The 144179-nt window shown below is 31.4% G+C and overlaps 2 protein-coding genes across 4 annotated transcripts; one reads left to right on the top strand and one right to left on the bottom strand.

The window, feature by feature from the left end:
• The first annotated feature begins 44686 nt into the window (after nucleotides 1–44686).
• Nucleotides 44687–59032, top strand: LOC127699955 (uncharacterized). 2 transcript variants are annotated; one of them, XM_052203332.1, is made up of 7 exons: nucleotides 44687–44748; nucleotides 47587–49149; nucleotides 52872–53827; nucleotides 54513–54560; nucleotides 54895–54951; nucleotides 56008–56115; nucleotides 57374–59032. In XM_052203332.1, the coding sequence occupies exons 3-7, from the start codon at nucleotides 53689–53691 to the stop codon at nucleotides 57598–57600; spliced, it is 579 nt and encodes a 192-aa protein (XP_052059292.1). In that variant the 5' UTR covers nucleotides 44687–44748; nucleotides 47587–49149; nucleotides 52872–53688; the 3' UTR covers nucleotides 57601–59032. The 2 variants fall into 2 exon arrangements, with proteins under 2 accessions (XP_052059292.1, XP_052059291.1); XM_052203331.1 differs by having other exon boundaries at nucleotides 55993–56115.
• LOC127699954 (putative nuclease HARBI1) lies at nucleotides 58988–103275 on the bottom strand. Of its 2 annotated transcripts, XM_052203329.1 has the most exons (6): nucleotides 99411–99557; nucleotides 96886–97143; nucleotides 90016–90283; nucleotides 61483–61817; nucleotides 60024–60281; nucleotides 58988–59278 (listed from the first exon to the last, which is right to left on the bottom strand). In XM_052203329.1, the coding sequence occupies exons 4-6, from the start codon at nucleotides 61719–61721 to the stop codon at nucleotides 59056–59058; spliced, it is 720 nt and encodes a 239-aa protein (XP_052059289.1). In that variant the 5' UTR covers nucleotides 61722–61817; nucleotides 90016–90283; nucleotides 96886–97143; nucleotides 99411–99557; the 3' UTR covers nucleotides 58988–59055. The 2 variants fall into 2 exon arrangements, with proteins under 2 accessions (XP_052059289.1, XP_052059290.1); XM_052203330.1 differs by lacking the exons at nucleotides 96886–97143; nucleotides 99411–99557 and adding an exon at nucleotides 103022–103275.
• Between the last annotated feature and the right edge of the window lie 40904 nt (nucleotides 103276–144179).

Below are 144179 nucleotides of genomic sequence, written 5' to 3'. Positions count from 1 at the left end.
TCTTTATTGTATGACATTATACATTTAAATAATATTTAGAATGTTTAAATTATCCAGTCCTCTCCTAGAAATCATTTGGTTTCCTAGTGTTTTAAACTAATTATTTTCTCTGCGGTAATATTACGGTCTAAACAACATTTGTCCTTGTTACTTTCTTTTTCTATGTTTTCCATTGCTGTACTTTGGACCTAAATAAATTTAAATAAAATTGCACTTGTTGAATTTCAAATCCATAATTTAATTGTCCTTTTTTGCCTTTCGAGATTGAAAAAACAAAACATTGACAATTTTATTCTGCCATTTTGACACGCGACCTTAATTTTGATGCCTCTCATTTTTCTCGTAGTATTATTTTATTAGTTATTCTATTTTTGATATCTTATTATCAACGTTCTCGGAATTTATTTTAAAGTTGTTTTTTTTATTATTTGTTTAAGGTTAACAATATGACTTTTTCTTGTACCTCTGTTTTTGAGTTTGCTTACTTCCATTGTTAACCGTAGTATTTTTTTAGTTAGTAACAAAATGTAGTCTAACAATCTTGTGGGTTTTTTTTTTTTGTTCAACTCTTTTTTTCATTTTTCATTTTTTTTTCGCATGCGGAAAATTACGGACTTAATCTTTTACCTGTGTAAAGAAGAAGAAAAACAAAGTATTTTTACATTATGGAAGACTGAGTGTTCAAACATAATCAAATAATATATAGGCTGTTTAGTTTTATGATGATAAAATGCCATCTTTGTCAATCGTTGTATACTCTACACAGCACGGTCATCACGTATTTGTCAAGTTGTATACTTTTGATCACAGATTTGACACATTGGTATTGCCTACAATCCAATTCTACTTCTTTGATGTTACAGACTTATTTAAATACTTTTCTTTATAATATTAAATTAAGAAGATGTGGTCAGGTTTATTATAGAGTTCTTGTCTTTACAACTTTTATTTTCTATTTAGTATTAGCAAAGTGTTTAAGATTAGACTTACTGGTCAGAATTAAGTTATCTTGTGTTCTACTACAAACTGCTATCTGATTAATCCCCTATCCCGATTTCAACTTATTTGTTTCAAACACCAATGACTAAACATATCCATTGTATGCCATATGTGGACTATTGGAGCCTCTAAAATCTAAAAGAAACAGAAGTGGATCAAAACATTATTCCAGCATTGTATCATGTCACTAATATCCCATTTAAAAAATGAATTGGCATAGTATCTATTCATTATTCATCAAAGATAAATAGAGCACGAACAGGTACAAACTTATGAGTGGGTTGTCTTAATTTGAACATTGATTGGATATCATCTTGATATAATCAGTTTTGGGTTCAGAGGTTTTCATTTCGTATCATGAGATTTCTTTTCCTGCATAGCTTTTCTGTGAGTTTTTTAACAACTTTTGACAATTTGTTATGACGAAAATGACAAAACTAACTGCTATTATCGAACAATTAATCAAACCACCGCTTTAAGGGGGCTCGCGGGTTTAATTTTTCGCGCCCGTTGCGTCGATTGGTGCACAGTCATTACGGTAATCGGTCGAACGTCGCAAAATATTTACTTTCTTCTCGATTTACTTCCCTTAAACCACTGTAGATATGCTGTCGAACTAGACTGTATTGTTCAGCAGTTGAAACAATGTTCCAAATGTGAAGTCCCTTTACAATTACATAATTCGTTGGGAGTTAAACCTTATTGTGTTGCTGGTATTTTGTATATACAATGTACAGAATGTGGAGATATTGCCCGAATAAGATTAGGGAAGACACATCATGCAAAAAGTAGTAGAAAAGGAGTTGGTACATTTGATGTCAATACAAAATAAGCTGCAGGTAAACAAATGTTTTTTCAATTATGATAATGATATATAGTTTGGTCAATATAAAAAATTGTACTACATATAAAAATGAGAAGATGTGATATGATTGTCAATAAGACCACTTTCCAACAGAGACCAAATACATACGAGTTAACAGCTTTAGGTCACCGTCCAACCTTTAACAATGAGCAAAACCCATACCATAAAATGCCCCATATGATAATTGTGAAATGATTCAAACAAAAAAACTAACAACAATTTAAAGTACTTAACAATGAATGAAAAAACAAATATTTTACACAGCATTAAACTTCAATCACTAAATAACAGGCACCTGACTTGGGACAAGCACATACAGAATATGGAGGGGTTAAATTTTTTGCAGGTGCCCAACCTGGGACTGTAAGTGTTGTAACAGCGCAATAATTGAACAAAATATAAAAATCAGTTGAAAAGCATTTTATTATAACTCATCAATAACGAACACACAGACTTGCTGTGGCAGGTTATTTAATATACATTTATAAATATATGTATGTAATAAACTGTGAAAAGTGCAGAAAATACTTAATTCCGAGAGCCATGGCTAAAAATAGAACATAGGGGTCAAATGCAGTTTTTGGCTTATATCTCAAAAACTAAAGCTTTTAGAGCAAATGTGACATAGGTAAAATTGTTCAATTGGTCAAGATCAATCAGCTCTGAAATTTTCAGACGAATCGAACAAATCGTTGTTGGGTTGCTGCCACCAAATTGGTAGTTTTAACAAAATTTTGCAGTTTTTTGTTATTATTTTGAATATTATTATATAATATATAAACTGTAAGCAGCAATAATGTTCAGCAAAGTAAGATCTACAAAAAAGTTAATATGACCATAATTGTCAATTGACCCCTTAAGGAGTTATTGTCTTTTAAAGACAATTTTACACAATTTGTTCATCAAGATTGGTAACATTTAAAAATCTTCTCCTCTGAAATACAGGTGAGCGATTCAGACTCTTGAGAGCCTCTTGTTGTGATAATGAGTATCTTTAAGCATATGTCAATCTTAATTGTCAACATGAAAATCCTCTTGATTTGCAAGACTTACTAGCCAACCAGAACTAAAATCAGCTGCCAGTAGTTTAATAATTTAAAACATACCATTTTATCCTGGTGAGACATCATAATTCCCTATTTTGCATTGCCACAGGAGACACAAAATTAATTTTGCTTGCCTTCATTTTCCTACATGTACATAGAAAATATGGCCCAACCTATATAATTAAAGCTACTTTAAATAATTTTGCTAGTGTTTTAAATTTATTGTTCATTTATTTTTTGTATGTTTTTTTATATTATCAGGTATGATACATGCAGGCATAGGAGAAATGCAGCTGAATAATTTGCTAGCTGCCATGAATGTCCATTGTCCTCATCATAAGTCACTAACTTCAAGAGAAAATGAAGTTGGAGACATAATAGAGTGTCAGGCAAATGTTTCAGAAAGGAAGTTTTTACTTGACGAAACTTTCCAGTCCATGACCATTAATGCAGGTTTGAATGAAAATTAAATATAATAATTTTATAAAAAAATAGGCCTGATCCTGTCATTTGCATATACATACAATGGCACACATATTTTACAAATGTCATTTTACATATTGACATGTATATGTTAATGCCGAAAATATGTGTTAAACTGCAGTCTAATTTGTAAAGGTGCTAATCCAATTCTTGCAATTTAAATATTATATACATAGATATTTAGTAATTGGTTGTTGCATGTACATGGGAGAAACCTACCCTTATATCTAATCAGTTTGGGCTTCTTTTTTATCCAACTCAGAGCAACATATCTTCATATATTATTAGATACAGTTCAAAGGGAAATAATCCTTTAAATGTCTCCCCTATTAACTTTTCTCTTCCATGTGCATGCAACCACTATTCATTGTTCTATTATGTTGTAATTTTTTCTTTATTATTTCATTGTCATAAGAAAAGTCATTGTAATAATTGTATGAAAATTTAAAATCTGCTAGGCTCCATAATTAGATTATTAAAGTATTTCTATTTCTATACCTTTTTATATATACCTAAATATTAGTGTCACTATCACCTTAATTTCATGGTTGAGTTTTGTGTTTAGGTGTATTTCTCTGAAAACATTTCATAATAAATCAATGATAATTTTCAGCTACAGTCCTCATGTATAAAGGACAATATTAAACTCTACAACACTTGGGCTACTTTGGTATTTATTTCATGCTTAAGTGACTGTAGTTAAGTTTTACCTTTGGTTCATGTTTTTAGGGCTGGAGATCTGTTTTTAAATACATATTTTCCAGTTACTGTATTATGAATTTAACCTTTTTTTACAGAAGGTAATGCACAAACAGGTATTAATGCATCCACAGACACTTGTTGGCAGAAGAAAGGTTCTGGAAGGGCTTACAATAGTTTGTCAGGTACATATAAAATCAAAGTGCACTTATAAAAACAAACCAAAAGAAATGTGCATGCAATAAAGGCAAGTGTACAAATATTCAAATATTTAAAAAAAAAATCATACTAGTTATAAAATGCTCATCTTGGTATGACTGCAGATGTCAAAACTGAACAGTTGGGGCAAGTATGGACACCAAGTTCAAGCTTTGTACAGCTCTGAACTTGGATTGTGATTAAATATTTGACTCAGCATAGGTTTCTGACACAGAATGAATGTGGTCTAAGATATGAAAAAAATTAAATAGGACTTTTCAAGTGGTAATTCCCTTTTTTTAATCTATATTATCAAATATGAATCTACTTGAAATGAAATTTCTATTAATTGTGCAATTCAGCTCTGATTCTGGATTGTGATTAAATATTTGAAATAGCATAGGTTCTGACACAGAGTGAAAATAGTCATATATAGACATTCATCTATTATCACGATTATGGTCCATTTATATAAAAGATCTAACTACATCGTTTGATTCAGCAAATCAAAGAACCAAAAGATTTCAATAATGGATGAATTCAAACTGAGTGTATTTTAGGACCTAAATACAGACAAATTTGATAACTGGACACAAAATCCAAAATATGAATACAGGGTAATAATGAGCATATCATAGATGCCATAAATTTATATTTGTTGAAATCAATCAAATTTTTATTTTGGACCCTTAGGACCTTAATGTGGACCAAAACAGGGCCGAAAAATCATAAAATCTAAAAATACACAGATTCAGCATATAAAAAAACTCAAGAACTAAATATTTGTTGAAATCAAAGTTTATGTTTGGACCCTTTGGACCTTAATGTGGACTTTTTTGAAAACCGGCCCCAAAATAAAAAATCTGAATACATATGAGAATCACCATATAAAATAACCCAAATAAATCTATATTTCTTAAGAAATCAAACAAAGTTAAATTGGATCCTTTGGACCTCAATGTGTACCAATTTACACACGGGATCACAATCCAAAATCTAAATACACAGTTAGATTCTTTCTATTAAACAACCCCAAGTTTTTAAGACTTAGAATTAAACCCCATTGAAATAGGTCAGGAAATAAGCAATTTATACAAAATATTATAAAAGTAATTTTTTTGGCCTTAATCCCTAAAATGTTAGGGCCATAAACCTCAAAATCAATCCCAACCTTTCTTTTTGTGGTATGGATCCTTGTGGTACAATTTCAAAGAGATCCATAGACTTATACTCAAGTAATTGTCAGGCAACCAGAACATCCTAGTTTGTTTGCACCTTTTGGCCCCTTATTCCTAAATAGTTTAGGCCATTGCCCCCCAAAAATAAATCCCAACATTCCTTTTGAGGTATGGAACCATGTGGTATAATTTCAAAAAGATTCATACACTTATACACAAGTTATTGTCCCGAAACAAGAAAAATGCTTGTTTTTGGCTCCTTTTTGTATTCCATTCTAAACTTTGTAGCTGTAGATTGTGTATTTTACTATCTCAAAGTAAGTTTACCTTATGTCTAATGCAATACTCAACGAAATATATTGTTTCTGTCTTTTATTCCGACAAAAAGTAGCTTTTATTAAAATTAGGCAAAATGACCGGTTGGCGCTTTTGTTACAGGATTAAACACATTTTTTTTCTAAAAGTTATCGATTAACTCACAAACTGAATAAAAGTGCGAAGGACTTTTATGTAAAGTTTGAGAAAGAGCCCCGTTTTACACATCAATAACCTCTAGAAAAAATGTGTTTAATCCTTATAATTCTTAAGCCAAATTTGTTTTTTAATCTCAATTTGTTGAAAATCACGGGATCCCTGCAAGCATGTGTATCGCACATGAATAGATTACGAAATTAGTTTCCGAAACATGGTTTATTTAAGGAATGACTGTAATATTTTTTTCTGTCTATGCAGACATAAAATAAAAAAATGTGGTGCACACTGAATAACGCGCGTAGCGGGTTATATAACAGTGTGCACCACATTTTTTATGTTATTTTGAATAGACAGAAAATATATTACAATCATTCCTTATAATTTAATTCTAAATTCCATTTTTAAGGTTTAAATCATGAAAAAAACATTGATGACGTCACTGTCACATGACAAAATTATGTCTATGAGCTGATAAACAAAATTCTCTCAGCCAATCAGAAGATGTGTTACATCCAAAATTAATTTATCTAAGTGTAAACCAAGAGAAAAATTCTAATTGACCAATCCAATTCAAGTATTTATAGATATGCAAATCATATAAGAATTATTACACAATCAATTTGAATTACTAGTATAGCAACATGATTACTCCATATTTACACTTACTTGCATTGGCATATACATTTAACTTTTCAGGTGTGGCATCACTGATAGGGGAAAAAAACAGGGAAAATTGTGCATCACACCCTCAGAATATCCACCTGCCGTATATGTCGGAATGCACTAAAGAAGGGAAGACCACCTATACCACACAATTCTGAACAAAACTGGTCAGGGACAGCAAAGGGCATAGAACCAGACATGGTAGTACAGTTGGTGAAGGATGTACATGAACAAAATATTGAAATTAATGAACTGGTAGGTGATGATGATTCTGTTGGGTTTGACAGAGCAAAGAAACTTCTTCCAAATTCTAACTTTAAAAACCCAGCGATAGAAATCATATAATCATAAATATCACCAAAAAGCTGTACAGTTTAAAACCAAGGCAAAAGGAGTTTACGCCAATGGTAATAAATGCAATAACCAAGAAATTTTTTTTACATGTTAGCACAAAACCAAGGCAGTCCAGAAAAAATTGAAAAAGGAGTCAGAGGGATGATTGATCATATGTATTCTGTTCAAGCAGATGACAAAAAAATATTCTGAATCCAGATTTCCAAAAAAAATTTGATTATTAGCGTCAAAAAGTAAATAAAATTGTTTTATACGAAATATTTATTTACTCAAACAACAGACTATAACCCCTTTGACTCAAACAACAGACCATAACCTCCTCTCGAAGTTTAATGGTTGCTCCCTAATGTTTCAAAACAAAATAAGGGAATTTGTTATTTCACTATACAAAACGTATGTTTTAAAGATGAAATATAATTTTAAGTAATAAAATTCAGAATTGAAATGGGGAATGTGTTAAACAGACAGCAAACCTAACCAAAGCAGAAAACAGCCGAAGTCCATTAATGGGTCTTGAACACAGCAAGAAAATCTTGCATCCTTGTTCCTTCTTCGTTATTTTTGTAGTTTTATAGGGTATAAAAGCCTAAAGTGCTTCATGAAAAATGTGCTTTGATCAATGCTTTTACATCAAAATAAAACTTGGAAACAAAAAGGAACAGTCAATTCTTAAATAACTGTTAAGACCATCCTCATATTGAATTTATACATGTTGTTATCTATTTATTTTTAAGGTTAGTGAAGCAGCTGGATTATTGTCACCTGGGAATGAGAATATCAAGAGGGCTATACGATTGAATAGAAAGAGGGATAAAAAATCTGAAACAGCCAAAACAAAGCAGCACAAAAAAAGAAGAATCAATCTAAAAAAAGAAAGATCAGTAAAAAGTACCGGAGTTGAAATGAGAGAAGGAAGAACTTATGAAAGTATAATAGGTAAATCTAATTGCATTTTGTTACTCAAAACTTCTGTCCTACCTTTTTTCCAAATTTCATCCTAGCCCCCCCATAAAAATCAAATGGTAGCTTCCTTAACTATTGCTCCTTCTGACTTAAGGTATCAATTTTAAATATTTGATTTTTTTAATTTCACCTAAGTACATCCTTAACTTTTTAAATTGTCTTTGAATTTAAACTTTGACTTCATTTAACTTATTGCAAATTTAACCAAAGTATGATTTTTAAACTTCATTCTCTGTCTTTCGTACTTATAATTGATTAGCGGAGGGCCCTTTTTTGGTCTGTAAGATTGATGCATGACATGCAATAAGCATTATCAAAGTTATAAAATCGAACATACTTTTAAAAAAGAAGATGTGGTATGATTGCCAATGAGACAACTCTCCACAAGAGACCAAATGACACAGAAATTAACAACTATAGGTCACCGTACGGCCTTCAACAATGAGCAAAGCCCATACTGCACAGTCAGCTATAAAAGGCCCCGAAATGACAATGTAAAACGATCCAAACGAGAAAACTAACGGCCTAATTTATGTACAAAAAATGAACGAAAAACAAATATGTAACACGTAAACAATCGACAACCACTGAATTACAGGTTCCTGACTTGGGACAGGCACATACATACAGAATGTGGCGGGGTTAAACATGTAAGCGGGATCCCAACCCTCCCCCTAACCTGGTACAGTGGTGTAACAGTACAACATAAGAACGAACTATAAAAATCAGTTGAAAGAGGCTTAACTCATCAGATGGATAAAATACAAATACTACAAATACAAGTGGACGTGGCCGGGTACTTGTACATCCAAACAACAAAAAGACACTTAGTACAGATCTGAGAGTACTCGCAGTTACTGACAGCTAGTTCAAAGTCACTAACAACTAATAAAAAAAAATCATGCATCTAAGACTGAATTATCAATCCGTACACATCCAACATCCAATATTAAAGGTAGAGATAAATGTATATCACAGCAGGAAAATTGCCCATACAAATTTCTTAAACTGTCTATATGAAAATATGGAGATGTGGTATGATTGCCAATGAGACTGTATCCACCCAAAGTTCAAATGAAGTGAAAGTAGGCAATTATAGGCAATCATACAGACTTCAACAATGAAAATAACTTATATCACACAGGAGGCGTTAACAGGCCCTCACATGAAAAACTAAAGAAAAGTGAACAGTAGATATTGTAAACGCAATATTGGAATAATAAATCATGAAAAAAATAATTAGTTTTTTTCTTTTCCTTTTCGGTTATTTTTGGTGATAAGATTAACCCATATATTGCTAAAACTATTGAATTAGCAGGTAACATGTTTTGTATTTATTGAGAAATATTAAAATAAGAAAATCTAAACTAATTTTTTTTCCAGATAGAACATCAGATGTAATACAGATTGGTGCAACTTCAAACAATACTGAATTAAGCAGTTACATCTTTCCAAACCAACCTATCTCAATACAGGCCTCCACAATTACAAAAATTACCGTTTCTGCAAATCAGATGTTTTATAATTTACAACCTGTTTCGTACAAATTACCACATGAAGCTCTCACTGATTTTATAACATTTCTTTCCAAATATCCATCCAAGCCAGTTCTTGTCGGACACAACATCAAACGCTTTGATTGCCATGTTTTGTTCCATTCTTTAAAGGCAAATCAGATGTGGAATGAGTTTTCATCTCACATATGTGGATTCATAGACACCATGGAGTTATCTAAGAAAATAATGCCAGGATTACCATCATATTCTCAAACTTCATTTGTGCACACAATGCAGTTGATGATACTAGAGCATTGTTTAAATTATTAACCTCAAAAGCCTTAAACAATCTGGATTCATTTGTATTTCCTGTGAGTCATCCTTATGATTGTATAGTCCAGCAAGACAATCTTAAGTCTTATAATGAAGCCATTGCTTGTAAAGCAATTACACGAGCGACTGCTTTGAAGGCTTCTAAATCCAACTTAAAGCTCTCTCATCTTAAACTTTCTGTTGAGATAATGGGACTAGAAGGGTTAAAAGCTTTATTGTCTGAAAAAACTGACAGAGGAAATGTTCGAGTCGCAAATTGCATGAAGGTCATTCAAAAAATATTTGACTTCCTTACTCCTGAAAGCTAGTTGATAATTCTTTGTTTTTATATTGAATTATATATTATATCTGTTCAGCTTACCTTGTAGGCAATTGCCATAACTAGTCATCAATTGTCTGTAAACATTTTTTTTTATCTCCTGCTTGAGGAATAGTGAATAGAATTTTATCAATTTGTAGATAAATTATTTCTATCAATTAATGTCATTTTTAAGTGTTGAAGATTAAGTGACAATTGGTTAAGAAAGATAGCCATCCTGTCTGAATGTAAATTGTCATTGGTTAATCTTGATTGAAACCTTCTTCTCAAGAAATCCTGTAGGGATTGAAACAAAACATAGTACATTTATTTATTTTCCGATCATTGAAAAGGTATTGAACAAGTGGTGTTATCTTATTGCCAATCAAAATAAGAGCCAGCAAAGATCACTAGTTTACATAAAAACTATATTTCAATTTACATTTTGCTGTATATTTTAACTACAAATGATATTAAGTGACAAACTTTGTAAGATGGTCAGTTCGAGCTACTAGCTTTGGTTCTAGGAAGGAGCTTAAAGGGTCAGTTCAGTACACATTTCAATGATTATTTATTTGATAACAGCATTATAGATTGAATAAAAAAAACTAGATATATATTTATTTCAAGGTCCTAAACAAGTGTTTTGACTGTGGTAGATATTCAAAATGGCCATCAGTGAAGTTAAAAGCTTATTGATAGAAACCCAATGGGAAATATTTCAAGTTGTATTTGTGGTAATAATTTTGTCAATGAGAAAAATAATCTTTACCAGATGCATTGCAAAATGATATCACTAATTACTGGTACAGTCTAATTATATCCAATTATGTTTCTTTGGCAAATGAAGTATCTTACCTTTCGCCTAGTTGTATTTAAAGGAAAAAAGTGGTGGTATTTGCATAAAATGCCTGGCAGAACAGGATAATTACACTCCATATTGCACTGTGAAATGTCTTGTTATATGAATGAAATAAGTGCCACAAATCAAATCATGCATGCTTTTAAACAGTTTCATTGGTTAATTGGTTTTTATATCATCAGAGGCCTGGTTTATGTACAGAACAATAAATGAAAATGAAAGATATATACAGCAACAAACCACAAACACTGAACTACAGACTCTTGACTTGGGACAAAAACAGACTACATCTTAATCTAAACCATTAACTCTTTAATAGAAAACAACCAAATGTGACATATAAGTCCGGAGTCTTCAAGGAAACATAATTCAAAATGCATCATGCACCTATTTTATTTTTTGATGGAACTATAATGATGTTCGAGGTTTAATTTTTTAGGTATCTAATTATCTAGTTGACTCGTTCATTTTGTTACATAATGTGCCCTATAGGCATAAGACATAGGCGGATTTAGGGGGGGGGGGGGCTGGCATGGGGCCCGGGTCCACCCTTTTATGGGAAAAATTTGATTGATTACATAGGCAGTCAGTGGGCCCCCACTTATGAAAATTTCTGGATCCGCCACTGTTAGATCTATATTGGAACATTTTTCCCAGTGCGTTATAATCTATATAATATTGGTACTTTTCCAACAAAATCATCTAGAATGTTCCCTACAATATAAGTTTGACTAGTCTAACAATAGTGACTTTGATAACTGAATTCGACAATCATTGAGTGTCTGGATGGGGTCTACAACATATAGAATAATGGGTAAAAAGTGCAAAGTAAATTAATGCCAAAGCATATAATGAATAGAGAAAATCGTCAAAAAAAAATAATAGAAAATAAAGGAGTGGTAAAATTTAGGAATAGAGACAAAGATTTAAAGAATACAAAATAGAAGGTTGAAGGACCCCCTTTCTATACCCTCATCATTCAGGTCCGCCTTCCACTTAAATCTTGTTTTACATTTTGTTACATTATGTATGACAGTAAATAATATGTAAAATTTGATTTAACTTAGCAAATGATCTCATAAAATGTCATCAAAACTTTCAAAAATAACATAAATTTTTCAATTTCATGAACACCATGATCTTAACCTATGACCTTACAAATTTACCAAAATGACCTCAAATTCAATGTTGGCCTGCATATCACTTAGGAGTACTGTTAACCATAAACAGATTTTCATTTCATAAAGTTTAGGCCAAAAAATTCTAACAATAGTGACTTTGATAACTGAATTCGACAATCATTGAGTGTCTGGATGGGGTCAACAGCATATAGAAAAATGGGTAAAAAGTGCAAATTAAATTAATGCCAAAGCATATAATGAATAGAGAAAATCGCCAAAAAAAAGTAATAGAAAATAAAGAAGTGGTAAAATTTAGGAATAGAGACAAACATTTAAAGAATACAAAATAGAAGGTTTGAAGGACCCCCCTTTCTAGACCCTCATCATTCAGGTCCGCCTTCCACTTAAATCTTGTTTTACATTTTGTTACATTATGTATGACAGTAAATAATATGTAAAATTTGATTTAACTTAGCAAATGATCTCATAAAATGTCATCAAAACTTTCAAAAATAACATAAATTTTTCAATTTCATGAACACCATGATCTTAACCTATGACCTTACAAATTTACCAAAATGACCTCAAATTCAATGTTGGCCTGCATATCACTTAGGGGTACTGTTAACCATAAACAGATTTTCATTTCATATAGTTTAGGCCAAAAAACGGGAGAGAAAAATGATTTTTTTTCAACATTAACCTTTTTTGGTTGCCATGGTTTCACACTTTTGGTGATCTATCTCTCTTAGAAGGTCGTTGAACCCCACTTTTTTTTTTTTTTTGCTTTTTCTGGACTTCACTATCAACTCTCTTAGAATGGAAATTATCATAGAAATCTGTAATTTTGTTCTCTCAGTAGTTTAAGATGAAGGCAATGCAGGTGCAATTTTCCCTATTAGTCTTTGTAAAAATTGTACGATTTATGAGGGGAAAACCTATTTTTTAGCAGTCGGTAACTTGCTTAGATGGTCGGTGACCCCCTTTTTTTTTTTGCATATTTTTAATCCATATGTTAAGAGGTTTCAATCAACAAATTATAAGGAGAAACTGTAATTTAAATTTTATACCCTCGAGCCTCCTTAATTAAAGATAAAAACAATAATTTTTTTCCTACATCTGACCCTTCAGCATCTTTGTTGTCTTGCTGTATCAACAATTTCTAGTGAAGAAGCAATCAGTTTTCTCGAGAACACCATCCCTTGCAAACAGTTAATAAAGACAAACACACACACAAACGCACGCACATTTTCATACTATCCATAATTTGTTGTTCTTAATCTCATAAACCAGGTTTTAAAATAAGCTTGCTTTAAACATGTTTGAAAAAAAAAGAAAACAATGAAGCATACAATTCAATTGTCAAACTGTGATTGTTAAGAATTATATTATCTACAGCTTAATGTAATTAAGTTTGCGTATGTCCTTTCCAACAAATAATCTGAATCCTAGTATATAAAATGAGTTCAATTTATCTTGTTTTAGGCGCTTTATTGTTTAGAAGATATTGTGGTAACAAAACCTTTTTGTCTGTTTTAACGTCAGGAGAGGTGCAAACAAAGGATTTATTGTATCATAATCCATTATACCGTAAAATTTAATAGTGAAGAAATGTCGGTACTTAAACGTATTGTTTTCTTTCATTTGAAAAATTACTTTAATGCATATTTGTATATTTACAGGCTCACATGCAATCCCAAGAGATCAAGGAATGTCATGAAATAACTTCAAGCAGAATTATCAACAACCAAACAGCAAACGCATATCTACCAAACAATAGCTCAGCATCCATCGCAACGTGTTTCGAAGCTAATAACAAAGAACAAGAAACATCAGCACACAATAATAATGCAGAATCAATGCTTACATATAATGAAACATTGCCAAACTCTGAAATACCACATAATCATAGTATACACCTGACCGATTTAGATTTACGCTTTGGAAAAACAGAATGCGCATAACATGCAAAATAGATCGTCATCAAAATAAAGTTCTTGTACAATATAAATTTCATCGACGAACCTTTTACCTTAAATGAAATCTTAGATATCAAGATAAGAATTGTGTACGCCAAACACGACTTTCGGCTATAAAAGACTCCCCAATGACACAAAAAAAAAACATTTTATAGATATTTTATCATGTATTGTTGTATAAAATTAACAGGTTTTCTCTCAGATAGTTTCTGTAAAATATAGCTTCATAGTCTGCATACTGGTTTGTGATTTATTGAATAACGACATTTCTACCCTTAATGTTTGAAATCTTGAAATAAGTCATGTCTACTTAAAACTTTATACTCACGTTCGAAAAATTAAAAATTCGAAAATCATTATCTCGTAATTATATTTTAATGTATTGTGTAACTGTTGTCGCGACCTACAGAATCGACATCGTTGTTTCAAACGTTTACATATTTTGTTGGACTGATTTACATAATAATATCGAGATCGTTGCTTTTATTGTGAACAAGGATTAAGATAGCGTTACAATCAAACGAGTGCTTGACATGTTAGAGTTCAACAATTAATATAGTGTCTGTATATGCAGATAAAAAGGGGCCTAATTTTTATGAAACAAAACGACGAAAAGTTGAATAGAATTTTTTAGGACATGTTATAAATTGCATTGTTTAACTTTAAAAAAACGATTATCCTGTATAAGATGTGTTCATCAAGGATATCCACTTTCACCTTTGTTTTATATGACTGTGTAATTTTTAAATTGATGCATTGTAATTACCAACCTAAATGTGTCGGCCTGAATCTGAATGATGGCGATGAAAGATTCACAATTCAGTCAAAAAAAAAAAATTTTATAGCACTTTTGAGATTAATTTTGTTTGATATTGATCATAACGTTCACATATTATCCCCTTCATACTTTCATCCTATTGAACTTGAAAAAAAAACCATTATAGATACAGTGAAATCTGTCTCATTTCTTGACTTACGAATGTGACCTACTGAATTAGATTTACCACCGGGTTTGAACTTACATGAAGAACACAATGGGTGCAACATATTGATCACCTGAAATACCCTACGTTATTTGTTTGTGGAAATTCATTGCTCAACCTTTAGTTTTATATGTTGTGGTTTGCATACTGTTGTTTGTCTTTTGGTTGTATTTCGGGTTTTTTTTTTGCCATGGTATTGTCAGTTCGTTATCAACTTATCACTTTGATTATCGCTTTGCTTCCGTTCGTATCTGTTTCACAAAATTTACAATGATGGTCGTTTAAAAAACAAAACTTTGACCATAACCGTCATAATTTCCAATATAGTGATCTACCGATCGGGTTTGTACTTACATAAGCAACAAGACGGGTGTCATATTTGGTGCAGGATGTACCATATTTTTTGGAAGGACCTATGATCTCCCTTGATGTTGTAGGGGTTTGTGTTGCTAAGTTTTTTTGTTTTTTTCATATCAAAAATAAGGTGTGGTATGATTGCCAATGAGACAACTGTCCACCAGAGACCAAATAACGAAGAACTAAACCTATATAGATCACCATGATCACTATACGGTCTTCATCAATCAGAGCTATCCATAGCGCATAGCATATTATAAAGGGCCAAGAAGTTGAAAATTTTAAACAAATCAAAACTAACGGCCTTATTTTTAACAAATCGATTGACGAAAAACTAATATGATAAACAGTAGCAAACGACAACCCCTAAATTACAGGCTCCTAACAATGGACTGGCACTTTCAGAATGTGACGAGGTTAAACATGTTTTTGGGGGCCCAACCCTACCGTTGAGCAGTGGTTTCACACCACAACGTAAGAACAAACAATAACAATCAGTTGAAAAGGACTCCTCAGATTGATACAAATAACAAAACTAAAACGACTTACAAAACGTGTTAATATTATTTGCGTCAATTTGGGAAAACAATATCAATTTAATGAATGATGAAAAGAAGGATCAGCGTTTTTCAATTCAATCATTATCAATTATTGCAATTAATGTGTGCATAAGTACAAATGAAGAAATGCTTGTGTTTCTTATTTGTTTTTGTTGGGTTGGGGATTTCTTGATAGGGTATATGATTGTTCTGGTTTTTATTGATATTTGATTGATGATTAGTATTGAGATATTGCAATAATAATCCGTTTGTTTAACAGGCTTGATTTCACCAAGTTATAAAGTGTCAGTTGAATATAGTTTAGGGTGATAACTTTAAATAAATGAGAAACACACTGTCGAAAAGAGAATAGTACTAAAAGTATTTCTAAATGAATAATGTATGCATATATTAATATTTTGTTTGCTTAATGCATTTTCTACACAATATGTCCACATGTTAAAAATGCCATCAATCAAGGTTGGATTTCATATACATATATCTAAAACCTTCCTGTCACTGATGAAAGAATGATAAGCTACAATATGGAAGCCATCTTTTCCTTATCATACTGAAATATGTCACTATATGTTTACAAAATGTATAAGGTATGTATTTTTAGTTGCTAGTTACTCGCACACTGGGAAACTTTTTCTTTGGTGAGGCTTTTTCATTTCTTAATTGATTTGGCTTTGAAACCAATTGTCTTTGATAACTTAATACACTCCCTCGGTAAGAGCCAATGCTTCAGAGCGTTTCAATCCGAGGGGTTCACCGAGACATTTGTCCTGTTTTGACATGAATTATCATTTATAAAGTAATTTACTGTAAATTTACTATTTATAGAAATGTTATAATCATTCAGATTCGAAGCTGTCTTTCCACCCTAATAATTGGACATAGATAATTATTGAATTTTATGATTATTTGGGCTGTTCCAAATCAAGAACTACTGCTACAAGTAGGTAAACCGTGAATGATTCGTACGTCTGACGTGCTTATATCTTAAGCCTGAAATCTATAACGCTTCTTATGCAAATCTGATACAAATATAATGTATTTGTGGTTAGGTCACTAACCAACACTTTGCACTTTCGTTTAAACGGAATTACCACTTTTTTGTTTACTGTTTGATATGAACCAATAAAACACCACCACGTCACTAGACTTGACATAGAAGAGGAGTGTTTCTTGATTACAAGCAACCGGCGTAAGCGTTATATTTAGTCGGTTTTAAATATCATTATTTTCATGTAAAGCTTTCATTTAATCACTAAAAAATGTATAAAATATAAGATGCATGTATTTTCTAAAAGGGAAAATCCTAGTTTAAAGTCAATACTAGTCCTTATTTTCTGAAATTCGTTTTCTCAATCATTCACACTGTTCAGTGTCCAGTTCACAGTATTAAATTAATTTGCCCAGCCATTTTGATTGCATATAACATGATTTCTAATTTATGTATTTCAATTTCAAATTTTACCGGCAGTATTGTGAAATACAATTTCTTTTTAATCTGTAAAAACTATTTAAGATAAGATATTCGAGGTATTTCTAAAAAAAAATCAAATATAAGAATTAATCCTTATCTAAACTGATAAATAAATTAAAACATGATTTGCATAAGTGTCACATAAGGAGCAGCATTTGTGCATCCTTCCGAATCACGTTTTCAGTGGGATTCGTGTTGCTCACTCTTTTGTTATCTGTGCTGTATTTTGTATTACTGGTCTTTGTGTTTTTGTCGTCAATGCCTTTACATTGTCGGTTTTTCATCGACCTATCAGTTTCAATATCACTTTGGTATCTGTCGGCTCTTTTTTACATGATAACTGGATCAAGAAGATTCGGTTTCCCTGGTCTTAGTATATATAACCTTGTCAATTAATACATTTTTTTTTGTCTAAACGACATTTGTCATTTCGTGTGATAGTATATTGATTAATCATACTGCATAGACACATTTTTACTTTTGTCATGTTTGTTATGAACTTAATAATAAGCAGTAATATCGAAAACCAACCATTTAACAAAGTAAACCTTATATTTCAAATAAACAATACAATAACTTACATTCAAATATGTTAACAAAACAACTCTATATACCATAAATTTGTTTAATTTTGTTTAATTTTCCAGTTCCAATCCAATCGTGTCCAGTGAATAATCATAATTCCATGTTCACAGTTTGATTAATCCAACAGTTCAAAATAGTACTGTACATATCATCCACAAATATTTACCCACTAAATTATCATATATCCCATGGATGATAAATTGTTCGCAGTTATTGATGTCCGTAGATATTGCATCCACTGATGAATTTAATTAATCTAAAATATAATAGCACAAATGATTTTAAGATTGAAATGGAACAGTTCTCTGAGTGTGTTTCGATTTACTGGTTAAAATAGTGAGCATTACAGCATCTTTTCCGAAAGTGCCAGGATTGAACATGATTACTCGAGGGTAACAACCTTCTATATCACCTTCTGAATTACGTGTTAATCTAAATTATCATAATACATAAATGTTTTTTCATTGTTCTCTATGAAATTGTAAGCTGAATGCAATCAACTATGAGATCATGACATAATTACCTTACATTCATTAAAACAAAACTGAAGCAAGAATAATGTTTTTCGTTTACTTGACAGTCTATGGAAAAGGTCTGAGGCGAAACGTAGAACTTGAGCATTGTCTTTAAAATTATTGATGCATAAGTTCAATTCATTGTTCTTAAAATCATCAATTTTTATTGGTCTGCAAGGGAGGGCGACGTTATTAAATGTCTCACGCTGAGACATGGGAGTTGGTAAAAATGTATCCCTCGTATTAACCAATTAAGTTCTGGCATTTTAGCGTAAAGTGTGATAGCACATTATTGTCAATGTTCAGTCTAAATAATTTGTCCTAGTATATAATAGCAAAGGTACCACTCATTTTGTCATAATTCGTGTGTACAAACGTTGATAACAATACGTGACCATTAGTCGTTATATTTGACCTTTTGTATTTCAAACAAATAATTTTTGAAGAAAGCCATTAATTTCCAACACAAAGATTTGTTAACGAACATTTATAAGTTAATACATCTTTAATGTACAAAGTTGTTTAATTTCTAAGTTCTGATTAAACAGGAGGAAAATGACGACTAAAATTGTGTTATTCAAATAATAGCATATACTTCAAACTTTGCAACCGTACCATGTCTATCCCAATAATTCAAATCAAGTCCGACCTTTTTTGTTCCTACATTTGTAAGGCGTATCAGGACGTTTTTATTTAGATTGGTTGTGTTGTGACTGTTCTTGTCTTTTAAGTGCGTACTTTATCTATTATACGATGGTAAGTCAATAATCGTTCCAAATAACTTTTACAATGCAGAATTATGACTACATAGTTTCGTAAACAAACCTGTAATTTACATCCCGATTACAAAAATACTAGCATAAAACATGAGATGTTGTATGACTGCCAATGAGACAACTATACGTCCAAAGTTCAAATGACATGGATGTAAGGAATTATAGGCAACCGTACGGCCTTCAACAATAAAAACAACCATTACCGTATAGTCGAATATAAAATGCTTCGACATGAAAACTATGAAACGGTTCAATTGAGAAAATTAACGGCCTACTTTATTGCAGAACTATTTACGAAAAACGATTATGACAGACATGCACCAACAACAACAACTGAAATGCCTGCTCCTTACTTGGGACAGGCACATAACGAATATGGGGGACTAAAGATGTCTCTAAACTGGGACAGTGGTGTTACAGCACAACATTAGAACAAACTATAAAAATCAAACAATAACACAGACCGGACGTGACAGGATATGTTTACCTCCCTAAACCATGACAACACCAAAAACACAAAGTTCAGAACTTTGATTACTCGCAGTTATTGACAGCAAGCTAGTTCAAAGCAATAAACAACCATAAAGTAAACTGATGTATCTTAGACTTAAGAGTGTTTATATTCCAACCATGCAAGACGTTAAGTATGTATTTATATAGCATAAAGTCATTTGTGTTTAGTTTTTACTACTGATGTTTGCCTTTTCTTAGTAATTGGTTTCTTTTATCATGATATAATAAGTCTATATTCGACTAATGGTTTGCATTGCCGCTTGTATTTCTAAAGTATATTCTGGAATAACCGTTTCACAGATGATATATCGGATATGTTCCTTATGTCGTAACTACAATACCCTTCCCTTTTCACGAATGTGACTTACCGAATTAGACTATTTACCGGATTTGTAATAACATAAGCAACACGACGGGTGCCACATGTGGAGCAGGATCTGCTTACCCTTCCGGAGCACCTGAGATCACCCCCAGTTTTTGTAGGGGTTCGTGTTGCTTAGTCTTTAGTTTTCTATGTTGTGTCATCTGTACTATTATTTGTCTGTTTGTCTTTTTATTATCTTTGGCCATGGAGTTGTCAGTTTGTTTTCGATCTATGAGTTTGACTGTCCCTCTGGTATCTTTTGTCCCTCTTTTCTAGAACTTGAGAAAGTTTGACATTTATTTGTAACAACACTCAAGCTGAATCTCCTTCTGCCTTCTGATTCTATTTAAGCATAACGTTTTGGTGTCACTTATTGGTAGTTCAGGTTAATTGAAATTACAAATATATATGATTCAATAATATTTATTCAAATATCATCCATTTATTCTACCATAATTAGTAAGAATTGCTTCTATTAGAAGCGACAATCTTTTTTTACAATTTAGATTGGGCAGAACGAAGGAAGCATGGATGACTGGAACTTTCAAATTAGTTAATGTGATTCTTATATCTATTTATTTTCAGACAAATTTGGTATTTGTGGTCCTATTTTAACCCAACCTTTATAAACATAATGTTATTGTTCAGAAAACATTGCATTATTTTACAGGCTCATGTAAACAATATCAAGAATGGCGGGAACAGAATTAACCTTCGTGGAGAAGAAAGCATAGAAAACCGAAGTATAACTATAGGTCGTGTACCCTTGCCGCCATCTCAAACGATAAAGATTGGCAAAACTATACCAGACTTTAAGGACGATAACTACATTAAAATTCATCTGGATTCAACGTTGAGAGGAATGACAGCGGTTGTTCCATAAAAATTCAGAAAACACCGCCTTTAGGACAATTTAGAATTGTACAAACTAGGAGTAATATGGATGGGATCACTAACTTCAATATTAATGTATATTTCGCTATGAACATGATACATGTACATCTTGTATTGGTTCTTAAGTAATATAAGTACTTGTTTTTTGAAATTCATCTGAACACTAATACAGTGTTTCTTCAAAACGGTATTTTGTAAGATATTTTATAATATCTTAAATTGTTTGAAAACGAATTTGCTTATACTTAATTTTGGCAAAAACAATCTGTAAAATTGACACTATATGTCAAATACCTCACAACTGACATGTTGGTTCTACATTATTCATTGTATACCATATTATTAATTTTCTAAATAAATGTAATAAAGTTTTGATACGACTGAACAATTCCACACTCATTGCAATTTAGTAACTAGGAAACCTCCACCAATAGACTATTTTCATATTACCGAATTTTGACTCAGGATTAAATCATTTTTCAACAGGTTACCTTTTCTGTGGTTGGACATTCTGGTACTCGGTCAAGTAAGAGCAACCAAAATAAGTAATATCAAACATTTTACCGGTGTAATTTTAGGGAAAAGTTAACTATTTTCCGACGAGTGTGTTGTGTAGAGAAAATTTGAATCATTTCTTTTTTCCCCTGAATTGAAAGCTTGGTTTTACTTCTTTACCTTGCTCTTACCTTACTTGGTACCAGGATGTCTTACCAGGGAAAAGGAAACATGCAGAAAAATTATATAATCCGGAGTCAAAAGTCGGTAATATGAAAATAGTCTATTGTACAGTATAAAAGAGAAGATGAATGGAAGTCGTATTTGCGTGAATAGGTCAATTTATGGAGGGTTTTTTTAAAACACAAAACGCAGAATTTCACAGCATATCTATCACTTGTAAATGAAGTTTAGTTTAAAGCGGTAACATTGAAGTAAACTTCTCCTAAAAATTCAATAAATTAATAAGTCATGTTCAGTCTTTCCGTCAATCGTTAGACTTGTCCACTGCTGTTCACTAGCTGATCCGACAATCTATTATAATGTTGATATTTGAAGGTTATTAATAACTACTGATCAGATCAAACATAAACTCAAGAGATCATAATTGAATACAAGCGGAGTTTTTAAACAGTATTGGATATACCGCAGTGGATAAGTTTGACCAAAAGACTAAAATTACTTATGATTTATTGTAGTCTTTTTAAAGCTATTCACATCAAAATGTTAAATTCATATCATAATTTGTATCCTAATGTATAAACAGCCCGCAAAGTGTATTACATGGGTACCCAACCCTTTAACTAAATTAGATTTGGCTAGTTTGATTTTCATTAAAGTTTGACAAAATATTTACCTGTTGAAAAAAATCAGAAAATTTCAAAAAGGTTTACAGGAATAGTTTCGTTGGAATCATAGCATTTTGACAATCACTAATTTCAATCTTTGAGAAACTTAATTACTCTTTACTAATAGTATCAAATTAAAACGTTCATTTGATTTTTAAAGGGTTATCTCCCTAGGTGTTCTGCACCCTCTTTAGCAAAAATAGTATATCTTATGATTGGGTTTTGGCTCACGGAAAAATGTAATCCAATACATCAGACTTAAGTTTTATGACATAAAAAAAGTTTAAAAAAAAATATTGAAAAGCAAAACTGAAATATTTTGCCATCTATGGCTTTAGGTAAACACTTTTTGAATGGTCTGATATTTTGAACAATTTATTTACACACAAAACCATTTCAATAATATTTCATGCTAGCACAAGACCGATGATTACATGACTGGTTATACCCTCGGGGAACAGATATCCACTAGCATGGGCATGGAAATCAAATTAAGCCCTTTGTGCAATTGTAAACGGGAGACTGACTACTGGATTGAAATGATAACGAGATGCAACACGACCGGTTACAGAAATTAGCGATGCCAACGATAGAACAATGACTTAGACCTACTAACCTGCCTGAGAACTTTAACTCAACTGGTAGATTAGACGCATGTTCTATGCAGTTATTTACAAATTAAATGATTTCATGGTGGAATACACGCAATTTTATTAATTCAGCGGATATTGTCAGTTCGACAGTCTGACTCTCACTGAAGTAAGAACTTCAGAAAAAATATGAAAATGCTATTTTTTTTAAACGCCATTTCGTCCAAGGTTAAAATTATACGTGTTGTTTTAATTTTTTTAAAAACAGAGATGTAACTGTCTAATTCCTTAAACTTACCAAATAACATTAATATTATGAGGATTGATTCCACTTCCAATATGCTTCTAGTTCGTCTTCTCTTTCATGACTTATATCCGAAAATGTTTTGCATCATATTAGAAGCGATAATACTCATTTCTGTTAGACATATATGTGAATATATCAAAGATCAAATTGCAATATTTGTTTTTCTTTAAACTATTCTTTTCCAATCAAAAAATTGTTATCGGAACGAACGTATGGAGTATATGCAATAGTCTATTTATATTAAGTCAAGAGGAATAACAGATAGAAAACTAAACAAAATTTTACCTTTTTAAGAATGTAAATCCATTCATCTGTATATTTGTCGTCTTTTAATTATTATCTCATCACACGAACTAAACCGTACATATAGCAAACCGATGTTATATCATGCTTTAATGTAAATTGATATATAGCTCCTTTTATTAGTTTTTTTTTTGGAATAAAATACAATAAAACTGTTGATACTTCACATTGTTTTTCATTGTTCATAAGCACCAAGTATTATAGTTATTTTTTCGCTGTGCACTCATAGTGTGTGAAATTGAAGTCAGACTTGTTTCAATATTTTTCAATTTAATTATTTACTGTCAATGTATATACTCATTGCGTTCCTCTCTTAAAAAAGTTTTTTCAAATTACCTGTCGTTTTGATTAAACACATAACAACATTTATTAGTTTTAGTACATGGCATAAACTCGATAACATCAATTTTAAAAATTAATCACACCGTCAATACATATATACCCAATTTTATTAGTATCTTCAAATACCACAAAAACTAATTTCACAATTTTCATATCATTTGGTTAATGACATCTACACCATTTATCCGTGGTATGCTGTTTCTTAACGCCTTAGTAGATTATTATAATCAATACTTATTGGGTTTTTTCTTCATTGAAGACATTTTCTCATACAATTAATCTGTTCTTATGAAAAATAAATTATTGGTATTAAAAGAAGTCTTTTAAATTTTAAATGTGTTCAAATGCTTGTAGGGTCAGCTATCATGTATTTCCCCAATTATATTATAACAAGGGCTTTTCAATATAATTACCATTTTATTTTTGCCGTACGTGGTAATTTGAAATTTTGGAAACAAAACTTTAGAACATATTCTAATGAAATATTTATCGATTATTACAAGGCATTTTCCATATTGGCACTGGTATCAGCCCTAGACTCCCATATCAAGCGAGAGGGCTTTAGCCTGAGATCTTGATATGGGTAGAGGGCTAATACCAGGGTCAATATGGAAAATGCCATTTTATATTCTATTTATCACATATTTTCAAGCTGTAGAAAAATGAAAGCATGTATCGAATTATGTTTAATATTTTCAACAAAAATTCAAAAAGAATTTGAAGAAAAAACATTAAAAAAATGTATCCCAGTGAGTTAAGAAAGTTATTTGGAGAGTTTAACAAATAATTCTTTAAAACAATACACATTATTTCTCAGAGTTATAAATGTGAATTGTTACATTTCCAATAGATGTGTGAGGAAAATGGAAAACCTGGAACTATTTACACTTGATTTTTATAATTTTTTAATGACCGTCACATTTGGGGAAAAATTAGACTGTTTATTCTTCGGCCTTTTATTTTAATGAGATACAGCAATGGTTAGAAGTTTGCATAACTTAAAACATGGACATATGATCGTTTGCATCATTTGCCATCTTGTTTACAAATAATTTTTGATTGACAGGTTACCGGAAGTCAAATTCGGGGGCACGATTTGGATTTTCGAGGGCTGATATAGATATTGGCCCCGAGGGCAAATAACCAACCTTGACTTCCGGCTATTATTGGCCATCCCAAAAACGTACATATTAGTACAAAATGTTTGATAAAAAAGCATATCAAAAATGAAATCCAGGGCAAATTCAATTCAATGAATTATAGGGAAACAATTATACAACAGAAATTGGAAGCAACTTCTACGGAAGTTTGATTGATACTGCATTTTAAATTTCGAAATACATACTCAACAGGAATTATTTTTTTAACTTTCGTGGAATATCAATAACAATGTGTACACATAAGTCATGATAAAGTTAACAATACGCTATGCTTAAAACAGACACACATATTGACATTCATTTAAATTTTACAGAAGGCATCACGAGTTGGTTGACTGATATATAATATCTGTTTAACAGATGACGACGGATCTGTTCTAATTGTCGTAGCTACAACCTTTCCCTTTCCTCCGAATGTGACCTACCGAATTAGACAGATCACCGGGTTTGTACTTACATAAGTAACACGACGGGTGCTACAAATTGAACAGAACCTGTTTACCTTTCCGGAGCACCAGAGATTCTTGGTTTTCTACGTTGTTATTTGTACTGTTGTTTCTCTCTTTCTTTTATACCAATAGCATTGGCAGTATGTTTTCGATTTGTGAGTTTGAATGTCCCTCTGGTATCCTTCGCCTCTCTTTTTCTAATTAAATTAGTACGGGATTTATTACCTTATATCCTACCAGCAATGCATTTTTAGGACTTGAAAATGATTGTTGGTAGTGAAATGTTTAAAATAAAATGACAAATTCATACAAGCTTTACTTTTAAAAAACACTTACTTTTGAATAAAAGATATTTATAAACATTTTGGGTATAAGTTATAAAGACCCGTACATATTTATGTAAATATCGAAGTCTTGCTGTTCTGTATCAGTTTCAAAGTTCAGGTAAGAATACCTGGTTAACCAAGTAAAGGATGAATTTAATGTTATCATACAAAAAATTTAAAAGACAAAGCAAGATTTTTTACGATGCAAGGTTAGCATGTTGTGCAACAACCGTCTAATATTCATATTTTTTTTGAAAGATTGTATTCTTTGAATGATGTCTCCAAGATTGTCCCAAGTTTCTTGTATGTATAACATTCCCCAAAACAAAAGTTGTAGCCTACCAAAAGAACTCTATTCAAGAGTCACTTAACCCTGAATAATTTATTTCTCGTTTTATTTCATCTGTGCCTTATCCATGATTTTCATTAAAAATGTTCACCATATAATGGGATCTTTTTATTGTTTGTTTCAGAATTACACCTTACAGCCTACCAAAAGATCGCTATTTTAGAAACACATACCGTAGTCGCCGATTATTTGGATCATAGTTCTAACGGCGTCATATTGGGAAATGAAGATTTATAAAAGAAGTCATTTTTTATAATTTCACATCTTCATCCCTAAACAATGAATAAAGTATGGATTTTTTTCTTTTTTTTTTTTTATTTGTGCCTTATCCATGATTTTTATTAAAGAAATTCACTGTAGGATGGGTTATTTATACTGTTTATGATAACACATTATATAGGTATGTTGGGTGTTGATAGGTTGGTAACTAGTGTATTTTTAAAATTGTATTTTGTCGAATAAATCTATACTATTAAATGAGAAGACCACATTTTTTGTGTCATTTCTCTTCATTCAACAATAAATTAATCATCAAAACTTTGTATCCTATAGGTACCATGCATAGTCGCATTTGTCATCCTTGCTTATTCCCGTTGGGTTATTTTAGGAGGAAAACGAAAATAAAGGCGTATGGATATTGTTTCCGTCATCGGATGGACTTTTTGTTATAGACAAGACTTCCGTTCAGAACTGTTTAAAAAATACACATAATTTTTTTATGGTACGCGGGGACAGAACAATTGTTTTCGTTTGTCTGTATACTCTGAACATACATACATGTATACCATACATAAGATTATTTGCTATTTATTAGTAATTCCAAGTTGACTATCAACGGCGGTCATATATTATTTAGAGATTATAGTATATAGTTATCAAATGTACCAGGCTTATACGTTTGATACGTCAGACGCGCGTTTCGTCTACATAAGACTCATCAGTGACGCTCAGATCAAAATAGTTAAAATGCCAAACATGTTTAAAGTTGAAGAGCATTGAGGACCCAAAATTCCAAAAAGTTGTGCCAAATACGGCTAAGGTTATCTATGCCTGGGATAAGAAAATCCTTAGTATTTCGAATAATTATTACTTTTGCAAACAGTTAATTTATAAAAAAAAAATGACCATATAATTGATATTCATGTCAACACCGAAGTGCTGACTACTGGGCTGGTGATACCCTCGGGGACGAAACATCCACCAGCAGTGGCATCGACCCAGTGGTGTAAATAGTTATCAAAGGTACCAGGCTTATAATGTTGATACGCCAGATGTATGTTCATAGTACATGTATACAGAAAACGCGAAAAAAAATTAAATGAATAGAAACCAAAAAAAAATGGATTTTGAAAAAAAATGGGGAAGGCTAAAAAAATTGTCATGTCCCTAGGTACCTATGAAATTTGATACATTCCACAAAATCTCTAATCGTAAAATCTTAAACAAAAAACCTATACTACAACAGTTTATATACTTTCAACAACGCTCTAAATGCCCTTGTTCTAGTATCGTTTATATTTCAGCATTGCCAAGATATATGCAAAAGGATATGCCTTTCTAACCTTTTCGGTTGTGTTATTTTCCAAAACGAATATGCCTTATGTTGTGTGTGTTTAATAAATGCAGTGTTACGATAATGTATTGTAGTAAAATAATGTTTGATAATCGGAGTAAAAAAAAAGATCATGGAAGATATTTTCAGGAGAGGCATTTGCAAACAAAAATCAGTCTTCAGAAAGGAATTTCTTGGTTCGATAGCATATGGTATTTTGAACCCCTGAAAATTGAACTTTGTGATCAAAACACCAAATACCATACATAAAATTAACCAAATAAAGACAACAGTAGTATACCTCTGTCCAATGTGTCAATTCTCATAGCAATAAATATGACCCTCCCTCCTCTGGAAAAAAGAACACCCTTGTATTTCATTAAAATGAAAATCAAATGTAAAATGTACATAGGTTAAGAAATTTAAAGGTAAAGGTATACTGATGGGGAGGGTTACATTTTTCAAGGTAAATGGTTCCAAATACCATGCCTGGGTAAACATGTTTTAGAATATTTTCTAACATGTTGTATTCTTACCCAGTACTTATTAATGCAGTATTACTATATAATGAAATAATGGAAATAAATTTGAAAATCTGGATGTATAGCTTGCTGTTCGGTCTAGACCAATGCTCCGTGTCGTATTTTGACCTATACTGGTTTACTTTTACTCTTTGTGACTTGGATTGAGAGTCTCGTTGGAACTCATACCACATCTTTTTATATATATAAAGATGGGTGTTCAATTTTCCATTATAGTGGTTCAATATACATGTACAATGTCTAAGTAAAAACCCTTAAAAAATCTTTTCGTACATGATATATCCCTTCTTAATATTTATAATGTAGTTTGAATAGATATAACAATTTAAAAATCTGACGTCTATAGAGGGGCTTAAATTTTCCATAATGTCGGGTTCAATTTACATGATAGAGGGGACAAAATATCATGGTTGAGTAAATTTGTTTACAAATATTTTCTTTTGTTTTATTCCTACAACATAATATAGCTATGACAATTTAAATATCTGAGGTCTATTGCGGGGGTTAAATTTCCATGGAAGGTGTTTCAAATACCATGGCTGAGTTAAAAGCTAAAACATCTCTTCTTTCTATTCCTTCCAGTTACTCAGCTAACTATGTATACTATATGAAAAAGTTCAATATACAGTAGCTGAGTAATAATGTAAACATTTTTTTACAATGTTTTATTCCTATCAAATACTAATAAATGCATTATTACTATATTATGTATATAACATAGTAGAAACATGTATGATAATCTGAAAAGCTGAGTCCTAAAGTGGGATAAAATGTTCCGTGGTAGGGGGTTAGCAATACCATGCCAAAGTAAAAACGTAAAATAAAAGTCTTCCATATTTTATCACTACAAAGTACTTATTAAAGCATATTTACATCATAACTACATTATATGACATTTTATATCATTCCAACATCATGATTGGTCAACACTTTCATGACTTTAATACATTTGTATGTTATGATTAACACTTTTTGAATTTATATCTGATGACAACAAAAATAATCAATAGAACAGCTAAAAATTACAAAAACACACAAAAACGTAAAAACGTTTTGTGATACCCTAGTAAGGAATGGAGCACTGATCTGGTGATGACAACAGTTGTTTTAACCATTACTACCAGGGTTTAATAACAGGTAATTTCAGCATGAATATGTATGAATAAAATATATACAATTGCCTTTATATAGGGTACTAATATATTAATACCAGAGACAGCTACCAAACTCAGAAGATAACCATGAGCCATCTAGAGGGCAACATTGAATACATCTTTCATTAATTATTTGTGGAGTTTAAATGACGAAAATGCGTTTTGAATAACGCACTTCGTGGACACTACCAATGCATTTCCTAAAAAGTCGGATGTTTCTTTTTTGTAATTCTATTGGGGTGTAAAAGTGATGACCGACGCATTTTTTTTATAAATCGTGGGTGGACTTTGTGCTAGCATGTGCGCAAGATCAACGCTTTACGATCCTGTTGAATTACAAAAGGAAGCATTCATTTTTTATGATTACATTTTAATGTTACAATCATGAAATAATTAAGAATCTCTCTGTAATTTAATCGGGCTAACGGAAGAACATAGTGTATTTTATACATTCTAAAAACGATCAAAGCGTTTACACCACTATAAAACTTTAGATAGAAGCATTTAATTCTTATAATATCATGTTACGCTAGAATCATTTAATAACGCAATGTTTACAAATGGATTGTTTTTCTTTGCACGGTTTTAACATTAACGGATAATATTTGCAGTCAAAGTTATCGTATTTATAAACGTGAGTGTTAGAGTGCCTAACCATTGTTGTCAACAAATCTTATTTACGGATTCTAATTATACACACATGTAATATATTTAAGCTTATAGAATTACACAAATAAAGCACATTTTGATAATTCAACCATGACATGAAGAGTTAAATCAACCAAAAAGAGAGGCGAAAGATACCAGTAGGACAGTCAAACTCATAGATCGAAAATAAACTGACAAAGCCATGGCTAACAAAGAAAAAAGACAAACAGACAAATAATAGTACACAAGACACAACATAGAAAACTAAAGACTAAGCAACACGAACGCCACCAAACACTGGGGTTTATCTCAGGTGCTCCGGAAGAGTAAGCAGATCCTGCTCCACATGTGGAACCCTTCGTGTTGCTCATGTTTTTACAAACTCGGTAAATATTCTAGTTCGGTAGGTCACATTCGTGAAAAGGGAAGGGGATTATAGTTACGACAAAAGGAACATATCTATATAATCTGTGAAACGGTTATTCCATAACGGTCAACCAACTCGTGATGGCGTTCGTACAATTTAGAAGTATCTTTTATCTCTAGTTCGATAGGAAAGATGCGTTCAACATAGTCACCAAATTTTAAATTATCAAATGAGAGAACCTCATATATGTAGCGGATAGTAAAGTTAACGGATGTTGCTAACTTCTTATCTTTCTTCCTCAGAAGTTCCTATATGGAGTCAACCTCATAATAATAAAGGAACAAGTCCGCAAGAAGAGGGACACAATTGGTTCCCATTGGAATGCCGACAGTCTGTTGAAAAACACGTCCTCCAAACGTAACTAAATGTTGTCAATCGAGTAATCAGGCATCTTGATAATTTCAGAGAATTTTTGTTTGAATCAGAGTGATTCTTTACAAAGTAGGATTGGCAGTTACCAATAACTTTGAAGCCCGGCTTAGATTGCTGATTAAACAGATTTTAATAATTTAGAAAGAGGTTCCATGGGGCACTTGAAAGACCCAGCAATATACCGTTGTTTGTAAGGACACTTATGTAGTTCAGGTATCTAATACAGTGAAGGAAGATCCAGTTATTCATCTTTGGTTGAAATTCCAAAGAAACATAGAACAGACGACCTATGATTATCCAGGATTTCCTCTTTGGTATGTGTCGTGAGGGTATATGTTGGGTTTCCAAGTGAATTTTCAATACCTAATTCATGTATCAAGCAGTTTATGGAATGATATTTACACACAAAAACGATGTTGTTATGTGCTTTATCTGTGGGGAAAACAACACATTTGTCATGGAGGTAGGACAAGTGTTTTGCAACATTTTGGTCTTTAAAGATTGACGAAGAATGGGTATTTATAGACCCATTCAGTTTCTTAATTCTGATTTGTATCAACGACCTCAAAGCCTTAATTAATTCGGAAAGAGTATCTACGTCTTCTTTCTCGAGTTTAGCCCATTGCCTGGCATAATCCTCGACTGATCCATCAGTATTCTGAAGTTGTATTTCCAATTGATGGATTTAGGCTCACGATATTTCGGACCTCTGGTCTGTATTTCTATTCATTGTTGTATAGGGAGCATGTACAGTTAAATGCATTTTGTAAGGAAACAACACTTTTGGAATTTATAAGAATTAAAAGCTTTTTTTGTAATTCTATTTCGGTGTAAAGCATTGACCAAGATTCACTTTGTATGGAGTACAGGAGTGATGAAATAAAAATAAATGTTCGAACCATCAATTCGATTCTGATCCCATTAAACAAAAAAGAAGCATTCAATTTTTATAATTACATTTTAATCCTACAACCATGAAAGTTCAAGTTTTCCAATGTTGTGACGGGAAGCACGTGTTGCAATACATGTTGCATTTTATTGAGAAATACAATGTATTCTTTCAGAATGCGGAGCGATTGTTGTCAGCCAATTAAAAGTACAGATTCTTATGAAACATTTATGTATTAAAATACAAAAATATGCATTCTATTCTTATATTATGGTGCTTTATAAACATTGCACAATGTCATGGTTTCTCGGACTGGTAATGACGTCTTTAATCCATTGAATGATGAATGTGTACTTCAATTCAATTCAGTGGACGAACTGAGACAGATCATTTATATGACAGCCTTTAGGATTAACAAGTCAATTGGAAGTTACAAATGTCATTGTTCCGTACAAGAACAAAAAGCATTGCTTTGTCAGTACTTTTCGATTGTAACTTTGCCAGCCCTCTGTCGGTGTCTGGTACTATTGATGGTGTAACATTCTAATTATGATGACCACCATATCAAGAGGACGGACGCTTGTGTTTATATTTTGTAAAAGACGTGTTATAATAAAGGAGTATATAAAGAATTTTTCACAACCATTATTCCATTTATAGAAACTCGATCTGTTGATATTTGTAGTATAAGAGAGGGACGAAAGATACCAAAGGGACAGTCAAACTCATAAATCAAAAATAAACTGACAACGCCCTGGCTAAAAAAGAAAAAGACAAACAGACAAACAACAGCTCACAAGGCACAATTATTAAACCAAAGACGTTCAACAAGGTGGTGTTATTTTTAATGGATGAAATGTTATCAAGAAAAGTATTAACTTATTGATATTATTTAGGAATAAATGACACCAAAGGAACAACTCATCAAAGATTTTTTTTCATCAATGTCATCAAACATTAAGATAGTTTATTCTTTTAAAATCTTATGACATCTAGAAAGAGACGATTTTAGGCGCTTCTGATGATCTTGAATAATGATGGTCATGTAAAAAGATGCTAGGATATGCAAGGCTTATATCTTGCAGAACTCAAAAAGTGTCACGTACTATGTATTATCGAAAAAAAACAATTTTGATTGTATGTTCTCAATGGGTAATATGAAATATTATAAATATATACTTACATTTTAGAAAATATACTGTTACTAGAAGAAAAAACAGAGAGAATTGTTATGTTAATCTTAGTCCCAAATTTTAAATTTATGGTTTTTATTCCAAGGGGAAAGTAATATTAAATATTTGCTTTTGAACCTAATTTAACATTTATTTAAGACTAAACATATATCTAAAATTTTACAATGTATCCATAAAACAATTATATCATACAACTAAATTATAATTGGCCCAATAAACGTTGTCACTAAGTATTAATTCTATGTAATAAAAAATCTTCGTATGATCCTAAATAATGCTGGTTCTTTGAGAAAGATCTTAAAATGACGTCTCGTCATACGTTATAATTTAACAATAAAGTTAATATAAGATTGATTGACTTTTATTTATGCCTCAATTTAAAAACAAAATAGAGAAACAACACATTAACACATTACGGTTTGTATATTAACTTAAGGACGGAATGCCATATTGATTGATTTAATCGAAAGATGAAGAAATGACACACAAAAAAACAAGTCCTCTCATCTATTTGGAAAGACGTATACCGCAAATGGTGATTTTTATACAAAAAAAGAAAAGACACCTAATAATAATCTTTGAAATAATTCAACTTTTTCCTTATGACCCAGTTTCATTGAACGACAGAACGGTAGTGTGAAAGAAATCAAAATAGTTCCCGAAACATGACAGAGAAGACTCAAAATTGTACACATTGAACCTTCTCAAAGAACTGTAAAAGGTGCTCCATTATCAAAACACAGAGTGCAAACTCATTTAAGCATCATTGGCTTTAGTGATAATAGGTCTTGTCGTCTTTGTCTATTGTCAAGTTGTGCACTTCTGGCTTTCATTGATGCTGGTTATCGATATGTTTAACTTAACGTAATGTACCGATGTCCAATGTACCAAAACAAATCTGGTCAATATATAACGATTCAAATATGAGTGACCGTTCATACTGATGATTATTTTTATGAATATGATATAGAAATCAAATACAATATGTATAAAAGTTAAAATCGCATTCATTTTTGTTATTTTCAGATTATGGTTATGCATATTGTACTATACAATAGTAATTCGATCTAATAAAATTATATTATACAGCATTATATACTGGTTGCATTTTTAAGCACTATGCTTTCTTATATATCATAAAGTATCATTACGATAGTTTGTCCTCAAATTTCATAAATTTTTTAACATTTAAGTTTTTCATTCAACCAAAATAAATACAAAACTTTTCAAAGAAGAGCAAAAAATAAAAGAGGGATATTCAAACTCATAAATCATAAATAAACTGTCAACGACATGGCTAAAGAAGAAAAGACAACTGCCTGTACAAACAATAGTAAACAAAACACAACTTAGAAAACTAAAGACTCCACAAAAAAACCGGGGATGATCTCCGGAAGGGTAATCAGATCCTGTTTCACATGTGGCACCCGTCGTGCTGCTCATATTAGGAAAGACCCGGAAAAAATTCGGTAGGTCACATTCGTGAAAAGGGAACTGGATTGTAGTTAAGACATTAAAAAACATATATCCGGTATCATCTGTGAAACGGATATTCCATAACAGTCAACCAACTCGTGAACGCGTCCGTAAAATTAACGAAGAGATGATTTCAACTTCACCATTTGGAACTCTTGGTTTAATAGCTTCCTTGAGAGCAGCAACCCTCTATCAAGGAAATCATCATAGGAAATAAAAGCCCGGGAATATCTTATCAATTGGGAGATATATAATCCGTATTCAAGCGCTACTGGAATGTTGCTACATATAAATGGAAAGTTCACAATTGGAAGCTGAACCCATCTCTTTTGTCGTAAAGTTTCGTTTTCAACGACCTTCATTGTCAATTTTAGATGTAAGTCAAGATATGAGGCAGATCTACCTGTATCATGTTTATCTGTTGTATCCTTTATCTCAAGTTCGATGGGATAGATGCGTTCAACAACATAGTCACCAAACTTTGAATTTTTTGTGAAAGAACATCATTTATATAGCGGAAAGTAAAGTTAAAGGATATTGCAAACTTCTTTCTTCCTAGGAAGTTTCTGTATGAAGTCAGCCTCATTAAAAAAAAAGAGAACAAGTCGGCAAGAAGAGGAGCACAATTAGTTATAATGGGAAAGCCGATAGTTTGTTCAGAGATTGTTTTTTCTTTGAATCAGTGATTTTTTACAAAGTATAATTTAGTCCTCCTAGGAAAAGATATATTACTTGTATCTACGTTGGTCATTCCTTTTTATGAAACATAGCAATACCAACTCTTTCAAGTTGTGTTTTAGTTTCGCATGGGGGTTACTTGTGTAAAGTGTAGAAAAGTCAAATGTTTTAATACTATTGCAAGATGAAAGAGTCTTAGATTGTATGTACTCTAAAAGATCTTTGGAATTTTAAACTATGTTTGATCAACTCAAATCGCTTCGTGTGATTACATTTGGCGATTGGATCCATAAATAATAACAAATACATATATCAACAAATCTAGCAACCTTTGAATTTTTTTGATTTTGTAACTTGCAATTGAATCACAAACAATATTGACTCTTGTGTCTTTATTGCGAAAACATTTACTTTTTCAGAAATGAAAGAAATTATTTAGTCATTAATATTTAATTATATTATGTACTGATATTACTTACATAACCTACCATTGCTATGAACATAAAGTTACTTGACATTGCTTTATTCAATTTTACTTGATTTCAGTAACTACTATTCGTTTTAAGTTAATCAGAATTATTTTTCAAATTAATTAAATGTAGTAAAACTTAGTGATATTCCTCTTGATTATTTGATAAAATCAACAACCTAATGCTCAATAGTCTTTGGGAATATAACCTCTAGAACATAAAACATACTTGAGTAGGATAAGTTAAATTACTGATAGTACTTATAGTTAAAAGTTAATCTAAAATTTTGCAACTTTCAAAATAAGTATAGCGTCTGCCGTGAAGATTGCATTTCACTTTGAATTGATATAACGGAATTAATTTGGTGTTTGGTACTTAGCTAGCTGACATGCATTTTAAAATTGTCTCACTCCTGGAGTTTTTGATTATACATAACTGAAAACATATATGACTTAGTGGCACCAGATATCACCCCAGTCTTTAGTTGAGCTCTTTTGATCAACTTTTAGTTTTATGCTTGGCTCAATTAGTGTGAATAATAAACAATGAGAGGATTTGTTTTCATTAATACAGTAGTTTGTTTAGAGTATCTTGTTATGTTAGGACGCAAAAGAAGAATTGTCATAATTTTAGATATCAAAGGGATCCTTAGTAAAGAAGGAAATTACTATGCTCCAAAAATCCAATTTGACGGATGATCTATCTCCATAAACTTATTTCATAGAACAATTGTGTGTGAAACCTTTCTTATCAGTCTTTAATTCTATGTAACTTTTTTTTATCACTAGAATATATATTTTAGTCTTCTATGGTCAATTTTAACTTCACACCAGTTACAGTGAATTAGAGTGATTAAACACAAAATGTCTAGACTTATATAGTGTTTGAAATAGAGAGGCAAAAGATGCTAAAGAGCCATTGCAAAGCAAAAATCGAAAACGATGAAAACATTAGCCGACTATAAGACAAAATAAAGAAAAATTTAAGACTGAGCAACACGTTACCCCCAAACAATTTTTTGTTTGTTTTAGAAGTGGTTTCCAGTTAATTCAGTTTTGTTTACATCTTCCCCTTGAAGGCATTCAGTACTTCTTTGCTGGTATGGCATCAACGTATATATCATTTGCACGATGATATAAATTTGGACAGGAACTTTACAGAGTAATTAATATATTGTTATATGTTATGCTTTTTTTAGTTTAAACAATATTTATTAATAGTTTTCTTCATATGTGTAATATTATTGAGGTGTGTTGAGAAAAAGCAAAAGCAATGCCGATTCTGCAGCCTTTTCGTGGTATCATTAACACCGAAAACTGAAAGTCATGTACAATTATTCCTAAAATAGGACTATAAGGCGACATAGTTTTGGATTATGATAATTCTTATTTTGTGAAGAACCACACTGATTCTACCAGAAAATATACTGAAGATGATATTATCAAAATGCTGGACTGTTTGATCGACAATATATTTGTTGAGTTTGGAGAATTGATATTTCAACATACAGTTGGTATTCCAATTGGTACTAATTGTGCACCCCTACTGGAGGATTGGATTGTGTGCTCATATCTAGCAGAATTCAATCAGAATCTTCTTAAAGATAAAACGAAAAAGCACCTTGCGATATTCTTTAATTTTACTTTCAGATATATTGATGATGTCCTATTACTGAATTACCCATATTTCAGCCAGTACTTACATCTCATATATCCCAGTGAACTTGAAATTAAGAATACTACTGATGCTAGAAGGACTGCTTCATACCTTGGTCTCTTCCTCAATATTGACACCGGTGGACGACCTCACACTAAAAACTATGACAAACGGAACGATTTCAACTTCCCAATTATCATTTTCCCATTTCTCATTAGTAACATACCCTCTGCTCAATCGTATGTTGATTACATATCTCAGTTGATACGTTATGCCTGTGCATATTTACACTATAATGACTTCATATACAGGAGCGTGCTCCTTACGCACACACTACTCTAACAAAGTTAAGAACAGGAAATATTAAAAATGACTCTATGTACATTTTATGGACACCATCACGATATGGTTGATCCATAGGATGTGTCTGTGTTTTAACTAACTAAGGACATTTTTACCACGTCTTAAATTGTGGTTAACCATTTAAGTCGTTTGGTCTTTTCAGTACCCAACGTGACCTACTCCCGAATATGAATGATTTGCTGAGTGTGAATTCGCATTGCTATACAACGTGTCTCAGTATTTGTACATACAACATTCATGTATTTAATTATGATGTTATATTTGTAAATAAAGGCAACAGTAGTATACCGCTGTTCGAAATTCATAAATCGATTGAGAAAAAAACAAATCCAGGTTACAAACTAAAACTGAGGGAAACACATCAAATATAAGAGAACTACGACACAACATTAAAATGTACCACACACAGAAACGAACTATAATATAACAAAAGCCATTTTCCTGACTTGGTACAGGACATTTTAAGAAAAAAAATGGTGGGTTGAACCTGGTTTTGTGGCTAGCCAAACCTCGCACTTTTATGGCAATGTTAAATATAACACTAAAATGACACCATTACATGACATGAATACAGTACAACATTACGGACAGAGAATTACGCAAATAATCAATACAATATAGTACATTTGGCCAACGAAACAACAGAAACACTGAAGTGAACAAACAACAAACGACAATGCAACACTCACAGAAACAAACTATACGATAACAATTGTCATTTTCCTGACTTGGTACAGGACATTTTTAAGAAAAAAATGGTGTAATTCTGATCGGATATTGTTTTGTGTCTTATCGTTTGTAGTTGTAATTTGTCTTTATATTCGTATTTAAAAGTATAGGTTAATTAATCACCCAGTTCATTTATATGATTTTTGTTTAAAGCAACTATATTCACATTTCATTCATTTGAGTGATCCTTATGTTGAGTAAGCTTTTTCCTTTTTCCTCTACCCCAACGTAGCCAAAAGCAAAGAGATATGTGTCGCTAGCAATTACTTCTGAATTGACTGTTATCATAATCATTAGCATCATAATGGATGAAATTATAAATGCATCCATAAAAAAATAAGTGCTGATATTTATCTTGAGTTTACTGCATCCTTTTTACTTTCTCTGCTCTTTAGTGTCCTTTACTTTGTAAATTATGTGAATAGTGAATAAGTCCAATGGATTATTTTAGAAAGTCAAATTTCAAGTTATCTGCTACTGTATCAAATCATCAGAAATTTATAAAATTTAGAGTATATTTCCGACGTCTATTTGTCTTTCAATATGCAGAATTTGATGGCATTGTCTTGTTCTGCTTTCAAGATATTTCGTTTGCATTTTCGACAAATAAAATAAGAACAAGGAGTCGGTTTCACAAAACAGATTACAAATAAAATTGATAGTGAGTCATGAGTAATTTAGTATACTTACGATCAATCTTAGATGTACGTTTATTACGGTGTCGTAGAAAGGAATAATTTGGGTTCGTTTGGCTTTTGCACTTAAATGTGAATCGGGATAGTCTTCTACAGTTATTACAATTTTGAGGAGGATGTACAAATCTCCCCTCGCTATGGTTGTGAGTGCTTTAAGTGAACATGATGAATAAGGAAAACATATTTTGTACACACATCTTTTATCAATCAAGTTACAGTGTACAAACTTTTTAATAAACGAAACATAAATTTAAAGAACATTTCAAGTACATTTGAACCTCATATTTAAGTCAAGATAGGAGCCAAATGGGTGTTAATAACAGTTATATCTGTATCTTGTATGTTTCTGTAAAGATTAATTAGTGCTATTATTTTTAAAATTCATATCATATTTGGTGGTTAAATAATAAAGTTTTGTAAATGTTTCCAAAGGACGGATTTTTGTTTTGAAATTATTTTTTATTTATCACTTTAAATTCGTGTTAACATAGAGTTATTTGTATCGGTTACAGCATACTTACCAAAAAGACAAGAATTTAGAACATATTTTCAGAGTAAGTACTCCTTAAAGAAGATTAATTAATTCTTAGTCTTGAAATGATTTAAATTTGTCATTTCGATTTTACCTTAACTGTTATGTTACAAATGTTTACTTTTTCAAAAACAGACTGAGTCGATAAGATAAATGGTCTGTCAGTTTGTTACAAAGTTTTGTTTTAGAACTTTTTGTCACTGTCATATTCCATACTCACTCATGTAATTGAGGACAATGATTTCTCATTATGTTTGAATGATTATGAAAGGTCAAATATTATTCAACAATGTAAAAGGTGAAATATATCTCATGCACTATAACAAAAAAAAACATAGACCATGATTTTATGTTATGCCTTGTTAGAGGTAAAATAGTTCTTTCGTCAACAGTTCTTTTAAAGTATACAAATTATCATAAAATCATAGATATCACTGATAGAAAACTTTTTATTTTCAGCAAAATATAATCAAGTGATACTCTCATAAACTTGATTTGAAGAGAGACAACTCGAAATTTTCTTACTTATGAACTATATTCTTATACAAATGAATGTGAACACCACACTCAATACTATGTTAATAAAACAATTACATAGGTCAAAAGTAGTTATGTAACTGATAGAAATAATGAAAATGAAATAGGTCTTTTGTAGATTATGTTAAGATGTCTATGAATCTAACAAAATTCAAAGAATATGTTTTAAATTTCGTTACTTTAACATTTAGTTTTTTAAACCTTTCACCATATCATTAAAGAACAGAAAAATGACGTTCTTTTAGAACTTAAAATTCCATTGTGCAAACTTTTTAAGAAACAAAACATACGTTTAATGCACTGTCAAGAGAACTTGAACCTCATACTCAATAAATGAGCCCAACCGGTGACTGTTTGTTACATTTGTATGATTTACTTTCCTTGCATAATGTTTGTTAAATTAGTTCATCATATGTTCTTGAATTCATATGTCGTTATTTCATAGAAAAGGTATCGAATATGATTTGAAGGAAAAAAATAACTGCTTTATAGCAGAAAAAAACTTTTTTTTACTTGAAATTGAATTTGCTTTAATTGATTTTAATTTGAAGATTTAATTCATTTCTATTCCTAAAAACAGTCTTGTAAAAAAACTGACAGACGAGGTTTAAAAGTTTCATATATCTTACATATGCACTTGCCTTGTATGATTACTGTTTTGTCCGTTAATTCCTGATTTTTTTTCTTTTTTGAATTGAGATCTCAACGAACCAGCAGATGAAACTCCGTCACAAGATACTGAAAATATTGAAATAATGAACAAAAATGATCAAAATTCCAAATGAAGAGACTAATGTCTAGAAACGCTGGTGTCCACCTATTGATATATCACTCATTATATTCCAAAAAGGAACATTAAGTAATTTTCTCCTTCAACTAGGAACAGGCACTTTCAATATTTGGCAAAATTGCCACATCTATGGCAATTTATCATCATATAAGTTTGACAGAGTTTAGTCACTAGGATCCAGTAACCGTGGTTATAGTGTTTATTATCTTTTTCATTGGAAAATTGAATATTCAATCATATAATTTGCAAGAAATGATTGAATCATAATAAAAGATAAAGTACTATTCAACATAGAACAGGTTTTGATGAGATCTAGAGCATTACAATAAATAAGGCTCTATATTATGCTTTCATTTTAAAACTCACAATATATAAATAATCCATCATTTAAATTGAATTACAAATGATCAAGTTTTTCTTACATTATATATTATATTCTTATACGCATGAATGTGAAGTAGTACAACTACCATGTTTATAAAACAGTTTGATACGTCATTTTTTTATTGTAACTTTAAAAAAAAATAGTTTTACACATAGTACCATATAAATACATATTTTCAAGATTGGGTCTTGAATAAATCGAAATACCATTTCAAAAATTCTTGAGAAATAAAACATACATTTAAGGCACAGTCAAGAGGACTTGAACCTCATACTCATATAATGAGCCCAACCGGTGACTGTTTGTTACCTCTGTATATTGTTGTGTCCTTGTATAATGCTTTGAAAAATAATATTCATCAAATTATCAGTAAACTCAATAATGTAGGTATCCTTAATATATTGAATAGATCATTTTCTTTTCGAAATTATACGTTGTACATATCAATTCAACCATAAGTAGGTTCTTTCGTAACTTGTGTTATGATTTACAGTTACAACATTTTGTTTTAAAAGTTTCATTTAGTGATGCCTAATTGAATATTTATCATCATTCCAAATTCATGGTCTCTTTTTAATACGTATTCAGTTAACACACCATTTTCCGATTTAGAGTAGGTGTGTACGGTAAAAATCGTAGACAGATTCCTCAGTAAAACTACGAACAACCAAAATTGATTAATCAAACTTTTTTAGTTGCTAAAGAACAAGTCTGCAATCTCAGACTTAACTTAATCACAGCAGCATGCAAATATGATAAATATAATTGACAGTAATCAGAGAATAATATCAAACTCAATACCTGAGAAAAGAATTTAGAATACGGTTTTCATATTGAGTCCTTTTATACATTTAAAATTAAAATATAATATTATTATGTGACTGCATTGCGGTTTATTTTCTTAAGATGGGGAGCAGCAAGTCAGTTTTTTGGCTGATGTAATCATTTTTGTTCAATTCAAAATTTTACTATTTTTACTATGGTTAGGCTTATCATACATGTATATAATGAATTTCAAAATGTAGAGACAATGCATAATACTAGTTTTACTTGCATGTATATATTCTGTGGTTTGAATAAATGTTCAATATTTATTTTCCATTAATAAAAACCTTGCGCTGAATTTTTCAGACGACGATTAATGAAGGGACCACTTCTCAAGTAACCAATTTAAAATATTTCACTGTGTATTTCGAATATGTTAAAAGGTAGATATTGTTTAAATTCTCCTAATATAAATATCTTATGTTATGACTAAGTGTTATTTTCATCTATTTACAATGGATCGACAACATTCGAGTTGGAATTTTAATTCTTAGGGTATCATTGGCTCAGCACAGTAGTCAATGTTTCTGTATAGACATACTTGATAACATGTTTTTCAAAAATGCCCCGTCTATAGTGTGAGACCTCATAAAGAAAATAAAGTTTCAACTCATTTTGTCAAAGTAGACCAAAACCTTATTGGCTAATTTGCATTATTTAACTAAGCATTACTTTGCATGGTAACATCATATTATAACTTCAAATACATTCACCTTAATGTAAGATGGAAATAGATTGAACAGTTGAACGAAAAGCGCCTTGATTTGACAGACAAGGGTTAATAAAAAATAAGAACCATTTTTTTAAGACAGAAAAACAAGAGACGTGGTTTGGCGTCTTGCATGGGAAAGCTTGTAAGGGTTGCTGTAGACTTAGCAAAATAAGAAAAATGAGAAACAACCAAAGGACGGACTGAGTCGCTTGACTACATATGTATCACCTTACTTATTCTTGGAGGAACTGCTCTAGACATTTAAGAAAAGTTGGAAAATATACTAGGGTAATGAATTTGGACACATAGGAACAACATATTAGACACGGGGCCATTAAGTCAATTTGCCCGTTTTTCACAATTACGTGTATATCAAGGAAAAGTGCCACGTGTGGGAGTACTGTAAATTAATTTAAAAAAAATGATAGGTTTTTTTTTATAGTTTTTGCGAATAATTAAACTAGGTATGCAATTCTAAGAACTTGCATTCTGATATCTGATGCATAGATAGCTGTATGCAACTTTTCCTGAAATCACAATAATTACTTATTTTGTATGGCTTCAATACAGATTTTGGTGAAAATCATCTGCATTTCAACCACATTTAGGCATACGAAAATTATACAGCCAGGTTTGAAAAAAATTAAAATAAAAGTTGATGGATTAAATTTGTTAATATCTCTTTATTTTCTGAAACAATAAAAAAAATATATTTGAAAAAATCATATTATTTATAGTATATTTACTGATTAACTTTTTTCGTAATTCAACCAATAAATTAATAAAAGAATCTTTATTTGTTGAAATTTGAATTCAAGTCGTATCACTTCTGGAATCGAATTTAAATACCATGGTATGATACTCAACCCCTAACGAGAGGGATTGTGCTTGATATTCATATGATGAAGACAAACATTTTCAATCAGTTTAATTGAGGTCTGGGGATGGCATATCAGTAACTGCTAGTAGTCCCTTGTTGATTTATGTATCATTTTCATTTTGCTTAGTTACTTTTGTTACCTATTCTGACATTTGACTTGGACTTCTCTTAAACTGTGCGTATTGCTGTCTGTTTGTTTTTCTACAATGGCTAGAGGTATAGGGGAGGGTTGAGATATCACAAAATATGTTACCTCCAGCTGCACATTTGCGCCCGTCCAAAGTTTGGAATCTCGGGCCTTTGTTAGTCTTGTATGATTTTTTAACTTTAGTTCATTTATATTCATTCCTTTTCCTAATTCTTTTTTCTAACCAGTGGCTCTTACTTGCCTTTATAAATTTATTACTATAATGTATGATTTGCTATTAAATTTACATCTGTAATTACTGTCCTGGTGGTAATCAGTATTATTACATATATCAGTTAATATAATGGTGGTAATAAAGACGAAATTCACCAAAAAAGAGTCTTGAAGCAATTCTAACATTTGTAATATGAACATAATTCCATAGTTGCCTTTTTGGAGTTATATCGCTTTGATCGCCTCTTCGCTATGAATAAGCTGTCGAAATTGTGTGTGTCCAGTCAATTGAGGATCTATAATGAAAAAATATAAACAATAATATGGCTGTTCTTTATAATATATGTCCCTCCATACGCTACCATACTTATTTAGGGAATAATTTGGGATTTTCCGTAGACCTACACAATATCTCAGAAGAAATTCCACTTCATGTGTCTTTTTAGAATATTCAGAAAACTCTTTTAAGCCATATATTTAAAGAAAAATGAGGCTGATTCAGTCCAGATTTGAGCCTATAAAAGGTGTATTTATGTACGAGGGAAAATAAAACGATACGAGGTCAAATAAGCCAACAGGTCAGCACGTTCAAACAAAATGTTAACTCTGACCTTTTGTCACGTGATCATGGTCTTTACCGAAGGAGCCATTAAATCGTTTGCTGTCCAACTGTGAAAGCTAATGGTAAGTAAGCATGTATAACATAAGGGGAATTAAGTTGTCAAACTCAGTAGATCTGTTATATAAATGGTTCTTATTTATATACTGCTATTTGCATCATAAAGGTTAACAGTAATTTAAACACTTCCATCAAATTGGTGGACGCCATTTGTTGAAGATTTGTATGATGTTCGGTTTGAATCTCTTGGAATTATCGACTTTGTTTCGTTTACTGTCTCTTTATCGAACAATTCAAAACGTATGCTTACATTCACGCATACTAATAAAACTGCACACAAAAACATACAAACAACTAAACGTGTTTCAGAGACACACATGTTCTGGAGTTTCAGTTGGAGGTTGTTATTTTTCACCCACTTGAACTTAAGATATAACCCATGAAATGTGACACTTTATTATTATTCATATTCAACAAAAAAATGTTATAAACAACTTATATAGCTAGATACGAAATAAATGAAATAAGTTAGTAAAAGAATAATATGGCTGAATTTTAACATCCGGTTCATCCAAAATTAAATGCATTAGTCTCGTGATATCTCATAGTAATACTTATATTTATATTGTTATTTACATAGAAGACTGACCCGAATTCTATGTAAGACATTTAAACCGTCAGGATTAGTTCAATACCTTAGATTATTTCTCCTTTAAAGCTTTAAAAGAAATAATGTTTGATTCAAATCATTTCAAATAAAGTTCTTTTAAATTTCCAAATACGAATTATTAATAATGTGATACTACTTTTTTATTATCAAATGTATAGGATATCAACATTCAAATTCGTGTGTGTATTTGGTTTAGAATCCCATGTGTAATTCAAAGCTGAACCCTTTTGAATTTAAAAAGTATTGTTTTTAAAACAGATAAGCCTTTTTAAAATAGTGTCAAATTTCTTTTATCTTTGTTCATTACTTATCGTTTCCTTTTTGTTAAAATTATAAATACATTGTAACTTACTTTTATACAAAAAAATGTATTTAGTTGTAATGGTTTCTGATTTAAGAAAGATGTAATTCAGGACTAAGAAACAAAAAAATCAAAGTATGTTAATAAATAAAGGCAACACAGTAGTATACCGGTTTTCAAAAGTCATTAATCGATTGAGAAAACAAATCCGTAAAACCAAAAAGCACAGAAACAAACTAAAACTTTCGTTATCAAAAATCCTAACAAAACTGAAAAAGTCAAAAAGAAATATGCATACCTTATCGTTATGCGCACCCTTTGGAAATCCAAAATTAAGTACAGCGTAATTTAAAATACACTCCTATATACAATTACCTTCAAATACAAACTTCTTGAAGGAAACTTTAATCTCGAAACGGTTCGACGATCTTAATTGTATGACAAAATTATTAAATAAAGAAACACGTCACGATAGGTATATATATATATACATATATGCATAATGTATATGTAAAGATTTTGATGCGAACTTTAATGTTTTCCTTAAGCTAACAAGTGTCCATTGTATCCAAGTTTTCGTAATTTCATTGTTTACTAGTGATTTTGGAGTTGCGTGACTCTCTTGATAGGTTAACGGTCGGTTATTGTATACTTACATAGTTCCTGTAGAAATTAGATAATAATATTTCATTAATATGAATATTTCCAGTCCTCACTTGCCGCTAAAGGGAATTAAATTAAGTTATCATAACTGCTCAGAATAATGAAATGATTTGATAATTTGGTAGGTAGTGATAAAGAACATTATATACGTGCTGATAAGAAATGTAATAGGTGCCAAGGAAACGTATAAACGGTACGTTAGTTATATTCTAGTAAAAGAATATTTTGGTGCAAAATGTGGGAACATTAAAACTAAACAGAAAACATTTAAAACATACAGCCATAGTGTGTCAGTAGTTCACATTGGTACTATAGAAAAATAATATTATACAAGTATTGCTTATGACAGCATCGGCCTTAAAGAAACATGAACTTGTATGTTAAAATGTTTATTTCTTTCATGTCTATTCATATTTAGTACCAAAACGATTTTCGAATAAACAAAATCTTTCCAGGCCGATGTGTTTTTTATTGTTTTTTTTTTTTATTGTTTTTCTTTTTTTTTTTTGGCAAAGACATAAAAAGTTACTTCTCTTTTTAAACCTGAAAAATTAACTGAATAATCCGTAGAATAAATTTAAAATAAGGGTAAGAAAAATATACCAAAATTTATTGTTAAATTTATGTTGGATCTCAAACATGAAGCTTTTCATGGATATAATTGAATCCCTCAGCAATAAAGAAATACATGATACAACAGTTACTAGGACAAATCGTATACAAAGTATAGTAGCATTAGAAACCAAACACTCCAGTAGCAAATATTTTATGCATGTTCAGGACGAGAACAATTTAACAGGTTATATAATAAGTCGATCCTGAAAGACAGGTGGATAAATGGTTGATTATTTGAAATGCCACTAGAAAATGACAGTATGTTTTTTTGGGAAAATGGCGCAACCGGCCACCTACGAACCCATCAGAGAGTTCTCTAACTCGCAGAGGGCGTGGTTCTTTCTCTTCAAGGGGTGTCAAATTTAAACAGTCTCTTTTCTTTTTGACAGTGTTGCGTATTTACGCATCCCTAACAGATAAACGGATGCCATAATCTATCTTGGATGTTTTGCCGGAACTGGTGATGTCCAAGGAATGACCATATCTCATACCAAATCAATTCTTGGTGTCCATTTGTTATACAACTTAAATACTAGTAAACCTAACTATTTGATGTTTTTGGTAATATTTGTATCACGAATTACATATCAAATATATATACAGACATACTTATATATATTTTTGTATTTATTCCTAGCTTAAATTACTTTGCAGGATGAAATTTATATACCAGACCAACAAAAATCACAAGATGTACCTTCTGTCAGACGTACTCAGGGCTTGTTGATACAAACAACAAACAACCAATCTAGAAGCGCGACACGATCCGACAATAGTACACCAGAAGTCATGTTATTAGATATAAATAGTCCATTGCATGAGATTTCAGTAACCAATGATGCAGTACACCTAAAGAATTGTAGATCTCAATCTGACGACATTTTACCTCAGCGGTTTAGTTTACATATGACCGATTTAAATTATGAATTTGAAAAACTGAGACTCTATGAATAGTGTGATCGCATCTTCTAATAATGATAAAAACAACATCAGATAAAAGATGAATAATAACAACGTTCAAGTCATTTTGCAAAGACCTCTAACGGACACGAACTAAATATTATGTATTCCTGTTGATAATAATACCCTGCGCCTTTGATGAAAATTAGTTCTATATTAAATAAAATATATAACAATTTAGGAGCAAATAAATTCAAAACATGGATCGACGTTTGATGATAATGCATGTAATTTTTATTGAAATGAAGCAACTATAATGAAACTTTAATTTATTTTGGAAAGCAAACATATATTTGGACAATTGACCGAAAGTGTCTTGATTGGTTCCTTAAACATTGATAGTTAAATCTTAGATAAATGTTATTTTTCCAGAAAAGTGAACTTGTATTTGCAAATGTTCGATGGTGGTTTTTAATGCATTTAAATGGCAACATATCATTTATAAATCTAAAGAAACAGTATTTTGCATGTTATCGTGTGTCAGATAATACTTCCTCAATTAAACAGTGTAAACATGAAGAAGTAACAGAGTGTGACGTGCAATTATTATTTGTTTATATGCCATTCTATCAATTCAACAACAGTCAATAGTATAACCAACAACATTCTGATGTATTTCTTTAGTAATGTACATATTTTCAAAGCCAGGTTACACATTTCTATGTAAACTATACATGTTGTTTCCTTATTTAAGTAGTAGAAATGTTATAATGAATTGGCGTTTACTTACGAAATTATTGATTGTACATTAGTATGTTTGGTTCAAAGGAAAGTACTCAAGGCACATTCTAGGATGGTGTATGTTTGCCTGAAAAGTTTCACCTCTTCAAGATAGTGTCAAAATATTTTCAAATTTCACTTGTCAAAATAGTATAAAATGTTAATTATTGTTTTCTTACTTTTTATGCTGCTTAACTCTCACTCTTCCTGTAACATTCATATGAACAATCAAAACACACCATCTGGCTATCGTTTCACAAAAGATCGTAAATCGTACGATTTACGACTGGTCGTAGGATATGTTACCGACCAAGTTTACGAGTGTTTCACAAACGTGTCGGAATAATTATCGTACGACTTCCGATTACCGACCTCGGTTTTAACAGCTCTTTTATGTGAAGGTCGGTAAATGGATTCAACGCGCACCTGTGTTGACAGTGAATAATATCAGTTTATCGACAAAAATATGTCTCTGGTTTATTTATACAGTTCTTTAAAGTTGGACAAGCAGGTTATATAAGAATGGAAAGGTTTCAGGTAAGTATGTTGAGTATCTTTTTTGTTATATGAACCTTTCAATAATATAAAATCCGCGAAATGTGCTTCATGAAAGATTTCCGAGCAGACGACATCATTTGAAGATGGATTCTGTTGCTAGTTCATGGAAGGCCTGCCGGTGGTCGAAAGAAGAGACCTCAATCCTTATAAGTCTAGTAACAGAAAACATTGGCATAATTAAGGGGAAATTTTCACCGTCTCTTACTAATGCTGACAAAAATAAATGTTGGGATTCAATAACAGAAAGGTAAACAAAATCTTCATGTCAATCTTTTCAACCCAAGATAACTTTTTAAGAGATAAAAATAAAGGGTATAGAATAGTTGTTCCAACAGATATTATAATTATCATGATTATGGCTTTGTGTATTATTACATTTTCCAAGGGAACTTCTTTACTAGTTGGAACAATTATATGTGGGCATCACATCTACATAATATTTCTTAACTTCAATATGTTGATATTAAAATATTGAAATTGAGCATACAGCTTTACTCTATCATATGTGTACATTTTTACTTGTATGTAAAATTTTCTGTACTGGTATATTTTTGAAATGGTTTCAATTAATGAGTTATATTTTATTTTGTCATTTTTGATATGTCCTTTGAACATCAAAATATATCGTTGATGATTGCAAGTCCGTTATGCTTGTACATGTAAGTTCGTGACATTTCGTGATTTCCACTTTATTCGTGACGTCATGCATACGTATTTATCATCGGCAACGTGCTACTTCAAATAAACTTAACCGGATATTTTTCATTTCATGTTCATTAATATCGGCTTTAAAAAGAGAATTTGTGTATGTTTTTGCATATTATTTGTTTAAACGTCTATTTCCACTATTACTGATTTATTCCTCTCCTAGAATTTCATTTGATTCTTGGGAAAAATTGTAGGGAGAGTAAAGAAGTTAGTATGTCCCAAATTCTCTTTTTATCGAGATATTCATTTGTTATTTGATCTCAAATTTATTCTGTAATGTTCAAATACATAATACAATATGCCTGACCTATATATTGTTGCACATTCGCAAAATCCACCGTCCAAAACACGAACTTACAAGCATCAGGTTTACTTATTTTACTGAATCGGGTCACAATATGAAACAAAGACAGATTGACCATAATAATTACTTTATTTAATGAGACTCATTTCATGTAGCACATTCACCGATCTAGTATGCGGCCAACTTTAATAAAATGCTTCGCTGAGCGCAGCTGGATACGACCGCAGAGGTCCAACCCTGAACAGTTGGGGCAAAAATGGACACAATATTCGCGCTTGATACCGGTCTGAATTTGGATTGTAATTAAATATTTGACACATAATAGGTTTCTGACACCGAATAAATGTAGTCAAAGAACTTAGAATTGGTTATATGATTTGATTTTATATTCAATTTTTTACTTTTGACTTTGTGCAATATACTATGCTGTTGCGAAATTGACCCCCCCCCCCCCCAAAAAAAAAAATGTTTCCCCTTTTTTTTTTGCTTTTGTGAAATACACTATGCTGTTGTGTATTGCCCCCCCCCCCCCCCTTGCCCCAATAAAAATTTTGTTTTCACCTCCTCCCCCCCCTTTTCCAAAAAAATTCTTTCCCTCAAGATATGGTCATAATCTCAATTCAAATTTCCAATGGAGTTTGCAACCATATATATTTACCAATTTAAATACATCATAAAATTCTTGAAATAGAAAAAAAAATCCCCCCCTTATTTTTTGAACCCCCTTATGATTTATCACCCCCAAACTCAATCCCAGCCTTCCGTTTGTGGTATGGTACCTTGCAGTACAATTTCAGAGAGATCCATACACTTAAACACAAGTTATTGGCTGGAAACTAGAAAAATGCTTGTTTTTTGGCCCCTTTTTGGCCCCAAATTCCAACACGTTTAGGGCAATTACCCCCAAACTCAAACCCAGTTTTACCTTTGTAATATGAAATCTTGTAGTACAATTTCATAAAGATCCATACACTTACACACAAGTTATTGTCCTGAAACTAGAAAAATGCTTGTTTTTTGCACCTTTTTGGCCCCTTATTCCTAAAATTTTGAGGCAATTACCCCCACAATCCATCCCAACCTTCCCTTTATTTTTTGAACCCCCTTATGATTTATCACCCCCAAACTCAATCCCAGCCTTCCGTTTGTGGTATGGTACCTTGCAGAGAGATCCATACACTTGAACACAAGTTATTGTCTGGAAACTAGAAAAATGCTTATTTTTGGCCCCTTATTCCTAAACGTTCTGGGCAATTACTCCCAAACTCAATTCCAGTTTTCCCTTTGTGATTTGGAACCTTGTAGTACAATTTTAGAAAGATCCATACACTTACACACAAGTTATTGTCATGAAACTAGAAAAATGCTTTTTTTTTGCCCCTTTTTTGGCCCCTAATTCCTAAAATTTTGAGGCAATTACCCCCTAAATCAATCCCAGCATTCCTTTTGTGATATGGAACCTTGTGGTACAATGTCAAAGAGATCCATACACTAACACACAAGTTATTGTCTGCAAGTTACAAAAATGCTTATTTTTGGCCCCTTATTCCTTAACTGTTGGTACCATAACCCCAAAATCAATCCCAACCTTCCTTTTGTGGTATTGACGCCAACATTATACCAATATTTTTTGCGGTCGTATAAAAAGTAAAAACATAAATACATTTTTTGTTTGTTACTCTCATCATGTTGATATAAATAAGGCAGTACAATTATTCATAAAATTAACTAAATTAAAGAACCTTAGTGAGCGCGCTCACATACCCCACGTCCCCACATTGTTATTGGAGAAATAAAATAAGTTCAAAGGGGCGTAACTCCTGGAAAAAAAATTGAATCGTAATTTCCTGTCGATATGCACATCTACGTAGTATGTCCTTATCTGAAAAGGTTACATGAAAATCTGTTGCAGTAGTACATCAAAGTAAATAAGTTCAAAGGGGCGTAACTCCTAGAAAAAGAATCGTGAAATTCTGTTGTGTGGTTTGAGAGGAGTTTCGATGACAAGAAACAGGACTGCAAACGGGTCAAAAACATTATACCCTCCGCAACTCGTTGCGTGGGGTATAATAAACATGTTTCTAAATAACAAGAATAATTTTAATTGAATATAAAACATAATAGAGCAGAAAAAAAAACTAACTGAAAATTTAGTACAATAAAACTAATAATCTAATTTGTTTTAAATTGTCAGTACAAGTACATGTATTACAAAATATATAACAGTTTTTGCACACTAAATATAAACTTTTTCAAAATTTATTTAAATTAGTCAAAATTTGGGAGGAAGAAATTAGAATAATTTCAGAGTCTAAATTTAGAAAAAAAATTAAGTTTTTATAAGGCCATTGTTAGCAGGTTGAAGTTCATCTTGCTCAAATTTTTTTATTATATAAATATTAAACCAGAAGATGTGGTATGACAACTCACCAGAGACTAAATGACATCAAACGTCTACATTATTATTTTTGATAGATATATTTACTAAAAACCATTCTGCTTACTTCTGATATGAAAGCTTCTAAACTGTCCAATTTATTCTTCCAACACTTTCTATAATGCAAAATAATGAGGTGTATCTGACATTTGTTCTCTGTATAACTGTTTATTAAAATTTAAATTGAAAAGAAGTATTAGGTATTATCAGAAGTACATGTATATTTTTTTTAAAATTACACATCTTTTCAAGTGTAAATGCCTGCAACATAGAAACTAGAAATGTGACCCAAGTGAAAAAAAAATGGTTAGACATGCAAAGTGATTCCAGAAAAAAAGAGGCAAAAAGGAGAAGAGAAAGTTCAAAGACTGGAGGTGGTCCAGCCCCTCCAGAGATTGATTCAAATGATTTAAAGGTGATTATTCAATTTTTCCTTAGTTTTAAGTCTTTCATGTTTTTTCATGGTGCAAATTCCATAAACCAGTATACCTTTACTGCATCATATGATAATTAATTAAGTTTTGGAAACAAATAATCACCATTATCAATGTCACAAAGAGGCTTTATACAGTCAGTGACTATATATCAGTAATATTTAAACTGCATTTTAACTGACAAATACCAGTTTCATGTATCAAAGACAAAATATATATTTCAATCCATAAATACAAGAAGGTAAGATTTTTTGATTGATTATAAGGGTCACATGTTAAAGCTTAATAAAATATTTTTGTACACAATTTATCCATTAAAAATTTGTGTTCCATTTTTTAAATAGTCAATATCGTGCCGAAATGTTAAATTGTTATTGTATGAGAAAATGTTCCTCTTTTTAAATAAAATTACTATGACACAATAGAGAGAAAATGTCAACAATTTCCCATTTTTCAACTCGCGCATAAAATAAATAAATTAATACAACAGTGAATAGTTGAATATGGGAATCTGCAGCAATTTTTCATCCCGTTTCTTTTTTCAAATTAAAATTGTTTGTTCATCTTGCACAATAAACATGTGGGGCAAAGTAATGGTGTCTTTTGGATCACAAGTCTGCTGCCAATAATAATGCATGTATGTTAAAATTATTGTTTTTCTTTTCTTTTTGGCATGGAAAGCTCATTTTGTATCCTTATTTTCTCTTCTTCTGATTTTAAGTGTTACATCAGATGCCTCAATTTGTGGACTTGATGCAGGCTACGATTCTGTAGGTATGAAAAATATCTGTGGAATGACTGTAACATTTTTTCTGTCTATGAAGAAATAACAAAAAAATGTGGGCACACTGTATAACCCTATAACAGACATTCCTTATATTTCAATTCTAAATTCAATTTTAAGCCATTTATGGGGGTAGGAATGCCCTTTACCGTCAGGGGTCAAACTGTCATTTTGGGCTACCTTTAGCGTGAAATCATGATATGAATATGTATATTTACCTCATACAAATTTAAATAATTTTTTTTATTTCTGTTTTATTTTTTTTTATTAGCATATAGATCTATAAATAACTCAAGCCCTAAAATTTGTCCAGAAATATCATTATTCCACTCACAAGTTCCATAATTATTTGGTGACTTTTACAGTCACACATACTTAACATGTTTAAGTTAAATTAATAATGCTAATCACTTTGACACAACTACAGGGGTCGACTTCAGCACTGGCCCGCTGGCCCAAGGCCAGTAGAATTTCGATAGGGTCAGTTGAACATAAAGACTACTACTGGCCCCATTGGCCATTACATTTGACTATATTTTCACTTAGAAAGTATTATTAGGGCAAATTTTATTTGAGTTGGGCCACTAAATTTACGCTCTAACTGGCCCTAGTGGCCATACTTTTTAATTTTGTTAAGTCAACCTTTGAACTATATGCAAATTTTACATTTTTCAGCAAAGCCAAAGAAAGCAATAGTCCAGCAAGGATCACAAATTGTTCCAAGTTAGTATAACCACATCTCTTTACTTTCACATAGTAATATTAAGTTCATTCTGAATCTGCCTGGCAATGGTAATATCAAGTGTTATAAATGTTTATTGTTTGGACTGTGCCACAAAGTTCTGTTTATACAACATTAGGATATATAATACTTAATATAAAAACAACTTTTTTTCAGTAAAGCAGAGAAACTAAAAGCAATAATTTCAAAATATTTTCTATCTTAAATTTTTTATGACTATGAAGAAGTGTTTGTTCAAATTTATTGATGTAAATGCAGGAAACTAAATTTAATCAGTACATTAAAATATTTTTATATCCTGCATTTGTGTTTCAGAAAATCCAGGAACAGCTGCTGAAGCATGGGGATCAAGCGCAGATTTGCCTTTAAGAGGTTTGTGACTATTAATTTAGAAACCATAAACTGTAAGATTTGAATAAGCACCAATGCTAAATTACAGGACTTCTGCAAAAGGTATGTCCTTTGTGCATGTGTTTAAATTACATGTCAAGATACTATGTGTCTTTTTATCCTACAAATTATATATTAGACCGTTTGCCTTTCTAAGTACAAAAAACATTCTAAAGCAAAGTAATTATATTCATATATTACGGGATTACACATGTGTCGAGTTTTGTGATTGGATAACAACACAGACATGCCAGTATATATTTATGAAACTGCCAGGGTATATACGAAGTTTTCATCTCCAATTGGACCCTCAAAAATGTTACCATAACACCTGTTACTATGTGACGTAGCCAAAAGCTATACAGAACGCTAAAGAATGTCACAGGCTCACAGAGGGAAAACTGACGTGCATCCACTTCAGATACTTAAATTTAATGTTTTAAAGTATTATTATAAATTATTACATACACGATAACATTATTTTCACAGCAAATTACATAATACTTCACATATGCTGAACATATCAGGTTGGGTTTTTCAATATATGTGTTATAAAAAACAAAGCCACACACACATACAAACACAAAACATTAAATCTAAAAACTTTATTGACGGAACAAAAATGGCAGGATATAAAAGGCGCATTTAAATGGATTACTCAAAATATTAAGAAATCATTAACATGTAATGAGTATATATGCTGCATAACATATAATATTACACCTTCTTTGATTTGGGTCAGTTATGCTTATACACATGTACCTTTGTGAAATTGAATTTTGATTTGTATAGATTTTTACAAATATAGAATACCACTATGAAAAATTTTAAAAAAAATAAAGCATTACATTAAAGTAGTTAAAAAGGTTTCCATGCAGGTTTGTAGTTATGTGTATATATTGTTTATTTGCAAGTGGTGTATATTCTGATATGTTGTGCTCTGGAGAATACTATTCCATGCATGCCTATGTAATATATATGTATAGCATTATTATAAAAATGTACTTATTATTTCATTTGTAGAAACCAATGACACAGAACAGACATTGTATACTGCTGTTGCAGTAACTGGCTCTTCTGCAATAAACAAACAACCAGATAAAAAAGTTAGTCGCCAGACTAACTTGGCAAATCCTTCTAACTCAGGTATGTGCAGTTGACTTTAAATCGTTTTCTGCAATTGTACTTTATTTTTGTCTAAATAATTATTTAAACAACCAAAACATGCTTGAAATGATTTAAAATTAATTTTGTAATTTTGACACAATGTTTTTCTAACGTCATCAAAGTTTGTACCCCTCCCCCCCTTTTACCACCAAAAAAAAAGTAATTGCCAAATTTGAAAAAACTAAAGTCTCACAAAAAAATACAAAAATTTAGTGTGATTTTCAATCTTAAGACTTAACTCATTTAGCTGAAGAGATTTCTGTAAAATCAAGCATTTTTGCAGAATTTGCAAAATTTGCAAAATAAGTTGACTCCTTATACTGTAATCAATTAATATCTTTTAGTTAAATCAAGTCATCCATGTTAACTAAAGGTAAATCTGATTTGTTTGTCTTTATTAGGAATTATTAAATGGTCCGGGAACACAGTTATCGTTGTTTGATTTTCGTTGTCCACAAATATGGTCCCTAGTGTGGACAGTGTGTTACTTGCCAATTTTTTTATACCCCTTCCAAATTTATTTCTTCATGTTTTATGCCTCAAATAGCAAGTAGTGGGATAAAATTACACTGCAAAAAAAATTGGGTCATGAATTTTAAAGTAGTGATTTGGTCCAGCTGAAAAAGGTTAAAAATTAGCATTTCAGAAGCTGTCAAAAGATTTCAATACCCCCTTAACATAAAATTGTCCATATTTTGAGTTAGAGCTTATGAATTTTTCTATAATTTTGATATTTGTCCCAAAAGTAGTACAACACACTGTAAAAATATTATTGAGAAAGCACAGGTGGGATTTTTTTAATTTTCATTTATTGTCTAAAAGAAATGCACTATGAAATAACTCTGTTTTCAGGCCAAATGCAAAAGTCAAAAATGTGTGTTTTAAGTCTGCAGTAATTTCAAATTTCTGCTTTAAATATTCAAGTTTTCTACAATAAACCCATGTAATTTTGAAACTGCTATATACATGTGATATATGGTAAGATGTGTTGCATTATATGTGTTGTTAACATTGATTTTAGTCATTACTATTTTGATTGATTATACTTATTGGTAAGCTGGAGCAGTACTTAATATGAAGTAAGTATCAATCAATAAAAAAATAGCGATTTTAATGTATATGCTATATTATTTTGTTTCTGTCATGCAACTCATTCTTGAAATTTTTTTGGCAAACAGATATACATTTTGCACTTTCCTTTTATTTATAGAATAAAATGCATTTCTTCATATTGCAGATTTAATATTGGAGGTTGAAAGGGAAAAATTAGAACTGGAAAGAGAACAGTTGGTTATAGAAAAAGAAAAGATTTCTTTGAAAAAGGAAAAGTTGAAAATGCTGAAAGATGCCATGCAAATGAAAAAAAGGACTCTTCAATTGTTAGAAGAATATGTGGACTTTAAGAAATTAAAATTTACACATGACTCAGATGTTTGTGACCTTTTGCCAATTATTAAGTTTTAATATTTTTCATCAGCAAAATATATGTATGACTAAAATCTATTGTGGGTCAGATCTATGACAGATTCCTAATCTATGATAATTGTAACGTCAATGCAGTCCAATCTATGGCAGATTTTTTAGAATCTTAATCTTTTGCGTTTTTTAGTTTTCCAATCTATGACAATTTGTTAGTTTTATAATCTATGACGTAACCATTTGTGAAAATAAATAGCCTTTAGGCATGAAATAATTTGACCCGGAAGAATAAGCATTTCTTACTCATGGTGCATGGTACCTGTTTGACCCTTCTATTAACCAAGTACCTGAAAAACATGAAACGCAGGAATTTGCCATATATCTGGAACCAACAATAAATTTGAGTCATACATATATGACACGATATAGCGTTAAATTTTATGCTCTGTTTAAAATTCATTTTTATGTTGAAATTATTATCCACCAAAATTTACCATTAGTTCAAATATGAATATGTATACTTCTCAAATACATTTTCAAAAGTGAATATTTTCTTACTTTCTCTCTTTAGCATAAATAAAGGTTGCCAAATGTATCATTTTTAAGACATGAAAAAGTTTCCTCATTAATCTATCAGGTATCAACTCTGTTATTGATTTATAATTGTGGAGCATAAGATTTATCCTTATATTCAATTTTGAATGAAAGTGATATCACCACTAACCTTTATTATGTTTATAAACAATTAATATATTAAAAATTTATAAATTGAATCAATTCTGTTTCACCAAAATAGAGCATTACATTCTTATTATTTCAAATTAACTTTATACAGATAAAAAGGATAAGGAAATAATAAAGAAAAATACCACTACATCGAGCTATAAGTTTTCATAGGATGTTGTCTCCAATCATTAAAATGATAAATGACAAATAAACCAAAAATATGAAAGCTGAAAAACAATTTTAAATTGACAAAGTTGAAATTGAAACTTTAGAAAATGAAACGCAGTTTTGTCAAAAGATAGCAAAATAGCAAGATTTTATATAATGTTACAGAAAAACCATATTTTCATTCAAATTTGTTAATTGTGAATTATTGAGTGCATGCAATGAAACATAATGGTAAAAATTGACATTTCTGTTATAAAAAAATATTTGAAAAATGTTATAAATATATATTTTTGGGTAAAAACAGAATCATTTATCTGTACATCAAAAAACTTTTTTTTTTAATTTTCATGAATCATATTTTCATATAGGCATTAGTAGAAATATTTAATTAAAATTTCAGAATTCGCTAAATAATTTGTCAGCTAAGACCTATATCACACCTTGTCTTTTCAGGTCCAGTAACATACAAAACTATATCAGATGTAAAATTAGGATTCCCAGTGTTCAAATTCAGTTAAAAAAAAGTAACCTTTTTCAGTTTTATACAGTACGTTTATATAGTAATTTAATGATTTATCTGTTTGATTTTCCAAAATATTAAGTTTTTTAGGCAAATCTTTGAATAATGCGTTCTCTAAGGGTTTGAACATTAGCAGGTGCAATATCTCTAACAATATGGTTATCTCCATTGTCAATAAATTCATCTGTTAAATCTGGAAGTGGCAGTTTATCATCAATACACTTGTTGTGTAATTTAAAAACAGCTGTCACAACTAGTGCAGATCTTTCAGGTGTAAATGGTAAACATCCTCCAGTTTTATGCAAACACCTGTAATAAAAAAATATCAATATTTTTTACATTGGAAATTGTTGTGTACAAATATCAACTGACAATACTTCAGTGTATTTTGCACATAAAAAGATGAAAATTGTATCATTCTTCATATTTTATAAATAAGATGTGGTATGAATGTCAATGAGACAACTCTACATCCAAGACACAATGTAGTTATATTAAGCAATTACAGGTAACAATACAACTACCTCAATAAGGAGCCTTGGTGCACACCGAACAGCAAGCTATGGAGGGCCTCAAAATGACCAGTGTGTATTTATATGTTTTCTTTAATTAATATATTCAACCTAAGATAGTAGAGGGGCATTATGTTGTCTGGTCTACGTCCAACCATCAGCAGATCAGGTTAAATTTTTTTGGGCAGGTAGTTTGATGAAGATGAATTCACATCAACTTGATACTTAGTACACATTTTCCGTTCCTTTTGATAGGGTCTTTCTAAATTGTAAGCTAAATCATTTTTTACCCCAATGTTACAGTTCATTGAACTTAGAAATATGATAGTGTTAAAACAGTACATTTTCAGGTAAATGTTTTTGGTCAGGTAGTTTATGATGATGTAAAATTCACATTTAACAGTAACTTAGTACATATGTTCCTTATAATAAGGTCTTTCTAAATTTGTTTAATGTTTATTTAAAATACATGCAACATATATTGACAAAATGTCTAAAATTGTGATTCCTTTATTTAAAAACTAACTATTCTTTTTAAATACCTATATCGTGACTTGCACACACCAAAAGCCTGCTCCACTATGGTTCGTGTCTTGGCATGAACCTTGTTGTATTTCTCCTCTGCAGGAGAGCTTGGATTCAATTTTGGTGTTAGTAGATAACCCTTAAGTGCGTAACCCGAATCCCCAAGCAGCCATCCATCTACTTGGGTTTCTTCAAAGAAGTAACCCAATTCAGAATTACAAAACATGAATGAATCATGCACACTCCCGGGAAATTTGGCAACAAGATTGGTAAATCTGAAAAATAAAATTCTGCTGATAGAATCAAAAAATGTAGCGCCCCACCCCCTCCTCTTCAAAAATTTCACATTTTATACCCCCCAAAAATCAGTTTTTTTGGTGGGTATATAGGAATCACCCTGTCCGTCTGTCTGTCTTGTAAGCACAACTCCTCCTTAAGGGATGGACGAGACTTTAATCAGTTGTAGTGCACAACCTGAAGATGTGCTTGAAGGAAGATATTTCTGGTCAGAATTATTTCAAGGGAGATAATTGAATTTACTTAATTTTGATATAGCAATAAATGGCAACAGGTCTTGTAAGCGCAACTACTCCTTAACTGAACAATCAATATTGATGAAACTTTATAAAGTATGAGTACCAATGAGACAAAACTAACTTGATTTCTAAATGTTCCAAGGCTGATCAGTACCTTTTTTGATACACAAAATATAGTGCATTGATCAAGACATTCTATACATCCTATCCATGAACATTTCCAGAAATTTATCGATGTAATATATGCTCAGATATTCAAGGCACAAAATGATGTTTCACTTGCCAAGAAAATTACTTAACTTTTGCAAGGTGCAGGAATCTAAAATCTGTTCTAAAAATATAAATGATGTCATTGTTAAACCTCATCTTTAATAAAATTGGAGTCATCTTCCTTTGTCTAGAATAGCTGTTAAATTAACAACCAATGCAATATTTAATTTTACTTCCCACTTATAAATTGAAGCAATCTTTACCGTTCAGTGCTTTCAAGCACTTTGATTAAGTTTACCACTTACATTACATTTGATGCCATAGGTATCGACAATACTTGTTAAAAGACTTTATTCAAGCCTGTAAAAGGGTTGCCATAAGGGGCATCTGTGTTTAATGTTAGATTCGTTTTGATGCAGCTATATATGTAGTGATGCAGATCCAACCACAGAACTGGTGTTGTTTGAAAAAGACTAAATATAGTTTAATTGCTATTACATGTACGTCTAACACAACAACATGAATATTAGCAACGTTTGTTCATTGTACGGATTTGACATTGCAGTAAAGAAAGTTTTAAAAAACAAGATAGATAACGAATGAAAGTAAAACCATATGTGAGCCCCACTTCCTGATTGATGTACGCAATAACCAAAAAAGCAAATGTCAGACAAAAAAATATCCAGAAAGTTGTAAATATAAGACTATTTGTGTTTCTGTTTTCACTTACCTCATCTCGTGATCCACAACTGCTTGGATGTTTAGGGAATGATACCCCTTACGGCAAACATATACTGGCTCATTTTCCTTTGGAGCAATAATCGGGATCAGCGTCCCATCCACAGCACCAATGACATTTGGGACCTTTGCTATATTGTAAAAACCCTTTTTGATTTTACTTAATTCTGCTTTCGTTGTTGGAAATTTAATATTGTCAATATCACGGACTATGGCGTGAGAAACCCTCATGACACATCTTGACACGCTGGCTCGAGAAATTCCATGAAGATCGCCAACTTCAGAATAAAAGTCCCCCTTGGCATAGTATCGAAGAGAAACTAACACCTGAAAGAATATTGAAAAATAATGTTAGATTTAAGACTCATAGAATTTACAATAGCATTCAAATAAGCCACAACTTAATACAATTCTGCTTTTTTTTAGTCTAATCATATGAAATATAAGATTGATTTATCATACAGAAATGTCACGGTTTTTGTCTTGCCTTGACAGAGTCAAAAAGCGAGACATAGGTATGCTGTTTCCGGCGACGGCGGCGGCGGCGTCAACAATGTATTAGTTTGTGATTAGGTCTAGTTCATGGTGAACCACCAGTGGTAGGTCAATGATATTTGGTATGCAGTTGTATTAGCATTGGCACATCTCAATACCATAGAGATTATTTGGCCCCGCCCCCTCAGTCAAGGTCTATTGACTTTGAAACTTTTCATAGTTTACATGTATTAGTTTGTGATTAGGTCAATTTATGGGGAACCACTAGTGGTAGGTCAATGATATTTGGTATGCAGTTGTATAAACATTGGCATATCTCATTTCCATGGAGATTATTTGGCTCCGCCCCCTTAGTCATGGTCTATAGACTTTGAAAATTTTACTAAGTTAACATGTATTAGTTTGTGATTAGGTCAGTTCAAGGGGAACCATTAGTGGTAGGCCAATGTTAATTGGTGTTCAGATGTATATAAGCATTAGCACATCTCATTTCCATGGAGAATATTTGGCCCCGCTCCCTCAGTCATGGTCTATTTACTTTGAAACTTTTGCTTAGTTTACATGTATTAGTTTGTGATAAGATCAGTTTAAGATGAACTGCTAATGTTAAGTCAATGATATTTGGTATGCAAATTTATTGGCATTTGCAAGAATCGTTTCCATGGAGATTATATAGCCCCACCCCTGATCATGGTTCATTGACTTTGAAACTTTTACATAGTTTACAAGTTAATGTTTGTGTTTAGGTTTGTTTAAAGGGAACGACTTATAATAAGTCAATGGTATTTGGTATGCAGTTGTATTAGCATTGGCACATCTCATTCCATGGAGATTGTTTAGCCATGTACCTTCAGTCATGGTTCATCGACTTTGAATATTTGCATAACTTACATGTTAAAGTATTGATATTTTAACTTCAACATTTGCATTATCAAAATTACAAAAAGGCGAGACATATCTCTGTGATGACACTTTATCTTGATACATTTAAGCAGTCCGACTCTAAGACTTCTTTAATGTGCTTACTCAGTCTAAAAGGTTTGATTTAATCATGACCCTATTTCTATAGTTCAGTGGTCAACGTTTATTTTGATTTATAATTTAATCCATTTTTGTATCACATTGGCATAGTCAAAATGCTAGACTTGGGTATGCTGTTTAAGAAGGCGAAATCAGCACCAGTAAGATGATACATATTGTTATTTGAAGAAAATGAATCTTTTTTTCGATCTAAGATGGTTAAAAAGAAGCACCTCAAAGGTCTTATAACCAATTCATCAATGCAAAACTATTCAATGATGGTTGGACTGTCGGTCGACTCGTTCGTAGGTGCATGCGGGTCCATCGGTCACAAACAAATAACTATGCATATCAATCAATATTCGTGGTAAGATTGTTGTTCCAATTCCATATACTAGTGAGCGCCTTGATCTCTTTTGATTAGGGTAAATCATGGTTAATTGAATGCATAATTAAGAAACTTATGTTTGTGAGACAAAATTTACTACAAAAGTTCGCTAAATGGTCCGTTAAAATGTCGTTGTCCTGACTGTGCCTTCGAGTATAAAGATACTAAGCTCTGGTATACGGGATCCGAGGGTCGTTTATGGCCCCCAGCAGGTCCAGGACAGCGCCCGGGGAAGTCTGGGGGTAAAGCCTCAGATATTTAGCAAACAGAGAGGGTAATTTTGAAGTTGAAGTATGCACAGCTGAGTGTTTTGCTATATATCAAATCAAAGACCTGAAACTGACTAAAAAAATCTAAAAACTTTGCAATGCTCGCCAATTTATTATGCTTCAGAGAAAGAAAGTGCTAGAGAACTGGATCATCTCATGACATATATATGTTAACATACGAAAACAAAGCAATTAAAACAATCAATTTTTAATTTGGTGATATATGAATGTGACGTTCGTATGTAAGAGCAGCAGCGGATGAGGGTGGCATGGTGAGAAGTATTTGTAGAATACAGAATATACTTGGGTAAAGTCCGCGTCATCTCCAATGTTGCACAGAGTTGGTCTGGTTTCTTAGATGGATAAATATCCTATCGCGCAACCCATCTTTTAATTTCGAGAAGAAACTGTTTTTTTTTTTTTGCCATTTTGTTTGTGCACGCAAGTGCGTCGTTGCGTCAATGGTAGCTACGCCACTGTATTATACTATAAGCAGTAGTCAGTTGATCAGTTTTTCGTGGTTTGTTCAGTGTTTAGATGCTATGTTTAACAATAGACCAACTATATAATATGTTTTAAAAGTTCATTGTCATCTGAGGGGTCATACATTATGATGTACATGTCAGTCTCGCAGGTTTTATTTGACCTTGACCTCATTTTCACGGTTCATTTCTCAGTGTTTTGGTCTGTTTTTCTTCAACTATAAGCAAAATATCAACTATATTTGTTGTATGTAAGGATTGTAAGGTGTATATGTCTGTCTGGCAGGTATCATCTGACCTTGACCTCATTTTCATGGTTCATTGGTCAATGTTAAGTTTTCATGGTTAAGTTTGTTTCTAAGTTACTATAAGCAATAGGTAAGTTTGTTTCTTAGATACTATAAGCAATAGGTCAACTATATGTAATGCATACATTGATTGTAAGGTGTACATGTCTGTCTGGCATGGTCCATCTGACATTGACCTCATTTTCATGGTTCATTGGTCAATGTTAAGTTTTCTTGGTTAAGACTGTTTCTTAGAAACTATAAGCAATAGGTCAACTATGTTTGGTTTATTGAATGATTGTAAGGTGTACATGTATTTCTTGTTTGGTTTATCTGACCTTGACCTCATTTTCTTGGATCATGTTAAGTTTATGTGTAACTTGTAGTAAAGCTTTATATTTAGGACTATCAGCATAAAATCAATGGTTAGTAAAGAAGGCGAGACATTTCAGCGTGTGCACTCTTGTGTTAGTTTGGTACCAGTATTTGTCAATTAATGACATGTTTTAGCTGCCTAACGTCCTAATGGTGTATTAATAGTAAATACTGCATACTAAATACTTTCCTTTCCTTTAATTTTTCTGCCCTGCCTACGATAAAATAGGGGCATAATGTTTTTAGAGTGATTCAAATTTATATTGTTTAATGCGATGGTGTTTTTTTGTTATGGTTTCTGTTTGTTAATTTTGGCTTGTTTTGTTTTATTGATTAAATTGATTTTTTTTTCTTAACATCTGCATACTATGTTAACTAGAATAAAGAACGGAAACGGGCACTGTGACAACAACCCGACCAAAATGTACAAAACAACTAAAGGTTAACAATGGGTCTTTAACACAGCGATAAATCACCCACTCATACATGTAGGCGAGCATGAGCAGGCTCCGAAACATTAATGTATACTAGATCGGGGAAATGGAATCCATTCTACACTACGAAACAGATTAAAACTGCTCTAAGTTGAATTGTAGATTATCGCTAATTGTTTTTTAGTTTATTATGTATATATTTACACAAGAATGTCATTAATTGTATAACCTTCATTTATCATGCTTTCCTTTAAAATAATGTAAATTTGCAAAAGCCTTCCCCCCACCCCCTTTCCTAAATTACAGAAATTAACTTTTTACATTACATATACAGATATTGGACAAAAGTGAGTTCCAACTCAAAAAATGTTCAATCATTTCAACCAAAATTAAAAGATTTCAAAAAACTATTGCCAAGTAACTACATGACCGATCTTTAAGAAATCACGGGGGGGGGGACTTCGATATTTTTTTGGTAGGGCTGTGCCTGAAAAATGTACCCATTTTTATATAGGAAACACATATTGTAAATATGACCCCTGATTTTGTACACACACACACACACACACACACACACACACACACAAATTAAATGCCACTTACAATTTGTTTCACAGACAATAATCTAAAAATTACCACATCTTTCCATTAATACGAAATTTCCAAAAGTATATTTATATATAGGAAATGTAAAATATACTCCAAATCAATATATTAAGTTAATCAATATAGTAACATATTAAAAAGTAGAGGCATTTTAATATAAAATCTCACAAAATCATGGCCCATATTTTTGGCACATCCCCGTATACCCATTTAAAGGAAGTTGACCCCCCGTGTAAGAAATAAATACCATGAGATGTAGAAATGTTAAAAGTTTCAAAAAGGCTCCTTGTCCGAAAACACATTTTGACAATTAGTCTCGGAAGTACCAATAATTATAGTTAACCATAGCTAGTGCCTAAAAAAATCGATTTTGGTTGAAATGAGAGTGGGAATTCACTTTTGTCCGCTGACTGTATATGTGCTAGGCATGCTCAGTAATTGCTACGGTATAAGATTACATTTTCAATGTTTTCAGAGTCATGAAGTGGAAAATATATGTTAATGCGCGTAGCTACGTTTACGTCAAAACGCCCGGGCGTACACATGAATTTTGGAGAAAAAATATTATAATCTAAATAAATTAAAAGATCTGGCTAAAAGCACATGAGCCATGTAGTTATTTCTCCACTGACTTGTAATTGAAGATAACAGTCGGAAGAAATTTACTTTTTAATCAAATGGTATCATATTATTTATTTGTTCGTTTTCTGTCAAAATCTGAATCTACTGTGAATTATCCTCCCTTTCCTATAGTTTAAAGCAATTCATTATCTGCTGAGATACGATATGCAGTTTTGTCGAGCCTGCGAGACATTCCGTAATCGGCGTTGGCGTCGTCAATATTTATATGATCAGCCTGTGGTTAATTTTTTTTAAAACATCAATAAATTTGCAAAACTTTATGAAATTTTACAGCATATAGGCAGACATTTTTTTATGATCAAAAGAGTATCCAGAGCATACATTTTTTAATTATGAAAATTTAATTTTAATTTTTCCGCATTTTACTGAAAAGAACATTGTTTTTATTAGTTAACAAGTAGATACTGTTTGTTACGCATCAATTACTTTGTCAAAACTTCATCGAATTTTATGTAAAAATGTTAACACCAACTGTACGATTTTTTTTTTGCACCAGATGCGCTTTTCCACAATGAATGTCTCATTAGTGATGCTCGAGGCCGAAATATTTGAAAATCCAAAACCTAATAAAAACATTGGAAGAGCTGATCAAAATAAAACGTACCTAAAGTATAGCCAATTCCGGAAAAAGAATCAGAGCTTTGCATGGGTGAGATAATTATATTCCTTTATTTTTAAATGATTTCAAAACTTTTACAACAGTCAGCAAATTTCAGTCTAAATTTTTTTTTTTCATTTTTCAGTATTTTACCCTTTTTTGGGGGGCAATTAGCAGACGGTCTTGAATTAAATATTTTTCACCTGCTACATTTGTAAACTTTCATAGATTGTTTTGAAACTTGGACAGAAGCTATCTTCCAAGATCAAGAAAAACATTTAAAGAAAAGTTTGATTTCTTTTAAATCCTGTTTTTGACTGATAAATGCATTCATTTTTTATAGTTTAACCGACAGCAGCAATCCCAGGCGAAATACAGGATTCCACAGAACCCTTTGAGTATGTTTATTTCACACCTGACCATCTATGGAGATTTATCATTGCATGTACTTGTCCATTAACGAAATTGGCGCATAAAAGGGGAGAAAACTAGATTAAGTCATAATAATCAAAAGAACGACACCATTGAAAATATAGACTTGCTTTTTTTATATTTCGAAAGGTTTGGATCTTTGGTCGATTGATTGTTTTACCCCACATCTCCTTTTAAACATATTTCATAGTACTAGTAACAACTATTGGCAATTAGATTCCAAATCAACACACTGAATAAATTATACATGAAAAAATCAAGAAATTAGACTTTACTATGAAAGTATGTTGCTATGATGAGTTTTAATGACAGAAATAGTATCTCTCTCTCAATAAATCGTTAGCTTCCGTCGGACCCCTGCTGGAAGGTCCCTTGCCCTGTACCCGCTGGGAACCCTCAAACCTCTCGCTGATGTTCGGGCGTACACTTAAAAATGGCTTAGCTACGCCACTGGTTATGAATTGGTGAATGTCCAATGCCTGCACGAACATGTACTTTATGCGGCGACCATTTGAAAATCTTTGAAACAAATAATTCAAGGAACATTTACAGATCTCGTTATGAAGTTAAAACTTGAAGTTTCATAGAACGTTAGATCGTGGTTAGATCTTTTATATATATAAATCGCCTTTTTGTAACGACTGTTTTAATAGATGTCAAATTTTTTTATAGGTTACTTTTTCGCCTGCATAGAATACACCAAATTGAATGCATAATTATGTTTATCTTTGTTGAAGGTTGTTAGAACTCATGTTTATTTCACAGAGTTTTATACATGCATGCATGCATGTGTAACGATATCATAAAAATGGTACACAAGGAAAAGAAAACTGACACAAAAACACGTATCACAAAAAAATCTGACCGTTTCCAGTTTTGTGTTTTATATTTTGTCGGTTACCAGGTTACAAGGGAGATAAATGTTTAAAATGGGGTTGACAGGAACCATTATTTTTTAAAAAGAATAAATGGAATTCACACCTGCAAAAGTGCTGAAATTGCATGACTTCTGAATGTAGGGGTCTCTATTGAAGTCTTGATCATGTCTACCACTTCAAGTATTTTGTTTCTAGGCATTCTGTATCTCTCTATCAGTTCAACATCAGTCATGTAATCAATGGGATTGATTCTGTCGCGAAAAATTCGCGGCCTCCTCTCTTTCCTTTGTTGTATATCATCTTGTACAGCGATGAACGCAGCCATCATGGAAATAATTAGCACGTAAATTTTCCCGTTTATTTGAATTACCGATTTGCGACTGCTATGACCCAGTCGGTAATTTACGATAGATTTTCATCGCAAGTCGTAACTCGTAAAATTTTGTGAAACGGTCGCATATCGTTATCATGGTCGTACGACCTATTTCACGATTTACGATCTTTTGTGAAACGATAGCCTGAACCAAATAATGTAATAGTTCAAGAGCATGTACTTTTCAAAACTAGCTACAGACAATATATTTTTTTTTTTTATAATTTTTGAAAGCTGTTAATAGAGAACTTTACTTGAAAATATATTTCAAAAAGAAAATTTACATTATCTCTTCGAACGCCACCATGAATAAAATAACAGGTGTACAATTTCCGTGTCATAACAAAACTAATATAATTTTCTAGTTGTTGCCACAATACAGTTCCCTTTCAATTGATATTGAACATTTCCCGATAGACTCAACATAGATACCAGGATTAAAATGTTGTTCGGCAAACATCTACAAAAGATTCGTTATTGACGCAATAATCAAACATTTTAGAAAGACCAAATTTAGTACTAAGAAGAAAAGCATTGATGATCCAAAGTTCCTTGATATAGTATCTTCTCCCTCGTTTATTTTATCTAAAATTTCTATTTATACAATTAAAGCAATCACCCTAGTCATTTTATTGTACTAGTATATAGATATTCTTATTTTATTTATTATTTATTACTGTTACTTTAATATAAAAAAATATATAGACTTTTTTGTGATCTTTTTTGATCGACTTTACTGTGTTATTACGGTAAAATATTGACGATGCCTTTCTGGTTTAGTTTAGTTGGTTAGTTGCCGTTGCATTTCGTACCCCCACTATACCATTGATGTGACATTAAGATAAAGAATGAGTAATACATATTACGGAATAGATAATCAATGAAATCCACTTAAAAAAGAAAACTGAGATACTCCCGGTTTTTGTTGGAGTTTGTGTTGCTCAGTCTTTAGTTTTCTATGTTTTATGTACTGTCGTTTGTCTTTTGATCCATCTTATTTTTGCCTTGGCGTTGTCAGTTTTTTTTTTTTCGAAAAATGAGTTTGAATGTCCCTTCCATATCTTTCGCCTTACCTTGGAAACAGTTTAAACATTTTGCTATGAGTATTTTTTACAAAGAGACAATAATCCACCAACAGTCAAAAATGTGAATAACTGCAGGTTAGGGTAAGGACTTTCATATTGAGTATCAATTCAAAGAGAAAATCAACGGCCTGATAATACAACAATAAACAGAACAATAATCATTGCAAACAAAAACCAGCGTCAACTATTGAATCTAAGGTTCTTGGCTTTCGAGGTACATAAAAAAAAAATTTTTAACAGTTTTGTTGTCGCTTTATATATTTGTTTCAGAAAGCTTGGAACATCTTTCAAGTACAAATCTGTAATAAAAATAACATAAAAACCTAAGCGATTATCGCTTTTGCTAACATCTTGTTGAAATCCAAATTCACGTAATAACCAAACCATGTTTGGTAAAACTAAAAAAAATACCCCTCAGCACATTTCTACCTTATGTATTGTGAAGACTTCAGAAGTTGTCGGAAAAAATTGGCATTTTGCATTACAACAATATAAGTATCAACAGACTTAAATCCGATAGCAAGCCGCAATACATGATAGTTTAATGTTAAAAATTTAACATGAAATAAAACTAGATTTGTAATTGCTAGGCATAACGGATGGCACCTTTGTCCGCAATTGCCAGGGTAACGGCAACCATTTTGTAAATTCCAAAGTCAAAAAGTGCTTCTGAACATGACTATTAACATTTTTGTGAAGATTTGTGTAGTTTGGTGCATTTTAATTGTTTTTTTTACACTTTTGCTGTTTCCATGGTAACGGCGGCCATTTTGAAAATTCTATAGTCAAACTGCAACTCTGCACATGCCAGTTACCATTTATGTAACGTTTCATTATGTTTGGAACACTTTCATTTTTTCGCATTTTTGCTGTTTCCATGGCAACGGCATACATCTTAGAAGTGCCAACCCCCAATTGCACATCTTCACATGGTGGTTAACATTATGGTATAGTTCCATCAACTTGGTACCATTTAATTCTGGGTTCCAGATCGGACAAAAAGTGTGAAAGAAAAATAATAAAAAGAAAAAGAAACGTAGAATAAAAATATGTCACCACAACTCCGTTGAGAGTGCCATAATTATAACCGATATTATAATATCCTCATATCTTACTACAATATTAAACTGATAACTTTGTTTTACTAAACAAAAATGCCAACGAAAACCTCTCATACGAATTTATTGTTAAGACGTTACAAGCAACTTGAGATAGAATAGCCTTGCGCGATACCAACATATATGATGAAAGTGTTCTTTTGGTGAATTTTAGTTATTCATGTTATAATAACCTTTAAAACTAGCTGGACTAGTTAGCTTATATGAATTGTGTAGTATTTTACGCATTATTTACGAGTAATTATATAGCAGCACCTTAAATAGCATCGGATGTGAAATTCTATGTGCAATAACATTTCTACCGTTACAGCATTTTTTTGTATTTTGAAAGATTTCATTAAAAGTAATTATGGTAAACACATTCCTTTCTTGTCAATGTATAACTTATATGCATTTCTCTTATGGTTGTGGCCTGTTATCTATTTCTTGCATGAATAGATATTTCTCGTATCACACTCCATACAGTGATACGAAAATCTGCGTTAATTTGATTGGCTAAGCCAGCATCACAAGACGATATAACGGCATTTCCATTAGCTATTCGTTCGGCCATTGATGAATTTCAAAGGTTAAGACGATGTACATTTCGTCCATGGCAACGGACATATGTGATGTCTTCAATAATATACAAAACACTCACATATTTCACCTGACAATCTTCTTTTTGTCAAATTTTATTACATTCTGAAGCGTACAAAAAGTCTAACAATGAATGATGTTAAAGTTTGACACCGGAAATGGACATATGACGTCATACTGGAATGTGCAAAAGACTAGATAAACTTTTCGCGGAATGTTTAATTTAACACATTGAGAGTGTTTATCATAAGAGAAATAGGTTTAACAACTTGTGAAAATTGGATATCGCTTGATATCAACTCTCGTTATTTAATTTAAATAGTAATAATAAACTCGCCGAAGGATATCCCATTCTCACTCGTTATGAAACCTATAAATTGCACGCTTTTAAATCGATAACATCCCTTCAGACATGAATATAGCGAATAAGTTATATATGCTTTATAATGCATACCTTAAACCTTATACCAGGCAACGGGCCAAACGTGAGAAAGAAGACGTAGATACTCTTTCCGAATGGATTAAGGCTGTGAGGTCGTTGATACAAATCCGAATTAAGAAACTAAATGGGTCTATCAATACCCACGCTACGTCAATTTTTAAAGACCCAAATGTTGCAAAACACTTGTCCTACCTCCATGACAAATATGTTGTTGTCCCTGCAGATAAAGCCCCAAACAACATCTTTTTTGTGTGTAAATATCATTACATAAACTGCTTGATAAATGAATTAGGAATTGACAATTCATTTGGAAACTCAACATAGACCCTCACGACACTTACCAAAGAGGAAATCCTGGATAATCATAGGTCTGTTCTATGTTCCTTTGGAATTTCAACCAAAGATGAAGAACTGGATCCTAAATCACTGTATTGGATACCTAAACTACATAAGTGTCCTTACAAACAACGGTATATTGCTGGGTCTTCCAAATGCTCCACGAAACCTCTTTCTAAATTATTAACATCTATTTTATCAGCAATCAAAGCCGGGCTCCAAAGTTATGGTGAAACTGCCTATTCTAGAGGTGGCGTGAATCAGATGTGGATACTAAAAAATTCCAAAGATCTTTTAGAGTACATACAATCTAAGACTCTCTCATCTTGCAATAGTATTAAAACATTTGACTTTTCTACACTTTACACAAGTATTCCCCATTCCAAACTAAAAGACAAATTGAAAGAGTTGGTATTACTTAGTTTCATTAAAAAGAATGGCGAACGTAGATACAAGTATCTTGTCTTGGGGAGGGATAACTCCTACTTTGTAAAGAATCACTCTGATTCAAACAAAAAATTCACTGAAACTGACATTATTAAGATGCTTGATTTCTTGATTGACAACATATTTGTTACGTTTGGAGGACGTGTTTTTCAGCAGACTGTCGGAATTCCAATGTGAACCAATTGTGCCCCTCTTCTTGCCGTCTTGTTTCTTTATTATTATGAGGCTGACTTCATACAGGAACTTCTTAGGAAGAAAGAAAAGAAGTTAGCAAAATCCTTTAACTTTACTTTCCGCTATATAGATGATGTTCTCTCACTAAATAATACAAAATTTGGTGACTATGTTGAACGAATCTATCCCATCGAACTAGAGATAAAGGATACTACAGATACAGTTAAGTCTGCCTCATATCTTGACTTACATTTAGAAATTGACAATGAGTGTCGGTTGAAAACAAAACTTGACGACAAAAGAGATGATTTCAGCTTCCCAATTGTGAACTTTCCATTTCTATATAGCAACATTCCAGCAGCGCCTGCATACGGAGTATATATCTCCCAATTGATACGATATTCCCGGGCTTGTATTTTCTATCATGATTTCCTTGATAGAGGATTGCTGCTCACAAGGAAGCTATTAAACCAAGAGTTCCAAATAGTGAAGTTGAAATCATCCCTTCGTAAATTTTACGGACGCCATCACGAGTTGGTTAACCGTTATGGAAAAACCGTTTCACAGATGATATCGGATATGTTCCTTATGTCGTAACTACAATACCCTTCCCTTTTCACGAATGTGACCTACCGAATTAGACTATTTACCGGATTTGTAATAGCATAAGCAATACGATGGGTGCCACATGTGAAGCAGGATCTGCTTACCCTCCCGGAGCACCTGAGATCACCCCCAGTTTTTGGTGGGGCTCATGTTGCTTAGACTTTAGTTTTCTATGTTGTGTCATCTGTACTATTATTTGTCTGTTTGTCTTTTTATTTTTGGCCATGGCGTTGTCAGTTTGTTTTCGATCTATGAGTTTGAATGTCCCTCTGGTATCTTTCGTCCCTCTTTTAAACGGTAAAAATATAACCGCACAATATGCCCTTTTCTATGATTAAGAAATTAGGATTCTGATCGATAACTGAAATCAATATATACACTCCAACATCAGTTAATCACCATCCAATTTCATTTCGATATATTTTTTTCTTTAATGATTTTTTTTTATAAAATAAATAAAATACTATATATTAAAATTGTAAACAATGGGAAACTTTTGGATACAAAGTTAACAGTCTACCGATTACAATTTAATTCTTCAAATTCTGTTTTTAGAATCTGTCTTGTGTGTTTTTCGCGTTCCTGTTGACTAAACACAAACGAATTTAGTACGTGGACTAGAAGATATTGGCAAAAGACCGAAAATTATAACCAAACCATGACATGGGATCAGAGATTTACACGGTGTAAATGTCTAACTTAATGCCTAAATGGGTTCCTTAGTTTATAACAACACGTCAATGAATCAGTATCTACATTTTTATGAGAGTACCAAATTACAGTGCTATTTTGCTGGTGATACCCACCGGGACTAATAGTCCACCTGTACAAGTAAGGACGCAGTAGTAGTAATATCATTATACGGTATCTATTTGTTTGCACCAGGTATACATTTCGACAATAAAAGTCTCTGTAATGATGCTTAAGTCAGACATGTTTGAGAATCCAAAATATATAAACGAAAAAGACAAAAAGCTAAACAAAGCCCGAAAATAGAATCATAGATTATAGCGATAGAAAAATCAATGGAACTCCGTAAAAAAAAAACAAGAAAGGAGAATTGAAAAAAATAGGGAACGACCCATCGTCCCTTTTGTATACAGTTCCTTGTGTATGAAATATTTAACTGATCCATCAAAAATCTGGCAAAGAAAATTTTATTAATTTTCTATTATTGTTCATATTTAATTTTTGTCATGTTAGTTCCCAGGAATAAATTTTTCGCTGTAAATCTAGAGACATTTTTTGTTATTTTTCAAACCATAGAAATTCCATTCTTTATATTTGATTTATTTAAGGTCACTTCCGGTGTTCATTAAGCAGTTTAATAAAAAAAATTGTAATTTTAAAACCAGTATTATCACCAAGGTTAACTATTTTTGCTTCTTATTTATGAAAAGCTAAAGTTGAGGTCAGAACTTATCGAAAAATCAGATTTACAAATGTTTACATCATTAAAGTCATTATGTATTTTTATAAATCAGATATATACGATACAAACGAGGAATGTCTCATTACAATCTTAGCTAATTGAAGCTTCCGAGAAAACAATGAGTTGACAGACATACTGTATGTGTGTCTAAACTCATAGAGACGTGTTTTCATATTATTAGATCTTAGATACAAAACAAATGCTTGATCTTTACATTCAAGATGTGTGTTTAATTCCCTATTGTAATATTTCGCATGACTGTCGATGCAACAATTACATCTCCTTTAGAATTTCGTACGATTGTAACGCGGCTTGTTATTTATTTTGAAATCATCAGTAATCTATTGCTGCCTTTATTGCATATAAAAGACATATAGTTTATCAAATTATGAAATATTTCAAATAAAGTTAACTCCATAGGTAATCATACCACATCTTCATAATCTGCATTTGCATCTAAAGGACGGCGTATGTGATTTTCTTTGTTTTTTATTCCAGAAGTTTTATTCTAAAATCAAGGTTGCTGTAAAAAGTATGTTGATTTCTCTCGGCGCCTTTTTTTTTCGTTTTATGATACGAAAAAAGAAGGTAAGGGGTTACAATTGATTAAATGACTACAATAACCGATGGATATCTGGAGAGGAAGCTAATGATATCATAAGTATAAAAATGATTCGATTTGTTTGTTCAGATTTGAGTTACCAAGATAGTGTGGTGATAAATACTCCTTAATCAATATATAACAAATAGCCGCTATAGGTTTATGTATATGTAAATTCAACTATACAGCTCTTACTTCTCACAACTTACTTGCAAACCAGTATCTGAGAAAAGTATCATTCTCTTGTGAACAATGATTAAGCTATAAAATTACAGTTTATAAAATACATTCAAAAAGTAACCGCTAAAACGATTTTTGGACTTTTGTTCAATTATATTCTTTGACAATCCCCAAAACTACAAGATGGTATACTCGTTGTATACTAAATTATTTGAGTCTACAATTCAGTATGATATTGATGTATACGGGTAAGTTACAACTCCTGAACAGTCTGAACCTAGATTGAACAGATCTGAATCTACTGCAACCAGATTGAATAAACATTATGTAATTTACCGCAATGGATAAGTCTGGAAACTTACTGTATACTGAAAATGCCTTACTAGTTTACTCCTCAGTCTTTTAACAGTTTTCAGATCAAAATGATCATATTTCAGATCAATCGTGTCTTTTATTTTTAGTAAATTATGACCTTTTACAAGTCTCTTGTTGTTACCTGTTATTTTATTGGATAGTTATAGCTTTTGTTTGGTATTCAACAAGAGTTATATTAATTTGAAGGATAAACTAGCAAATAGGCACACTTAGTTGTTTTGAATTTGATATAACTATGAACTTACAAAGTTGGACACTTGTAGAAATAGAATTATCTGGTACTTTATATAATAACATAATAACGTAATATCTTCATGGCTGTATACAGATCGCAATTGCCGCTACTTTTTTATTTTACTTTGGTACAGAAAATCAGGTAACTAAAACAGTTAGTATTTTTTAAGATGACACAGAATGATGTCATATACATAATATTAATTACTTTCATCTATAATTTGTTTAATCTAATTACTTTAAATATAGAGTAATATATTCAATCTGGCCAAAGGATTTTGATGCGCTACTCAAACAAAACACAAAAGAATAACTTTAAAAACGAAATTTTTTTCTGGTTTGATAAAAAAAGGTTTATGACTTTCTTTGTTTGCCTTCGTCGTTGATAAGAAAGTGGTGCGATGTCAAAGCTTGATTAGGGCAATTTGGAACAACTAGAATATTTGGTATAAGATATGAAACGTTTGTCTACATTAAAAACAGAATTAATTTGAGTGTATGGACATAAGAATGTCTAAATCATGTAAACGTAGTTTATTTATGGTTGGTTAAAAAGATTGTCTCTGTAATAAAGACAGATTTATATCATCATATAGAACTACCATGTATACTGAATAGATAGGATAAATGTGATAGTCAAATGGAAAAAAATCTATTGCTTTCGCAAAATTGCTTATTTTGTAGAGATTGTCAATAGGTAATTGAATTGAAATTTGTTGTGAGTTCAAACTCTGCTCATGGTGATGCATGTTTGTATTACTTTTATCTGAGTTGACAAGGTTTGTCCATTTTCCTTCCGAAAGACAGTGGTTCCCAACCGGAACCCAAACTTTCTCTGCCAATACTAGAAGTGTCCCCATGATAAACAAAGACCACTTAAAGTGCCGTTTTACCCTAAACGAAGAGACAAATAGTCATGATGGTCCAAATATTGATAATGATAAATCAATCAATCACTAATGATGAATTAACGAAGTTTGTTCTTATTATTAAAGTACTATTGCATTTTAGAAAAAAAAACCATGACCAAACTTTTAACAATAAAAAAAACAGATAATTTATAATTAATTATTTTTCTAAATGTCAGCATTTTCTATATCTTAATAACTATATTTCAAATACAGAAATTTCTGAAAATATCACTTTTGTGATTGTTTAAGTATAAAGAGGTAGCAATTAATGCTAGAATTTTTTTTTCGAGCATCACGGAAAAGACATTGATTATCGAAATGTGTATTTTGTGCAGTAACATTGGCACTGGTAAAGCTATCAGTATTCTTAAGAGCCAATCTGCCAGAAAACCATGCAAAACCGTCCGAATGTCACTTTTTCCAAATGAGTTCATATTTGGCATATTGGTGCACCTTAGTAATGTAAAAAACCACACAAATTTGTTTTGGAAAATATTGAACCGATCTGGATATTTTTTGAGCGCCATGTTTTAACAGATGAAATTGCTCGAAAACAGCAAAAATAAGCCTTTTTTGGCATATTTCGCTGGTTTAAATAAAATAATATGGTAACATTTATATTTTTTTGATAGTTGTTCCTAGTAATACATCACTTTAAGTGTAAGAATGCATAGAATTAACAATGCTGTCTATTAAGTGTATGTATAATCTAACTGTTTCAATATGTCTTATTTAGCTACATGTCCAAAATGGCTGATTTTGGTCATCTTTCAGAGCCAAAATACTCCAAGACCCGTTTATTATTGTAAAACAACATATCTACTTGCAAAGTATAACTATATATACCCAATCAAAAAAAATATCAAGCTCGGCAAATGATGTTGGTGTCTGGTAAATGCCACAACAAAATGGGGTAACCTGCATATTCAAATTTTCTCAATTTTGCCGTCTAATTTGTAACTACTGACATATGACAGGATCTGGACTTATAAATAAGTATAACAACAAATGGAAAAGAATAATTAATGTTTCATTTAATACATTAAGAAAATAATCATAAATAAATATAAATTATTCATTATAAATTTAGAGGCTCCCAGGAGCCGAAATAGATCGTATTGACAAATTGTGCACCTAAAACGATAAAAAACACATATTTCAAACGCAATCAATTTAAATTAGAAGTTAAACAATTCAGAATAAGTTCAGACTGTAAAAAAAAAGTTTCTTCTGACCACTTTTGCAATTTATTCTTATAACATACTGTGAAAATTTGTAAATTTACACATTTTAGGGACAATAGCTCATAGATGTGATGTCCAATTTTTCAGAAAAATTTTGGGTATTTAGATCTTGTCATGTTGATAGTTTTTATCAATATATATATATATATATATATATATATTGAAAAGTTTTTAAATTTTGTATACATATATATATGTATGACACTTCTTCTAAAGTTACTAAGATGATGGTTTAAAGGTGAAAACTGTAAACAGATGATTTTAACAGACACTTAGTGATGGAATTTTTTTTATGACCCTTTGAGCCTTGTATGCTAACAAGGCAAGATTTGCCAGGTACCTATATCTATGTTGCTGCAATGTGGTCAATACAAACATGAAAATCATAAATGCTTCTAAAAAAAAATCCCATAACTAGACGAAAAACAAATTACTTAGTCTATATATACCAGTGCAAAATTTATAAAGAATTTTGAATGAAATTGGATAGATGTTAAGATTACTGTACCTATAATGCTCTACATCACATCCTCGGAGATAACAGAATTAAAATAAGTCATATGAATCTTCAAATTTCAATAAAGTTGAATGTGTTTTTTTATACTTGAACGGCTATAGGTTTTACTATAAAACAAGTGTACATTAACTTTCTTGTAAAAGAAAAACCATAACATTAAAATCTCCATAAATGATGAACTGTTATTTTTTGAGACATCATCCCATGGAAGATTTAACTGATGTTTTAAAGTTGGAAAGTTTCTGTTGCTTGTTTGGTTGGTTGAAATTGTTTCTGTTAGAAGCTTTATCAGTCTCCCAATCTGATGTTGACTGCTGTGAAATTTCAGTTGTTGTTGACACTGACAGAAAGGTTAGCTGCGAGTCTAGATCTGAAAACCACAAAACATACATACATAAATCAGGCTGTTAGTTTTCATATTTTTTCATTTTCTTATTTTGGGGCCTTTTATGGCTGAATATATATGCTGTATAGGTCTCGCTCATTGTTGAAGGCCATATGGTGTATGAAGACCTATAGCTTTACTTCTATGTCATTTGTTCTCATTGGCAATCATACCACATTTTTTTTTTAATTTCATATATACCACTGACAGGAAATAAAATTGACTTTTACTGTAAGTGGATGCAGTTACAAAATTCTCCCAACTAAAGCCAAATCATTGTTGCAGAATAGTTATTATCCACTGCTTTTAAGCATGTCCAAATAGCCCTTAACATCTTTACAACAATAAAAATTGCCTCCATTTGGTTTGGCATGTCAAATTACCTCTCAATATAATTTTACATTGAAAACAGACAATGGTGATAATTTGACCGCTTTTAGTGACAATCTTTGAAATGGTGGCCATCTTTATATCTGTTCTCTGTGTCAAAGTACAGCTAAATATCAATATTCTTTAAAATCAAACTCAACAAAATTGAAAATTTTACCCTTTATTTGCTGTGTCCATCTTTAAAAAAAAATTTCATTGTTTTGTTGGCATGTCAAAAGTGCTATAATTCCTTAATGTCAATTTTCATATAAGGCCATCTTGAAAATGTTTGCCATTTTGGAAGAAAAAACACCTTACTTTGTTTAGCAAGTCAAACTACCACGACTATCCCTAATTAACAATTTTCATTAAATTAACCAGTGTTGAAATTTGTGCCATCCTTGGTGGCCATCTTGAAAATGTTTGACATCAGATAATCATCCACATATTGTGCTTTTCTTTTCACTAAAGTTTCATTTAAAAAGATAACACCAGTTATCTCAGAAAAGGACAAATTTTGTGGAAGATGAAGAAAAAATGCAAGGTTGGACAGAACATTCAAGCTATAACAGCTCTAAATTTGTAATGGGATTAAATATTTGACAAAGAATAGGTTTTTAACACAGAATAAATATGGTATAAAGATAAAGTTTAATAGATTCAGCATATCAGAGAACCCCAAGATCAAATTAAGATTTAAAATTTAGTTTAATTTTGGACCCTTTGGACCTCAATATAAACCAATTTCATAATAGGGCCCAAAAACTAAATACAGGTTAGATTCAGGCTGAATCAGCATCTTTAAAATTATTGTTGAAATCAAACACAGTTAAATTATGGACCCCATTTGAACCAACTTGAAAACTGGGACCAAAATCATAAATCTAAGTACATATTTATATTCAGGATATTTGATTATTTCTATTTATCATTCAAAACCTTAATTCATTGTAATTTGTTAAAATTAAACTAAGTTAAAATTTGGACGACCCTTTGGACTTTAAAATGTGGACAAATTTGAAAACCGGACCAAAATTAAAAATCTAAATACAAAACATGTATAAAACATTTGCATTTTGTATATCAAAAGAACCTCAAGAATTCAAGTTGTGTAGAAATAAGAAAAAAAAATTTGGACCATTTTGAAATCAATGTGAACCAATTTAAAATGGGGCCCAATTGCAACATCTTAAATTATTTAAATACATTGTTAGATTTAGCATATTAAGAACCCAAATAATGTATTTATTTTAATTTGTTCTTGTCCTAAACATGCATGAACTATTTGCCATTGGACATTAGCATTACCAACAACCAATCAATTAATCGAACAGGTGAAATATCTTCAAAAGTACCAATAAAAATCTCCCCCTTTTATATTTGAAAAAGTAAAATCACAAAAATACTGAACTCCTAGGAAAATTCAAAAAGGAAAGTCCCCAATCAAATGGCAAAATCAAAAGTTCAAACACATCAAACGAATGGATAACAACTGTCATATTCCTGACTTGGTACAGGCATTTTCTTATGTAGAAAATGGTGGATTGAACCTGGTTTTATAGCTAGATAATAAACCTCTCACTTGTATGACAGTCACATCAAATTCCATTATATTGACAACGATGTGTGAACAAAACAAACAGACACAATAGGTAAAATTGTCAAAAATAGGGGTACAGCAGTCAACATTGTGTTATCATCTTAATCACTATAAAAACAAACAAATGTAACGAAGAAGCACAAAAAGGCATACATCAAGTTTAACATCCTCATTTTGCTTATATTATACGATTTTATGTATCTATGTAAAATCTACCCATAAAGGATGAAGGTTTTAAGTACTGGCGTAAAATCGCGCGTTTGAAATTCGCACAGGTAGACATAAAATAATTTTGTTGTCCAAAGTATGACGGGATACATAAATACAGAGTCACGTAAAATGGATATCACAAAAAACAGACTTAACAGTAAAAGTAATATGTATTAATAAATAAAATAATTGAAATGGAATGTATGAACAGTTCATTAGTCATTGTTAGTTATTGAATGGAAACTATAGGAGCCGCCCAATATAGTACTACAAATTAAAATTAGCAAAGTGATTTTTCAATGGGAAAACCAAGTTAACAAAGACCTGTTTAATAAAACTGATGTACAAATGTATAACATGTAATTGTATAATTATGTTATTATATAAGTGATTACATATACTTTGTATGATTACCATGTTATACAAACAGTTAAATTAATATATAAGTTAATAATAACTTACCAATATCTTCTTCTATACATGTATTTAGTTTGACCTGGCTATTGTCACTTTTACAAAAATTCATCTTAATTGAGCATTAATATTGCTTGCATATATATAGCCCTACAAATAAAAAGTGTTAAACTATAAAATAATTCTTCAATTTTGTTTTACATGAAATAAAATATATCAGACAGGAAATGTAGGGTAGTGTAGCATCACTGTGCATGTAGTTTAAATGTATGTTTTTTCTTTTAAAAAGGGCTCTATAGGTAATCTACATACATGTACATGTAGGGTCCTAAAATTGAACTTTACAAAAGTTTGCAATGCTTTTGATTTTTTTAGTCTCCATGGCCTATTAGTTCATTAAAAAAATATTATTCTCTGGATAAAGTTGTCTAGTGTTACATGTACAGTATGTTGTATGTAAAACATGTATTTGTAGGTGGCTTTTCCACGAGATAAAAGTTTTTTTAGTAGACAAAGAGCTGAACAACTTCCAGTAAGAACTGAAAATATAACTTAGGGGAAGAGAATAAAAACCTGACCTGCTAAACGTTGAATATGTTGAAAAAAATTTTGATTATTATCATGATTCTGGTCTATAAATTGATTTTTTAAAGCAGAAAATAAATATATATTGTACCCTGGTTAATAGCTTGAAAATTAAAATTCTGTCCTAAACTGACAAGGACATAAATATTTTGACCATTCTAACCCTCCCTCTTGCTTTTTTAATCAAATGGTCCCAAGACAGAACAATGTATGTACGGATATATATTATTTGCTTGCACTTTGCCATAGGAAATAAATAAGATGTCTTAGAAACAGGTCAGGTGTAAAAGAATATTCACATGCCCCTTCAACACCCACCCCCCTTTTTTTAATCTAGCTAATGTATCAATTGTTGGTCCCCTAATTTCAGATTGACTATATGGAACAAATGAAAATTGATTGTAAGATTTGTACCTGTTCCTACTGGAATAACTCGTCCTGTATACAGCCTGTTTTGAAAGGGTGAAGATCCTTGGTCAGCTTTGGCTTTGCTGGAAGAGGGTTGGACGAGATGTTGACATCTTGCTTGACTATCATGTCAATGAATTCCATAAAAGTCCCTGTACTTTGAGCATATTCAAAGACAAGATGATGTAACAACCATGGGAAAATAAACCACTCCTTGTCTTATATAAAATAAGGAGTCCTGTTGGAAATTCTACACCATATAATTTTCAGTATTATTCAGACTTCCTAAATGTAGATGAATGGTAGTCTGCATCTGTATGAATATGTTTGGTTACCAATGCTGGTTTCAATACCACGGTAGAGAGAGTGTTGTTGATTTATTGATGGTGCGCCAGAGCAGTTTTGACACTCTCAATCTCAATTTTGGTGCGAGCAAGGTGGTTCCACTTCCTCACTTTTTTTTTTTACGAAGAATGATTTAGAATACTTTTGTTTTGCTCGTTGAAATCTAAAAACACTTTTTGCTGTTCATGGACTTATTTTTCCAATCAATATTTATCATGTTTATTCACTAAATTATTGTCATGATTGTCAAATTTCTTTGCAGTAATTATTTTTTTTGGAAATGCTATTTTGGTCTTTAGTGCATTCAGATATCTTAAGTAGTTTGTAATATGTAAATGTATAAGGCTGGGATAGCCCACATGCTCATCCTAGATTATTAAAGTCACAAACTTCACTGTAAACATTTGTCTGCCAAACCATCACTGGGAGCTGACATGTTTGAGATCTTACCCAAGGGAGATAAGTCAATGGAAGAGCATAAAAGATGGACTCCCTGGTTTCAGACAATTTATTGATTTTTGGACTTGCAATACAAATACGTCTTATTTCATTTTTCAGACAAATTGATTTTACTTGTTAGAATGATTTTATGAGCCATTTTAGTACCAATTGTGTTTAGAATTTAATTAAAATCAAAATCAAAATGTGTCAATTTGGGACTAAAATCACCATTCTTCCAAGGCATAGATTAACATATAATAGTCATTTGCCAAGCTTAATATTTTGTTTTGATATAAAACATACCCCATAGTTAAAACCGATATAAGTTGCAAACAAATCCGGAATGGGTCTTGCAAGATAGAAGCGAATGAAAACCACGTAAATTCATGTATGAAAAACCTCGCCTTTGTGTCCCTGCTCCTGGCAATGTGCCAAATCGTTTAAATTTTCATTTGTATTGATCATAACATAGTAAAATGGATGAGTTTCAGCTGACATTACTCTAAAAACTCAACTACCCCATTTAATATGCTTCTGGGTCATTCTTAAAAGGCATAAAAAAGTTTGATTTTTCCTAGGTTTCATTATGAATTTACAGAATTATGCAAATGAGGCTGTTACTAAAAATAGATACGATTCTGGGAAAAATTAAGTGGTCAAATTCTTTTATTTTATGTTAAGGATTAAGATGATGTATAAAAATTTGTCAAGTTGTGATTGTCGATTTGGACGATTTTCTGAATATTGCATGGTTTTCTGGCGGATTGGCTCTTAATAAGCCTGAATACAAGTGAAGTGTCAAGAAGTATGCAATTAACAACGATGAATACTTATCAAAATTTTTAATTCAGTGTTCACGATTCAAAAGCTTTTTACTAGTGGTTCGAATGAAAGAAACAAATTCATATATTTTGGTTATAACATTTTGGGTTATAGTCTTTTATGGACAAAGTATCTTGATTTCATATGCATAAAACTTATCTCTTAATTTTGATGTCTTAAAACATGATACTGATCGATTAAAATAGGCTAAAATCACAATAAACGATAAACATGTTTGAGTCTGGATAAGAAATCTTTGAAAAAACCCTTCTTCTCAAAATACTTTATTCAAGGCAATCAGGAACTGCTGACCCATCCGTAACATCTTATGTGGCCTGAAGTTTTTTATGCTGTGTCCAAAGATTTCTGTGACGTATTTTGTGGGTTAAAATTTAGCTATTCGTCGGGGTTGTTTTTTCCATTTGCTATGGTAATCCCTAGTGTTGTTAAACTTCATTTGACAAACAATTGTTTCACTGTCTACGTTAACAGAAACATTTTCAACACATTTGTTCAATATGTTTCGTATTATTAATGTATTATTAACTTAATTCAAAACAGTGGTATTGATACTAAAGTTTTTGAACTTATTATTCAATTGATAGTGGGTAATGTACCAATTGTAAAGTGTTTGTAAATGACAACAGACTTTACATACTATATACACACCTTAAGGTAAAGGAATATTATAAATGATGCATTTTCATATGAAACTGCCAAAAATATAATTTGCTCTTTGATCATTATCAAAGGAATGTGATTTAACATAGTAAAAAGTAGTTATTTCAATAAATCTGAAAAATAAATTTGTAGCACATTGTCTCATGTATCTAAACAGTCATGTAAAGGTTGCAAATTTCTCATATATGTCAATTATATATGGTTTTGGAAATTAGATTCATTTTTTTATCATTTCAAATGTGGTTATCATACATTAATACCATTTTGATTATTTGACAATAATAATAACCTTGTTCAATTACAGGAAACAACATATACACAAAATAAAAGCATGATCTAGTAACGTTAAGTCAAAACATTGATGCAAGTATCTGGAAAAAAACCAGGTACCTGTTTAATTAAGGCAAATTTGAATGTTGCGAAGAATCCCTATTTTTCCGTATCTCAGACACAGTTGCATTAAGAATTCAGTTATTGTTTGTATAATATGATATATTTAAATTGATATCTGATAAAGTTTTAACATTGCTAAGGAAGCATCAACATGAGCATAATCATTGATTGTTTTACTGTTTTTGGTACGATAAAAAGATATTTTTAACTGGCCAATCATGTAACTGCACTCCTGGCTTGTGTTAACCTATGTGTAAGTTATTCTAAAAATAGTCACACATCACTCTTAGCATTACTTGTCATATCCATTCTCTACGCTTATCCCATGTTTACGAAGAAATAGGACTAGAAGACTTCTAAAATGGTAAAGTACTCATATCAACTTATCTCAAATGAATGCTTATAAACATGATCATTGATTGTTTCCTACTTTGAGTACGCTAAAAATATTTAAACAAGTCAAACCAACTACACTCGTGAAATATGTTGACCTAGATATAAGTCATTACAATATTCTAAAAATAATCACATTTCTCGGAGCATAACTGGACTTGTATTCCATGTTTAAGTGAAAAGGTACCAGACATCTTCTAAAATGGTAAGATTTTCATATCAACTTGTTTCCAATTAATGCAATTTGTCTAATTACATCTTAAATAAGGGCGCGTCATGTAAAGAAATATAGCGACACTTGCTGAAAAGGACACTATTATACATGCCTTAAGTAGGGCTTTCTCTGGTTATATTTGTTCTAGCAAGAAATATTAACATAAAAAAATAAAAAATAATTACTATAATTGATTCTTAAAATGAATCACTAAACCTTGACCGAGCAGTAAAACAAGTGTGTGATCTTTACGCTTCGTGTTATGATTCAATAGAAAGTTCGATGTGGTGTACAATTTCCGTGTGGTGGATCTGAATTAAATTTTGATATTTCAAAATGAATGCCTTTACAAATGTTATTGAAGATATTTGTCTCCCTTTTGTAAAAACATGTTTTCCAGTTAAAGATATTACTTTCATTAAATCTTTGGCGTCGTTTTAATCACCTTTTTTACCAAACCTACTAAGAATCGATGACCCCATTTTAAGAAGCTGATGGAAAATTAAAATCACCAAGAAGGGTTTTATGTGACCTTTTTGAACTTTCTACTGCTTGCAAAGACATGATATTCCTTTAACAATAAAGGCAAGATAATGTGGCAATTCATTTATTATCTTTTTAAGATTTTAAATTACACACATTGACTTGAAAAGTAGAGCAACTCAAAATAAAGAAGTAAAAATGTGAAAGAACTCATCTACATTCCAAGGAATTTTATTATTTGGGTTATACTAAAATATAATGTAGACAAATGTTAAAAGTCTTACATGAATTATTACATAAATTCTTTTAAAATAAAGCATACATGACAATATTTTGATTTGACAACTAAGCATAGCATTGGTACACAATTTTGTTTTTTAAGACAAAACGTCCAAAAAAGAGTGTCATTTCCATTTTCGTATAAAACTGAACTTGATATATTTTCTATAACGTGTAGACTACTGAAGGTTTATTCAAATACACACGTCGTGTACATGGAAAATGCACATGATCTTATAGCAAATTAGTACTTTGTTGAACATATAAATTCCTGAATCGATTATTTTAACGATATTCCCAAAACAACCCCACGAATAATTATGTAATAAACGTAACATTGAAGACAAAATATTGTTTTTCGTTCTAAAAAGTAGGATAAGCTATGCATATGCATAATCGCATTGCCAACTATAGCAACTGTCTCATATTTTGTACAAATCATATGCGACCTTTAATTGTTTTCAAATGTTTACCGTCAAGGAAAACAAACTGAAAAAAGTTCATTAATTTGTACATCAGGCCGTTAGTTTTCTCGTTTGAATTGTTTCATATTTGTCATTTCAGGGCTTTTTATAGCTGACTATGTGGTATGGGTTTTATTCATTGTTGAAGGCCGTATGGTGACCTATAGTTGTTAATTTCTGTGTCATTTTGTCCCTTCTGGAGATTTGTCTCATTAGCATTCATACCATATCTTCTTATTTTTATATGTATGTTTTCCATTTCAGTTTTAAGACTTTCTATTCGTATTCAAAAGAAAAAATAACAAACGTATTTTGTACATTTTTTTAAGATATTTCTGATCAGCTTCGTTGTATTTTATTATTTGTAATTCCTTAGTTACGAAGGAGTCGGATGTTTGTTGTTGGTTTGGATATGTTGTTAACACTCATATCTGGTATTCCCGTTACTGGTTTTATGCATTAAATCAAAATAGTACAAGGATGAATAAAACAAGAATTTTAAAGGTAATATATATTGAGAAAATTCTCTGAACAGCCAACGTTGCTTGAACTGTTTACGTTTTCTCTACAAGTATGTTTCAAACCTTAAGTGACTAAAAACAGCAAAAATCGTCTATCATTAATTTGCAATATTAGTTTTAATGATATTATATTATTTTTCTTAAAAACATGGAATTTAGCAAATGATAATATCATTTGAATAATGTCAGAACGAAGCACATGCTTCTTGTTTGGATGTACTTTCAGAGATTGATTGAAAAACAAAATGACCCTAAATAGTAAAGACGATTACTTTAATCAATTTCGCAAGGAGGTTTCGACATTACCTTAGTTTTAACACAATTTCATAATTAAATAAAATTGAGAATGGAAAAGACGGTTTGGCATTTATTTTTCAAATAACACTCACACCAGGAAAGCGCTTCGTACGAATGAAATTTATAACGTGTTGTTTTCATATTTTTTCTAACTTTCATACTTATTCTATAGTAGCATTTTGTATCGCCTCTTACAAATACTTCAATCAAAAAGAAAATTCAAGAATGTATTTTTCAAACATTGTTCACGACATGTTTATAATGTTCCTAGAACAAAGATATGACCGGCTTTTAAAACGTTAAATTGGAAAATCGTACAGACTTAATGCATTTTTATTAAACATGACTTAACTATATTCTTATGTTGCTGTTACCTAAGAATATATGTGGTATGGTTCTACCACAAAACTCTCCAAACATAACAGCAATAATTTATATAAACATCTATTTTACAGGCTCATTGTAACAAAGGAAACAAACGCAAAACCGGAGGGGATAAACATCATTTACAAGGATCAGATGACATGGAAAATAGAAATACCTCGAGGGATGTTGATGTCAATCTGCCACACCGAGTATTTAAATTAGGTCAAACCGTAGCCGACTTTGAAGATTTTGACTTCATACCAATTCATTCAAGTGCAGAGAGTAAAACCATTCATCTTACCATTAAAGTTATAAAAACACTCTCTTAAAGAATTTAATTGAAAACACTATAGTTCAGATGTTAAATTAAAAGATGAATGTGATAATAAATTATATATATATATATATATATATATATATATATATAGGTAACAATGTGACACTTCTTTGTTTAATAAGTTGTTGTAATCCTTTAAGGTGCTGTGTGGAAGTCCATCTGCATAAATCGTTTACAATGCAAGCTCTGACCCTCGTATCTCGATTATATACCTCGTAAATGAAATAATGTCAAACAGTATGTGTTATAATCATATGAATAAAGGGAGACGTGGGATTATAGTTTAGACATTAAACAAAGACAGAATCAAACCAAAAAGGACGTTCAGAAGACAACAATATGGTTTTCAACAAGAAACAAGTTAGATGTAATATGTCAAACTATAAACCGTTTTGGCAATGTTTTCTGAAAAATCATTTTGCAGTGTCCAGTTCACATTATTGATTTGCTGAGACATTTTGTTTATTATAATGATGGGATGAGATACAACTCATTTGCCTTATTTCCCATTTGTGTATTTTGATTTTGATTTTTGCAGGAAATAGGGTAATTAAAATTCCTTTTTAACCTATTTTACTTATTTATCTTATTTTTTCTGAAAATCGAAGTATTACTTGTATGTCAATCTAAAGAAATGATTGATATAAAACCATATGCAAATTGACAAATAAAATGTATTATGATCGGCAAAAGTACACATGGTGCTTTTACCAAGCAGAGTCGGTGAGCCTGACCTATGATCCTTGCGAAAAAAACCTTGTCAAGTGTTGTATTTTGTAATGTCTAAATGCTCTTTCGTCATTTCGGGTAATATGTTTACATATTGCAAAAACACCTTTATATTATTGTAATGACTCAATTAATAAGTCTTCACGTGCATATAAAAGAGCGAAACCAACAATGTACACACACGAAAAAGTGGAAGGTATATTGCAAGTACAAAATTATTTCAACTTACAGTCAGATATGCCTATAAAAACTCTATATACTGTATATTTGTTGTTTTCAGTCAATTCTGACAGAAGTATTAATTTATAATCCAAGTGTCTCCAATGAATAAGGAAAATTCCAAGTTCACCGTTTGATGATTCCGATAATTAAGAATTGTTCCAAACAGATTGTCAACAAATATTCAACAAATAGTCAGGATATATTCCATAGATAAGCGTGTTTGCTGTTAGAATAAATGTCCAAAGATAATAAATCCATTGATGAATATATCGTATCTGCAAAGTAAAGATACAAAATAATATTAAAAACTGGAATTGAATATGTTCTCTGAGTTTTTCCTTATGTACTGACCAAAATAGATATTTGTAGTATTCTCATTTTATTTGTGCCACGTGTGGAGCAGGATCTTCTTACCCATTCGTAGGACTTGAGATTACATCTGGTTTTGTTTTGGGGTTCTCGCTTCTCAATCTTTTGTTTTTATGTAGTATTTTTTAAAATATATCATTTTCATCATCATACATAAAAAGTATATAGCGTTATCAAAAACCGTATATTGGCCTCAACTTTAATTCATAAGTACGTGCTTTCATTATCCCAATTGGGGCAATATGCGTAATTGATTTTACATAGGCGGTAATGGTAACGTTTTCCTCTGTAGCACAGTCCATATCGTAATCTTGGATATGCATGATGGCTCATTTCGAAGCTGAGACATTTTCACATATGTGGTTAAATTTTCGGGGTACGAAGTGTGATTCATTTTTCCGTAAATTAGCACACCCCGACAATCCTTTCGTGATGCGGCTCCTGGTGGAACAAAAAAAAAACTTTTTTCACACAATAAAATTGAAAATTTAATACTTTGCATACATTTAATAATTGCATAGTTTTTACACATTTATTCTATGGTCCTCTACTTTTCAAATCAACACAAATGGTTAAGCTCAGTCACTTGTTAAAAATAGAAACATGTCCAATATCACTACACAGAGATTTTTTGTTTACGCACAATTTTTGTGTTCCTCAATTTGATACGCATTAGGGAATTGACCCATTTAACAAACTGACCCGAAACCCAAGCAGATGTCTGACAAATTTTACACAGGTTAAGCTTTTGTATGTGCAGTTAAAAAAGCGGAATATTAGTTCATTTGAATGTGTATTTCGCTTTAAATATGATGAAGATATTATTAAAATTGAGAATGGAAATGGGGAATGTGTCAAAGAGACAACAACCCGACCATAGAACAGACAACAGCAGAAGGTCACCAACAGGTCTTCAATGCAGCGAGAAATTCCCGCACCCGGAGGCGTCCTTCAGCTGGCCCCTAAACAAATATATATACTAGTTCAGTGATAATATAGTACGTTTAGTAAAATTTGAAACGTTATATTTAACTTATATTGTAAAATGTACAAATCAAAAGAACCTCTCACATGAATATCAGCGGCAATGATAGAAACACTAACTTTAGTAATGACGGCTGTTATTTGAATAGTCTTCTTTCTGTATATGATAACAAGTAGTAGTAACCCAACCAGTTATGCTAATTTTAAAAATCAGGAAACTGACATTAAGAGGACAAAAACAAGGCATAACAGATACCCTTTGGAAAACCTTTTACAACATAGTTGTTTAATACGAGCTTTAATATAAAAATAAGGAGATCTGGTATGATTGCCAATATGACAACCAACACCCAATTTCAAATGAAGTGGATGTAAGCAATCATTGGCAACCGTACGGCCTTAAACAATGAGACAAACTCATACCGTAAAGTAGGCTATAAAAGGCCCCGGCATAAAAAATAAGAAACAATTCAATTGAGAAAACTAACGGCCTAATTTATAACAAAACAATTTACGAAAAACAAATATGACAGACATGAACTAACGACAACCACTGAACTACAGGCTCCTGACATTGGACAGGCACATAAAGAATGTGGCGGGGCTAAATGTTTGTGAGCGTTCAACCCTCTCCTAACCTGGGACAGTGATGTAACAGCATAACATAAGAACAAAATCTACAAATCAGTTGAAAAAGGCTTAATTCATCAGATCGATACACAGCAGAAAAACATCAAACAAATACACAGACCGGACGTGGCAGGGTATTTATCCATCCCTCATCCCTAACAACAAAAAAGACACCAAGTACAAATCTGACAGTACTGACAGTTACTGACATCTAGTTCAAAGCCAATAACAACTAATAAAAAAAAATTGTATCATTTAAATATGTTTTAGAGACTGTTTGTTTTGTTTCATCTACTTGCTTTTATTCGAACTTATTTATCAATGTCCTTTGGTAACTCCTTTTTTAGGTATTATAACATTATCAATCTTTGTGAGGAGAAAAAATAGTTGTCGGTGGAACACTGTTTTAACTGGTGAAATGAGTTTACGCTTACCGCCGGCACTATTCAAAATTTATAATATTTTAGAAAATAAAATTTTAGTTTGATCAACAAATATTTTATATTTAATTGACAATCAAAGAGTATGTAAGAATATGTTTAAATGCAACACCAAATTATTAGCTGTAGTTTAATCGAAATATTTATTTCCATACTTTCCTTTGTTTGATACACGACTTAATGCCATATTAATTAGTATAGGTGTATCTATTTCTTTTACCTTAAAACTACACATTTCACTAAAAGTGATTTAAAAGTCCTTACTTGTAGATCTCCAGACGATATGCAATGATAAGTCTTGCATGTTAAGATTTGAGTTATCGCTCTTTAAACGCGGTTCAAGAAACAAATTACAATAATGAAGGCATCACCGAATAAGATTATATGTTGTCATATGAATATTTTTAGCATGACATAAAATGACTAAATATGGCCATAATATAAAGTTATATCTGTTTTAAGACATAATAATAAAATAATCTCTCCGTACCAAGACTTTGAGTTCTACGCATAAATTTACTGTAAAATAGCTGAAACTAATTATAAACGAGTTGTGTCGGAACGGAAGGCCATTTTTAAAACGGTTTCACTGAAATTTATCTTTTTAATTTTTCAAATGTTAGCTAGCAGTCTCCTCGTTGGTGCCTCCGCCAAAACTATTTCAGCTAAAGTTTATATTATACTGATTTTTTACATTACTTTTATGTCAATTCCAAAACTATAGGTTTTTAGACAAAAAAGTCCTATATATCGTGAACTAGAATGAATAGTCAGAAAATATAAAAAGTGTGTATCTAAATTGGGTGAAGGAATTAGATTGATAAAAAATGGAACGAAAGTTTACCTTTTTCAAGAATGTTAATTCCTTTGATACACGTATATTTTGTTCCATTTAGAAAATTTCATGTTAAAACATTTTACAACCGTGTTACAAATAAATAGGTATGATATTGTCATTAGTCCGTTTTATATATTATAAACTGCTATTTGCTTCCTTAGTTTCACTAAGTGGAGTCTGTCATCAAACGATACAAACAACACGGTTATTGATATTACGTTTATGAAATAAATTCAATGAAATACATTAAAAAATGATCACTCTTTCTCATCTAAGTTTACATAGGCAATTCTATATGTTCTATCAAATAACATAAATTGATTTTCCAAAACTTGTTTCTACTCTCCTTACTCTGGTATTGTTAAAATCAATGGTAGTTTTTTTAAATATTTTAAATTGGCTATTGATTAACATTTTGAAAATGTAAGTTTAAGTTATACCTCTTATTTCAAAATCCTTTGATGTGATTTTTATTTCCGTTGCATAAATGATAAAATTGGTTATTATGAACTTTGGAACATAAATTATGCTATATTTTCAGTTAACTAAAGACATTTAACTAAAAGTGATTTAAAAGTCCTTACTTGTTCACCTTTCTAGACGATATGTTACGGTTAGTCTTGCATTTTAAGATTTGAGTTATCGCTCTTTAAACGGGGTTAAAGAAAAAAGTTACAATAATGAAGGTATCACCGAATAAAATTATAAATTGCCATATGAATGTGTTTAGCATGACATAAAATGAGTAAATATGGCTATAATATAAAGTTAGATCTGTATAAAGAAATAATGATAAAACAATCATAGGTGTTTCTCGTTTCTCGTTTTTTATATAGATTAGACCGTTGGTTTTCCTGTTTGAATTGTTTTACACTAGTCATTTTGGGGTCCTTTATAGCTTGCTGTTCGGTGTGAGCCAATGCTCCGTGTTGAAGGCTGTAGTTTGACCTATATATGTTATCTTTTTATACATTGTGAATTGGATGGAGAGTTGTCTCATTTGCACTCATACCACATCTTCTTATTTATAAAGATTTGAGTTATCGCTCTTTAAACGCGGTTAAAGAAAAAACTAATGAAGGCATCACCTAATAAAATGATACGTTGTCATATGAATGTTTTGGGCATGACATAAAATGACTGAATATGGCCATGATATAAATTTATATCTGTATTAAGAAATAATGAAAATATAATCTCTCCGTAACAAGACTTTGGGTCCTACACATAAAGTAATTGTAAAAAAGCAGCACATAATGATAACTGTAGGTGTGTCGGAATGGAAGGCCATAATAAAAAAGATTTCACCGAAATTTACCTTTAAATTATTCAAATGATAACAGCCTCCTATCGGTTGCCTCCACCTAACTATTTCAGCTAAAGTGTATATTATACTGATTTTTCATATTTACTTTTTATGTCAATTCCAAAACTATAGGTTTTTCAGAAAAACAAGTCCTATATATCGTGAACTAGAACGAATAACCAGAAGATATAAAAAGTGTGTATCTTAATTGGGTGAAGGAAATAGATGGATAGAAAATGGAACAAAAATTTACCTTTTTCAAGAATGTTATTTCCATAGATACACGTATATTTTGTTCAATTTAGAGAATTTCATGTAAAAGCATTTTACAATCGTGTTACAAATAAAAAGGTATAATATTGTCATTGGTCAATTTTTATATATTATATACTGCTATTTGATTCCTAACTTTCCCTAAGTGGTATTTGTTTTCAAATGATACAACCAACACAGTTATGGATATTAGGTTTATGAAATACAAAACAATACATTTAACTAATGATCACTCTTTCTCATCTAAGTTTACATATGCACATCAGTATAGTATACTAAATAACATATATTAATATTCTAAAACTTTAATTTTGAATGAACTATTATATTACATTCTAACAAAATGGATGTGGTTATTTAACTACATTTATTGGGTTTTTCTACTCATCTTACACTTGTATTGTTTAATCAATGGTAGATTTTTTTTATTTTGTTTTTACATTGGTTATTGAATAACATTTTGAAAATATAAGTTTATGTTACACCTCTTATTTCAAAATCATTTGTCGACATTGTAAATTCTCCACTTTTTTTTTATACGATTTTTATGTCCGTTGCATATGTGATAAAAGTGGTAATGATCAACTTGACAACATAAATTATACTATATTTCCATTTATTCTAATAGATGTATTGATTTCTAGCTCAAGTTCATTAAAAGATGGAAACAATATAATATAACTTTTGTTTTAAGCGAAATCAAAGACAACTAATCAGAACTTTTTCTGGTCTTAACAATTGTTTCTCCTCATCTATGGAAGTCAGTCCAGTAAAGAAAAAACCCAAAAAACCCATTCTAGTTCTGAAAAGGTTTTTTCACTGCATATACAAATACAGAAAATAAACAGTTCATGGGTTGGAATCTTAACTGCTGAACAAACTATGCTAGGAGGAGTGGTTAGGTCCGTGAACGTCAAATCCTACGTACTGCTGAATGCAATTAGTTTTGCACGTGACAGGTCATGACTTTGGAGTTTAGAATATATCTGGTTGAGGGTTAGGTTACTGGATAGGTATTGTTTGTGTGCAAAAAAAAAACGATGCGACGATACAAAGGGGACATTCAAAGCTCATAATTTGAAGAGAGACTGACAACGTCATTGCAAAAAAAAACGGATGAAGACGAAAGACAAACAATTGCACAAAACACTAAATAGAAATCTAAAGACCGAACAAGACAAACCCCATCACCAACTTAGTGTAATCTCAGGTGCTCCGGAATAATGTGTAGATGCTGCTCCACCAGTGACACCGTCATGGGTATAACGGTGTTGTTATAAAATATAAATATAGTGTAAAGTGGGGATATCAGGAGTTTTTTTTTTTCAAGATAATTAACATTTGATAATGTGATGTGGGCAACAAATGTCCCCTTAGTAAAGAACATATCGTGATCTGTAACCGTATAAAGAAGGCAACTGAGACTAATTATGCTTAAGGCTGAACACCTAAATTATGTATAGATATTTTACAATTTATCAGATGAGACGGCTGGAAATTACAATGAGGGTAAATATGTATGATGTACTGTAAAGTTCTTTTTTATGACAATTGTTAATTTGGGAAAAAAAACAGCTATTCAAAATATCATTATAATCCTTGTTGGGTGTGTAATTATCATTATTTATAAGAAATTGAGTCCACCTTTTTTTGCCGTTTGGAAGTCATATTGCTTTTGTAAATACTGTGGCTAATTCAATTTGTGATTTTACAAATGTCTGCAAACAAACTTCGTTCACTTGCAACCACGAAATCCACGAAAATCCACGAAAATTTGTATCCCACAAATAATGATGAATCCACAGTATTGGACTCATTTATCCTTTGTCTTAAATATGAAAAAAGCGGTAAAATTTTACTTTTAATGCAGATTATTGAACTTGAAAATAGTCCAACTGGAATGATGAGGTAAATTTGATAACCGGTTCAAGTTTGGAAGTATTGATAATGGTTTCATGTATAGTATTGAAATACAAACAACACTAACAAAGTAAAACTTTAAAAGGTTGATTAAATTAATACTTAATAAATACGTACTATTTCTTCAGCCATTTTGGGAAAACGCCTTTCTTGCTGGTTATTAGAACATCCTTCAACGTTCTTTTCTAGCAAAATGGTAAGTCAAAGCTAATATAAAAGCTGTCATTAAGTTATCTTAACTCCATCCTCACTGATTTAATATATCCTTTGTGATTATAATGAGGTGTTAAAACACACTATGAATTTGAAAATGATATTCCCCGGAACTTTCGGTGTGAATTCGCCATGACTGCAAATTTACTTTGTCATTTTTTTCTACAAAGAAAAAGTAAGAAATGATTAGGAATTGTTACTAAAAGGTTAAAGCAATATGTAAAAATGCCACATAATCTATAAGAAGATATGTCCACCCTGAAAAAAAATATATTCTGTAGTTTATTTTTTATTTTTCATCTCCTGTTTGATTCGACTGAAATATGAATTGTAGGATTGTACATAAAAATGAAACATTAATATTATGTGACCGATGCTTAAATATTTTTTTTAAAGATTTTATAACTAGGAAAAGTTAGGCATATAACATTTTCAGTAAATGAATATTTCAATTTCTCAGGGAAATAGAGCATAGATTTTAAACAATAGTAAAACAACATCATATATATACTAGTTCAGTGATAATATAGTACGTTTAGTAAAATTTGAAACGTTATATTTAACTTATATTGTAAAATGTACAAATCAAAAGAACCTCTCACATGAATATCAGCGGCAATGATAGAAACACTAACTTTAGTAATGACGGCTGTTATTTGAATAGTCTTCTTTCTGTATATGATAACAAGTAGTAGTAACCCAACCAGTTATGCTAATTTTAAAAATCAGGAAACTGACATTAAGAGGACAAAAACAAGGCATAACAGATACCCTTTGGAAAACCTTTTACAACATAGTTGTTTAATACGAGCTTTAATATAAAAATAAGGAGATCTGGTATGATTGCCAATATGACAACCAACACCCAATTTCAAATGAAGTGGATGTAAGCAATCATTGGCAACCGTACGGCCTTAAACAATGAGACAAACTCATACCGTAAAGTAGGCTATAAAAGGCCCCGGCATAAAAAATAAGAAACAATTCAATTGAGAAAACTAACGGCCTAATTTATAACAAAACAATTTACGAAAAACAAATATGACAGACATGAACTAACGACAACCACTGAACTACAGGCTCCTGACATTGGACAGGCACATAAAGAATGTGGCGGGGCTAAATGTTTGTGAGCGTTCAACCCTCTCCTAACCTGGGACAGTGATGTAACAGCATAACATAAGAACAAAATCTACAAATCAGTTGAAAAAGGCTTAATTCATCAGATCGATACACAGCAGAAAAACATCAAACAAATACACAGACCGGACGTGGCAGGGTATTTATCCATCCCTCATCCCTAACAACAAAAAAGACACCAAGTACAAATCTGACAGTACTGACAGTTACTGACATCTAGTTCAAAGCCAATAACAACTAATAAAAAAAAATTGTATCATTTAAATATGTTTTAGAGACTGTTTGTTTTGTTTCATCTACTTGCTTTTATTCGAACTTATTTATCAATGTCCTTTGGTAACTCCTTTTTTAGGTATTATAACATTATCAATCTTTGTGAGGAGAAAAAATAGTTGTCGGTGGAACACTGTTTTAACTGGTGAAATGAGTTTACGCTTACCGCCGGCACTATTCAAAATTTATAATATTTTAGAAAATAAAATTTTAGTTTGATCAACAAATATTTTATATTTAATTGACAATCAAAGAGTATGTAAGAATATGTTTAAATGCAACACCAAATTATTAGCTGTAGTTTAATCGAAATATTTATTTCCATACTTTCCTTTGTTTGATACACGACTTAATGCCATATTAATTAGTATAGGTGTATCTATTTCTTTTACCTTAAAACTACACATTTCACTAAAAGTGATTTAAAAGTCCTTACTTGTAGATCTCCAGACGATATGCAATGATAAGTCTTGCATGTTAAGATTTGAGTTATCGCTCTTTAAACGCGGTTCAAGAAACAAATTACAATAATGAAGGCATCACCGAATAAGATTATATGTTGTCATATGAATATTTTTAGCATGACATAAAATGACTAAATATGGCCATAATATAAAGTTATATCTGTTTTAAGACATAATAATAAAATAATCTCTCCGTACCAAGACTTTGAGTTCTACGCATAAATTTACTGTAAAATAGCTGAAACTAATTATAAACGAGTTGTGTCGGAACGGAAGGCAATTTTTAAAACGGTTTCACTGAAATTTATCTTTTTAATTTTTCAAATGTTAGCTAGCAGTCTCCTCTTTGGTGCCTCCGCCAAAACTATTTCAGCTAAAGTTTATATTATACTGATTTTTTACATTACTTTTATGTCAATTCCAAAACTATAGGTTTTTAGACAAAAAAGTCCTATATATCGTGAACTAGAATGAATAGTCAGAAAATATAAAAAGTGTGTATCTAAATTGGGTGAAGGAATTAGATTGATAAAAAATGGAACGAAAGTTTACCTTTTTCAAGAATGTTAATTCCTTTGATACACGTATATTTTGTTCCATTTAGAAAATTTCATGTTAAAACATTTTACAACCGTGTTACAAATAAATAGGTATGATATTGTCATTAGTCCGTTTTATATATTATAAACTGCTATTTGCTTCCTTAGTTTCACTAAGTGGAGTCTGTCATCAAACGATACAAACAACACGGTTATTGATATTACGTTTATGAAATAAATTCAATGAAATACATTAAAAAATGATCACTCTTTCTCATCTAAGTTTACATAGGCAATTCTATATGTTCTATCAAATAACATAAATTGATTTTCCAAAACTTGTTTCTACTCTCCTTACTCTGGTATTGTTAAAATCAATGGTAGTTTTTTTAAATATTTTAAATTGGCTATTGATTAACATTTTGAAAATGTAAGTTTAAGTTATACCTCTTATTTCAAAATCCTTTGATGTGATTTTTATTTCCGTTGCATAAATGATAAAATTGGTTATTATGAACTTTGGAACATAAATTATGCTATATTTTCAGTTAACTAAAGACATTTAACTAAAAGTGACTTAAAAGTCCTTACTTGTTCACCTTTCTAGACGATATGTTACGGTTAGTCTTGCATTTTAAGATTTGAGTTATCGCTCTTTAAACGGGGTTAAAGAAAAAAGTTACAATAATGAAGGTATCACCGAATAAAATTATAAATTGCCATATGAATGTGTTTAGCATGACATAAAATGAGTAAATATGGCTATAATATAAAGTTAGATCTGTATAAAGAAATAATGATAAAACAATCATAGGTGTTTCTCGTTTCTCGTTTTTTATATAGATTAGACCGTTGGTTTTCCTGTTTGAATTGTTTTACACTAGTCATTTTGGGGTCCTTTATAGCTTGCTGTTCGGTGTGAGCCAATGCTCCGTGTTGAAGGCTGTAGTTTGACCTATATATGTTATCTTTTTATACATTGTGAATTGGATGGAGAGTTGTCTCATTTGCACTCATACCACATCTTCTTATTTATAAAGATTTGAGTTATCGCTCTTTAAACGCGGTTAAAGAAAAAACTAATGAAGGCATCACCTAATAAAATGATACGTTGTCATATGAATGTTTTGGGCATGACATAAAATGACTGAATATGGCCATGATATAAATTTATATCTGTATTAAGAAATAATGAAAATATAATCTCTCCGTAACAAGACTTTGGGTCCTACACATAAAGTAATTGTAAAAAAGCAGCACATAATGATAACTGTAGGTGTGTCGGAATGGAAGGCCATAATAAAAAAGATTTCACCGAAATTTACCTTTAAATTATTCAAATGATAACAGCCTCCTATCGGTTGCCTCCACCTAACTATTTCAGCTAAAGTGTATATTATACTGATTTTTCATATTTACTTTTTATGTCAATTCCAAAACTATAGGTTTTTCAGAAAAACAAGTCCTATATATCGTGAACTAGAACGAATAACCAGAAGATATAAAAAGTGTGTATCTTAATTGGGTGAAGGAAATAGATGGATAGAAAATGGAACAAAAATTTACCTTTTTCAAGAATGTTATTTCCATAGATACACGTATATTTTGTTCAATTTAGAGAATTTCATGTAAAAGCATTTTACAATCGTGTTACAAATAAAAAGGTATAATATTGTCATTGGTCAATTTTTATATATTATATACTGCTATTTGATTCCTAACTTTCCCTAAGTGGTATTTGTTTTCAAATGATACAACCAACACAGTTATGGATATTAGGTTTATGAAATACAAAACAATACATTTAACTAATGATCACTCTTTCTCATCTAAGTTTACATATGCACATCAGTATAGTATACTAAATAACATATATTAATATTCTAAAACTTTAATTTTGAATGAACTATTATATTACATTCTAACAAAATGGATGTGGTTATTTAACTACATTTATTGGGTTTTTCTACTCATCTTACACTTGTATTGTTTAATCAATGGTAGATTTTTTTTATTTTGTTTTTACATTGGTTATTGAATAACATTTTGAAAATATAAGTTTATGTTACACCTCTTATTTCAAAATCATTTGTCGACATTGTAAATTCTCCACTTTTTTTTTATACGATTTTTATGTCCGTTGCATATGTGATAAAAGTGGTAATGATCAACTTGACAACATAAATTATACTATATTTCCATTTATTCTAATAGATGTATTGATTTCTAGCTCAAGTTCATTAAAAGATGGAAACAATATAATATAACTTTTGTTTTAAGCGAAATCAAAGACAACTAATCAGAACTTTTTCTGGTCTTAACAATTGTTTCTCCTCATCTATGGAAGTCAGTCCAGTAAAGAAAAAACCCAAAAAACCCATTCTAGTTCTGAAAAGGTTTTTTCACTGCATATACAAATACAGAAAATAAACAGTTCATGGGTTGGAATCTTAACTGCTGAACAAACTATGCTAGGAGGAGTGGTTAGGTCCGTGAACGTCAAATCCTACGTACTGCTGAATGCAATTAGTTTTGCACGTGACAGGTCATGACTTTGGAGTTTAGAATATATCTGGTTGAGGGTTAGGTTACTGGATAGGTATTGTTTGTGTGCAAAAAAAAAACGATGCGACGATACAAAGGGGACATTCAAAACTCATAATTTGAAGAGAGACTGACAACGTCATTGCAAAAAAAAACGGATGAAGACGAAAGACAAACAATTGCACAAAACACTAAATAGAAATCTAAAGACCGAACAAGACAAACCCCATCACCAACTTAGTGTAATCTCAGGTGCTCCGGAATAATGTGTAGATGCTGCTCCACCAGTGACACCGTCATGGGTATAACGGTGTTGTTATAAAATATAAATATAGTGTAAAGTGGGGATATCAGGAGTTTTTTTTTTTTCAAGATAATTAACATTTGATAATGTGATGTGGGCAACAAATGTCCCCTTAGTAAAGAACATATCGTGATCTGTAACCGTATAAAGAAGGCAACTGAGACTAATTATGCTTAAGGCTGAACACCTAAATTATGTATAGATATTTTACAATTTATCAGATGAGACGGCTGGAAATTACAATGAGGGTAAATATGTATGATGTACTGTAAAGTTCTTTTTTATGACAATTGTTAATTTGGGAAAAAAAACAGCTATTCAAAATATCATTATAATCCTTGTTGGGTGTGTAATTATCATTATTTATAAGAAATTGAGTCCACCTTTTTTTGCCGTTTGGAAGTCATATTGCTTTTGTAAATACTGTGGCTAATTCAATTTGTGATTTTACAAATGTCTGCAAACAAACTTCGTTCACTTGCAACCACGAAATCCACGAAAATCCACGAAAATTTGTATCCCACAAATAATGATGAATCCACAGTATTGGACTCATTTATCCTTTGTCTTAAATATGAAAAAAGCGGTAAAATTTTACTTTTAATGCAGATTATTGAACTTGAAAATAGTCCAACTGGAATGATGAGGTAAATTTGATAACCGGTTCAAGTTTGGAAGTATTGATAATGGTTTCATGTATAGTATTGAAATACAAACAACACTAACAAAGTAAAACTTTAAAAGGTTGATTAAATTAATACTTAATAAATACGTACTATTTCTTCAGCCATTTTGGGAAAACGCCTTTCTTGCTGGTTATTAGAACATCCTTCAACGTTCTTTTCTAGCAAAATGGTAAGTCAAAGCTAATATAAAAGCTGTCATTAAGTTATCTTAACTCCATCCTCACTGATTTAATATATCCTTTGTGATTATAATGAGGTGTTAAAACACACTATGAATTTGAAAATGATATTCCCCGGAACTTTCGGTGTGAATTCGCCATGACTGCAAATTTACTTTGTCATTTTTTTCTACAAAGAAAAAGTAAGAAATGATTAGGAATTGTTACTAAAAGGTTAAAGCAATATGTAAAAATGCCACATAATCTATAAGAAGATATGTCCACCCTGAAAAAAAATATATTCTGTAGTTTATTTTTTATTTTTCATCTCCTGTTTGATTCGACTGAAATATGAATTGTAGGATTGTACATAAAAATGAAACATTAATATTATGTGACCGATGCTTAAATATTTTTTTTTAAAGATTTTATAACTAGGACAAGTTAGGCATATAACATTTTCAGTAAATGAATATTTCAATTTCTCAGGGAAATAGAGCATAGATTTTAAACAATAGTAAAACAACATCAACTAAACATAAACAAGTAAAATTGTAAAAAATGCAAAAAACAGTTAATAATCTAACTGAGGCTACTACGTATGCTAATGAATCTGGTTTGGTATAAATAAAATAGTTCCCAACTAATCTTTTTCGTTAGAACTTTGTTTTATAACTTCGAAGGAAGGCTTACCAAAATATCAGGATTCAGATTCCATTCGTCACCAGTGATTAAGCTTAAATTAAAACAAATTTGATTTTCTTTTTCTTTTTCGACAACAAAACAGTTTGTTGTACATTGTAACGTTGTTCTCCCTTTCATTCCAAGGATAAATATAGGAGTAGTTCACATCACTATATTATAATGTTTAAGAAGAGGAATAATGATCAAATTTGAGATACTTTATGAATGGTATTATTTACAAAAATGAACTAATGCAAGTTACTTCAATAAAGTCCAGTAGAAGATATTGTCGGATTTTAGGTTGCCGGCTGAACTTCGAAACGTACCCCAGGAATAGATGTCCTTGGCTGTATTTGGCAAAACCTTTATGAATTTGGGGTCCTCACTGGTCTTCAAGTTCGTACTTGATTTGGCTTTTTTTTTTAACTTCTTTTAATCGAGATTCACTGATTAGTCTTTTGTAGACGAAACACACGTCTGGAGCGCAACATTATGAGCCTGGTATCTTTGATACGTTATATATATATATATATATTTGTTACAGGCATTTTCTAAATTTAGGCATTTTGTAAAATATATCGACTAATTTTTCTAGGCATTTAAAAAATGCCTAAAATTATTTATAGAATGAAATGTTAAAACACAAACTGAACAATTGAAACTTTTGAACAACAGAGCAGTTTTATTTTTGATAATTACTGAATGTTTAAGCTTTTACTAATCAAAAATAAATTCTACTGAATTATTTTAGATTCACACAAGCACATAACTCGACTATTTGTTATTTCATAAATTGTTTGGATGGCAGAACTGTTACACAATATTTATCCTTATTTTTTGCAAATACATTGTTTGGCATAAAATCTGGTTTAAGCACTTCAACCACATTGTAGAAACCTGGACCATGACACATTTAGCTCTTTCAATACCTTTTCTAAATAAACACATTAAGTTAGACAACATTGGGTTTCGCAATAAGCACACACTTCACACATCAATGTCTTCTTTTTCATATGTTCCCAAAAGATTCAACGTACATTATCATGATTAGTTTGACTTACATCTTTTGGCTTATTATAGCTTTTAACGGACTGAAGAAGATCTACCCATGACGGGTGATGCATCTTTATCAGGAGACGCTTATCCTGTGAGTACATACTTCACGTAGTTTCACTAAAAAGAATATATTATAGACATACAAACTTCCCAGCTGGTTTTTGAAGAATTAACTAATTTTATCGAACCATTAGTTATTTTCTTTGCAAGATGTTGTATTTTTGTCCATTTTTGTCATATGCATCTCAGTGATATCCTATTTCTACAAATTACCTGAAACTGAACAGGCAACTTGATGAATTTTGTTTCAAAATTTCAGTCATTTTACAAAATGACTAGGTATTTTTAGTCATTTTATATAATGCTTGTCAAGGTTAGCCATTTTATAAATTGCCTGAAAAATCAGTCATTTTACAAAATGCCTAAATTTAGAAAATGCCTGTAACATATATATAAATCTGGAAAAAAAAATACCTCCTTTACTCCCATATGCCTGTTGGAAGTAACTTATCACGATACTTTTACAATTTCTAAATATACTGTCGTTCAAGGTGTAGAAATTAGAAATGTAAAAATATCCAAAACAATTAACGCAAATGCCAGTATATAGAAGGAAAATGAAATAAATATTTTATAATTTTGTGCGTCTGAACCGCTTATCTGGATGTTACTTCACAAGGGAAATTATCCAATAAACAACAAACACTATGGTAGGATTAGATCACCCCCAGTTTTGGTGGGGTTCGTGTTGCTTAGACTTTAGTTTTCTATGTTGTGTCATCTACTATTATTTGTCTGTTTGTCTTTTTATTTTTGGCCATGGAGTTGTCAGTTTGTTTTCGATCTATGAGTTTGAATGTCCCTCTTGTATCTTTCGTCCCTCTTTTAAAGACAACAATTGTCGATTTTCCTGATTTTCGATACGCACATGAACATGTTGCAGGGTTTGACCATTTTCAGATCTCAATTTTTCTATTAATAGGGGCATACAAAAACATACAATACAAAGTTCTTAAAAGAATATTTGAATTACAAAATGTTTACCCCAATGTATACTTGTGTTGTAATGATACTTCCTGAATTAGTCACAAAAAGACTTCCAAATGCTAACATTGCAAACATTGGGATGTTTTAGATTGTCAAAAATGTTAATTTATCATATTGATCGACAAACAGTTTATTTAAAAGTTTATGAATTATCAATTGTTTCATTTTTACACAAAATAATAATAAAAACTGCATCATATTAACGTGCTTCTCAGTTCTTCAACTTTCTTCGCGCAATTATAAAGTTGGTTGGGCCTCTTATTTGAGCGCACATATTTATATACTATGTTTTGATTCGATAATAAAGGTACCTTGTTAACTTTTATTTTTAAACTGTAATAGCAAACATTTCAGTTTTGAAAGAAATAATGTTCATCTTTCTATAGTGATCCATTTATCTTAAAAATCAACCCATGTTAAGAAAACGAGAGTGATCGAATACATACGATTTTTTACATATTACTCTCAATACACAGACTGATTCCCCGTATAAACTTATAAAATTTAATCTATTAAAAAAAATATTTTCAGACTTACCATGGTGTAATAACACATCCTTGACAAAAGATGAAAATTTAATATTATTTGTATCTGAATCATTAATTGTGAAAAATTTCCTGATAATTTATTTTAAAAGCACTATTTTTCTGTCACGTCATGAACATAAATATTATACTTCAAACGATCACACGGTACTTGAGTAACTAATTTTAAGAGTTATGTTTAAGTTATGCAAAAGGGTGATAGTCTAAAGTAATTGAAATGCTTACATTTCATCACTGTGTATCATATTTTAGTCTCAAAAAATTGTATAACTCTATTTTGATGGTAAGGTGTGTCCATATCGAACCTGACTGAATATTTATCTGGGCTAGAAAGCAAGAAAATAAGTATCCTTATCTCCGAGTCAGTTACTGTTAGAATTATATAAATGCATCTGCATTGTTTATTTCTATTTTTCATGTTTGTCATCTCTAAAGCTTTGTCCGATGTTATTTCAGAGCAAACTTATTCTGCTTGTGATATATAATCCCTTTGTTATATATATCGGGCATTATTATGTTTCCTATCTCATTATCAGCTGTTCGCCTAGGAGTTTGGGTTACTAAAGACTTTAACGTTTTTCAAATCTGCGTCTGTTTCTCATTCGAAACACTGACGTTTTTCTACCAATACCTTCCCTTAGCCACAGATTCAACTGTTTCCTTTTCCATAATTTTCAACTTCTTAATTGATTTAGTTTTCCAACTGTTTCTGTCTGGGTGCCACTGTTGAGTTTTATTTTGACGAATTTGACTTCTGCCACTCTACACTTTTAATCTGGTGTCATGATATTTTTTTGATAAATTCATGCATCTTGCTACATATTAGTTTTCCAATTTGATAATTTATAATTTTTTACATTTTACTGTGATTCTTACTGAAAACGATGGTCCTACTCTCCGGCAATGTTGTTTTTATTATATGTGTGTTTTATTTTTTCTTTTGTCGTCTAAGTTCTTTGACATTACAGGTGAGGAGAATGCACACGTATCCTTAAGGAATGGCTGTTATAATTTTTTCTGTCTATTAAGATATAACATCAAAAATGGGATGCACACTGAATAACCCCGCGTACCGATTAATTCAAAAGTGTGCACCACATTTTTGAGGTTATTTCGAATAGACAGAAAACATATTACAGTCGTTCCTTATAATTTAATTCTAAATTCTTTTTTAACGAGTAATTCATGAAAAAAACTTTGATGACGTCCCGTTCTCATGACAAAATTATGTCTATGAGCTTATAATCAAAAACTTTCAGCCAGTCAGAAGACGTGTTACATCTAAAATTAAATTATTCTAAAATGTGAACGTTCCAAAAATGTGTATATGAGTTATTTAAGTCTTTTGGTATAAAATTCTAAGAATCACGCGTATATCTTAAAGGTTTTCTGTTGAAATGTTTGAGTTTTTTACATTTATAATAATACATATTATGTTATTTATTGTTAAAGGTGAACGCACACAATTTATAATGTGTTTAATTTATTTACAAAGTTTAATACCATAAAGATCTGAGTGTGTGCCTTATCAATCAAGTTGCCACATTCTTGATTAGTATTCGCTTTCTTTATAGTTACAATTTTTTTTCACATATTCTTGTTTCTATTTTATTTCTAGGATCGCCTCATTGATATCAACAAGATTAAAAGAAATCTGAAATATGCCATAGGAATAAAACTACACCAAAGAACTTCTGGTCCTATGCAGAATGGTGACGCGTCAAACTTGAAACTGCTATTCAGCAACAATTACGAGCTGGAAACTGTCTACATGTACATCCCTGCCATGAGTTCACCTGTCCTGGCTTTGGAAACAACTGTCCTCCACCAGTATCAACCATTCCCGTTCTAGGAAACACTTTTCCATTGCTTGGAAGCACTGTTCCCTGGTATAGCATAAATGATGGTGATGGATACACATTACACCTTTATGATAGTGATGTACATATTAGATAAGGACAAACTCTTCCGTTCTCATATAGACAAAAAATATATGACTGACGTTTAACCGTTAGATGTATTTACTTAAAGCTATAGAAACTGCACTATGACATTTTATGATCGAAATTGTTAAATGCAAATTGTATGTAGTGTATGTATATATTTTAAATTTTGACAGTTTTGTATAGTATTTTTTTTTTCGTTTACAGTGTCGTGCCTATGTAAGTAAATTGAAAGATGGACGAAAGATACCAGAGGGACAGTCAAACTCATAGATCGAAAACAAACTGACAACGCCATGGCCAAAAATAAAAAGACAAACAGACAAATAATAGTACAGATGACACAACATAGAAAACCAAAGACTAAGCAACATGAACCCCACCAAAAACTGGGGGTGATCTCAGGTGCTCCGGAAGGGTAAGCAGATCCTGCTCCACATGTGGCACCCGTCGTGTTGCTTATGTTATTACAAATCCGGTAAATAGTCTAATTCGGTAAGTCACATTCGTGAAAAGGGAGGGTATTGTAGTTACGACATAAGGAACATATCCGATATTATCTGTGAAACGGTTATTCCATAACGGTCAACCAACTCGTGATGGCGTCCGTAAAATTTACGAAGGGATGATTTCAACTTCCCCATTTGGAGCTCTTGGTTTAATAGCTTCCTTGTGAGCAGCAATCCTCTATCAAGGAAATCATGATAGGAAACACAAACCCGGGAATATCGTATCAATTGGGAGATATATACTCCGTATGCAGGCGCTGCTGGAATGTTGCTACATAGAAATGGAAAGTTCACAATTGGGAAGCTGAAATCATCTCTTTTGTCGTAAAGTTTTGTTTTTAACCGACCCTCATTGTCAATTTCTAGATGTAAGTCAAGATATGAGGCAGATTTAACTGTATCTGTAGTATCCTTTATCTCTAGTTTGAAACCTGTCAAAACAAAATGGGCATTTTGTATGAACATCTGTAGGAAAACTTGATATAGCAATAAATATTTGTTTTATTCTTTTGGTAAGTAAGACATTTTGTGAAAAAAGAATCAATACCAAAAAAAATATTTTACACAGGTGTAAAAATGTACTTTAACTATATAAAATTTAGTAGCTTATTTCATAACATTAACTTGATATCAAGATTTAAGAGAATGGCTTATCATCATATCAACTATGGTTTTCGTTATTAAAAATAAATAAATGATCGAGTACTTTTTTTTCGTTCTCTCAATAGAATCTGTCGCTCTATGTCATTTTTTAATACGGTATCATGCTTCAAGAAAAAACATTTCCGTATAACTGAAACTTCTTACGAGGATCCTGATTGGGAAATGGTATATATGTATTTCCCGTGCCTGGTGAGATAAGCAGCCGATTTGTTAACCCGATGCCCTCCGGAAATATGATTTTTTGAAGTTGAACAAATCTTCATATCTCCAAAAGCCAAGGGAAATTAATGTTTTATTCCTCTGTCTATGTTTTTGTTCTTAATGAACAAACAAACACAAATTTAAATTAAATACAATCTGTCATATCCGCTTGCTAATAAGGACATAAATGTTGATAAACAATACCGATCAAAGTTTAATATTTATTCTATAAGTTACATCTGAAATAATATTAAACATGATAATGACTTTACTATCGATATTTAAAAAAAATCGTTTGTGTCTAAGATGACCTCAGATATGTTCCAATTATCTTTTCCACAATCCCGTCCTATTTTCCCCGATTGTGACATCATATAATGAGAAATATCGCCAAATTTGTATTTTTATGACAAACATAATGGGAGCCAGGAACTCCTTACCCTCACACAACACCCGGTTTCACCCCCTGGTTACTGTTGGGTTTCTATTGTTCTATGTTGTGTTGACAGGTTTGCTTCGACTGATGATTTTCTTTTCCGTGTCCCCTTGGTACCTTCCGCCTCTTTTTTTAGAATTGGAACACATAATTGGAGATCAATTTCAAAATGCCTTTTGGTAATTTATCGGTTATTGATAATCTATATGACACAATATTGACACATAGTTCGTATTTCACATTTCAGCGAACAACGACATAAAAAAGACTACAAATTGTATGAATAATTGCTACTACTATTGTTATTTTGCCTTTTGTCAGGGCTAATTTCACCCCCTCTCTAACTTTTGAACTAAAAAGAAGAAGAAGAAGAATTTGTGGTTATAAGTTATACGTCTGTTAAATTCTGTACCGTTCATACATATGGCTTGCAGTCAATTTAGTACTGTTCAAAAGCTTTTCAGATGATTCAGAATGTTGTAATGTTGTTCGGTCATGCTTTCAAAAGCAAAGCGTTTCTTCATTTGAAATCTACGATAAACAATAAGCACAGGGATGTTTGACACTTTCAAGAAGCTCGATGCTGTAGATGTATTATTCTCTCTTCACGACATATATGTTGTTGTTCCAGTAGACAAAGCCTCAAACATTATTGTTTATATATGCAAAAAGCATTACTTAGAATGTATTACTTAGGAAATTGGAATGCATATCAAAACTAGGAATCCCACATATACGCCTACATAAATCACGAGAAATGAGATATAGTTTAATCACAAATCCGTCCTTCCCTCCTTTGCTATCCAAGTAAAAGAGGACGACACAAATCTCTCATCTTTATATTGTATACCTAAACTTCACAAAAATCATTATAAATACGATATATAACTGGGTCGTCAAGATGTTCAACTAAATTCTTTCTAAAGTTCTAATTACAATAGTAAAAGGTGATCCATTCAGAGATGTTGTGATGATGAACGGTGTCGATCAAATTCTTGATTATTTTTTAAATTCTAAATATTTACTCCAAAATCTTCAATCACAATTTTTTACAATATTGCCGTTATACCAAAACTTTTTTTTATTTATTACACATTTTCAATGCTCAATCATGAGATCGACTATGTCGTTTCAGTAAACATAACTTTCTTTTTATAAAATGTTCAGTGAATATACAAAGTCCCTGTTTAAGGGTATGACAAATCTTACTTTGTGAAGAACCACACTGATTATCACAACAAATGTTCAGAGGATGATATAGGTCCTAATTCTACACGATTACTGGTATTTATATCTGTATTTATATGAAGCAGAATTTATACATCTCAAAGACAAAAAGAAGAAGCATCTTGCAAAGTTCTTTAATTTCACTTACTGATAAATGTGTTTATGTATATTGATGATGTTATGTCACTCAATAACCCAATTCAATGAGTTTTGACATCTCATCTATCCCAGTGAACTGGATATCAAGGATACTACCGAAAGTTAAAGTTATGCTTTATATCTTGAATTTTCCTCGAAATGGAGTAACGGCTTCCAACTAGAATCTATGACAAACGTCCTGAGTTCATCTTTTCGATTTTCAACTTTCAATTTGTCACAGTAATAACTCCTCTGCTCCATCGTATAGTGTTTACATGTCTTAGTTTATACGTTCCGCTAGGACATGTTCACACCATACGGATTTCATTCACAATATGGTGCTCCCTCACGGAAACCGCTCAAACAAAGTTATGAGGAATAAAAACTTAAATCGACACTATATAAGTTTTATGGTCACCATCACGAACTAGTTGACTGATTCGACTCACTAGTGAATAAACTCATCATAGTCACCAGAATTGAAGTGTTGTACGCCAGACGCGCGTTACGTCTACAAAAGACTCATCAGTGACGCTCCAATCAAAAAAGTTAAAAGGCTAAATAAAGTACGAAGTTGAAGAACATTGAGGGCCCAAAATGTTTTCGCGGTCTAAGATCTTTTGATACCAGTATAGTAGTCTAATCTGTAATTTTACCGATTGTGTCCTATTACAGATTTTGATATTTTAACTGAATAGTGATTCAAGCCCTGTCGACGCATTCGGTCTCGTCCTGTTGAAGTTTATGCGATTCTCCCAGTTTTTGTCTGTTACCTTGACGTGTCTCTTCCTAATGAATTTACGGTATCGGTAAACTACTGTCTCCTTAATCATGTTAATTGTATTTGTAAATAACGCCTAAATACAGTCTGAACATAATAAACATAGCATAATTGACTGCAATTTATCTGATCAGTACTGAATTTTCCGCTACGGATAAGTCTGAAAATTTACTGAAAGACTGATCATGACTTAGTTATTTATTGTTCAGTATTTTAATAGCTCATCAAATCAAAATCACCGATTCAAAGTGTTTAACTAGTGTACCCGTTCGGTTGAAACCAAAATTTTATGTGACCCTACTGTGTAGAGGTAACATTATATGACTTTTTTGTGGACGTCTAAATTCAGATGATGCGAATCTCCTGCTGAAAAATTGATACGGATAATGTTATTATAACCATGGGTTAAACACCTCTAATGGTGGGCTGTAATTCCCCGAGGTTGTTACAAGCCCAGTAGCAAGTACTTTGGAACTGGCACAAAAATCCGGATATTGTTTTAAAATAATGAATATGTCTCCCGCATGAAAAGCTTTGATTCCTTGTCCAGATTTGGCTATACTTTTGTTCCCTTTTTGTTTGATAAGCTCTGATACGTTTTTATAAAGATTTGGATTAATAAATTTACCACGAGCATCACCGAAGAGACAATAATTGTCGAAAAGCGCATATGAAACAGCGAAATTAATTCCGTTGATATCAGTAGTACCTTTACGTCGATATATCTACTGGTTGACTTGGTATCCCCAAGAGTATCATCAGCCCTGTAGCCAGTACTTCTGTGCTGGTACGATTATACGGATATTGTGTGATTGATATTTGATATTATTCAACTTTGGAAATCTTTTTAAATTAAAGAATATACCTCCCTCATGCAAGTTTTGATTCCTGGTCCAAAAACTTATATTTAATCAGCTCTTCTACGTTTGTAAAGGTATTTAGATTTTTAAAAATATCTTGACCCCGACCATCACTGAAAAGACATTAAATGTCGAAATGCGCATCTGGTGCAGGCAGTAAAAATTGTAAGATTCATGTTATTGTGAACTAGCATCTGATACCTCGTTCTCAGTCTGCGATCAATTACACAGTAGCGCTATTATTTATTTTGCATTATCATGGTTTAGTACTGATATATATGTTCATCATCGTCATTATCATCGTCATCATCATCACAGCCATCATCATCGTCATCATCATCGCTATCATCATCGTCATAATCGTCATCGCCATCATAATCATCATCATCATCATCATCATCATCATCATCATTGATGCAGATTCAGTTGAACCGTTACATTTTAAATACATGACTATGATACCAGAGACTTTCATTAAAGAATTTAATCCATTATCAACTTGAATTAATTTTTTACACAATTTATAAAGGGAACCTCTTGTATGAGATCAACTCCAATGACAACAGCTAGTTTCACAAATTGAAATTTTTTATGATATCGATTTGGAAAGATTGTGAATTATATTAGTCATATCAGAACATTGATTAAATCACTAATACGAGTTTCTTTTTTTGCCTTCTTATATATTGTATATACACTTTAAAAAAAAAAGCATTAATCAATGAAAAAAAATCATACCTCGCCAAAAATAAAAATGACAAACTGACAAACAATAGTCTACACAACTTTACACAGGAATCTAAAGGCTAAGCCAAACAAACCTCTCAAAGATCAATGGGTGATATATAATGCTCTGAAGGATATTTAGCTCCTGCTCAATTCGTGTCATTGATACAAATGCCTGTGTGATCCACGTCACCCTGAATTTTTAAAACTAGAACAATCTAACTTTTGTATTTTACATGGGATCAAAGAGGAATAACTCAACTCGTCAAGTACAACATTTTACCTTAACGACAGCTAATGAATCGATACACAATCACGTTGGCATAAAGTATTATCAATGGAACTAAGAGAGTACAATATTTTGAAGAAAAACAATCATCTTGTATATCACCAATGAAGCAAGGAAGAATAATATATTGGGGTGTACGATAGTCTTCCTTTTTATTCATCACGTAAACTTTAACTTTATGAAAGCCCAGTAAAGTGCGGGCATTTCAACTTTTATCAATTTAAAGTATTTATTGAAAAAAAAAACACACACAAATTATTTGATATATAGAGGACGACGCTGCAGCGAAACACGCGAAAAGCAACTATTTATTTCAACAGACATTGAAAAAACAAACCAACTCACAAATGTGAACAAACGAAATATTGGTATCATGAACTGTTTTTCAACATAAGTGGTAAGGTACATTTGTAAGAACACCCGTCTTTTTTAAACACCATCAATCGTAGTACACAATGGTCAACGTCGGAAACTATTATAACTCGGTGGTGGTATTATTCAGTAAGAGACCATTAACAATCTATTTGAATATATCAGCAATTAATTGTAAAAAGGTATTAACAAAATACCAAACTCCAAAGTAAATTACAAAAGATGGTTAATACAATTCTTGCAGTTACAATGTACGAATCATCTTTACAAAATGTTCATATTGTAGAGAAGTTGCATTTAGATTTTGATGAGTCATATGTTTGGAGATATTGCCTCTTACGTTAAACAAATAACAATATATGATATGAAAGATTTCAAAGCCCATTTCTAGAATATTCTTTATCATGCACAATCAGGAAATTTAAATTAAAAATCGTATCCATACAACATTGCGGACGATCTATACTGATAGTGCAAAAACATTACAACCATTATCGTATATGGTAAACCTTGTTGAGGGAATTGTAACGTTAGTTTTCGTACAATTTCATAGGTAGTAACCATATATAATATCTTTTGTTTTGTATTTGAGAGAAATGTAGAGTTGTCTCTCTTTTCATAGATGTATTATTGAAAACGGCAAAATTATACACCGTCTATTTAATTAAAAACATTTATTTCATGTGATCTGTCGATTGACTGCTTTTGAATTAAAAATTAATGGTTAGATGTTTTTGTTAATAATTTAAACGCGTGTAAAAACCTCATAACATAACTTACAAATACTGAAATCGGATCCACCAGGATGAAAATTTGATAGTTATACTTTTGATTTTTTTTTAATTTTATGTTGTGTGTGTAGTATTACAAGAAGTTAAACACTTAATTATGTTCTTCACCATTATTTAGTTATAGGTGAGGTTGGTTGAATATACCACACACTAATTTTTACCATACATGAATTAAAAAATGAGGAGATGTGGTATGATTGCCAATGAGACAATCCATAAACCAAAAAGACCATATTCCTGACTTGGTACAGGACATTTAAAGAAAATGTGGTGGGTTTAACCTGGTTTTATGGCTAGCCAAACCTCCCGCTTATATGGCAATGTTAAAAATACCTTTAAAATGACAACACTACGTGACAGGAATACAGTACAAACAAACGCAAGAACACTCAGCACAGAGAAATCATAAATGAATAATATTATAGTACATTACAATATGTAAACTGTAGAATAACAACGGACAACTCCAATGAATTTACGACAGCACACCAGGACAGTAAGCAATAAAAGACATGAAAAACGCAAGTGTATGAAAACATGTTAAACAATTCATAAGATTAAAACACCAGCAATATTAATTTCACAAAAATGAATGGAAAACAAATATGGCAGACAGCAACAACCACTTGATACAGCTTCCTTGCTTGGACAACTCCATAAAGAAAACGGGAGGGTTTATTATAATTTTTGTTTTATTTTCAAATAATCCACTCCGGTAGAAAATTAATTTGCTTGCTTCAAAGTTATTTTGTTTGCTCTCTGCATCTATGCTTATGTTGTTTTTTTTTCAAAAACTTTCCTTATCAGTCGAAGACCATTATGCATGTTTTAATTTTTACTACAGATAGTTTGACTGCCTCTCTAAACGTGGACTTGAATATTGTTAATACAATTTGATCAAGGACAATTTAAACCATATATCTTTGTCTTTTTCAAGATAACAATGAAGAATGGTATTTGTTGAACAGGTATTAAATAGTTATAACTTTGATTCAAAATTGTAGATTGATTTTAAGCCTTAGAACAGTAATTCAATATAATAGCTCAGCTTTAAGGATACACGTTGGAAAAATCGTCCGACAAAACACTGTGTTACACAAATATGTCAGACTTATTCACTGTGGTAAAATCAGTACTATTCAGACAATTCGTTTTCTGCCATTTAAGATCTAATCAGTCCATGTTCAGACTTTTCAGAAGTTGTCATTACGTGTACACAACAACAACAATTCTGAATAGTCTGAAAATCTACTGTACAGTACTAAATTGCCAATAAACAAATTTTCTGAACAGTACATAATTTACCACTGTACATTGAAAATTGTCTTAAAGACTGAGCATGATTTCATAATTTATTGTCCAGATTTTCCAGATGATGTTAATATTAACGGGAGTACTGTCAGATCGATCATGTGTGTCTCACATGATTTTGTTACTTGTTTTTGTGCATTGTATATATCTAATAGTCAAACCCTTTTCAACATAATTTTATAACTGGTTACTTGTGTTATTAAAAGAAAGTACACAAATGTCCCGGATTAGAGAAGGGTTGGCCGCCCACAAACATGTTCAACCTCGCAACATTCGGTATTTGCAAAGTAAGGGGTCAGTAAAAAGTTCAGTGATATCGTATTTGTTTTCTTTTGTTGATTTATACATAAATCAGGACGTGTTCTCGTTTAAATTGTTTTACATTTTGCAATGTTGGGTTGGTTGGTGTTTTTTTTTCTTTTTTTAAAGCTGTACTCTAGTCTTTAGTTTCTAAGATCTACGTCATTTGGTCTCTGGAATGTATTTTGTCGCTTTCCTTTATGGGTGAATTTTACATATATAAATAAAATCGTATAATAAAAAGCAAAATGAGGTTGTTAAATTTGATGTATGCCTTTCTGTGCTTCTTTGTTAAATTTGTTTGTTTTTATAGTGATTAAGATGATAACACAATGTAGACTGCTGTACCCCTATTTTTGACATTTCTACCTATTGTGTCTGTTTGTTTTGTTCACCTATCGTTGTCAATATAATGGAAGTTGATGCGACTGTCATACAAGTGAGAGGTTTAGCTAGCTATAAAACCAGGTTCAATCCAACATTATCTACAAAAGAAAATGCCTGTACCAAGTCAGGAATATGACATTTGTTATCCATTCGTTTGATGTGTTTGAGCTTTTTGTTTTGCCGTTTGGTTAGGGACTTTGCTTTTTGAATTTTCCTCTGAGTTCGGTATTTTTGTGATTTTACTTTTTATTATCTAATCTATAAGAGTGATACACAAATAATTGTTCAAGTATTCAATAGGAATAAGGCATAGGTCAAACACGAATGTGAAACGTATTAGATATGTTATTCATCTGGGTACTATGGCTGTCTCTCACAATAATAATTGGCCGTCATATAGCCAAGGGCGCTCAAAAATTATCATAAACAAACAAACACCAATGTTCACAAACTGTTAACACAGAGATTTGTCTCGCCTATCGGCATCAAATTAAAAAAAAGACAATATGATGGACAGCAACGTTGCTTATTTATTAAAAGCCGCTAGACCATGATCTAGTGGATATGGCCTAAAATGGTCTACAAACTGAGATTTACAGAAATTAATATCACTTTAAAGAAAATATCATTGTTTATTTTAAGTAGCTCTTATCAACCTAACTAAAGCAGAAAACTTAACATTAAAAATTACTAATGAATTCAAAGTCACTGGATCATGACCTAGAGGACAGGTCCTCAAAATAGTCAACAAACTGATATGTACTGATAGTAATACAACTGTATACAGAATATCATTGATCTATCACAAGCAGTTCATATCAAATTGACTTAAGCAGAAAACCTAACATTAAAAATTGCTTATTAATTGCAAGTGGCTAGACCATGACCTAGTGGGCAGGGCCTCGAAATAGTCGTGATACTTATATGAACTGATAGTAGTGCAACGTCATAACAATTACCATTGACCTAATTCAAGTAGATCCTATCAAACTTACTTAAGCAGAAAACTTAACATTTAAAATTTGCTAAATAATGGAAAGTGGCCGGACCCTGATCTAGGGGGCATGGCCCCGAAATAATTGTGAAACTTATATGAACTGATATAAATGCAACTGCATACTAAATACCATTGATATAAGTCAAGTAGATCATATCAAACGAACTAAAGCAGAAAACGTAACATTGAAAATTGCTTATTAATTCAAAATTACTGGACCATGTCCTTGGGGGCAGGGCCTCAAAATAGTCGTCAAACTAATATGTACTGATAGTAAAGCGACTTCATACAAAGTATCATTGATCTATCACAAGTAGATCCTATCAAACGTACTAAAGCAGAAAACCTAACATTAGAAATTGGTTATCAATTGAAAGTAGCTGGACCATGACCATGGGGGCATGGCCTCGAATAATCGTGAAACTTATATGAACTGATAATAATGCAACTTCATACCAAATATCATTGATATAAATCAAGTAGATCCTTTCAAACTACCTTAAGCAGAAAACTTAACATTGAAAAGGGGGCGAATGATGCCAAAGGGACATTCAAACTCATAAATTGAAAACAAACTGACAACACCATGGGAATAAATGAAAAAGACAAACAGACAAACAACAGTACACAAAACAACATAGAAAACCAAAGACTGAGCAACACGAACCCAATCAAAAACTAGGGGGATATCAGGTGCTCCGGAAGGGTAAGCAGATCTTACTCCACATGTGGCACCCATCGTGTTTCTCATGTAAGTACAAATCCGGTGATATGACTAATTCGGTAGGTCACATTCGGGGGAAGGGGACGAAATTTTAGTTACGACAATTGCAACATGTCCGTCGTCATCTGTTAAACAGATATTCCATAACGGTCAACCAACTCATGATGGCGTCCATAAAACTTACGAAGGGATGATTTCAACTTCACTACTTGGAATTCTTGGTGTAATTTTTACCTTGTGAACAGCACTCCTTTATCAAAGAAATCATGTTAGGAAACACAAGCCCTGAAAATTGCTAATACATTCAAAGTCACTGGACCATGTCCTAGGGGGTAGGGCCTCACAAAAGTCGTCAAACTGATATGTACTGATAGTAATGCTACCTCATACAAAATATTATTGATCTATCACAAGTAGAACATATCAAACTAACTCAAGCAGAAAACTTAACATTGAAAATTGCTAAATAATTTAAAGTCACTGAACTATGACTAAGGGGACAGAGCCTCAAAATAGTCGTCCAACTGATATGCACTAATAGTAATGCAACTTTATATTAAATATTAATGATCTATCACAAATAATTCCTTTCAAACTAACTTAAGCAGAAAACCTAACAATTGTTGACGCTGTCGCCGTCACCGTCGCCGTCACCGTCGCCGGAAAAGCAATCCCTATGTCTCGATTTTCGCGACTTTCGTCGCAGGCGAGACAAAAACCAGGCTTATGAGAAATGTGATGCACACTCGAAAATTAAAAAGGAGAAGGGCAAATTATCCCTGTACTTGATTCACTTATAGAATCTAAATAGGAAAGTTGTTGAAACGTTCCTGAATTTGAATATAACAGAGTCAATGCAATCTATTCAAACCTTTTCAGCAATTTTACAAACATCTATCAACTGAAAACGTTTTTGTTTATTATTTTGTGCTACATCGTAGTGGGGAAGGCAATTTGGACAAAGTGTTTTTTTTTTTTTTATTTTACATGTTTTATAAAATTGTGTATCGAGGCACATCGTTAACCTAAACTGTTTAACAAAATGTTTATTTCTTTTTCAAATATCATGTAAAACTTTCCCTTGAACATAATTTTAGTTTTTGTTGTCTGATTGAGAAAATGTTTAGATACGCAATTTTGTTGTTAAAAATATCTTAATATGCACATAAAGCTGTGGTACTGTAAATTTTAGTGCAGATTAAAAATACATTCACAAATGATCCTTGTGTGAAATAAAATTTTCCCCTGTATTTCACTATCACTATGATAATAAAATCCTTAAGAATTACAAGGACAACTAAACTGTTGGTCCTTCATAAGACGTGGATTATGTAATCAAATTATAAAATTAATCTTGTGGTTAAACTATCACAAAATGAATGAATACACACATAACATGAACACAAAATGTATTATCTTGCAACTTACAGTTGAGATAAATTCTTACAAATGGCTTAATATAGTTGATATAAGTCCCGCCTCCAGATCAAAATTAACAAGTCTTAATGGTGCGACTTCTAATTTTTTATTTGATTTGGCCTTCCAATTATTTTTATTGGAGCCCATCTGATGAGTCTTATGTAGATGAAACGCACGTTTGGCGAACTAAAATTATAAGTCTGGTATCTTTGATCAGCTAATATCTCCTTTTGAAACCTAAATTCCTTTTTTAATGAAACTGTATACATTATCTGATTGAAGGTAAAATATCGCTTTGATGCCGTCAAGTCAAACAAATTGAAGTATTGAGATTAAAATCATATGTTGGTTTTCTATAGAGAGATCGTTTGCCTAAGGAGCTAATAAATCAATTAAAAACCTAATCAAGATCAAACAATAAACATTTTTAAGCTGCTGGTCATTTAAAGTGCTGAATATATCTACGACAAACTACGACGAAAAGACAACAAACAGTCTACAAAAAACACAGCTTAAATATCTTAGGTCTGAGCAACACGAACTTCAATAAATACAGGGAATAATCTTAGGGGTTTCGGCAGGGTAAGCATATCCAGCTCAAAATGTGGCACCCATCGTGTCCTCGTGTAAGTACAAATCGATGATAATTTGTATTCGGTGATATCACATTCGAGGAAAAGAGGACGGAACTTTGGTTACGACAACAGAATCTGCTCACCCTTCCGGGGCACCTGAGAATACCCCAAATTTGGTGGGGTTCGTGTTGCTCAGTCTTTTGTTTCTATGTTAAGTTGTGTGTACTGTTGTTTTTCTGTTTGTCTGTTTGTCTGTTGGTCTTTTATTTTTTTATCCATGGCGTTGCCAATTTATTTTCGACTTATGAGTTTAATGTCGTTTTGGTATCTTTCGCCTCTCATTTGAAAAGTATCCGATGTCAGACGTGAAGCAAATAATCTACCAAGTTAAAACTTAAACAAGACTGCAATGCCGTGGCGAACTGTCATACGCAGCTGCATAAAGGAGGCCTTAAATTCTATGTCACAATGTGTTGTTTTGGTACGATTGTCAAAATAGTACAATTGTCACATTACTCCCAAAAAAAACAAAAAATTAAAAAAACAGTATACTATGGTCTAATAATAACTACAAATGAATTTTAGCAGACAAACTTGCCTAGTTTGAGATCTTTTTGTCTAATGATCTCAAATGGTTAGCCTTCAACATATTCAAAAAGTAGTATTTTGGTACATTAGTATTAAGATGTTAAAAGTCCCATAGCTTCCGTAAAAGTTGTCAAATCAAACTGAAGGTATAATATGGTCAACAACACATGATGCAAACAATCTTACCGAGTACGGCAGCAGTCTGTAAATCGTTTTCAGATGAGTTGCGATCACAATACTCAAACAAATTATCAAAGACCCATCACTCCCGTAAAATTTTCATATCTAAATGGAACTTAATATGGTCACTCATATGATGGCAAACACAATTGTACCAAACATGAAGGCTTCCTATAAAATGGTATCAGAGGAGTTGCGGTTACAAGGTTTTATTGTCACAATATTCATACAAATGGTTCCATAACTCCCGTTTTAAATATTAAATAGACGATAAAGCACAATCAAGAAACTATGACGACACATGCCCCTACCTACACCTATTCAGAAAGAATTATGTCAAACGGTTTTAGCGTAGTGATATGTTTTGAACGGACAGACGCAGGGACGGATGAAAAAACGGACGGACGGGGAGAGACCATTATCATGTGTTTCATGGTGCGACTCGCAGGTTACAAAAAATCAGATCATGTTATCTCGTGAAACATGTTGTGAAACGCCTCCTGTATACGCTGCTTCATTCTTACTGTAAGAGTTTAACACATGTCCAATGACCTTTGTTTCCATGCTGAAATGATTCATTATAGATGTAAAACTTTTAATTTCTTTAATATTTAACTATTCTTATAATAACGATATCCGAATGCAAGCTAACATGTTAATCCAGGACGATTGCAGCTGTCCTTTTTAGGTTTTTGTTTTTATACTCCTAAATGTTGTATATGTTTTCCTACTCAGACTTTTTTTCTCTATTGTACCAAGTTATAAGATTTTTCAAAAAAATATCGTATGCACTACAATAAGTATAATGTTTTCATATTAGTTGAATGCGAATATTTGTGTTCGACAATCTGCAATTGCTAATTCACAGGTATAACAAGTTTCAGTAATACGTTTGCTAATCGAATACAGTTGGTGTTTTATTTATGATTTCCAGAGTCTCTTTTCCTTTTTTCAATGTTCTACAGTTTCAGTACGCTTATTCAATCTTAAAATATTATTGTTGGTCCATTATGTTGAAATTGGATTACATAACCGTTTTCTGTCGTCGTTTATTCGTACTACATGAAAATGTATTTCGGGTTCTGAAATAAGAACTAACTGATTTAACAAAATGTTTGCACTTCATGTAAATTTTGTGAATACGTATGAAAAGAGAGCCCTCTTTTTAGTCCAAAATGTCGATGCTTATGTCAAAAGAAGATCTGTAATTGAAGAAATGTTTCTGTGAAGCTTTGATTAGTTCGTAGTTTTTGTATATTGTTGTTGCAAGTGCATCAACCACATAGCTGTGTTTCCCAAATTGTGAAATTTCATTTATGACAAACATTTTTTTCGGCTATTGCATTTAATATTTGGTACATGCCCTGAACATAGGGTAAGTTCACAATGATTCGGTATGTTACTGGTCTTATAATACAGAAATAAAATTGGATCGAGATTACCCATTCGAATTGCACTTTTTAAATGCAAAAACTCTTCATACGATTACTTTAAATTTCAGAGAGAAAAAAATGTGTCAAATAAAAACATTAAAAAAGGTAAATGTTACATTTTGAAATATTCCGTGCATTATTCTATACTCAAGATCATATATAGTTCAATATAAAAAGACAATTAACCCACGGATATAAAAGAAGTTTCAAAAGGCAATCCTAGACCGATACAACTGAATATAGATCAGGACAGATAACATACATACTTATATTCATAAACCAATACGAATAAACTAATACCACAACACTTACGTTTGAGTAAAGTAAACTCCCTTAAACTCTATTATTTGTAATTACTGTTTCCTTTTTCTGTACTTTTAGTATAGCCGGTATCACGTAATGTCTAATATTTTTTTTTAATTTATAAACGGGCAATTTGAGAAAGGTTTTTGATAAATCATGTCAATACCGAAGTACTGACTACTGAGCTGATGATACCCTCGTGGACTGATTTATAAATAAGGAGAAGTGGTATGATTGCCAATGAGACAACTATCCACCAAAGTTCAAATGATATGGATGTAAGCAATTATAGGCAACCGTACGGCCTACAACAATGAAAAAAACCATACCGTATGGTTGGCTATAAAAGGCCCCCACATGAAAAATATGAAACAATTGAATTGAGAAAACTAACTGCCTAATGTATAACAAAACAATTTACGAAAAAAAAATATGACAACCACTGAACTACAGGCTCTTGACTTGGGACAGGCACATAAAGAATGTGGCGGGATTAAACATGTTTGTGAGCGCTCAACCCTCCCCCTAACCTAGTTGACAGTGGTGTAACAGTAAAACATAAGAACAAACTACAAAAATCAGTTGAAAAAGGCTTAACTCATCAGATGGAAACAAATAGAAATACATCTAACAAAAACACAGAGTGGACGTGGACGGGTACTTATACATCCCCACAACAAAAAGACACAAAGTACAGATCTGAGACACAAAGTACAGATCTGAGAGTACTCGCAGTTACTGACAGCTAGTTCAAAGTCAATAACAACTAATAAAAAAAATCATGTATCTAAGACTAAAATTTCAAAAAGTACACATCCAACATCCAATAGATTTAGTGTAAAGACGTAATTAACAGTCAGGGAAAAACATGACCTTGTGCAATGCCAAACTATAGGTATCGACAGATTGTAGTACCGTGAAAGTAAATATGTGTAATATTTAGTATGATTTTAATTTACTGATAACAAAATTAATATTTATACCAATAAAAACAATATTCAAAGATTTATTTACAGTGTTGAATAGTTAACCTTTTGGAATAAATTTATTTAAAGGATTGATAAGTTTACCCCGATCGTATCAACCACACCGTAAAATTTAGGATGTGCTATATACGTTTTCTACAGGTACAGCCGAACTTGCAGACCAAATCTTTGTATCTATTGAAAAATTTATTAAAGGTTTTAAGTAGTTTGTGGTAACGATATCACTGACTTAATAATTTACTAGTAATACATACATTTTTGTGAAGAGTTTCTGATGTAATACTAAAATATCTAAATCTATGAAAGGACAGTTATTGCTGTTAATATTTGATTTATCTAAAGTAAGTTCCTTTGGGAAAATTTCAGCAGTATATTTATAGAATTCTTGATTATTTAACGAAAAAATATCATCAAGATAACGGTAAGTGTTGTTGAATTTATCAATTGAATTGAATTTAGACGGTTCTTTACTGAGTTTGGCCATAAACTGTGATTTATAACTGTAAAGGAACAAGTCTGCTATTAAAGGGGCACAATTTGTGCCCATAGGAATACCTGTCGATAAACTTTATTGCCGAAACGTACATTTAATGTTGTCAAGCAGAAAAATTAATGCTTTAATCATCTCATCACACCTCCAGTAAGTATATCTAGCATATTCACCTTTCTCATAAGAGAAAAAGGCTTTATATGAATTGCAGCAAATAAATTTGAAAACCAGATTTATCATACCACCATTTAATTAGAAAAGAAAACTTGTGTTTAATTAGATTATGTGAAAAATTATTATAAAGAGTGGAAAAGTCAAAACTGTCAACCGAAACAAAAGGACCATCAAAAGCACGTAATTTATCTAAAACATCCAAAGAATTGTTTACACTCCAAAAATGGTTAATTTCACTGTTAGTCCACCAGCAGAGGTATCGACCCAGTGCTGTAAAAAAGAAAACAACACGTTATCAATTTCATTGGTCCGCATTTTCTAGATTTACCTTCATTAATAACGCTCAAAGCCGAATATTTGAAAGCCAAGGATGTATAACAACCGAAACAGTTGATGAGCTAACAGACATAATAGGTTAATATGACAATAATTGGGATCCAGCAACAAAACTGTATATACATAAATCACAGTCATACAATACAACTGACATACAAATAAATCAAACTAAGACGCCAACTAGTTAACTATGACAATGATGCCAACAAAAAAGATTTTGTAGTTGATAGTGCATACAGAATATAGTATAAACTTTTTTCGATAAAGTACAAATAAAGTAAAATATAGAGACAAGGGTAAACAAAATGAAAACAACACTGCAAAAACCTCTTGCGTTCGAATCGCACCTCTGGACTCACATACATCAGCAACGCGCAAAGCCAAAACTGCGTTAGCTTTGAGTATGAATACCGTGTCACGTCAAGAGTCATACAATCAAAAGGAACAAAATGACACAAAGACAAATCAAGGGAAAACTGTAATTAATAAGAAGATACACAACTTCAGCACCTTTAATCTAAAACTCGATACCATTTGTATTATTTGTGTAAATTATCGAGTCAGAGGCGTGTGATTATATATTTGTTTAAACTTAAAGATTGCACTTTGTAAATACAGGTGTTTCACAAACCACGCCTTATTTCGGTATATACATAATATTCATATATATATTGTTTTGTTTACGTACTGGTTCACAGATATGATCTCTTTGTTTCAACTCATAGAGACACAACTTGGGAATTTCACCAGTATAAATACACATACATTGCGGCCAATTTGAAATCGGAGGAAGGCCCAAAAATAAGGGAGGGGCAGTACAGAATTTTAGTATAAGTTTATACTCGTAGAGGTTCGAGTCATATACATGTTAACAAAATGCCGCACAGCTCTAAGTTTTGATCTCAATAGTAGTGCATATGAACTTTCCATTCTATGATATAATATTTTACGAAACTTCATAGTTAAAGTGGCACAGTTTTAACCGTTAGAGGAGTTCATATGGTAAATTGCATTGTCTATATTTACAGGAGTGCAACCTATAGAATTGCGATTCGTAATTAATATCATTATTTGTACTAACGCAAGCAACTGTCGTTGTCATTGTTTATGTCAACAAATAAAAATATCACGAATTGTTTAACAATTTACTTTTTTTTTTTTTACGTTTTTAATCAAACAGCTCATCATAAGATAAGGCAAATGAGACTTTCACAAATAAGGAAGACACAAATATCTGAAATGGACCTTGATTCAACCTTACGACAAAGCTGAAGAAAAGGCTGTATTTAACGCAAGATTTGAACAAAGTAACGAAATTGAAAGAGCTACATACTTTGACTTTTGGGAAATCAGATATAGATCACTGCTTGACTATTAATTTTTGCCATAAAACATTTAATCAATACTTTTAATTTATGCAGAGATGTTCAAACAAAACCTCTACAACTCATCGCTGTCAAAGAGAGGCGAAAGATACCAAAGGGATATACAAACTCGTAAGTAGAAAACAAACTAACAATGACATGTCAATAAACGAAAAAACAAACAACAGGAGTGAAAACACAATACTGATTTCAACGAAAGAAATCTCTGTATTACTGAAAAATTATTACACTAGGGTTTTCGGTATCACAAACTTGTCAAAACATTTACTAAATTTTATCATCGGTACAAGGACATAATTCGTAAATATGAATCAACGTGCAGACATCTTATACGTTCAGGTATTTCACATCCCATCTTTTATGGTAATATTCTATAAAAGCACAGAAATGTCGTCATTTACCTCAAAAGCTAACCAAACCTTTAAACAGACTTATTCAGAAGGGATATAGTTACGATACTGTTGTCAAGTCATTAAAGATGGCATTTTTTGGAATTAATATTGATTCACTCATAGGATCTTTGCGTCTGAAATAAATACATTTATTCTAAAACCAGTTATTGGCATGATACGGGTTATGTTCTTCTCGTATATTTTATGATGTTATGATACTTAACCCCTTACGGGAGGGATTGTGCTTGATTTTCATATGATGAAGACATAATCTTTCAATGAGTTTAATTGAGGTCTGGAGATGGCATGTCAGTAACTGCTAGTAGTCCTTTGTTAATTTATGTTCATCATTGTCAATTAGCTAAGTTTCTTCTGCTACCTTATCTTATATCGGACTCTGAATTCTTCTAAACTGAGTTTTACTGTGCGTATTGTTGTGTGTTTTTTTTTAATTCCACATTGGCTAGAGGTATAGGGGAGGGTTGAGATCTCACAAAACATGTTTAACCACGCCGCTTTTTTGCGCCTTTCCCAAGTCAGGAACCTCTGGCCTTTGTTTTTTTGTTTTTTTTGTTTATTTTGGTTCATTTATATGTTTCGGAGTTTAGTGTGACGTCCATTTTCGCTGAACTAGTATACATATTTTTAAGAGCCAGCTGAAGCCCGCCTCCGGGTGCGGGATTTTCTCGCTGTGTTGAAGACCCATTGGTGGCCTTGGGCTGTTTTCTGCTCTTTGGTCGGTTTGTCTCTTTTACATCTGTTTCCATTCTCAATTTTATAGAAAACTTATGCAACGTATTGAAATTAAGTATCGGCCTCCACAAGGTATGTGTTAGACAGATCCGACAAGCACTTATTTGATAAAACTCATTACTATCCACGCTGCTGACTAAATATGAAGTCATTTTGTAAAGTAGCACCTATGAAAAGTGTGACGGAAATATTTGTTGGACTATCTGAGGGATGAAATGATGAACAAGGAGAATGCAATTTAGACCAATATCAGTGGGGTATACTTATCTTGGAAAATAATACTTTAAGAGCTATATCCTTCTTCGTCTGTATCCTATCATAATGCCATGCACAGGAACATTCTTGCAATAACAAAACATGCACTGAAAAGTAGAAATCCCCTAACTGATGTAAGAATGCAACCTATCCAATCACTGAGAAGTACTACAATCAAATATTAAGTAGCACATAAACAGTGACCAGGAAGATGTGTCATTTGAATATTTCCGAGCAAGAAATTATCATGGTAAGATATCATAAAAATGATAATTTCATTGAAGTTAATATTGTTTGACAACCATGGAATAATAAATAAACATTGGTGAGAAAACAAACTACCATCATGCAAGCGCTGAAGAAATATATAGCACTAAAAGAACACATGCTCAATAAACATACATATTACAAGAGAGGCGGATGATACCAAAGGGATACAGGGCCATTGTGCATGCATCATAATATTTACTATTAAGCCCGACCATTCATCTTAACGTCAAATGGTCGGACAAAGAACATCGTCCTACCTTGCACAAGTGTCATAAATTTTAAAAAGAAAAAAAAAACAAAAAGGAAACTTGACCACTCACTTAATTCAAAAAAAGGACAATCATTACTATTATTTATTATTGGCTAGAGGGATATTCATGATATTTTTTGAGACAATGTTGTCTTGTAATATCCTTTTTCCATTTAACATGTTTAAATAATAGTTTGTCAATAACATAGATTTCGTACTCGAAATTTAATATATCGGCAAATCGAAAAAGTGTCAAAGTTACATCTCGTCACAGTCAAGATGGTGACGTAACATGAATTTTGACAAAAGTTCTCGACGTCTTTCCATAAATTGAAAATTAAACCTAAAATCTGTAATAAAAAATGCATTTTAAATTTTCCACCAGAGAGTCTCTAAAACTCAAATTTTTACTTTTAAAATTAAGTTGGATCTAATAAAAAGCCATGTAGCAGGAAAAATTAGGAATGAAATAAGGCAACCACCGACAAGGCTTGTGACTTTATACAGGCCTTTGAATATTTAACGCACTATTAAACTATTTGCCCCAGACCTTAACTTTCAACATTTCCCTATCTGTAGACGTTCATAAAATAGCATACAGGTAAAATGTATGTACAGGAAAAGCGCTAACTTACTCTTAAACAAGGGTATCAAAGATAAGAAAATCTCAACTGCCAAAAAAAAATAACAAACTGTATTACATCATACATGTATTATAGAATATTTGCAGTTACTGAAAACAAGCTCCAAGTACACAACCCAATGTATGAAACGATGCCATTCTACACTCCTTAACCGATTGTTGTATTTCAAAGCCGATTTGGATCAATTTAGTTTTTGCTTCTGGTGACATATACCCCTCATATTGTTTTATTTATCACAGATTTCCCTTCCATATTTAACTCATTTCTCTGACGTCAGTGTATTGTTCTTACTATAGATTATTTTTTAAGAATCCACTGACCCCTGTATTAACTTATATTATAACTTTTAACTTTAAACTTACGATCTTTTATCCTCTCAAAAACGAGTTTCATATGAAGGGTTCGAACTCGCGCGTAGTTTCATTGTAAATCATTACTGTCTTCAGTCTATGCATGATACCATTATACCACGAGTGCTGACATAAATCAATATTTAAATTATTCTCTTAAAGCGCTTAATTGTCTATACATGTCAATAAACTGGACTTTTGTCTCATTGATAATTAGCTTCTGTAATCTATGAAATATAAATTATGTCTTCGTTTGTTCATGTTTTTTTTCAAAAATATGTAATATGTTTTATTTTTGGTGTTATTTTTTTAAGGATGATTATGTTCTACATTTGAACGTTCTTGAGTATAATTATAAATCAATATCAAAATGTAAAATTGCAAGAGAAAAAAATAAATAAAACGTTTTCTTTAAAATCATAAAAAAGAGATTGTTCCGGATGTCAGGTATGAACATTGGTCGTTTTAAGGAAGAAACCCTTTATACGATTGTGGCTATTACACAATAGTTGTAACCACTATAAACTCAAGGAATTGTATGTATCAGAACAACTCCTCGATAAAATAAACATCCATATGCCCATTCCACTTGTCACTTTTAAAGTACAAGGACTTTCAATTTTCTTTTTCATCATAGCAAATGCTTACATATAGTTTAAGTGTTATAATATTATCATGCTATCAATCAATTTTTCTTTGATTGATTATAAAAGGTCAAAATAAACATCACGTCAACATTGAACGGACTCCAATTTGAATAAAGTGTAATATAAAAGCAAAGACCGTAAAACTACATCTTTGACAGTAAAAAAAAACACAAACAAAATCATCGCCATTATATGAAAATGAAATATATAATACCTATAAGATTAAAACTATATTTTGGTCATGAAAAAAATTATGATGAAAAAATGTCATCCCGGGTACATAGTTTGAACTCCGTCCTGTTAATTTCACCGTTATGACTTTAGTTACCAACGACTAAACGATCACGGCTATGAACAGCATGATTGAAATTTTATAAGATCAACATAATTATACATCCGTAGCAGAAGCAATTGGGGAATGCGTACCACAGATAATACTTGATTGACTGATTGACGATGGATGGTTAATGTAATAACGCTAATATAATCTAAACTTAATGAAACGGAAAAAGTGTAAACAAAATTCATATGTAATTGTTCAAATAAAACATTGAGCACATAATTTTCTTTATTTTGGAAAGCAACAGGAAAAAGAGCAACAAGAAACGGTAGGTTTGTGGCAGTTGCGCTATCTTTATAGATTTGGATTAGTACAGCTAATTGACTGCCAGCCCTCAGACAACTTGATAAATATTGCTAAATACTATATATATGAATTTCAAAGGTTCTAAATTTTAGTAATTAAAATTCTAAAACTTTTCAAAAAAGGATAAATAAATTCAGTACATTAATATATGTCTTTTTAAATACATCATAAATACCAAAATCTATTCAATTTAAATAATTTGTAATGATTAAACATTTAATGAAATATTTATTAATCAATATAAAATTAGGAGTTAAAAGCGGGAGCTAACATTCCATTTTATTTATATTAAACTGATGTTAACTTGTCGAATGTCTAAATATAGATGTGAACCGTGTGTATATAATCATTTCCAACTATTATAGAATAAAAAAAGACAAAATACAAAATATCTATATGAAATAACGTTGATTTATTGTCAAAAAGTAAAACAGACAGTCGTTTTACTAGACATGGGTTAAGCTAGAGAATTTATAAGCAGTAGTGGATTCGGAATCGATAATCAACTTGCGATTCATTATCGTTTACGAATCCACTACTTCTAATAAGTTCTTTAATACAGAACGAACTTCTGTTAATTACTTCTGTTCTGGACAGATGGCAATTTACACAACTTTTCCACAATATATATATTTCATGTAAGATATACATCTTACATGAAATATTTACAAGTAAATAAAAATAAATAAAACTTGCAGATAATTTTTTTAATGATCGATACAACTGGTAATAAAGTTAACAAATCTTGTACCTTCTTGCAGAAATAGGACGAGAAAGTATCCATCTCCAAAGTTGATTTTTATTTATATTAGACGAATTTCTATCTCTTTCAAATTCCATGCCTGACATAAATTTATATAAATGAGGTGTCCATTAGGGATGTCCTGTTTCGTCCCATGTAATTTTTGTAAGATTTCTTCACACAGCTATTGTTATTTGGTTGGAATATAAACGATTCACATATGTTCATAAATTCATCTATGAATGTATTGGTGGTACTGATGAAAAGTGTTGTATTGATTTATCAAAATTATTTAATATACATGTAGTACAATATACATGCTGGCATAATTTCATCAAAAGATCCGTCAAATCTTAAAACTAACTGAGGTTTAATATACCAATTCCTCAGAAGTTTTAATGTCAAATAAAACTATCACTTTTGGGTCCATTAGGTTGTTTCGCTCTTCCATTTTTTTTGTCAGATAAAGTTTCCAATTTAAACTTTACTACACCATTTTAATTTCAAATTCGTAACTTAATCTGACAGAAAAACATAATAAAACATCTCTTTTCCACGTTTATTTGAAAGTGAAAACAGAACAGATTCTCAAAAAAAAATTAAAACATTGCAGCATTTCTTCATTTGACAACACCTTTAACAAACCGATGTTTGGCCAGCTTGAATAGAAGTCTGGTGTTTGCTTTTTATTCATTTTAATACATCATGTCTAAATATAGCTTGATTTTAACCAGGCAAACACAATTGTTGATGATGTCCTTTCTATTTTACTGCCGTTTACCAGACTATGCATCCTCCAACATACCGATTCAGAGATTGATTTACATTTTGTTAAAAAATTGTGGTGTGAAAAATAGAACAGAACTGCTACTAATAATACCAAAGGTAGGCTCGGGTTTAACCAGGCTATATTCAATCATTATTGCAACAAGAGCATATATTTATTCTTTACCGTTGAAGGTCAATTGTTTGTGAGTTTTATTTATCTATTATTTTGTTCTAATTTTCTAATCGTAATATTAAAAATTAAAAATGTAATCACAAAATGATCTAACTCAAAGGTAAATTAAGAAAAGAGGGAAATCCATACAGCCTGACAAAAGCAAACGCTCGACTCTATCAACCAACGGAACGTATGCAAAACGGCTGTCATAGTCCTGTGGGTAAAACAGGGTTGATAGCTAGCTAGACCTCCCACTTGTGTGACAACAGTTTATAGTACCGTTAAATTGACGAAACGGGATTAGCAACCCATAATTAATAAACGTGACAATTATTGGGATTCAGCAACCAAAACTGTGTAAGCATATATCACAAACATACAAATACAAATAACTACGTCAATGACGACAGCAAAAAAGAGGGTTTTAGTAGTTGATAGTATATACAGCATTGTCAAATATAATTTATTATTTCACTTTCCAAATAATTGGGACATCTTAATTGGTTATAGATGACTATTAAACTGAGATCGGTCTTACCTTGTCCGTTACAGAACTTTCCACATTGTTTTCATCATTTTTCGATTTTTTTATTGTTAGAAACAACGGTAACCATACATAGAAACATGATCTGGTCATCAAACGACTCAGGAGGTTCATATGTATCATTAAACCATTGTCTCATGCTAACTTATTTTAATTACATGTTCTCATTCCAATCATGCTAAGAGTAAGGTTCGATTGTAAGTAAGGAGTCATCAACCTTAAATCGTGACGGATAGCATATGAACCATGTTTACAAAGTGAAAGAACTATAGATTTTTCAAAATGAACCTGTCAGAGCTAAACTATTGCAAACTGATTTATTTATCGTAAACATGGAGAATCAAACACAATGTCAACGCACAGTATTCACATGACAAACATCAAAAGATTAAATAAAATCATTCAGGTTTAGTAATGGTTCATTCATATATAAGTAACCAATCATAAATGTATCCAGTGCACATATACATTGCAATTGCATATTTCCCTGTTTCAATCATGTCAATTATAGTTGAGATAATTGTTAACTGTTTTGCAAATTATTAAGAGTAAACCAGAAGATACATTAAACTCTCCTACGATGGTGAGTTCTTAAACACTACTTTAAGATCTCATTATTATATTTGACTTTGTCGTACGTAAATAGAACACACACAAACTCGAAAAATTTCCATTCCTTCTGATAAGAAACCCATTTAAACAATACACCTTCTGTGTTTTAATATATTTTTTTTTCAATTTAAAGGTAGATAAAGAGAGAGAGAGAGAGAGAGAGAGAGAGAGAGAGAGAGAGAGAGAGAGAGAGAGATAGATAGATAGATAGATAGATAGATAGATAGAGCCATAGAGAGATAGAGAGATATAGAGACAGACAGACAGACAAACAGACAGACAGACAGACAGACAGACAGACAAAACGACTTTTCACATTTTTTTTAAGAAATAATCTTGTCAAATTTGTGCAAATTTACATAACTTGCAGCTTTAAAGATAGCACAGTAACCCATACTTTACATTATTTATATGACAAAATCATGGTAAAATCTACATGCAGGCATTGTGCAAATTTACACAACTTGTAGCTTGAAAAATTTCACAGAACCCATACTTTGTATTATATATTTGACAAAAGTATGGTAAAATCTACATGTTGGCAAAGTATAAGACAATTATATCTGTGAAAATAGTTAGGGATGAACTACCTTTAGATATAAATAGCTTTAATATACTAGACAAAGTTCAAAAGGAAAGAAACATCTAATGTATTGTTTTCTACAGATTACATCATACTATATATATTATATATATATTGAAAACAGTTATAGGTTTAATACTAGTGAAAATGATACATTTTTAATATCATGAATAATGTCATTTCAAATATATAACTTGTTCTTTTTATCTTGTACACACGGAAAGAGATTTAGCGTCTTTGAATTCAATTTGATAATTACACGAATTATAGAACTGACACTTACTTTCACATTTTTGACAAATTCTTCAAGTCTTAATTGACAAATGTATTCTTTTCAAATGTGTAAATTATATAATTATATCATTGTATCTTATTGTTTGCTACTGTAATAATCATCTGGACAGCATCATATTTATCAATGTTTTCTTTCGGTTCTAAAAATAAGCATTTCATCATTATTTTAAACTAGCCAACCATGTAAAACATATCTGACCTGTTTTACAAGACGGAAATCCTCGTGACATTCCTTTACCTGAATAACTATTGCAAAGCATTTTGTGTGTTCCCTTGTTAACGAAATATAAATCGCATAAACATGGAAATGGTAAGTACTACTAAAACTAATATACAATTGTAGATAATTTCAAATAATTTCATGAAGTAAGGTCTCGTCATTACATGACATATTATTGCCACTCACAGGAAATAGCACACGCTGCTACAGCTATTTAATGGGGCCTCTCTATTGTAACATTATTCTATCAAAATGGAATACATGAATTTCATGATAAAAGTCTACACATTTGTTATCCTAAAAGATCAATAATAAAATCTGAGTAATTAAGCAAAAGCACATACGAGGTATAACTTGAATCAATGTCTGTCCTGGTAGGGGCGTGGCCGAGAAATGCTTTGGTTTTAGAAAAGCGTAAAATATCAGTAACCAGTAGTAACGAATCAAAGTATTATTGTTTTCATTGTAAATGTTTCGCCGAAATCATGTAGATCGTTTGATGAAAGCAAGTGTTCACTATTTAGATACTGAAGGCATGTTGGCCGCATTAATCTGAATTTCAATATATATGCAGATTTTCTAAATGTAAATAATATTGAGGAATAGTTTGTTTGATATGCTTATTTATTATTATATGTAATGAGAGAGTGGATTTAATTGTGGTTTGGTTATACTCTGCTTACAGTATGATTTCAAGGTCCAATATTCAAAGCAAATTAAAAAACATGCATTTTATAGACGCTCTCATACGAATTTTATAAAATCTCAGCATGCAGAAAGCTGTAAGTTTGTTGTGCCTATTCTATTACCAATCCACAACATACTCACAAGTTGATAAAAAACAAGGAATATCAAAAAATTTAACAAAACGTACAAATTTATATACGGCTTGTTGACATGATAAAAAGTCAAATCAGATTTTTTTTAACATCTTTTACCCTAGTTATGTTAGTGTAAATTCCGAGCACTTATTGAAACACTTGAATTTAAACGTAATGTTGGGCCAGTTATGGACCTGATTGCCATTTCTTCTTTGTTAATGTCATGTTATGACTTGTTACTAGATGAAAGTTTTGCAGTATTTGTTTAAAAGAGAAACCAAACTGATAAGTCGCAACCATGACAAAAAAAAACAATCAAAAGACAAACAGTAGAATACGAAACACAACATAGAAAACTAAAGACTGAGCAACACTTACCTCACCAAAAAACGGGATGCTACGAACAGTTCGACAGATCCTGTTCTACATGTGGCACCCATCGTGTTGCTCATGTACGCACAAATCCGGTGATCAGTCTAAATTGGTAGATCACATTCGGAGAAAAGAGGCCGGGGTTGTGGTTACGACAATTGGGACATATACGTCGTCTTAATTTGTTGAAAGTATAAGAAAACCCTCTCTCACAAACTGACACACACACACACACACACACACAACACATGCGCGCGCTCGCATATTTACACTTACATAGACCCACAACTTAATAGATAATAAAGTCTTTGTCTAATAAAATTTCTTAATTTTATAATATTTTTGCAGGAAACAGTTAATTCAACAGAACAACCGATACCTCAACTATCATCCTTATACAATAGTCATGCACAATTAAACAGAAATCAAGAAACAAATGTCACACGGTATGACACTAATACAACAATCACGGATATACTGATAGCCACACATGCAACATCAGCATGGAGGAATAATGCAACACAAATACAAATATCCAAATCCTTTGTATTGGAAGAACAGAAGCTGACTTTGAAATTCGCCAAAGCTTTGATTTACATTTGACTGATTTGAATGTTCGAACCGGCAAAACGGAACGCATTTGATCGGAATGCTTATTCTCATTGCAATTTAATATTGCTCATTTTAACTTTTGATTAAACGTTTTTTGAAATTGAATCTCTTAATGTGTAAACAATATTTTTTTATTTAGTAATTTTTGTAAGAAACCATAAATATACCAACAATTAATCAATTGTGAATAAAATATAATCCTTATTAGGTCTTTTCTCTTTTCTGTGGAAAGACATATTGTATTTGTTCTGATTATTATTAGGTCTTTCCACTTTTCCGTGGAAAGACCTTTTGCTTTGGTTCTGATTATTATTATTAGGACTTTCCACTTTTCTGTTAAAAGACCTACTGTATTTGTTCTGATTATTTTTATTATTTTTTTTATTTTTTTTCTTCAGCCAAATTGTTGTTTCGCAATATGTCGCTTAGATATTTCTTGTATTGTATCGTACAGTGTATGCGCTTTTAAATTTAAGCCTGCTAAGCTTAACAATTTTCTTTGTAAGAGTTATCTTCCCATTCTTGTGTGTGCATCTCCTTTGTATCAAAGATGAAATAACGACAAAATTTTTTTTCTAAATTGTTCGTTACATCCTCAGGAATTTTGGGCTAATTTAGACCAAACTTGTGCCAACTATGGATACGTCGAATAATGCTTAGGGGTAGAAAACCTTGGTGTTTCAAAGAATTCAACATTTTATAAAATGTGCAGTGACATCGACCAAGTGGTCGTCAAAAATCATCAGACCGGTAATTTGGAACGCCATACGCGTGTTTACTTGTGTTTTTCAAACGATTCAGGTAATAAAAACAAGCAAATACTAGTACCTAACCAGTTAATGTATTTTGCTTTTTCTAGATAGTGATAAACTTTTCTGAATTAATTTATAAAATTTATTTCTTATAGTAGATAGAAGAAAATGAATGAAAATATTTGGCACCAATTTAGAATAATTGAGTGTTCTCATACCTTTTTACATAGTTTTTATTCGGAATAGCAAGACGAACATACTGCAATAAGTCATCAAAGATACAAGTCTTGTTATTTGTACACCAGAGGCGAATTTGATCTAGACAACACAATCAGATAGTTCTTCCCCAAAGCAGAGATGGCCTTAGTCAGAATTTAGATATTTTTAGAACTATTAATTTTGCTTTTAAATTGTCTACATCTTCATAATTACTATCGCATTCCAAATATTTTTCATTCGATTGTACTTGATGACTCTTTTAATGACGAAACGTGCATCTGTCGTTTTAAATATTAAATCTAGTTATTTTGTCTATTTTTAACAGATGGTTAATATCGTCAACTTAACTAAACTACAGCTTTCATCTAAATGTTGTTGAAAAATGGAAACAATCAAATATAACAATAAAAAAACCAGTACCTTAAAAGTATTGTGTTTCATTCTCCAATACTAAAATAAAATTGGGCCTAACTCTAGAATGCTTTGACGAATTTAAATACCAAGCATTTCAGCCTAATATACCCATCTAGTTCTTTAAGTAATGAATAAATACCTTTAAGTAGAAAAAAAGTTTAAAAGTAGAATGATTTAAATGGGGGAAAAATTGGTTATAATCTACATAAATATATGTTGTAGTAATCTATTGAAATAATATACAGAAGTTAAACTGAATTAACCCTTCATTAATGTACAGTTTAATCTCTAATATAGCATTTCCCGGATGTGTAATCCTATTGAAATGATTTAAATGCGATTTGGTATTATCTTTAATGAAATAACAAAATATACAATAAAACAAAAATACTTTCAGAGGACAAAATATGGTTTTCGAAAATAGACAAGTTTCTTGAAGCTTTTAAAATCCACCTGTTGTATCGGTTAGTTGCAACTACATTTAACATAAATATTCGATGGTCTGCCACTATCAACGAATAGATTAAAGAACAAAACACTATACCACATGCATGTATAAAGCCACAGTTCTAGGTTTTGGACAAACTCTGCAATATGTGACTGAGTAAAACCATGTTTAGAATACTAAACAGTCCCAGATGTGCAATGCGTATTCCGGATGCAATATTCGAACTCAATTCCTTCCTAATGTAGCGTTCTCTCATTTTTGTCAAACGGGTTAACGATCACCGCCTTTACAGTTTTGATCAGAAAAAAAAATTCAAAACGTGGTGCCTTAATATATTTATCAATATAGAACTAGAGATATTTGCTAACACTCAAGTATAAAATGTTCGATGATACATTCGTGTTTTACGTGAACGAGGAAATCTAAGGTATCACTTACTTAATTTTTTTTAACAATAATAACGACGAAAAGACATTCAAAAGACCACAAAAAAAATACACAGAAAACCAAATATTATACAAAACAAACTCCCCTATAAAAACCTCAATGAAAATGAAAATAAAATCCAAACATAATTCGATAATAGAAGATAAAAATCGAAAGGACCAGAAATAAGAGTAAGAATACTTAATTCAAAATAATTTACAAACTTTTCTATCATCAAATGTCAATAACACAATATCCGTGAATAGATGATAACACTAAAAGAACAAATGTATGTACGCCCATACAAAAAATTTCCTAAAATCCATTACAAAAAGTCGTAGAAAAACAAATCATAAAAAACGAGGACAAAAAGACAAACAACAAGACACCACACAGAAATTTAAAATTTAGCAAAACCAACACACCAAAAAACGTTGTTAAACTCAGATGTCACATTAACTTAGGTAGATCTCATAATCTAATGACTTCCGTTGTGTTTCTTAATTTTTCGAAGTGGCTAGGATTGTGACTAGGATAAGATGAACATATCAGTTATCATCTATTATACATATATTCAGTAACAGTCCAATAAGTGTCAACCAAATCATGACGGCTTCCATACTTTTCTAATAAACTTTAAACTTTAAACGTTTGAACATTTGGTGAAAAGGCCCACTTGTAGGCATCAAACAACTTTCAGAGATGACATGATGGGAAACGCAATCTTTAGATGTAGAATCAACTGGGAGATATATGTACACTAGAATCAGGCTCTGGTGGACTGTTGTTGTGTCACAAAGTAACGGAAAATTCACAATTAGAAAATCTGAATAATCCTTTTTATCGTTTTGTTTTGATCTTTACCAAATCCGATTGTCAGTTACGAGAAGCAGACTTAACTGCATTTGTAGTATTCTATATTTCTAGTTTGATAGAATAGTTGCTATCAACATAGTCACCAAATATTATTTAATGAGAGGAAACCATCGTTATAGTAGAGGAAAATTAAATGATAAAGCAAGATTTCTGTTAATTCTTTATTAGAATCTCCCGTGTATAGTCTGCTTATACGAAGAAAGGAACTAGTCGATAAACAGTGAAACACCATTAGCACCCACATAAAAGGCGATTGCATGGTGGGAAACATGTCCACAAACGGTAACAGATTTATTGTCAATCAAAAGATCAATTAACTTTAATCATGATAGAATAACAAAAGTCCTATTTGCAATTATATTTAAGGGACAAATCTTCACATTTAAAGTTCCTTGGGAACACTTATAACTATATTCTTTAAAACGTACATACTTATTATCGAGAAAATTGACATACTCCTTTCTTTGCGTGTTCAATCCCTATTTAAACTTATAAACGTATAAAATAATTACAGAATTCCGAGGTAAAACAATAAGGAGAAGTCCAATAAAAACTGACAAATGCAAACATAATCAACCAACAGAACAAGTAGAAAAAACTGTTATATTCCTGACTTGGTACATACATTTTCCGAAAACTTTGGTGGGTTAAAGCTGGTTTAATTAGATGAGCAACACAAACAGACATAAAAGGTTAATGTGACTTGCGATACAGAAGACAAAACTATGTAAACATCAATCAGAGACATTCAAAACAATTGATAAAACAAAGACGACAACAAAAACGTTGTTGTAGTTGATAGTAAATTTGACAGACGCCAACAAAAACGTGTGTGTAGTTTATATTAATTTACCATAGACGTTGATAAAAACAGTTTTTGTAGTTGATAGTACATACGGCATATAGTATAGACTTTCTTGATAAAAGAGAAGCGAAAGATGCCAAAGGGACATTCAAACTCATACATGTAATTCGAAAAAAAAATGACAACTCCATGGCAAAAAAATAAAAGACAAACAGCAAATTTCCATTATGTATCACATAAAATGACAAATATCAGTTAAATTACTTTAAATCAAAAAGAAAATAAACAAAACCAGTAGACCACAACTGACGACACAAGAAAAATAGTGATTGTTCGACATAAATTTGACGTAAAAACAGAAATGAAGAAGTGTTTATCGATCAAAATTAAACAAAAATTTAAAAGAAGAATTGCCTTTGGAAATGCCTTTGTAGTGCATTTTTTCAATTAACATGCAAGCAAATACCACCAAATTAATTTAACTTATCTTTAATGTCGAAATTTTGTAAATGGTTTCTTATATATTTGGACTATGTGAATTAAGATAAGCAATATTCGTCAAAATAATTATATAATGAAAAAAACATAAATCCTATAAATCTATACCATTTTTTCGAAATACAACATCTGAGTTTTTAAAAACAATTGCTAATCGACGCATTAGCTTAAAGCGAGGCCGAATTTAAGCATTTGCTATCGATATGTTAACTATAAAATTTGAGAATTTCAATTGAAACATCTATTATTTATTATCAAAATCATATGGTTTTCAAAATCCTTAAAATGATAAAAATGATTTTTTTGTCTCTACTATTCTATCCTTCCCACATTGTCCCCTTTTTAAATTTTCATGCTTACCTTACCACATAGTCGCCTTGATATTCTTTATCAACTGTCATGTGTATTTCTGTTATATATCACATCAAATGACAAATATTCTTTAAATTACTTTAATTGAAAAATATATATACAACCAGTAGACCAAACACATCTTATCACATTTCTCTTCTAATTTTCGTTAATCAATCATTTTGTATTGAGTCTTTGAAATTCTTTTATAATTCCACGTGTCTTGTTTAAATATTGTCGTATTTGCCAAATGAAGTTCAATATGTAAGTATTTGAGAAATGAAAAGACGTCATTAGAAGTTTAAAAAAAATTGTATTTCATTAGACTAAAAGTTCATTTAACTTTTCTTTAATTTGTATACAAGTTATTAAATGGAAATGGGACTTATAATTAAAAAATAACTGTTTTGATCTTTCATTATATATACTTGTCCGATATCAATATGTTATTCAAAGTATGATATTTAAATTATGCTATAATGATTATATATATGGCTTCAATTAAAGAAAAAACTTTTAGTGGTTAATTTGAATTTACAAAGTAAACATTTTTGTCGGTTTTACACTGGGATAATTGAAAAAACTGCGACTTATAGTCGATGATATCTGTGCACTGAATCAATAAGAAAACAGAAAAAGAACGAAATTATATGTCAAAAGATCATGGAATTATATTAAAACGCATACATGAATGCTATTAGGTTTAAACGTTTATCTCTTAAGTTGATCGTCACTGGTGAGTTGTTTGTGGATGAACGTTTGGCTTACAAAATATTAATCATGGTATCTATGATGAGTATTATCATCTTAAATGCTTAAAAAATAATTTCATTCAAATCGTACTGGTACAATTTTGAAGGCAAAAAAAGTAAAATTTTCAAGATCCTTCTTAAGAACATCATATCCTGTCCTATAATTGAGTAATAGACAATGCATATGTTAAGGTTTTTCTTGTTGTATAACACACTGAGGGGTGTCAGTATTAAGCAACCGTTGGGAGTCTTTCTTTGGCAATCCTTACATCCCGAGGTGTGATATACGACATAAGAAACCTTTAAATATGCATTATCTGACTTAAATACCGTCAAAAAATGTTATTATTCTGCAAAGATTTGCATCCTATTTTACCGATCTAACTAAGGTGAGATATTCTTTTCTGATGCGTTCAGGTTTAAATAAACGCTACGGCTCATTCATATTGTGAAATTAAACCCACTAATTAATTTAGATATAAACTTTAGAAATCATTACCCACTTACAATTAAAAGAAATTACTGTAACTACATGAAGCAAGACACAAATGAATTGTTATGGTGAATGAAAAATACAACTCACTTTGTGAGTAATTTATTATATCAACTTAGCTTATGAAAGGTGTATGCTGTGTTTTTTCTTTTTTTCCAGGATATTTTTATCGCGGAAAAGCAGATTATTTTTTCAACAATTTTTAACGAACTATTCAGAATAATTGTTTTCTCTCTTTTGTCTGGCAATACAATTTTTGTTTTATTAGCTCATCAACCCCCATTATACAGTACGTGGAAATTATTCTATAGAAATTGAGAATATTTAGTAATTTGAGAGAGTAAAAGGTATACATAAATATAAAACTGTAAGAACTGGCACATAGAGAGCACGAAATCGTGATGTACGTGAAACACGAAAAACGAACATGCATACGTCAAAGTACGATTTCCAATACAGTGTGAATCAATGAGATTTTATAAGTCATACACACGAATGTGTTCAATTTGGCTTGTTTTAAAAGTGTTATGAGAAGTTTGGCATTATCAAATTCATCTCACATAATGTCCCTTTATTGTAGCGATAAATTATTTCACATCATTTGTTTCGGAAGTCCAAATGTTTGTAAACGACAATTTTTGGTATATCAGTCTAACAAACGGAGAAAAGGATAGCTTCTGTCTAAAACCTATCGAAAATGGAAAATTAAATTAAAAATCATACTTTCTCATTTATTTCTGCGATATATTATTATTGCAAATAGTTAGTTAGTCGATATTATTTTCGTCGCAAATAGATACATCGACTTCATTTGAACTTGAGTGGATAGTTGTCTCATTGAATTCAAATGTACGTAAACATACCTCACACGGTATAGCATTCTCACATGAAGCTTAATTCAAAATGTCAGGAAGCTCTTTAAGCTAGTTCCCGAGAAAAATGCGACCAAGATGTGAACGTATTGATAGACGGACAAACGGCAACACGAGCAGAAAGAATGACATACAAAACAAGTAAATCCCTCCACCTTCCTTTTCATTGTAAAGATTTTACATCGATGGTGTAAATATCAGGACAAAATAATTTAGCATATTCAAAAAAGGAGTAAAAAAGTGATAAAAGAATAAACAAAGTATGTAGTAAAACTATGTTTTTTCGGTCTCGAAAGTGGAAGATGTTAAAAAGTTTATTCTCGTTTAAAATTCTAATGAATACTGTTTGCACCACGAGCTGGACAATCAAAAATCTGG

The sequence above is a fragment of the Mytilus californianus genome, unplaced genomic scaffold, assembly GCF_021869535.1.
Source record: "Mytilus californianus isolate M0D057914Y unplaced genomic scaffold, xbMytCali1.0.p SCAF_45, whole genome shotgun sequence".
Classification (NCBI taxonomy): Eukaryota; Metazoa; Mollusca; class Bivalvia; order Mytilida; family Mytilidae; genus Mytilus; species Mytilus californianus.
The sequence above is the reverse complement of the archived record's forward strand: the minus strand, read 5'-3'. Positions and strand labels throughout refer to the sequence as shown.

Excerpts from the sequence above, each read along its gene's own strand:
- LOC127699955 (XM_052203331.1), top strand. The coding sequence starts at position 53,689 with ATGTATGTTAAAATTATTGTTTTTCTTTTCTTTTTGGCATGGAAAGCT. Across the intron at positions 53,828-54,512 it reads TGCAGGCTACGATTCTGTAG|CAAAGCCAAAGAAAGCAATA; the intron begins GTATGAAAAATA and ends TACATTTTTCAG. Across the intron at positions 54,952-55,992 it reads CGCAGATTTGCCTTTAAGAG|AAACCAATGACACAGAACAG; the intron begins GTTTGTGACTAT and ends TTTCATTTGTAG.
- LOC127699954 (XM_052203330.1), bottom strand. The coding sequence starts at position 61,721 with ATGAGGGTTTCTCACGCCATAGTCCGTGATATTGACAATATTAAATTT. Across the intron at positions 60,282-61,482 it reads GTTGTGGATCACGAGATGAG|ATTTACCAATCTTGTTGCCA; the intron begins GTAAGTGAAAAC and ends TTTATTTTTCAG. Across the intron at positions 59,279-60,023 it reads GTGTGCAAGTCACGATATAG|GTGTTTGCATAAAACTGGAG; the intron begins GTATTTAAAAAG and ends TTTTTATTACAG.